General features: G+C 28.6%; 2 protein-coding genes and 1 long non-coding RNA gene across 3 annotated transcripts; 1 reads left to right on the top strand and 2 right to left on the bottom strand.

Moving 5' to 3' along the window:
• Positions 1 to 6062: 6062 nt before the first annotated feature.
• On the bottom strand, positions 6063 to 33910 carry LOC129976175 (eEF1A lysine and N-terminal methyltransferase-like). The gene is made up of 14 exons (XM_056089609.1): positions 33822 to 33910; positions 28690 to 28806; positions 27404 to 27632; positions 25704 to 25912; positions 24829 to 24949; positions 23473 to 23594; positions 22465 to 22599; positions 20440 to 20620; positions 17880 to 18060; positions 14655 to 14777; positions 13160 to 13230; positions 8467 to 8602; positions 7586 to 7714; positions 6063 to 6400 (listed from the first exon to the last, which is right to left on the bottom strand). The coding sequence occupies exons 2-14, from the start codon at positions 28779 to 28781 to the stop codon at positions 6126 to 6128; spliced, it is 2004 nt and encodes a 667-aa protein (XP_055945584.1). The 5' UTR covers positions 28782 to 28806; positions 33822 to 33910; the 3' UTR covers positions 6063 to 6125.
• A 327-nt stretch (positions 33911 to 34237) lies between these two features.
• On the top strand, positions 34238 to 72862 carry LOC129975695 (phosphatidylinositide phosphatase SAC2-like). The gene is made up of 19 exons (XM_056088829.1): positions 34238 to 34399; positions 47077 to 47157; positions 47247 to 47383; positions 50058 to 50189; positions 51526 to 51645; positions 53218 to 53268; positions 53931 to 54119; positions 56525 to 56906; positions 59161 to 59356; positions 59627 to 59704; positions 60009 to 60129; positions 63164 to 63292; positions 65179 to 65249; positions 65629 to 65874; positions 66812 to 66883; positions 67245 to 67318; positions 67689 to 67844; positions 68792 to 69201; positions 71597 to 72862. Exons 1-19 carry the CDS (start codon positions 34303 to 34305, stop codon positions 72515 to 72517), a joined length of 3663 nt encoding a protein of 1220 aa, XP_055944804.1. The 5' UTR covers positions 34238 to 34302; the 3' UTR covers positions 72518 to 72862.
• Positions 72863 to 86119: 13257 nt separating this feature from the next.
• Positions 86120 to 96832, bottom strand: LOC129976385 (uncharacterized). Its single transcript, XR_008785136.1, has 3 exons — positions 96694 to 96832; positions 89952 to 90017; positions 86120 to 88190 (listed from the first exon to the last, which is right to left on the bottom strand). It is a non-coding gene; the product is annotated as an uncharacterized LOC129976385 (long non-coding RNA).
• Between the last annotated feature and the right edge of the window lie 16112 nt (positions 96833 to 112944).

Raw genomic sequence — 112944 nt, forward strand, 5'->3', positions numbered from 1 at the left:
AGAAATGCTCAAGAAAGGGGGCGCTATGGCATATGCCCCCTTCTGAGGCATACAGAGCTGAAAATGGTAAGAAATATAATCAATTACTGTGAATTTGAGCAACTCAAATGTATTGTATAGCCAAATTAAGAAATTTCATCCTCTGTTAGCTTGTCATTTCTGCTTCTACATGCATTTCCAAGCTCATCCAGGTGGCTTTCAATTTACTGTGATTTTGACTTGCACTATCTTACATTTTACTTTCCTTAACAGTTGGTTCAACGAATTTTTAACCACCTTGTTTTATTATACCAATGCATTTTAATAGGAATTTGATATGTTGCAAAAGCATGTGAACCTATTCACAAGCACATAAATGAGGTGATGCTATAGGGATGCGAAGTAAAACCCTCTACCAAAATGTTATTAAATTATTAACATAATCTTCCCTCGAATGGAACTACTATATTAATTTCATTCGAGGGAAATGCTAATGGACCTTCTCGGTTCGAAATGTTCAAGCAAAAAAAATTCTGACAATACAGCGAACTGTATCATTTGCGAGAAATAAAATGAATTTCAAAGTAGAAACGGACTGAACTGAAACTGTCAAGTTTTAAATGCTGATTCTTGCAAAATTTATAGTGGTGGGTTTCCCCCCACCCCTTTTTCTTTGTATTTGCTCGCATACAAAATATACAAAGAAAACCAGGATCCTAAATCTCGCCTTTAAGTGAGAAAGAGACATATAGATAAAGCAAGGACACACTACAGGAAGCAAATAAGGAAGAACTACAGGACGTTGTAATTGTCAAAAAATTCATACTCGAGGCTTTGACAAATGTACATATTTCAGAATTTCCTTAGAAACGATTTTTTTTTTTCTTTTTTGAAATTCTGTTTGTCTGTTTGTGAACACGATAACTCAAAAACGCTTTGAGCTACACGAATGAAATTTGGTATCTGTAAATTCGCAGATTTCTGAAATTTCTGAAGTCCATTCAGAAAAAGTCTGTCTTGTCTGGCTGTCCATATATAAGTCAAAATGACAACTACAAAACGAAGAGAGTTAAGTGGTGAACATTTTGGTATATAAATTTAATTTCCAAAGATATCTATCAAATTTAGAGCCAACTTCGTCAAGAATTTGATCTTCTTTCAGTCTATACTCTCACAAGTATATAAATACGATAACTCAAAAACTCAATGACAAATAATTGAAATGTGATTTGAGATTATATTTATAATTTTGTGTCAAGTTTTGGTTTTAATTGATTGAGAAAAAGGCTTCCAAAATTCACGTTCGATGTTCTGGTACTTACGTATAAACCGCATTCCAGCAATTAATCGCCTCCAAAAATAGCCAGAGATCTCACGGTAATAGATTCTTTCATTACTATTGTTTGCCAAAGGCATACAGTTAATAATACACAAACAAGAGACAATTTCGGGCCACTTCTGTTATTTTATTCTCTTATGATTTCTTTTATGTAAATAAGAACGAAAGTCAAAAACATTTTGTCTAATTTATCCAGCTATCACAAAATATATAAGTAGAAAAGAATAAATCCTTTTATTAAAAAAAAATACACAGGGTGTTTCTGAACTCCGCGTACAAATTTGGAGGAGAGGAAGAGAACATCAACTGGAATCAGAATGACAGGAAACCAGGATCCTAAATGTCGCCCTTAAGTGAGAAAGAGACATAAAGACAAAGAAAGGACACACTACAGGAAGCACTACTGAGCATATACAAAAATGGTACAACAGTTAGACACATCAGAGGTGGTGTTTAAAATTCCGCTCATCGGCATTTATGCAGGATGCGCTTATGCTGCATGGATTGGAGAAAATTTTGAGAATTATCGAATGCTGCACGGATTGTAGGACTATCGATGGTGATTATTATAAAAATGTTCATTTCTGAATCTGCTGCGGTTTTGTAAATAACGACTTTCATCGCACACCACAAATAGAAACCGAGAGGTATTAAATCATGTGATTTGGGGCGCCATGCGATAGGAGCATTAATCCCAATCCATCTATCTCCAGATGCTGGAATTCCATGAAGAAATAGAGCCTCATCGTGTTGAAACCACATTGTGCGTCGCACTTGTGCTAGAACATCGATCATCAACTCCAGAATTTTCTTAATCGATTTTCTCTTTTATGCCACGAAACACAAAAAAAGGTATATTAAGCCAGGGGATTCGAACTTTGAAAAGCACTCCTTTAGACGCTTTTAACAGCTAAATTTTGAAGGTCTTAAGATCAGATGAAAATTGAAATCATGCATTAGTATATTATTAGATTTAGATTTCTTTCACTTATACGAGGAGGTCTGCCTCGAAAAGAGTTTTAATATTTAATTAGAAGAATTAATCTTCTTATTTTTGGGTCTTATTATTGAATCCTTTGTAGAGTATCTTCGAAACCAGCGGGAGTGGTATCTACGAAACTTTCTCGTAGACTCTTCAATCTTGGTTGCAAGTGACTTTTATAGCATTAGCGAAAATTAATTACGAAAACTAGATCTTTGCGTGAGATAGACGGATGAAATTTAGTATACTGCTTTTATTCCAAATGTGAAGATTCGAGTTAATTTATATTAACGTCCCGTTGTAAAGCAACACTAGGGCTATTTTTGGGACGGACCTCGTAATTTTGATCCGCGGTCAGATGGCGAGGACGACACCTGAGCTGGCACCCCCCCCCTCCTCTCCACACCAGGGGGAGGACGTTTGGCATGACGGATTTAACGTGCAACAAACCCCCTTACACGACGGTTCTTCGGTGGAATCGGGTCTCGAACCTGAAACCCTACGGCTCACAAGCCGGAACCTTACCACCACGCCCAATGTGAAGATTCGAAACTAAATGACAATGTGACAAATATGATTAAATTCAGAACGAAATGCAACTGGAAGAAATTGGTATGTCCGAATATTAAGGTAATACGATAACTACAAAACGAAGAAAACTAAAAGGATAAAATTTGTAAACAGATTTAACATCTGAGGCACAGACATGTTTCAGATTTGGAATCAAATACAGTAAGAGATTGACTGTTCACTCTGTCTGTATTTTTAATAATTATATTAATGCGATAACTCAAAAATGCAACGATTTAATTATATGAAATATGGTATGTGATTTTGTACCTGAGTTAGTTTAGTTTAGTTATATTAACGTCCCGTTTTAAAGCAACACTAGGTCTATTTTGGGACGGACTTCGTAATTTTGATCTGCGGTCAGATGACGAGGGCGACACCTGAGCCGGCATCTTCTTTCCACACCATACCACACCACGGGAGGATGATTGGCCCAGACGGTTTTAAAGTGTACCAGACCCGCTTACACGACGTCTCTTCGGTGGAATCGGTTTACGAATTTGAAAGACCTTACCACCAGGCCACCACTGCCCGATTTTGTACCTGAATGAATGAATATAGTATTTTTACAGATTCTGTTGTGTGAATATGCGTTTTGGGTGCCCTTTTTTCCACGAGCGATTGAAACCAAAATTTGACACTGAACTACAATAGTAATCACACGACCACATACTGAATTTTATTGATTTAAGATACTGCATTTACGTACTTACTTGGATACAGATCAGCAGATGGTGAATTCCTTGACAGATTTGGCTCCAAATTTGATAGTTTTCTCTATTTTATACATTAAATCTATGTATTAAATTTTATCCATCCAGTTATTTTTGTTTTGTAGTTAACTTATATTCAAATAGCGGGAAAGATAAATTTCCTCTTAATGAATTTCAATCCAAAAATTTGACAGCTATCAACAAATTTGGTCTAAAAGACATGTACCAATTTTCATTCGTCGAGCTCAAAGTATTTTTGAGTTTTCGAGTTCACAGACAGATATAATACCAAAATTGTGTATTTCGATTGACTTGTGTACTTTCATCCGTTCACTCGTTGGCCTTTGATCTTCAAATACTTACCGACAATTCAAGGGTAGGATTGACTACCCCACGTCTCCAAGAGAAACAACGAACTTTTGCTTTCACATATGGCACATTTATAATTCTGCCTCTCTACAGGCTATGGGGACAAAGCCTTAGTGAGGTAAAGGAGTACTAGGGTGTAGAAAACGGATTTCCCCTTCACAAAATAAAGAATAGTGCAATTCTTTTTTCTGGGCGGGGGTTGTGAGGAATGTTTAAATTTGGATCAATATTTCGTTGCGTCTGAAGTGAGTAGAGGTTTGTGCTTGTGACTAAATATGGTAAATTTGCATGTTCTTATTTTATTTTCTTGGATATGGGATTCTGTAAATTCAGTCCTATGATTTTTTTTTTATGCATGTACACAAGATTAGAAGTGATTTCTGCTGGTAATGAGTTCGTGGAAATGCTCTTATTGTTATTTTATGTATTACTTCATGTATTTTATGACCTTATGTGTTATTACTTAAAAATTTTTTTGATGTAGTTTGTTGGATAAAGAATTCAATATCTTTGAATGAAATGTGGCGAGATGTCCGTTTACAACCAGTGTTTGCATAGATTGTGTACTCTCATTTTCTTTTTTCATTATTGTTGTACAAGATAAAACATTATCTTAATTAGAAAATTCGATGTGAATTTAAAAACAATATGGAAGAATTACATTGTTTAAGCAAACAGATGGCCGCACAGATCCAGGCTATATATATAGTTTAAAATTTATGATGCTTTTAATATTGCACTATCACATATTACTTATTAGCTGCCTTTGGATAACAGCTTATTTGCCAGGAGTGTAGGTGATTCAATTCAACTAAATTTCTTAAGTATATTCATGATCCTTCTAATGAAGTATTAATTCGAAAAGGCATTTAAGTCATGTTGTTTCCATAGCCTTATATCTCTTATGTTCATTGCACAAATAAACTTTTTATGTCCCATAACATCATAGTGTTATTAAAAACATAATTGTCAAGGTAATCCTCCTCCCAACTGTACATTATCTTTGTTAGTACTGTAATTTCACTCTCTTTTCCCATGTAAATTGCACTGATAATAAGCTTAATTTAATTTAGTTATATTAATGTCCCGTTGTAAAGCAATACTAGGGCTATTTTGGGACGGACCTCGTACTTTTGAACCGCAGTCAGATGAGGAGGACGACACCTAAGCTGGCACCTCTCTCTCCATACCATACCACACTAGCGGGAGAATGTTTGGCCTGACAAATTTAACATGCAACAGACCCCTTACACGACGGTTCCTTGGGGGAATCGGGTCTCGAACCTGAAACCCTTTGGTTTCGCAGCCAGGTCCTTACCACCAGGCCACCGCAGCCCCTGATAATAAACAGAATGTTCCTTTGTAAACTTTCAATAATGCATACAAATTCCTTAATAAAATATTTGTTGAAGCAATGAAAACAGTTTGAATTTCATTGTATCAATGGACAATATAGTTAAAAATCGTGAAAAAAATATTTTTAATGGTTAAAAACATTTCAGGAAAAAATTTCACAACAGCTAATTTGATATCATTAAAAAGACAATATAGCTTTGTATTTTAAAATGGTGTAAAACTTAGTTTCAAGCAGCAATATTTTTTGGTGGCTACCAAGGAAAAACATCAAATTTCTTGCTTAATTTTTACTTAAAATATTGCCCCAAGGTGCGTGCTTCTACCCACCAAAATATGTGCGAGCTGAATTTAATATTTTTTTTATATCAACGAGTCCAATCTGTACAGCACCAAGAAACACACATTCACCTTTATTATTAGTAGAAATTGGTGAATAAGGAATTCTAATATTTTAATTTCCATGACTTCGATGAATGTATACAGGAATCCAAAATCACCAGATTTTGATGATTGTGAAAAACTCAGAAAAAGAAAACTCACATTGTTAGATAAAATGAGAGTTTAAAACTCATTATTCTTTTAAAAACGAATAATTGAATATCACCTACATTTCAAGATTTTGTCATCATTAATAAAACTTCTTATTCACAATTATTTCAAAGAATAGAAACTTCCTACAAAATTATATATTATTATTTTTAAAAACACATCCTGATACCTTTAGATTAATTGAGAAGAAACATGTAAAATAAAATTTCTTTAATCTGTTCCTTTTTTTAAAAAACATAAAACAACAAATATTTAATACATATAATTATTATGTTATTTCAGTCAAACATGAATCTAAATCAACAACATCGAAAACATCACTGTATGTGGTTCGTTTTTCAAGAAACGACGTTAGTGTAGAATAATTGTCTTTGGTTAACTCCAATAAATCTTTGGAATCATCAGTCTTGACACAATAAATAACTTCATTCACTTCAGCAGGAATTTTTCGAGAATACATTATTTTAAATACAGATTTTAGCTTTGAATAGGCTTCTTTATACAGTTCCGAATTACGGCATGCAAGATTGATAATGACTAGCCCTGAAAGAAGAAAAAAAGTATTTTAGTATAAACAAAAAAATATCCAAAAACAATTTAATAGAGATCTGAATCTCTAGTATGAAGCATCACTGCATAATGTTTTAGGCTTGATTTGTCCTCTTTATTTTTTAAATTTACATTTAATTATATAGCAATGGTAATGTAAATAAAAAAAAATGTAATATTGTCACAATCAACATGTGTATAAATGCAGCATCTAAAACAACAAAATGCAATTTTGTAAAATATATAAAAAATTTTTTGAAAAAGTTATTAAAATCAGTGAAAAAACTGTACATAAATAAAACTGATATCACTAAAACGTTAATTTTTTTAAATATTGTTTTTATACTTAAATAATTTCTTTGTGGAAAGTTATTGAAGTAAAAAATTAAAACATAAATTTATTTTTAATAAAAAAAAAATCTAATTTAAATTTTGGGAACCCCTTTCTGAATGAGCACCTTCAACCCAAGAAGTTCCTGCCAAATTTTGTAGGTCCAATGTTCTGTCTTAGAGAACATTGAATATGATTTTTAATCAGGTATGTCAGATGACACAATTAACAGAGGAAGGATTCTAAAACATTATCAAGTCAAAAACTATTTTAGCTTAAACAGAAAAAATAAGCAGTGGATATATAAAAACCAAGCATCAATGGACATTTCAGAGAAGGGAATCCAACTTATGACTTACAATAAATACTTTAAAAATTAATTTGAACTTTTTTTTTCCCTTCTTTTTTTGTGGGGGAGACCAGGCAACTTCAGGAAACAAGACATAAGCCTGCACAAACTTTTGGTGCACTCTCACATCTTGTCCCCTGGAGTTTGGCATGTCTTGTCTTTGAAATTTATAAAAAGCATTGGGTGATTCTTCATTTCCTCCAGAGTACTATTGTTTTATTTGTATTAAGCATTTTCACTCAGAGGAAAAATTTTAAGGTTTGTTTTAAGAAAGATTGAATTAATAATTTACTTCTAAATTTGTATGTATACATTAAATAGTCGTTAGTAACAGTGGAAGTCATTAATATAAATTTACATAGAGCAGCATGTAGAAAACTTGTATTGAACAGCATGTAGTTTGCAAGATGGTAACATCTCTTATGATAACAACTGAGTAAATGCTACTTAATGTATGTTACAATTTTTTTGTAAATAAAAACTACTTATATTATGATACCTGAATCATATACAAGTTGCAACATATTTTCAAGCATAGCTGTCTCAAGAAATGCAACAGGTGGACCACTGATTCCCAGTGACAGATCTTTATTATCAACATCCAGTATGACAATATCATATTTCAAACCTGTGTAAGATAAAATAATTAAAAATACATATTAAAATAAAAACATTAATTTACATTTCAGTATATTAAATAGATTCAGTATATTAAAATAAAGAAGTTTATGAGTTTCTGACATTATAATAAGTGTCTAAATTTGATAAGTTATAAATGTTTATCTTAAATGAAGTGTTAATGCTTTAAAATAGAAAGATTAAATTCTAAAAAGATATGCCAGGCTTTTTAAAGCCTTTTCTATCTGCTAATAGATGGATTAGTGCTAATATTTATATATAATTTAATATAACATTGTTTAAAAAGAGTAGTGCAAACACAGCCTTTAGAATTTACAATATGACACTCAAAAAATAAAAAGGTTTTTTTTTTAAATTTTTTATTTAAAATAAGAAATTTATAAACATAAATTTAAACTGAAAAGCCCAAACAGTGTGATCATTCTCATTCTCAAGCCTTTGGAGTAGTCTGATGCAGTAAAAAGCATGGGATGCCAGCAGAACTGGACAGTATATAATATCAAGACTATGCAAAGTATTTTGACAATGCATAGTTCGGTTTTTAAAAATCATTTATTATTAAAATAAAATAATCTATTTAATAAAAATTAAAAAAAAAAAGGAATTTGCAATAAGATAGCACTTTTTACAAATAAAAACCTACTTTGCAACTTAAATAAGAAATTGGCATCCAAAATATCTTCAGATTAAATTCTGTGAATAACAATATAAATAATAAACAGTCTGAAAAATAAAACATACCATTTGTGGCCGCATTTTGAATAAACGTCAGCCCATCAGATATGTGTACCTTCAATCTGTTATCTGTAATTAGATTAAACCACTTTTTGGCTATATCAAGCACAGAAGCGTCTAATTCAACAACTTCCACAGAAGCCTGAAAGAAATGCCAGTTAATAAATTGAATTAAATTTACTTAATATGATTCCCAATACTATTTTGCTGTTTCATATTAGATTTAGATAAAATCCAAAAGTTTTACATTTTAGAAATACTATATGAAAGTGTCATTCAAATCTCCATATTTAACAAGTGTTTCTTAGATTTTAAACATTATTTCTATGATTTATTCTGAATTTTTCCCAAAAATGTTCTTTTTATTAATTTTATAGAGTTGAGCTAATGCTGCACTCAGATGCTTGGCACCATTAGCAACTTTTAGAATCGTCTTGTTGTTCTAGTTGTTTTTAGGGACAAAAAAAAAATTAAATTATAAAATATTTGGCAACCAATGGTTGCACAGTGCAAAACTAAAACTTTTGAGCTAAGTTAACTCTAATACAAACCAGCAATTAAAAAAAAAAAAAAAATAATTGTTGTTCAAATGAATTGCCAAAAATATTCAGAATGAAATTAAAATCAATGTGGACAATTTTTTCAGCATTTAAGCACCACTGATGTATAATATAAAATATGGGTGGGGGGTTAGAACTCTAACTGAAAATATTGTAATGGAATAACATTTAGACAACATTTTTCCTTATTCATTTTTAAAATTTACTCTAAATTACTAACAATGATAACGCATACAAAAAAGGTATTTAATATTATCATAATGACAGTGAACATAAATCTAATATTTAAAAAAATGAAAAGTATTGTTCTAAAATATAACAAAAACTTTTAAAGTTATTAAAGTTAAAGAAAAAAAATTCCACAGAAATAAATTAATATCATTAAAAGATGTTTTGAATTTTAAAATCAAGTAAAAATGATTTTTATACAATAATTAGCCAATTTTGATGACTAGTTGGTTTATCTGGATTTATAGTTTCTAAAATTTTTTATTTAATATTTTGCATAACTATGCATTAATGACTCCTCCAACAAGATATTTTAAAATTTCAAATTCTGAAGTTATATTTTAGGAAAAACCTTATGCTGAAACCCAATCAATATGGACAATTAAGGATGAATCTTCATATCTTGATCATCAAAATTAGGAATTAATAGCAACAATTAAAACATTTCTGTTTTACTTTAAGGGTAAAATTGCATTGTTATGAAATAAGCTTACAATTATTTTAAAATATTAATTAAAAATAAACAAAAATACAGTAATTAAATTGATATCATTAAAAAGATTATTTTTTAAATTTTAAAATGATGTAAAAATAAATTTTGTGTTCTAGTACTTTTAGAAATTATGATGAAAAAACTTCAAAATTTCGTTTAATTCTATGCAAAATTAAAAAAAAAAAAATCCTTCTGAGGTACACATTCCCACCTTCCAAAGTATATATGTGCCAAATTTGATAGTTCTAGGTTAAATGGTCAGGTCTATAGAGTGTCAACACACTCATACACGCACACACATTCTTCTTTATTATTAATAGAGATGTGTTCAAGATTATTGTGGGAATATAAAAATCTGAAATAATTTTTAATTTAAAATCTTAATTTAATTTCGAAAAAGCTACTCTGCACTGTATGACAAATTTAGAAGAAATAATAACTGCATGGCAAACTCAGTACCGTTAAGATGAATGCATTTATCTGCAGAGCATTATGATTGATTTTCTTTTTCATCATGAAGTCACAATTTACATATACTATGCCTGCCTATAAACATTATCATATTAAAAAGACTTATGACAACTTAAATTGTTAAATAATAATTTGAATAGGATCAAAATGAAAGAAATCTTGACTAAATCAAAATTACTTAGAGGGAAAAAAAAAATCAGAATGCTAATATATATATATGTTACAGTGAAAACCCGAAATCAGTCAAAACGCGAATTAACTAGAGAAAACGCATTCTAACTGACATCGCCAGGGAGAACCCGAATTAACTAGGAAAAATGCGTTCTGACTAACAACGCCAGGGAAAACCCGAATTAACAAGGAAAAATGCGTTTTCTCACTAACAATGCTAGGTATAATCATTTTATTCATGTTTTGACTGATTTGTTAGACAAAATTATTATATTAAATTATACTTAGTAAAACAGTATTTGAGGAAAAATCCTATCATTGAAGAAAAAAATACGTTCTTTGGTTACTATTTAAAGCAATGCCGTTATTACAGATTATTTATTTCGACAAGGCAAACTACTGTGACACTTAGAATTGCAAAGAGAATAATTTTTCATACATAAACATCTCTTTGAAGAACAGTGTTTTTTACAAGAGCAGTGGACGAATCCTTTGCCCAGTTACTATAGCTCTTTTTCTTGTTGCTGTTCTCAGAGATATTCCCTGATTCGGTACTTGTTCTTTAATCAAGAAAATTTGTTGCAATACATGGAATTGAGATCTAAAATTCGGGGAATATGTTAAACTTTTGTATCAAACTTGCACCTTTAATAGATATAATCTATTGTATAAATACATATAAAATAATTTAAAGTTGATATAAATTGAATAAATTATATTTATTGAGTAAATACTAAACTAATTAAGTTTATATATCATTTCTTACCTCGAATACAGTTTGTTCAGAACTCAATCTTTCATACCAATTTTGTACAGGTCATGTTTATTTGTTCAAGCACTACATAGATGAAATTTTGAAAATTAGCTTTTGCTCTATCAACATCTGGAATTGGAACAACAACATTACCTCCAATATCAACCTCATAATGAGTTGTATTGGAGATCTTTTTTATTCGTTTGGCTTGATTTATTAAATTTTCTTTGGCTTCCTCACTAATTAGAAAAATATTAGTCGACTTCTTAGCAAGCATGTGCTCTCCTGATTATGCTTGCTCAGTTCCTTGTTCTTCTGCATTCATATCCTCGAAAGTTTTCTGAAGCTCATCCTCATCTTCGATAGCTTTTATAATATCTGATGGCAAAGTTGAGGTTGTCATTCCAACCCTTGGTTCAATCCCAAACATAGCTTTGTATGGTGATTGTTTAATTCTTGAATGTAGAGATCTGTTTTTCATGAATTGTACAAAACAAAGACCATAGGACCACTTTGTAGTTTTATTATCCTTCATCCATGAAGCCAACATATTTTTTATTTCTTGGTTGGCCCTCTTAATCGAACACTGCGACTGGCTGTGACGTGGTTTCCCATAAACAATCTTCAATTCTGGCCAATACATAAATAACTGCTCTATAACTGAATTTACAAACTCTCTTCCATTATCAGATTGCAGTATGCAAGGAGACCCAAATATCAAAAATATATCAAATACTTCACCACAACCTCTTCCACTCTGAAGTGGTCGCAGTAACATAAATTTTATTAAATGGTCCTGGTAAACCATAATAAACTTAAATTCATTATCTGCCTGAGATTGCACGTACATCGAATCCACTTGGCAGCGACTATTCATTTCTGAGTGAATGATAGTTTGGAAACCCAACCTTTCCTTTTCATATTTTTTTCTGTTGAAATGCTTCACACATTGATAAAAAAAATTTGTGTCATCTCATTGGTTATGTTAGCATATTTTCTTGAAGTTTCAATTTTAAGTCTGTCTCTACCACCATGTCCTATGGCCTCATGTGCACTTTCGATGACACCAAAAATTTCTTCAACAGGTAAATAATATTTGATGGGCTCATTTGAAGAAATCAACTTTTTTATTCCACTGATTTCAAGAATGTCAAACCTTTTTAATTTGCAGTATTGAACAGAAGTCTTGCTAACGGCATATTTTGCTTCTTCGACCTCAGGTAAGAGTTTTGTATTCATCACGTGTAATCACATTCAAATTATTCTGTTTTTTCTGTAACAATTGTAATTGTTCAAGAAATCTATTTTTCTACTTTTTAGCGCAAAAAGCATTAACAATTTCTTCACTCATCGTAAATAAATCAACCAGCACAAACACATTCCAGCAAGAATAAAATTGGACAACTTCACTTTGTTTTGAAAATTTAACGAACAAGAAATCTAGATTTGTACGGTTTTAACTCGACAAAATCGTAAATAACTAGAGTAAATCCGTTCTCCTTAGCGCTGTAATTCGGGTTTTCCCTGCCGCTGCCAGTTAGAACGCGTTTTCCCTAGTGAATTCGCGTTCTCCCTAGCGCTGTCAGTTAAAACGCATTCTGATTGATTTCGGGTTTTTACTGTAACATATATATATATAAGAGAATTCTGAGAAGCTATATCAAATTTGATTGGAAAGTCCATGATTTATACTTTCAAGTATGTTTTCTGTTCTATTTTCAAAATTGGGAAGAAGGGCAATGGTAAAAAAAAAGATGGAAGAATTTTTGTGCCAAATATTTATAAGATAGTAATTAAACAAAATTAAAACTGTAATGAAATTAACAACATGATTATACTCCTAAAAATTACATAGCAAAATTATTTTGAATGCAATTTTTATATTTGAATTTTAGTAATTATACCTACAATTTTTTTAACAAATTCGACATTATAAACTTACAAGCAAGATTATAAATTATTTAAAATAAATCTGAATTATCAGTTCATTTTAAATATTAATAATTTTTTTCAATAACTTACATCTGGGAAATGTTTATGAATGTACATAGGTAATGTTCCACCCCCTAAACCAATTAATAATATACTAGGGCCTATAAGGGAAAGAAAAGAAAAACAAAGTATAAATATTTGACAAGTAATATTTTTATCATGAAAACAGAGGTAAACACAAGTATTACATGCAAATTCTCTTAAAATAACAAGGTTATACAAACAAGAATTGCTAGGCAGATACATGGAGTGCATAATAAACATTTTGAGAAATTAAGACTGTAAAGTGATTTCATATTAATAATCATCAGCTATAATTGCAGTAAAAAAATTATTATTTTAAAGAATATAACAGATTTTTTGGAGGGTAGCAGGAAGAGGAGACAATAGTTAAAAATTTAAAGCATATAATACCAGCTGACATGAGAAAAACTTCTATGCTTAGTTTATTTATATTAGCATCCCATATGAAAGCAACACTAGAGATATTTTTGGGATGGATCTTGCAATTCTCGATGATACCTGACCTGGCACCTCTCCCCCAAATTACCAATGGGGAGAGATGGAAACTTTTATAAAAAGGAAACACTAACTATTCTATAAAAAATGCATATTATATTAGCCAAGAAGCACCAAAGATATATCTCCATGTTATTAAAGCAACAGTAAATAAATAATAAAATGATTAAATTGATTAAATATTAATATATTTTCTTAGCTATATGTTGTAGGTTTATCTCCATTATTACAGTAAATATGCATTATATTATTTATATCCTTCAATTAAAATATTTCATAATCAAAACTGTTAGAAATTTTGCAACTTTACTGAAAAATTACACTTTCATAAAAATAGTCAAATTTTAAAAAAATCAATCTCGTCAATTTAATATTATATACTGTCTCATTTTTTTAGACAAAAAATTAATATTGCAGTTGTGGTGTTTGAAAATACTTTATTGAAAGAATCATCATAGATTGAATATTGGGATTTATAAGCACAGGAGTCATATTTTATTGGAAAATCACCATAGGATGATGCAAAAGAGATTTAACTGAAATTTAACATAAAATTCTCATTGAACCAGCACTCACCAAAGGTGAACAGATTATTACAAATTTCAATAAGGATAAAAAAAAATATTAATGAAAAAATTCTTTAAAGTTTATGTGATGAATGAAAATGTGACTACATTTCTAGGAGTTATATTTTGGCTTAAAAAATATAACTACTTTCATGGTAAATACTGCATTTCAATTAACTATAAAATTTCTATACCATTTTAAATTTTATCACAGATTAATAACACTTTTGGACATGTCACAATTCACCAAACACTTTCTTAATTATTGATTGCTTTAGGTTACTGTAAATTATTGAATAATTCCTACAATCATTTTAGATATAAATACATAATTTATTAAAAAAAAGGGGGAGGGACATCTTTCAAACTTAGAATTTAGTGGATTAAACAAAAATTTAATATTTATATAGATAAATACATATAGATATCTTTATACTTACATAACATTTTGTATTTAAGAAATGCAAAACCAGAAATTATGGCAATATGATGATCACAGGCAATATAATCGAAATCAATCTGCAATTTAGATGAGCCCTTTTTCTTCTTCTTTTTTACAGGAACTTTAAAAAAATAAAGTAAGAAATATGGTGACATCTTTCAAAGAAAATATTTTACTAAAAATTTGAATTTTACACAGAAAAAAATAAACAGTAGCATCCAAATTAAAAAAGGTAAAAAATAAATAAAACTAAACTTGATATAATAAAAATAAACTTGAACTAAAACAATCCAAAGCACTGCCATATAACAGTATGAACATAAAAAAAATATTTAATATTGTCCATTGGACATGTATATAAATGCAGTTACTAGAACAATGAAAAATATTGTCACAAAATATACTTTAAAACATTTTGAAAATTTATTAAAATTTTTAAAAAATTAAATAATAAGAACTATATGTTTTTACTGCTTTTGAAAAATATTAGGATCTGAAGCTATTAGAAAAATGCTAAAATTATTATCAAAATTCTTTTGTTATAAAGCATTTACAACTTAAAAAACATAACCACATTAGAAACTTTAACTATTTGTTCAAAGAAGCATTGCGAATGATTTTTAATCACATGCTGCAAATTTTTAACATCAAATTAAATTTATATAACAAATATATTGTCAAAAAATGGATTGTTTTATATAACTGAATCCTTTTCATATATAGATCAAAGGAAATTAAATAAACATTCTCATTTACTAAGTTTTTAAAAAAATGTACAGTCATTATTTTAAAAGTGTGATATTTAGATCAAATATAGTGTCATCCCAATAGTCCCAAACTAATACGAAATAATAGTGTCCCCAAACTAATACAAAATATCATACTAAGATAACATTTTAAATTTAATTTGCCTGTCTTATTTTTTATCTGGCTTGATTTCATTTGCTTTTGTAATTAGTGTCTAAAAAATTTTACATGATGCAGTTTATATAAAAAAAAAAAATGCCAGCCTAAAAATCATTATGTTAATAAAAGTGAAAACTTTAAAATAAAGTTAAAGTCAAAAGAAAGCAATTTTTTAAATCATAACATTAACAGTAAAAACATGTAATAGAAAGATTTGATAAAAGAATAATGTTGGATCTGATTTTGTTACATTGAGCTTAAAAGTTTTTGAAAAAATTTATTAAAACTAAAGAAAAAATTGTAAGGCAATAAAACCGGTATCATTAAAAAAAATTATTTTTTAAAACTGTTGTATAAATATTTTTTATGGAATATTATGCTCAAAATTTATTGATGAAAATATTAAAATATCCATTAACTTAAAATTATTTAAAAGACCATAAGCCCAAAAACATTAACAAAAATTTTGAAAAATTCTTTCTAAATGAGCACTTAATACACAATAAATAAGTAAGTGCTAAATTGAAAATTATATGGTTCAACTGTAGAAGGTTGCCTTCATTTTGAATAACATTTACATTACACAATAACAGAAAAAATCCCAACCTAAACACATTATCCTGTTAACATTTTACAGATTGTTTCATAGTATAAGCTATTCAGTATTAATTTCCTGTTTGGCTATAAAACCATATATCTTCTCAATTACAGACAGCAAAATTACTTCAATATTTCTTAACTTTTGGGGCTTTTTACATTTTAGCTGATAACTGTACTAAAGTTTAGCACTGATTGTTGTTAGGCAGGAATAATTGCTGAGACTAACTGAGTATATTTTGCCTGGGATCCTTTTTAGGGAATCCTTTTATAATTTTCTTAAAATTCTGTCTCTCAGATTACTTGGGTATATCTTGGCAGATACTTTTGTTCTGTTCAGCACAAGCAATATCTCAGAGTACTTGGAAAAATTTTGCTGAGAACACTTCAGAAATTTTTTGAAATAAAAGTAAGCAGAGGCAATTTCCTATATTGATTTTTTTTTTCAGATATTTTGCCTGAGATGCTTTCGTTCAATGCTTCTGCAGCATTACAGTAATATGTAAAAAATTAATAATATATGTCAGATGTATAATTATAAAAATAGCAACAAGTTTAAAAAAATACATATGACAGCTATACCTAATAAGAAAAATATAATAGTCATGCCCAATGAAAAGGTAAATATATTTATTTTTAACTTTAAACTGAAAGACTGATTTTATTAAATTTTTGTTTAGAGTATCTTGGGCTTCATTACTGCTAAGGTATCCTTTATAACCAAGGAATCACAAACCTTAAGTATGATTCATTTTGCCATAAACACAACTGAATTTCCTCACAGTAAAACAATTTATGAAACTATGCTAAACATGAAATAGAAGTCCAAACATTTCAAAGGTATTAAAAATATGTAATATATCAAATTCAGTTAAATAATCTTTAAGGGAATTCAAACTGGAAAATGCATTAAAAACACACACACAATTACTTTAAAACTCAAAAACAAGTTTATTAATGTTTACAATTTTAATGCCACTTAATTTTTTAAAATCTAATTCTAAAATTTTTTTAAAAAATCATTCTTTAAGTATATTTTACATCAGTATTTTTTTTTATGATGTTAGTTACTGGATTTTATTTAAGCACATAACAGTAACATTAAATATATTTTTTGGTGCATGATATTGCTGAGTATAATTAAAAGAAAATTTTAAAAATAAAATAGAAATAGATGAATCAAATTCCAAACATTGTCATGTTACGAGCAGAACTTGGAAGTTATGGAGTAGAAGTTTAAATTTTCTTAAAAATTATTGTAATCAGATAATAGCTTACAAATTTTAAAGAGACCATAGAGTTGTATAAGTAAAAAATTCAACTGCTTTTGGACAAACAAGAGGAAACATTTTCGAAAATAATAATTAACAAAATCATGCAAAAAAATTATCAAGACAGATCAACAAGATCATAAGGAAAGTATAGTATTTTCTTTTCGTGTTTTTAATAGCATGTTTCATTAATTACTTTTTGCCCTAATATAATAACAAACCATATTAAAAGTTCTTTATACTGAAAAGCAACACTTTTAAAATTTATTAGAAACATTAACATTCTTAACACACCAGACAGCACAAAATGATGATTTTGGCTGCCCTCTTGATTTAATATTAATAAGAATCATGTAAACATTTCATTCTTGCATAAAAAATGAAAGCTAAAATTTTGATAAAATCTTTTGTAATGACAAGAAAATGTAGGATTTCATAAAAATATTTACCAGTCATTAATTTTGCTTCTGACTGAATTATGTACGGACTATTGAGAAATATAAGTCTTCTATACAGATCCTCTTTATTAGAAAGAACATCTTCAACAACATATTCCCCACTTAATTCACTTTTATCTCTACATCTAATATCCCGCTGGCCAACATCATCTCCAAGTGATAATATTGGAACCTTAAAAGAAAATGGAACAAAAATTTAAATTTAATTTCATGATTAAAATAAAAGTTTTCAAATATTAATATAGTAAGCTAAAGATTAATGTCCAATTACTTGTGAAACACAGCAAAATTGTGCCAAATTTCTAAATGCTAATCAAAATTCTGCATTTGGAAAGTTGGTATGATCTTAGGCGGTTACAAGGTAACAAACAGTTTTTAAGATAGTAATAAAATATTGTCAGAATTAAAGTAAGAAAAGAAACAGCACTAAAAAAATTCAGAATTGGTGAAAGGACATTCATTTTAAGTCAGGTCATACAGTATTATCCCTCTCTTACTATTTTAAAATGGCTGGGTGAATAGCAGAGCAAAATTTAGGAATATATTGATACTGTCTGGATGGGTTTGTTGATTGAATGGACTTTAATTAAGATGACACAAATAGAAATTGATTTACAGCAGTTATAGACTACAACAGTTCAAACTAGCACACTCGCAAAGTACAGGAAAAATTCAAGACACAAAGCGGCAATTTGGCTAAAACTCTTGGTTAAGTGAAGCTGTTTCAGTGCAGACAAAAATACTGAAGTTCGTGCACTGCAGTTATTCAATAAAAATACCACAGTAACTCTGTACTGGCGATTGCAACAAAGTTTTTATATATTCTCTTCCATATTTTCTAGAAAAGAATAGAAAATTTGAGATGTTATGGGCTATAATTCTTTCATAGATAAAAATGTTCTGACATCCAATAAAAAGTTTTGTGAAAAATATTTAAGATGAGCATAAATAGGAACAATATTGTAGTTTATACAATTAATTGATCATATTTTGTATATATAGTATTTTGCAGAAGGCTAAAACTATATGTGCGTTTAAAAAGTTACATGACAAGATTCAAAATGAGCATTAAAAAAGTAAATAAAGATATGCATTCATTATCAAATAATATTTTCTTGACTGAAATTTAAATTTGAATGTCCAAGGAAAAATTACACCAAGAAAAAATAAAATTTAATTTCCTTTTTCTTAGTTTTCATTAATGGGAAGTACATAGCATAACAGCGATTATGACTAGGCAACATCTTTGGTGGTTTGGAATTAAATTTGGCACCAAATGTTTGCTTCAGAAATGGGTGGTTCTCTAACTTAGTTTTCAAGATATAGGGTATTCTCTAACCATTCTGATCTTTTACTTCACTAAACTATACAAAAGGCTCTGAAGTTCAGCTTCAGAATTGGTCAAGCTATTGAATGCAACTAAGCCTAGGGCAATATTTGCAATTCATGTTATTATTTTGAGTTACAAAAATGTATTTCTATTAATATCTGAATTTCTGTTGTTTTTTTTAACTTTTAATTCAATTATTTTAATTGAAACAAATTGTATCATTTTTGTGTCTTTTTTAGAAATCAAAGATGGTAAAACAGTGAAGCAATATTGTATTTTTTTAAAAAAAATGTAATCATGAAATTTTAAATCATCTTGAAGGTTTCCTTATCCCTTTCCTTCAAGAGCAATAATATAGATGACAATTGATGACAAAACTAGTGCATGAAAGAAATTGATTATTCAATTTAAATAACTAATACAATTACATCTAAAATGAACACTCATGAAGGAATGCAAATAATTTTTACCATTGATATATTTTATAAGTAAAAATGAAATTTTTAATAGCGATACTGCAATGATCATGTACATTGCACATAAATATAATTTGCAACTTCATTTGATTTTTTGGCATAAAAGCTTATTTTGACTAAAGATCATAAAATTCAATATTAGGAATAATAAATAAAAGACTTGCCAGTTAAATAAAAAATATAAGAATAAAATTAAAAAATGTGCATGCTATATGTATTTGAAAATAAAAATAATAATAACAAAATTTTATCAAGGTATTAAAAAATATATATTCATATTTAAATCGTCAAACGCGCAAAATTTATATTTGTTTGTACATCAGAATAAAATTATTTGTATTCAATAAAACAATAATGTACGTAATAAATAAACAAAGACATTGAAAATAATATAAAATAAGATGATGAATTCCTTAATGTTTTTAGGAAACCTTAGCAAACTGCATGAGGAATTTCTGAATGAAAATTACTCAAAGTTATATGGAGGAAAAACTTGACATAGCAAAATAAAGCAAAGCATCGAGATATAAGTTCCTTGAATAACAGATGATAATTTTTAATTTTCAGGAATTTCCAAATACGCAATATAAAATTTAGTCTTCAATTTGAATATTAAATATTGAAAATATCCTGTTGACACAAAGGATGGAAAACATGTAACAATGATTGAATGATTTATTTCATTTGAAATAAAATTATTATCAAATGAAATAATTATAATTTAAATGACAAATTCTTTTTATACCTGGTCTTTACAAGAGCCAGGTGCAAGCTCTAGTACTTTCGCAGAAAGATCACTTTTTACTTCTTCTAAACTGCTGTACACATTATCTCTTAAGAGATGTACAACAATCAGTCTTTCACAACTGATATTTGCTGCCAATTCTTGACGTCCTTGAGGTGTTGAAAACAGCCATTCTGTTTCTCTACAACACAATAGAGCTATTATTTCACAATAGAGTGATTATTTTTTCATTCACAAGGATAAAATGGCAGATATATACCTGACATTTCTATAAAATTTAGGTAATAAACAATAAATGGAACAAATACACTAGCAATAAATATCCAAAAATTAAGTTACAAATCTTTTTTTTGTAATTATTCAAATAGTTATCTATAATATGGTAATAATTAATATACTATATATTTCACAAAATGGTTAATGCAATGCTTTCAATGTTTGCTGCAGCATGTTGCAAGCTTTAAAAAATATAATTTGTTTAAGAAAAAGTGAAAGTGGTAATTTTTTTATTTACAAATTTTTCTGCATGAATGTGGATTTTATTATAAAAATTCTGCCAAATGCCAGGCTACAGCAGAAATGTAGAATTGGAATTAAACCAGTTACACAATGATTTAAGCCATTTTTAGCTTATTGATGGCCAGATTTAAATAGAAGTCAATTGTTAGAATACTTTGAATGGTGGTATTCAAATTATAAAATAAATTTCTGAGAAGATTACTATTACTAAGAAGATAATTCAATTCTATTAAGAGATGTTTGTTGATGATCAATGTACACATCCTCACAATGAATTAATGACTGGAAAATTTTTGGTAATTTGAGGCTGAGACTTGAACAAGAACTTGTAGACAAATATTCTTGAATACAAGACTGAAAATTGTTTATATGATTAGAGATGGTGGTTCTACTAATCTCAAAATCAAATTGAGGAAGAAATAGATTTTTTGTTGATCTGGAAACAGTATTTTTGGATGCAGCATGATTGAAATCATGATCTCTTAACTAATTAATCCAGATTCAGAACACAGATCTGATCACACTCAAAACATCTGATATTGACTGAACATCTGAAACAAAGATATATTCATTCTGCTTTGATTATTTTTTCTTTATAGCTCAAATAATGTATCTCTTAATAAAACTGTAAATGGCAAGAGATATTTACTTTATATTGCATTAAAAATAGAATGAAATGACAAAAAAAATGGATTAATCTAATGATACATGCATATTTGATGGACACTGCAACTAATGAAGTATTAAAAATCAGCCATTCTGGATATCATGCAAAATATTCATAAATGGAAACATTCATCCTCAACGAAGTGCAAGGTCAGCAAAAGCCCATCCCCCTTTTTTGACATTAAAGAAACTAAAAAATTGTATTTATAAATATAATGATTTAGAAAATAAAGGTATCCTAAAAATATTTAAAATTAAAAAAACAATAACAAAATAATAATTCTAACCATTAAAGCTGGATCCTGTATGAAAATATAGTATAGCATGCACTTCTTTCTTCAGTTTAAAACAAAATAAACTATGCAAAGGTGCAAAATGAGATCTTATAAAATAAAAAAAAAATTTTAAAAAAAAATGCTGAGTTTTACAATCATCTCAATCTACCTTAGCTCATTAACTATAGTTATAATAAATGCCCAAGATGTAAAATTTTAATTTCATGTTCATATATTAAGTATAATCATAAGCATAAAACATTTATAGTGATTAAAAATATAATTGATTTTGCTAGAATAGAAACCATTTTAATTTACAATACAGTATTCATATAAAATTGTATTTACAGGCAAGCATTTCCAAGCTAGCAATTGAAATCAAGGGGAAAAAAAAATTGTTACATTATTTTTTTTATATATAAATTATGATCCTAATTATATTAAAAGAAATTTAAGTTGTTTTAACTTTCAAATAAACTAAAACATGTTGGTCGCACAATAAGAAATAATACATAACAAATGACACAAATTCAAAAGAAATAAAATATCTTAAATATATAAATACCTTCCTTGAACAACAACGAAAACTGCAAATTTCATCTTAGATTTTTCTTTTCTGTCTACTACAAACATTCTGTATTTTACCCTGCCAGTGTCAGGAGAGCATAATTCGAGGCAAATATCATCTTCAGCCATTTTCCTGCATTGAAAAAAAGTATTAAAGAAATAGTTTATAGATATTTGCACAGATTTTCTTTAACTAAGTGAATATCATGATCACACAAAAAATTTAAAATGAGAAAACTAGAAGTGTTATAAGTGATTTTTTTTTAAATCTTATATTCCACTGGAAATTATAAGATTATAATCAAACCAGCAATATGAAGAGAATTATTTTAATTTTATTACAAAAAAGAAGTAACATTATATAACAACTTGATGAAATTTATAGAATTAAAATAATCATTCAATAAATTTAAATCAGTTTCATTAAAAAAATTCTATAAAATAATAAAATATGTTTCAATGCTTATAACTTTTTAGACAGATACAGCTATATATTTGATATTTTTATTACAATGAATTTATATTTGTGAAGTTGGAACTTCTTCATTTTGTCGGCAGCATTACATTTTTTTTTTTACTTTTTTATAATATAGTAGCATAGAAATTTTCTGAATCAATGACTATATTTATGCATTTGATTTTTTTTCATATCTTAAAGAAGCTAAATTAATGACAACTGAAATCTAATGAATCTTCATAACTGGTTTCCATGAATAATACCAAAATGTATGCCACAGAATTATAATTAAAATAACCTAAGGTATTTCTACATTGTTAAAATATGCATGAAAGAATTATTCTTTACTTTTAAAATTATTATCTAATTACATTATGTTTAGTTGAATAATAGAAATCATTTGAAAAATAAAATTTTATAAATAATAAAATAAAAATGTCGGAAAAAATTTAACCTATTTTTTCAAATATATATAAAGTTTTTAACATTTATGACAAAAATAATAATTCTCTTTGATTCTCATTCAAAAATAATTATTATAACACATACTTTTTGTTGAGGTAATGCTTTAAAAATGCATAGTGCTGAGCTGATTTCACGTAGTCTATAACATCAGACTTAGATGAACATCGTTGAGGAGTTGAAAGACCAGCATGCACTATCTCCAAAACCTACAAAAAGAAAAAAAGTTTTAGATGAAACTTGTTATAGATGAAATTTTAAAAAATTGCCAGCAAAAAATTTATGGTAAAAAAAATTATCATAATGAGTAAAGTGTACTTTTAATAATAACCCTATTTCACACATATTCATTGTTTCAAGAATTTTCATATGAATTGAAATTTATTAATAAACTATAATATTAGTTAACTCTTAGACTAACACTTTTTATTTCTTCATTTTGGCACTTTTTTTAAATATGAACATTTTTCCAATAAAAATGTGGTAGATAGTGTCTATTGAAGTCAATCATATACTGAAGGGGGATTTAGAGGGATGGGACATATGTGTCTCACTGATACTATCAGCTGGAATCATTAAGTCCCTCTGGTATTCTAGGTAAAAGAAGAGAAAAAAAAATAACTTACAAACATTTATTTAAAAAACTACGAAATATAACTTACAAACATTTATTTATTTCGATTGTTTATAACAGAATGCTTATAAATTCATATTGTGCATGGTTGGACAAAGTATAGTTTACAAAGTAGAATTTAGGACATGGTAAATATAGTACTTTCTTCTATTCACCTTTAAACCAGTAAGAAATATTCAATGAATTCTAAAATCGATGAAATCCTGTTGGAGTTTATATTTTATTCATGTATGTATCCCATTTGATAGCTTGAGTTAAAAATGAAAGCAGGAGACATGCATTTACATCTGAGTAAATAAATAAATATACACACCTATGGATTATTTAATAATAAAATTGTTCCAGTGCTTTACATGTTTTACTAAATGACTGATTTGTTGAAAATGCTAATAAATCATTTTTAGAAACATTTCATTTGAGTAACAGAACACATTGTAAAATAATAATAAAAATTATTCTCTCTTATCAATTAAAAGTTAATACAAAATGAAAGTAAAAGATACCAAATGCCAATTGTTCACAAATTTAATATGCATATATATCGCTATATAATGCTGAAGCAAGGATGAATGCCAAAAGGGAATAGAATATTTTATAATCACTTCAACACATTTTAAAAGGTCAAATTAATGCTGAAATTATCTTATCTTTGTAATGCATTTTAAGACCCAGGATACCTATTTTTTAGCTAGTATGCCATTATATATGAACATGCATTAAGTTATTCTATTTTTATAATTAAGTGTAATAAGATAAGGATATTTTGTTTTCATCAATAATACAAGTTTAAAACAAAAACCTTTAATTACCATTTGAGCACCTGGAATTTTCTTAAGCTTTGTCATAACAACAGCATATACTGGAAAAGCTAGAGCATCTTCATGTTTTGCTTCAGCTTTTGTACAACGATGCAACCTAATAAGCCAACCCCTAAAAACACATAAAAGCAAAGATTAATCTAATTTAAAATAGAAACAAAATCATTTTTTATATTTCAATAATTATTTTGGTATTTAATAAAGAACTTTATTTGGCAGAGATCACATCTGAGCTTTGATAATGGTATTTGTTTCACATATAAGTTGTTCTTCTTCATCTAAAAGATGTCCTGTTTGGCTTATTGCAAACATCCATTTGTTTAGAAGTAAATAAATCACTAAAATCTGTTTATTTTCAATAACTTCATTTTCACCCAAAGCAAGATGTCATCAGATGTCAAGATGGAGGATTTTCAATAGATACTAAATCTGCAGTTGGAGGATTCTGAAACTCCTGAATCTCAACAAATATAAAAAGCTGTTACAAACAAAATCAACTGTAGCCCTATTTTAAAAATCTAGAAAATTGTCAAGTAACCATGTTCTAACCAAATTAGGCCACAAGTCGTAAAAATCACCTGTGACAAAATCAAAACATTTCAGTTTCATTGCGATTTGCTGTGCCATCATAAAAGACATTATGTTATGCAAAATTAATCAAAATCTGCAAGTAGAATAATGATTAATACCAGCGGATTGTTTTCAGATACAATCTAAACATTTCTCTCTGACAACTCGAAGCACATTTTTCACATGCAATCACCATTACCTATCATTTTTTTTTTTTCAGTTTTCCCATCTGCCTTTGCATTTTTACTACATATTTTACAGATACCCGATATAACATATAATAAAAAATAACTTACTTATCTATAAACCAGTCTAAAAGTTTGTTTAAAACATGTTCTTGTAGCAACGAGAAACATAAATAACGTCCTCCATTTCGTAAAACTCGTTCTATTTGTGAAAACATGGTATTTATTCTTTCATCTACTTCTTCAGATTTGTCAACAAGAAGAGCATCTAGAGTACCTTTATCAACAACTACAGAAAATATTCCATCATCAAAGGTTAACTGTAAGGTAAAAGAACAGTATATATATATATATAACTATCTGTTTGCTATCATTTCTTAATTATACTTGCATTATTAATAAAAATTATCAATTAAATAAATTTAAATAATAACTTCATAAATCAATAAGGCACTTTGCCATTAGATTCATGGCATTATTACTGGTTAGAAATTGAAACTTTCTAATATTTAATTTTGCTAAAAAACACAATTTTCTATAATAAAATAAGGAACACTTTACTTTGTCAAAGCATTGGACTCTTTTAAAAACTAAAGACTATCAGATTTCAATCATTCATTTTAAGCCTACTTTTTTATACTTAGAACAGTATAATTATGTAATTTTTGAAAGATTTAAACCTATTTTGAAAAAAATAGTTAATAGCCTTGGTATCCCAAACCCATCGCTGCTTCAAGTTTCACCTTTTATGCTAATATTTTATTCATTTCTAAATTATATGCATTTATAATTTGCAGTTTACATGATTTTATGTTTCTTACAATCAAGTGAGATGTGAAAAATTACAATATTTTTATTCTTGGGGCTCCTTTTTTTCTTGAAATTTTTTTTAAGAATACAGAACATAACATACATTAGAAATTATCTTAGACTAGGAGAATAAAGAATATGAATAAAAGCATCATTTGATGATTGCCCTGCTACTAAAATTGACCAGATTGTTATGAATCTATCAGATTTGAAAACTGTCAAAGATATTTAAATACAATAAGTACAGTAAGTTAACACTGGAGTTTTTGTGGGGTTCTTCTCCCTTTTTACAACATTAATAAATATATCAGATGTATTTGAACAGATTTTATCAAGTTAAAGACAGAATATGATAATTTAATAATAAATAGAAATTGATTAAATTTTGATTAGTAACAAAAATATGAAGTAGTAAAACTAATAAGAAAAAATTAGTTAAAAAAAAGTCTTTCATTTTGAAATAGTCTATTTCACCTATCAGCTGATTATAAAAAAAAAAATAATAACAATACAATACAAAACCTTCTCCACAAATTGTTACATTATGAATATATATATATATACATACATACAATTCTATAATAGTGTACAGAAAAATACAGGGTCATCCAGAAAATATAAAAATACAATCTGCATTATGAAGCTTTGAGCAGTGATAAGGTCTAAGGACACGAAACTTGCTACACAGAATGCTTGATCTATCTGTTGGATATACGTATATCGGCAAACTACATAAAAACAAGAAATTGTTTAACAAGGGGAAAGAGAATTTGAAACTCAACATGATTTTCCCTTTGTAATAGTGAATCTTATTCCTGAAGTTTATTTGAAAATATGCAAATCATAAAAAAATCTCTAAGAAATAAAAAAAATGAGTAAATAAAAAAAACTGTTCTATCACTAAATAAAGTATTAATGAATATAACTATTAAAAAATAAAAATAAACTATTTATTGAAAATCAAATAATAAATAGTTTATTAACTTGAAATCTGAACTTACTTTAAATATATCCATAACTTCAAATTGCATTTTTGGACGATCTTTTCCATATCTTTCTTTCATTTGGTTGATAACAGGAGAACTTATATCAATACTTATTGAATCACAAATGCCTACATCATACAAATCTGCAGAGAGTTTTGAATTTCCACATCCAACAATCAACACTTTATCTCTTGGATGAATATATTTGTCAAGTATTTCACTTAAGCTTTCATATTCTCCATACCTAATTAGGAGAAAATATAAAAATATATAAAAAAAAAAACTACATTGCATTATAACTACAAATGATTATTTTTTTAGGTAATAGAATAAATAATTATAAAGTAAAGTAAAAGTTCCATAAGAAAAGACATTACACAAAAGAAAAAAAAAAGAATTCAAGCACTCTTTTCACCACCACCCCATCACAAAGGCAGTAACATAAGGAACAGTAATTAGAATATCAATTAAATTATTCAATTTTCATTAAATTAATAAAAAAAATTCAATAATATATGAAATGTTCATGTTAAATTATCAAATGAATATTCTTTGGAACCACAATTTTATTTCTTTTCTTCATAGTCCGATAAAAGTTTAACTTTTTTAGACAATTTTAACAATGCTTTGTTAAATCATGATCAAGGATTTGATTAATGTGTTATCACAATCAATTTTCATGCTATCCCATAGTAAAAATCATAAGCTATAAGAAATATATAATCAATGATTCATTATTACAAACTGTATATACTTCCCAAATCCATTCGAAAGGAAAAAAATGCTAATGTGCAAAAAAAAAAAAAAAAAAAAAAAAAAAAAAACTATGTACTGCAATTAAAAGCACAAAATTATGTTCAGCTAATCAGTTAATTTCCTTAAAAAGCAAAAACTAGTGTTCATGTATGGATAAACTAATAAAACTTATAATTCCATTTTAACAGAGTGAAAAAATGCACAAGATTTTAGAGATACTTGAAAAGATAATTTAACATAATTCATCCGCATTATTTAAATTCCAAGGTAAATGACATAAAAACTACAAATTCAGATTAAGCAAAGCTGTTGCCAAACACAAATAAAAACAAATAAACTATTATTTTCTTTTAACATAATTATTTTCTGAGTGAAATTTTAACAAATCATCTTATTATTGAAATATAAATGAAAAAGTTCTTTAAAAAATATTAAAAAGTCTGAGACTAAGCATGAGAGTAACGTGAAATTTGATAATGGGCATTTGGCAAGAATGTGGAATAATTTATCACATGTGTTTTTAAATTAAAATACATTCAACTTACCATTCAAAGGGCTGTGACTTTTGTTTAGAGAAGAATTCATTCCAGTAATCTTTGGATCCAAAATCTTTGTGATCTTTTGGTAGTAAATCCATTTTTTAAGTATTTTAGGAAATAGAACTATAAATGAAAACATCATATTTAATAAATATATTGCCACACTGAGAGAGAATAAAATTAATACGAAAATAAAATATTAATTAAAGAACAACAAAAAGAAATAGAAAATAAAATAACTTTTATGCACACATCCATAAATAATAAATTTGTCTCTTTAAATTATTATTACTGAAGTGATTTCTTTTTCATATATTATAATTTATGTTTTTCCTTGATATACGCATAAGATTTTAATGTTTGCTTTGAAAATTGCAACATATGCATTTTGCATCATATGTTAATTATTTTTATTACTGGGATACTGTACAGAGATTGTTACTCAAGATAAGATTTTGTCAATACAAAGACTTTTGTGTAAAAGCTAGTTAAATTCACTTTCTAGAATAGAATATTGCCTTTTCATATGGAGTTTAAATTAACATAGAAAATTGATCTAGTAAAAAAATATTTTATAACTCATTCTTTTTACCAATAATTTAACATCTTTCACATTACAATTAATGCTACATCTGATATCTTTTATTAAGAAAATATTTTCAATTAGTTTAATAGTTTAAAAAAATTATTTTGAAATATCTAGAGAATATCATTATATATCATATGAGATAATACAATTAAATGAAGTTACATCAGATGATAGTATATAATTTAATGATACTGAAAATGTGTAATTTTATCATAATACAATAGGTAACAGAAAAATACAATTTTAATGCTATTCTGGAGGAAAGTGTAATATGAAAGAATCAAAGCTTCAATTAGGTATACATACTCATAGTTGCATCATAACATGATAAACAACCATCAGAAATTATATTTACTGGGGGAACATATTTAAAATTGTGTATGGAACATTATCAAGCTATTTTGCAATGTCAGCAGCCCATTTAATATCATAAAAATATCTTTCATTAATTTCTCAACTCAACAGTAAAAAAAAAAAAAAGAAAAAAAGAAAAAGAGCAATATTTTTTGCTGAAAATGTGAATAGGATAACATGAATCACCATCACAAGACAAATAAAAAGTCTTGTCTTTGAATTCTGAATTTCAGCTCCATTCTTTATTTTTATATGGCAAAATATTGTTTCTATTCCTCTTTTATCATGCTACATAAAGCCATTCAAAAGGTACACAACATCTTCCCACTGACATTAAATTTTTCATTACTTCCGCCAGTAGATACAGCAGTTCCTCCTAGCCCTAAATGTTAATTTAATTTTTTTTCTAGCCACACCAGGATCTTTTTTTCTTTTTCATCACTGCCCCACAATTTTGACTAGCAGAAACAATATTTGCCATCTTGATGATAAATAAATGTAAATGAACAAAAGTGAAGTAACAATTTTAAAAAAAATGATAAAAAAAATTGCAAAAATAAAATAGCTTTCAGAGAAAATTAATGATATCTTTCTTTTATATTCATTGTGGCAAGCGGTAGAACACAGACATTTCTTAACTGGATGAAATGAAAGACAAAAAAGAAAAGAATACAATCATAATTTCTCTTTAAGCTGATTTTTGACCTAAAAATACAGCCAAATCCTATTCTTTTCTCCATGCATTGCTAGGATTCTGAAATTCATTCAACAGGATTATGAAATAGTCTACGAATTATTTCCCTTTCGTATAATATCTAAAGTCTGCTCATAAAGCATAGTTTTTGTGTTTGCACTTCTCCTTCACGTTAATACAGATTTTAATGCAGATTTGTATCAAACCCAAGAATGATATAATTTGATTCTACATACTAAAAGTTGCAGAAATATGTCATGTCTGAAAATCTCATATCTAACTTTTCACAAAAGGTTATACATATATATGTAATTATATCTCTTAATCTAATTTAAATTCAAATTAATTTCCTAATTTTTATCTTAATTTAATCCATATCAATTCTAAAATTTTCTCTAATTTCATGATCCAATTCCACCTTTTTCATCTAATTAATACTGCACGAGCTCCATAAAACTACATTAATCAGCACGTTTATATGCGAATTCTTTTAAAAGATACCTATATTTCCTTTTCATGTGTTAAAAAAAATCCCTATCAGAATCTTATAGTATAAAATCACTGGGGAAAAATATTTGTCTCTTTTGTTCTTATGCTGTGCCGTAGATTGACGTATCTCATTGCTTCTTGCTTATACATAAACTAAGCCTCCTGGGATGGAATAAAAGTGCAGTTTTAAAATTACAATAGTGTCTTCTCTCTTCGACCACAAAACTGCAAAAAAATATGTGTCTACATTATATATATATATATATATATAAATAATTTTTAAAGCAGAGATCGAAGATAGAAAAGGTATTGATGAATTTTAAAACTTCACTTTATTCCATCCTGGGAGGCATAATTTCTACACAAGCAGAAGTGACAAACATATCAATACAGAATAACACAAGAATGAAAAGAGGAAAAGCTAATGAAATATTTATCCTCATGATTATATACCGTGATTTTGATAGGGATTTCTTTACATGTGCCGATTTAGGTAAGGGAATTATAGGGATCTTTTAAAAGAATATGTTAGATAGACAAATTTTTATCCCTTCACTCAAAGATTGAGAACTGCGGATTAAAGCATTTTTAGAGCTTCTGTTGCATTAATTAAATAAAAAAAGGTGGAAATGGATCAGGAAATAAGAAAATATTTTAGAATGAAGTTATATGGACTGAATTAAGATAAAATTTCGGAAATTAATTAGGGTTAAAGTAAATTTTAAATTATCAATATATATAAGCAATTGCTAATGTTTGATGACTTTTAACAATCTATCACATAACATTATTCATAACACTAAAATCAAAGCAAGCATTGCTATATTAAAAATTATTTATTAAGTCATTAATGATATAAATTAAACTTAAAGAAATATTCATAAATTTTGCACATAAATAATGGAAAAATGGTATTAATCCAATTCAAATATTGAAAATGATTAAAGATTTTATGCAAGATACATAAATATATTAGCACATATTGACGCATTTGAAAATTCATTCTTAAAAAAAAAAACAATTATACCGATGGAAATTAAATTTTAGCAATAATAATGTATTGCCCCAAGCTTTCTAATTGATACAACTTGTATACCTAGTGTGGTGGTAACTTCATAAATCAGATAACAACTTCGGACATGAGTGTATACTTTTGTCTAGTGGCTATGTTTCTTGACTATGAACCCTAACGTTGCGAGTTCGAACCTCAAACTTGCACATTGTTGACCCTGGTTCTGAACAACCGCATCCTTCGTTCAGCTGTCATGGCTCCATCTCCCTTCAGCAACCACTCACACACGCTCGCCGTCGCCCGCCATAACGCTTGGTGCGATAACAACGTTCGTCGCGTGCCATACTGGCGTGTCAAACTCCACCGACTCACTGGTGAGGGAGTATTGTGGTGGTAACTTCATAAGTCAGATAACAACTTCCGGACATAAGTGTACACTTTTGTCTAGTGGCTATGTTACTCGACTATGAACCCTAACGTTGCGAGTTCGAACCTCAAACTTGCACACTAGCTTACTTGAAGCACTGATTAAGATTTTAGAATCACAATTATATGTCTGTATAAATTGTGTTAAAGTGAATGTGCAATAGATTGTGCATACCATATCTATAATTGGCAATTAAAAGTATGAACAAAATAGAATTGTAGAGATACAATAGCGAGGATTTTCCTTACAAAGAAAGTAAAGAATAAAGGTGTAGCAATGACTTAACAAAAGGAATAATACAACGTCCAGTAATCTCAGGCAAATTGGGGAAAAGAAATAGAAATGAATTCAATGGATAGCAGAATAAATCTGAGCAATTATAATTTTTTGAGTTAGATCTTGAACATTTAGTACTTATACCTTGAAATATAAGCTTAGTTGCATTATTTATTTCTAGATACCATGAAAGCCAACTTCAATAATAACAATGCAGTAGAGTGGTGCTTTATTATCATTGATGGCCTTGAAAAATCATAGTGTTAACTCATTTTTTGATAGATTTAAATATTATGAGCAAATCTACTAGTGCTAATATAATGGCACCAATTTCAACCTGGCGATTAGTGAACTCACACTAATGGGAAAATGCTGGAAGAACTGATCGGAGAATAGAAACAGAATGAAATTATATTCAAAGATAAGAGTCATTTCTATCTCATTGATAATAACTGTTAGATACTCATAAGAAAAGATTCAATGTAAAACTAGCAGTTCTTTTAGACAAGAATATAGCAAGCCTGTCCAGTCATTCAGTTCACAAAGATGAAATATCAGAGAATGAAATAAACAACAAAACATCAGAATGCAGATTCAACTAATTGTAATGCAGAATAAGAGTAAGATTGTCATAGGATTGTTTTAGAATAGTTAAACTGAAATTCATATTGTGAAAACAGTAAAATATTGATATGCAGATACCAATACTCTGTTGTAATTATCATACTGACTTCATTCTATGATTCATACAGATGAAATAAGTAAACTGAATTACAAGTACAAGGTCATAAAATGGGTTTATACCCCTTAGAACAATACATGAATGAATTCAAGATTGCATATAACAATTTGGTGTCTACTGGAGTTACTGAGAAATTCAATATATTGTTCCTTCCTATTTTATAAGGAATACTGCTATATTTTTCAGCAATTCTCTTGAAAATGCAGTTAGCGTCTCATTCTTCATTGAAACAAATAAATTATGTTACTTTTATCGATGATTCTTGAAGTTGGGATTATATTTTCCCAGATGAATATATTTGATCAAGTAAAGTTCTCTTTTGTAAATAAATAGAATAAATGCTTAACAAAGTTTTGTCAACTTTCAATTCATAATTACTCATTATAAACCTTCATCAATTTGGTTTACTGCACACACACCGGTTATTAGAAAATATAACACAGAGTAAATAAGCACATGAAGAAAAATATTCTTTTTCTATTTAAAAAATTGATTTTATACCAATATTTAACAACTTTAACAAAAAAAGCAACTGAAAAATAAGAAATCATTTACTTAATTATCCATGGAATCACTTATATTTACAAACAAATTGCATGTGGTTTTTACACGAAATGAAGACAATATACTTTTATAGATTTATAACTGGCGGTTATGATATCTAGAATAGTTTTGGTTCTTACCTGTAGGAAAGAATGGCTAGAAAGTAATTGATCACAGCATAATAATATATTTTTACATAAGACAGCAGTAAAATTTTCAAGAAGCCATAAAGAAGTATTATTAAATATTATTTGTGGTTTTTTTAATATAAAATGTGTTATTAGTAGATTATTTTTAATCAACTGCACAAAGCTTTTCTCATCACAGAAAACGAAACCGTTTAATTCCATAACTGTAACCGTCTCTTTTAGCGTTGCATTTAGTTTTTTTTTATTCAACACGGAGTACGGGTGTTTATGTACTGAGTGTTTAAATGTGAAATTTGTTGTAATATTTATGTGTATGTTCTTGTAAATAGAAATATTTATTTAAAATGGAACTTTTAATGAATAGTGATTATTATGTTATTTTAAATAATGACTATAGTTTGTGGTGTAGCAGAAATGATGGATCTATAACACCAAAATGCTGTAAGTTAACATAGAAAATTTGTATTTCCTTAAAAATTGACAAATGACTTTACGCTCTATTTGCATAGCATTTAACAGTAAATATTTATTTTTCAAGGAAGTAATTAATTCACCGTATGATTTTTGTAATGGAATTTAGGTCTTTCCTAAGACATTTTTCACCCTTCCTCTGAATTTTTGAAAAGAGCAAAAATGACTTATGTTTTATCTTAGAATTTATTGTTAAATTATCTTTTCTCTGCATTGATTATTTTATGACAAGGAGATAAAATTATTTACTCGTCATATAAGCTGAAGAACTATATAAAATTAGATTCATAAGGATTTTTTTTAAATAATATATTATTGCTTATGTCGTCATATATCGAAATTGTTTTCTTGACATGAAAAATAAGATTTATTTTACTTAAAAAATTTTTTGTATAAAAATTATTCAATTTTCACCGACATTTTTAAATTTTAGAAGAGAATTTTAGCCATTAGGACTTTATTTATTAACTACTTTAAAAATTAAAGTTCAAAATTATTTTCGTTTTAAAAATTATTTTTTATTATTTTAGTATGATTAAATATAAAATCTATGGTAATATATTGCTTTTTTTATTTAAAAATATTTCATTTAGAATTTAATTTTTTCCCCCAATAAATAACAGTTTTATATGAAAAACTTCAAGTTACTTTTACATTAAATTACTTCTTTTATACAAAGTTATAATTTTGATTAAAAATTAAAACAATGAGATTTATATCTTTGCTAAAGGCATCTTTAATGTATTAATAATTATATTAAATTATTTATACATTTCTCTAATTATTGAATTTTCTATAGTTTGTTTTTTAACAGCTTATATATGCTTAATTCATTGAGGTGATATAGTTTAATTTATAAAGTGCTTAAATTTATTTTCCATCCATTGATTTTTCTTGAATCTTCCTCCAGAGGAAGATTGAATGAAATCTCCCTCTTTCATTTCATGTTTTATAGAATATGTATTTCTAAGTTTTTAATATTTAAAATCTGAGGGATTAGTTACAGAATTCTTGAATTTGAAGTTCTTAATCTTCTGACAAAATAAATGATATGGCACTGAGATTACTTAGCAGGTGGTTTTGTGTAATTAAAGTGATTATCTGTTACATTGAGCAGTAATATGATTATTAATAATATTTTAAGAGAGACAGAATTTTACATAATGTGCTTTTCAACAAAATCAGTGTCCAGAATCATGTCAGAATGGTAAAGTAAAAATTAGACATGTATGAGGTGACAAGGTCTCTCCATGTTCTTCGGAAGCAAAAGATCATATGGTTCAGTTTCTTTAATAGCAAAGTTGTTGCTTCTGTCCAATTTATCGAAGAATCTTGCTGATAATTTTTTATGAACGTCTTTTAATGTAGTAATGCTGAAGTCTTTGTGGCTGTCTTTACTTCTGAAAAACCACGACATGCTACTAATTTGCCAAACTGGTGCATTTCGCAATCATTCTAGTATTGTAATTTGGGTATTTTAAATCATCAACAAATTAATTTCCAAATAAGTATGAACTAATAGGTTATATTTTATTAATTCAGTTACTTTTTAAAGCTATATAAATTTAATTTGGTTTTGAAAAATATTTAAATTTTTTAATGTATATAAAATTATATAATTATTTCTTGTATAATATGTCACATAAATATAAGCATTTATAGGCCTTTTATAGATTTCATAAAAATTATATATTAAATATTTAAAGTATTGAAGATGTGTTGATTTCAAGTATTTTTGTATTTGATAGTCTGGCACATTAATATAAGTTTGAAAACAAACGTACTTTTGTAGTTTTAAGGTAAAAAGTAATGAAAGAATTTTTTTAATATTCTTTAAACTTTGTGAATTGGGGAAAAAAAAAAAAAAAAAAGCTTTATGAACTACTAGCAAATAATTACTGTGTTATTAGATTTTGCTTTTCACCCCTCATAGGTTATGGCTTGTCATGTTCTAGGTTTGTTGTCTAAATATTTCTTATTTTTTTTCTGTATATTTTGTTTTCATTTAAAAATAAATAGGGCTGTAATTATATTACCTTTGACTTCCAAATTACAATCAAATAAGTTGTTTTTAAAGTTAAATTAAAATTGCAAAATTTGAGGAGTGCTTATAAATGCACTTTGACTGGATCAGCATATTTGAATGCCTTTTTGCCAAGACTGGATTGAAAATGATGACTAAGTATATTTATTTAAGGAAATTAATTTGAAATTATTTTAGAATAAAAACCTCAAAGTCCCCCAAATTTTTGCTGTTTTTGTACATTTAATATTTTTTCAAACAATAACTATAAAAGATGATTGAACTATTTTTTAATTATATCTAGTTTAATCAAATCTTATTTTTATATTAAGCTTATTACAATCAAATGTAAATTTATTCTAATTCAACTTCAATGATCAGTTGTATGCAAAAATCTGAAGGCTCATAATTTTTTTAAACGCAAGGCAATTTTGAAAGCATTTCATATTTATTCTCCTGCATTTTTTAAATTTATTCCAGCTTATAATTTATTTTTTGTGAGGGAGGGGGGGGGATTTTTCTTGTATGCTTTTAGCTGAAATTTTGCGACATTTTCTGCATACACTAAAAAAAAATCGGTAAAAGTGAAGTTTAGTGTGCTCCTTGCTGCGCCAAGTCGCCAATAACGATGGCGGACAAAGTAAACAAACACTTCTGAGGAATATTTACAGTTACCAATTTACGCAATAGAATTATGATTTTTTTTCTTATAAATATTGTTTTTTTTTTCAGACCGGCTGCACCGGTCTGTTGGGTGCAGAGCAAAAGTTACAGCATGCGATGCCTTCGGCATCTGTAAAAGGCACCGGGCAGAATTTTTTAACTTAAAAAACATCCTACGGCTTCGTAAACAGCGGGAGCGGGAACCTAGTAGTTTCGCTAACACATTAAGCACAAGGGTTGTGTGGATAACAGGAACAGCACTTAATAGAAAAGAAAGAATGAAGGACTTTATAGGAACGGATTTCAGAAGGAATTTTAAAGAATTAAGGCACTTACTGGATTTATTTAATCAGTTGTTTTGGCAGGGTACGTTCAGGATATTTCTGAAGAATCAGCGTACTTTTTCTGTTATCGCGACGTTGTTTTGTCTATGCCATATGTACTCTGCCATGTAGCCGTCGAATTCTCCGGCTACAGAGATTGTCCCTTGTAAAGATCTTTTAATGGCACACCAAGTTCCCTCGATAGAATTTGTGTGGGCTCCGGTTTCCGGGTCTTTAAACATCAAACTGTGGTTCACCGTTAAATGCTGATAACCTTCATTATCGAGACAATTATACGATGCCAACAGTCTGAAATGATGGTGCTAGCCGGCAGACGTCTTTTTATAACTTCAAGTAAAACATCTGCACTTCTTTCAGGCACTACTTCAAAAAAAAAAAAAAAAAAAAAACAGTCATTCGTATATCTGATTTATCCTCCAAACATTCATTGCCCTCCCACTCGCTTTCCTCTATTGTATTTTCTCTTTCCAAACTTAATTTCATCAATTTCAACAATCTTTCCAATTCCACCAATTTTCCCATCTAAGGCTAAACAAGCATTCTTACACACTCCTGTACAAAAATTCATCTCACAGTCATTGTTCTTGCTGCAACATTCAAATCATTCACAATACTTTCACGCCTCATTCAGTTTAACCACATCTACGTCATGCATAAAATTATTCCTAAATCCAAATGACGAACCAGGGACCTTTTCGTACAAACCTTTTAATATGGTGTGGATTCAAACCTTTCTTTTTACAACACCATATCTTTCCATCGATTCTCTCATCCAAATCAATCAATTTGATATTCTCACTACACACCGGACATACACATTTAGAAGCAATCAAACCATTCTCCATACAAAATTTCAAACAAGCATCCTTTCCTAACTTCATCAACTAGTAATATATATATATTCCACTCACCCTTCATTCATTCATTATGCTGTCCAACCATCCCATTTACCCGACATCCATTCTTGCACAATTGCCGACATAAATTATCTAGGGAGCCAACCGTTAGAGTACCAGCTGACTTTTAAAGTAAGAATGCAGACGATTTCGTAAAGTAAGAATTCAGACGATTTTTTAAAGAGCATACTGACAGTTAAAAATTGCAAAAGAATAAATATTTTCTGTTCGTATTCACATTAAAAATAAAATTGCAGTGTCTTATTAGTTTTTAAAAACTTTTAATTATAATAAAAAACAAAATTAAAATCTTTAATCGATATTTTTTTATTATTTTTAAATTAACATTTTTTATAAAATAGTTGTAGTTTATGTACAACTAGGGCCGGCCATCTGGGGGGCTGCGGCGGGTGCTATGCACCGGGGCCCCACCGTGATTAAGAATTAAAATAGTGTTCTGAACAATAATAGCGTTTACACGTACTGAAAGTTTACACGTTTATTCTACACGTTATACAAGTTTATTTCCACATGACTGGCTGAGCGTCGACTGGCGCTATTATTAGGCAATGATCGCAGTGATACTTATAAAAAAATGGGGGGGGGGGATTTATTTATGAATAAAGGATTCCCCTTCAGACATGTTTAGACAGAGCGGCGCGACTTCTGGGCGCAAGCGACGGCCAGAAGTCGAGGCTGAGTTCAAATGGACTTGTAAATCATCAGCTATTTACTTTTTTCTATATCTATTGTAATATTTTTTTTTGCGCGAGCATCTATGTATGTTTGTTTATATTAGGTTGCTCAAACGAAAAGTAAACGAAGATAAATGATCAACTCCTAGCAAGGCACGTCGTATTACTTCTTCACCGGCTATGACCGGAATGAAAAGAATTAAGGAAGAATTTTAAATGGAGCTGCCGACGGATTTGGAAATATACGAAGTTCATAGTATATATTATAGTCTTGTGCAAGTGTTCAAAATATTGTTAATATAAGATAAATAGATGTACAATCGCTTACCTCCCCTACTAGGTAATAGCTTATAGTATAACATATAATAATTTGATAATTCATTCTATAAACTGCTTAATACTGTTAGATATAATCATGTCCACGCCAGGGAAATATCCATCAGGGTGTCTAAAAATAAAATTATCAGAAAAGAAAAACCAAACTTCAAAAAGTCACAAGTAGGTCTGTTTTCTTGGTTACGAAGTGATTCTGATAAAGAAATTGCTTCGACTTCAGAAGTTACAATTCAAACTTCAACTCGGGAAGAAAGTTCCACGCAAAATACAATGTCTAGCAATAAAAATGTTGAAACGGTGAAATTTGTACAAATAAATATGACCGAATCAGAAAATAATGAAGAAAATGACAATAACAAGTATGATGAAAAAAGTATAAATGATCCTGATTTATGGCCAAATATTATAACTGATAAATTTAGAATGTTTTGTGTTAAAATCGGACCTGTACAATACAAAGGAGTTTTTGCTAAAAATGCTAAAGATAGATAGATCTTTTTCCACTACATACTACTTCAAAAAAAAATACCAAATGGTGAAATTCAACTTCGCAACTGGTTATTTATTCAAAGACGCAAGACTCCGTATTTTGTTTTTTGTTGTATATTGTTTTCAAAAAGACGAGGAAATGACCAAACTACACTATTTATAGGTGGCTATAATAACTGGAGAAAGCAGTCAACTGTAATTCAAGATCATGAGCGTTCTAGTTGTCATTTGTTGCTTGGAAAGAATTACTAAAATGATTAAATTTATGTTCGACTATTTATAAAACAAATCAAGTTAATATAAGTAAGGAAGCGGCAAGACTCAAATTACTATTTCAAACATTGTAGGTGTAGATACAATTCTATCATGTAATAATCTTCCACTTCGAGGAACCCACTAAATAATAGGTACGCCTAATAATGAAAATTCTTTAAGTTTAATCGAATTATTAAGTAAATACGTGTGCTAATGGATCATATACACAAAATAATAAATTCTAAAAATAGAATTGTGCATCATTTAGCACATAGGTCATAAGAACAAATTATTTCTGCCCTAGGAAATGAAGTTCTTAACAAAATTAAACGATATAAAAGCAGCCATGTACTACAGTATCCAAATGGATCGTACTCCTGATATTTTCCATAAGGAACAGACTTCAATCATTATTAGGTATGTAAATTTTGAAGAGAAAAGGTTAATTATAAATGAGTCATTTATATGGTTTATTGAAGTAACTGATCTGACTGGTGAAGGATTAACAAAAACTCTATAAGAAAGACTAAGCGAGCTTGATTTAGATATTATGAATTGTAGAGGGCAAGCATACTACAACGGTAGCAAACATGTAAGGGAAATTTAAAGATGTGCAGTCTAGAATACTTTCTTTAAACCCGCATGCAATTTATGTGCCTTGTCTATCACACTCCTTCAACTTATTAATTTGTGATGCCGCTTCCAGCAGTATATATTGTAAAAAAAATTTGAGGATATTGCAACGCTTATATTGCTTATTTTCTGCATCTACAAAAAGATGAGAAATTCTACAAAAGCATTTAAACATTACTCTTAAACCATTATGTGACATTCGTTGGGAAACCAAAATAGATTCGCTTAAAGCAGTGTATACACAGTTTGAACAAACTTGTAATGCCCTAGAAGAATTTATTGATGTAAGTAACGATAATACAGCGGTATCCGAAGCCAAAAGTTATTAGATGCAATACAAGAAATGCCATTTATTTTTTATTTAATAGTGTGGTTTACAATATTGTCCAAAATTAACACTATCAATAAACTATTTCAAGCAAAAACAATTGTTCTTTACTCGGATTTCAGTTTAGTCAATAAAATTAAAACTAAAATCCAAAATTTAAGAACAAAATTTATTACATTTTTAGACGAAGCAAAAATGCTAGCACGTAATTTGAACATATCAGAACATTTTCCTGTAAAACGAATTCGAAAAAGGAAAAGATTATATTCCGAATTAGCAGAAGACGAAGCTATAAAAAACCCAGTAGAGGAATTTAGGTGTTATTTTTTTAACACTGTAATTGATACTGTTATTATACAAATAGAAGATAGTTTGAAGGTATTTTAAATTAATCACTGATATAAAAACTTTACAAAAACATAAATTACAGAAATGTTCCAAAAACTTTGTTAAGTTTTTTAACAAAGAAGTAGATGAAAACCTGAGTCAGGAAATTTGTTTGCTACGGGATTTTATTTTGAACGAAAGAGATGTAAATAACGCACAAGTCATATTGCAATACATACTAAATAATAATTATAATGAGTTATTTCTAAATGTATTAACTGTGTTAAAATGTTTCTTTTTGCTGCCAGTTACTACAGCAACTGCTGAGCGCTCTTTCAGTAAATTAAAATTAATAAAGAATTATCTTCAGTCAAGCATGTGTTCAGAACGCTTAAATGCAATTGATATATTAAGCATCGAAAAAGAAATTGCAATAAATCTTAATCTGTTCTGAAGTAATTGATGTATTATCAAAAACAAAATCACGCATTAAATTAACATGCATTAAAATGTGTTCGTGTTTTTTTGTTTTTTTTACTTCACAAAAAAATTAGGGCTCCAAATGGCTTCTTGCACCCGGGCTCCTTCATAGAGAAGTCCAGCTCTGTGTGCAACTCAATCATTGTAAATAGTAATAAACAAAGCAGAAACAGCATTAGGGTTGCTAGAAGAGCGTTCCGTTGGGTTGCCATATTGACGACAAACTCGGGGGGCACATAAATCTTCACCTCAACCAAAAATTAATTTAATGTAAATAAATTTAATATAATACCAATGCTAGGTTAATGTCAAGATTAAGGATTATTTTTATTCAAATTTTTGATTATGACTGAATTGTTCATTTATCATCATCATATGCAATTTTGAAATTATCTTTCATGATTCTGTTTGCAGTTCTAACCAATTGTTTGACACTAAATATGTCATCAGTTCATTTTACTTTAGTATTAATGATTGTATTAAAACAGCCATTGGAAAATTATCATATAACCATTTTGGTAAGTTTAATGTTAAAAAACCCTGCATTGTACTCTCTGTTAATTTTGGTGTGTATGTCTTGATTCTTTATCTGGATTTTCTTTGGTGGTTTTAGTATTAAATTAAGATTTTAAAATTTTCCGTATTCTCAAATTATTATTGTGCTTGATTGCAGTATTTTATCAATATGATTATTGTTATGTTAACAATAATTTGATTTGAGAAAATGTTTTATTTTCGTATTAATTCTTTTAGAAAACTATTAAATATTTTTTTTTTTTTTTTTTTTTTTAACATTTGCATCCCATTCAATACTGACAAGTATGTCAGTACTTTCTTTTTATAATTAGAAATTGAAGAAATACAATAACTTTGTTTTACAAAGTTACTATATTACTTACAATAATAAATTATTTATTTATGTAAGAATAATTCAATTTTACTGTTAAAAAGTTTAAAATACTAAAAAAAGGTTTTAATTTTTAAAAAAGTCGAGTGCTTTCATCTAAACCTGCGTTGTTGCATAATGAAATTGTAAGAAAAATTATGTTTTTGTTCTAAGCTTTTAAGCTAAGCTAACTATTCTTAAGATATTTTATAATTTGCTGTTTTGAAATTTCGTTACTTGTAAAATTAGCATCAAACTTTTATTAAACATCAGATAAAATTAACCAATTTAAAACTAATGCAGTGTCTTACTAACTCTTATATTCCCGTCTCTAACATTTTCTGCTCCTTTACAAGTCTTTTTGTTGTTCCCTTAAGATTTCTTATATTCACTGTATATTAAAATATGTATATAAAATTTTGTATTTCCCATTGTTTGCATCAATCTAGGTAATTTAAACAAAGGATAAAAACATAAAATCCATAATGCTAGTAGTAATCAGAGCTGCTTTGAGTAATTGTGGCCTATGGCAGCGAATACGATTTCAGTAGTCATTATGGGCATGAAATGTTCATAATTTAAAAACGTAATGAAGAATAGAAGTTAATAGATATCTATTTTAAATTACATTTTAGATTTTAGCAACAATTATGTTTTTTTTTTTTTTTTCTGAATTAAATGTGTGTTTTTTTTTTAATATTGTGAATATAATACTACTTATTAAAAGTTTAGAGAATTACTGTGTAATTTCATTAATTTCCATTGGATATTTATCTAAGGTAAATACCAGGAATAAGCACGAAATACTATAATAATGAAATGTGCATTTTTATCTATGAAATGCTTCATGTTGTTTATACTTCCCACCATTTATGTCATTATTCATCCAGTTCCTTGAAAATTGTAAATGCAATGTATTACTGTATATTTTGCTTAATTTTATTTGTTAAAATCATTCCATTATTTTGATTTTTTTTTTTTTTTTTGCATGAAAGGTAACAAATTATTTAATTTTTCAGATTCTCATCTATTATTTCATAGTACTTCAGTTATTTTTATGCTAATAATATGTATAAGTTTAAATGTTTTTAATAATATGTATTAAATTTGAATGTTTTTAATAATATGTATTAATATTTTAATTAGTTTGTTTTTATTAGTTGTTATTAATTAGAATGTTTTTAATATTATGTTTTTAATTAGATTATTTTAATTCATTAAAATTCTTTGAAATAAACTATTCATCAAGAAAATGGGCTTGATTTTTTTTAAAATGCTCCAACTCATTCTATGGTAAAAATGTATATTTCAATTACTTGTATGCCTTGTCAGTAATATATTGGGTTATAGCAACTAAGTGATAGTGGATTTTCTCAATAGAAGGTCTTAGAACATTCTTTTATTTTATCAGCGTGTTCGAAGCTCCTAACGGCCGCGGTGGCCTGGTGGTAAGGTCTCGGCTTCGAAACTGAAGGGTTTCAGGTTTTAGACCCGAATCTATCGAAGAACCGACTTAGTCACATTAAATCCGTCGGGGCCAAACGTCCTCCCGATGATGTGGTGTGAAAGTTTGGAGAGGGGGAGTGCCAGCTCAAGTGTCGTCCTTTTCATCTGACCGCGGTTCAAAATTGCGAGGTCCGTCCCAAAATAGCCCTAATCTTGCTTTAAAATGGGACGTTAATACAACGAAATTAAATTCAACTCAAAGCACCTAGCCTACATTGTTTTCTAATTGTTTAGACTTCCACTTTTAATTTAATAAAAAAAAAAAAAACTGCGTCGATTAGTTACATACTTTCGTTTTTATTCCAATTTAAAAATGGAAAAGCAAGACTCGTATTTCAGATATATTATATTGAATTATTTCGAAAAAGGCAAAATTGCTTCGCAAGCACGCAAAAAGTTATGTGCCGTTTAATAAAGCTTTGAAAGAAAAGCCATGTCAAAATTGGTTTTCCAAATTTCGTTCTGGTGATTTTTCACTGAAAAATGCGCAATGATCTGGCCATCCAATTAAAGTTGATGAGACCCATATCAAGGCCATTTCGATTCAGATCGTCATAGCACAACACGTGAAATTGAAGAGAAGCTGAAAGTGTCGCATACATGCTTTCATAAAACAGATGTAGCTTGGCTATGTAAAGAAACTCGTTGTTGAACGCTGGGATGACAGCCTTTCTAGCTAGAAGTCCCTTAATCCCCCTCATTAAAAAAAAAAAAAAAAAAACAAAAAAAAAAAAAAACGTATTTATGGATCCCTTATCAGCTTAAGGAAATTCATTTGACGCAATACATTGGCATCTGCGGTTCCTGTCTGAAATGCAGCCAAATTGATCCCTTTCTGAAATTACTAATTACTGGTGTCGAAAAGTGGATAATTTATAACAACGGTAACCGGAAAAGATCGTGGAGGATGCAAGATGAATTAGCCCTAACGACACCAAGAGCTGAAATTCACCAGAAAAAGATTATGCTGTCAATTTGGGATTATAAAGGAATTCTGCACTTTGAACTTTTAGCAAGAAACCAAACGATTAACTCAAACATGCACATTCAAGAACTCGCCAAAAACTGAGCGATGCAGCTGAAGAAAAGCGGCCAGAATCAGCAAATCGTAATGGTGTTGTTTTCCAACTTGATAATGCAAAGCTCTTTGGTCACTCACCAAAAAGTTATTGGAACTAGGTTGAGATGAGTTGTTACATCTACTCTATAACCCTGACCTGACGCGTTTACATTACCATTTATTTTGTTTCTTAAATGGTAAAATTTTTAACGATGCTGATGATGTAAAATCACATTTAACCCTTTAAAGGGCCATTTTTTTCTAGTCATATTATGTTAAAATATTTTTAGGCTTGAAATTAGAATAAGAAAAGGGATTCATTTAGCTTATTAGATAAATTTAATTTGATTAATTAATTTGGTTAATTAATAATTAAGTATCAAATCAAGGCACATCATTTTGTGTAAAATAAAGAACTAAAGCATCCAAGTTTCTGTCTTTCTAAAAAAAATTGTCAGAACTTATACCAACCTACATAAATTCATACAAAGATTGATAAATTTGGTGGGAAGCATACTTCCCAAGGCCCTAGAAAGGGTTAAATCAGTTTTTTGCTGGTAAAAATCAGAAGTTTTATGAACTTGGAATTATGACATTGCCTGAAAGATAGCAAAAGGTCTTCGATAAAAACAGACAATACCCAATTGAATAAATTTACATTTTTAAACAAAAATTTTGATTATCCCTTAGAGTAAATAAGTTTAAGTATAAATAAGTTTGTTATAAAGGGAAGCATTTGTCATGGGTTATTTACACAAATATTTGGAACTTCATTTACAAAGTAAAGACTTCAAAATTACAACTTAATCATTGATTAAGGTTTCCAAAAATAGAGAATTTTAGTAACTACTTGAGTTGAAATCTAATGAAAAAAATAGGTATATAACTGGTCGGTGTTCCTGTTTTGATATAATAAAGTTATACCGCCCCCCCCCACCTTCTGCACAATTATTTTAAGAATATTCTTTTTATGTTCCATTCTATGAATTTGAATATTTGATATAAATTCCCATCTTCAATAGGGGGCCTGGTGGTAAGGTCACGGCTTGTGAGCCGTAGGGTTTCAGGTTCGAGACCCCATTCCACCGAAGAACCGCCGTGTAAGGGAGTCTGTTGCACGATAAATCCGTAAGGGCCAAACGTCCTCCCGCTGGTGTGGTGTGGTGTGGGGAGGGGGTGCCAGCTCAGGTGTCGTCCTCGTCATATGACCGCGGTTCAAAATTACGAAATCCGTCCTAAAATAGCCTTAGTGCTACTTTAAAACGGGACGTTAATATAACTAAACCCATCTTCAATATTTTCCTAAACCCTATAAAACCTTTTGTTAATTATTATTGAAACCTTAATCTTAGTATGAAATTAAAAAAAAAAAAATGCTAGCAAATCAATGTAAGGATAAAGGGAAATAATTATTCATTTGAGCTTTAATATACAATAAATAGGGTTTAAAAAATTAATATGCTGAATAATTTTTTACTCTGATTAATATACTTTTTCATTGTATGTTATAAAATGTCTAGTTTTATGGTTTATTTTTAATGTAAAAGTCTGGTTTTAAACATGCTTCTAAAAATTTATAAATTTGTATAAGCTGCAAAAGGAAGTTTTCCCTTTTCCTGATGTTACTGGCAAAGCACTCAAATTTACTCATACATTGGCACTCAACCAATAATTATCTTTATTTTATTTCACTTGGGTAATTTACTAATTTTCTTTTTTATTGCAGCCAAAGAAGTAGAAAAATTGACTGATTTTGTATGTATAGGAATTGTATTTGGTGTTATAGGAAAATTTACTATTCAACAAGGTAAGAAATTGCTCCCTAAATTATAACATTTTCTTTTTTTAAGATAAAATTTTGCAGAATTGGTTGTAACTGAAAGTATTATCCTGCAGATATTGACAAACGTCTGGTTGTGGTTAAAGATCGTGCTGTTGTTGGAGTTTTACCAGGTGGTCATGATGTTTACAAGATACAAAAAATTGCTTTGTTGCCCTTAAATCAACAACATCTACCTGATGTTGAATTTGAGGTACGTATTTAGAAAAATAAAGGAAAGAATGATTCCAAGAAAGAGCATTTATTCCATGTATGAAATAAATAATATATCTTTGTTTCTCATTATTTTATTGCAGCGATAGAAAAAAAGTCAGGACACATGAGTTTGTGTAATGAAATAATTCAACACAAAAGATAAGGCTTTTAATTTCAAATGTTAGAAAAATTGATTAAAAATCATTATTTATGATATTTAATCACATTTTACTTTATTTAAATTGAAATTAAAATATTAATATTGATATTTATTTTAAATATATAAAATAAAATGAATTCATTTAAATTGACGTTCATTTTAGGTGTTCCTGTGAAATTTTGCATGCCACTAAAATTTTAAATAGCTTGCTTTTCATACACTGGAGTTTGTCCCTTTTTTTTTTTTTTTTTTGGTATATTATATGTATATGTGTTCTTTGAGAAAAAGATGTGTTGCTAAAATCATATTTAAATATTAAGCTGTCATACCACTGAATTCTAAAACTGTAGAAATACAAAAATATATATTATTACGGAACTTCCAGGGTTTTTTTTCTATTTGTTGGTCGATGAAAGAAACAGTCCTTTAGTAACGGACGACAACTTTTATTGAAGATTTATTGAAGAATACGCAGACAACAAATATACAGCCGAGCCGAACACAGGCAAACAGTAGCTACAACAAACAGTAGCCCACAAGTAGTAATAACAACCACAGCAAACAAAGCGGCCAAGCAAAATTCAGCAGGAGGAGGGAATCTTCGTAGCCTCACCCTACGGTCTCCTGCAATTACGGTAGACCTGCAATTCTCCACTGTCTCCTCGCTTTAATTGCATCCAACTGCCGACTCACTACTACACGATTGGCTGCTTCCTCACACGGCTCGATGCTGCTTCTACAATAAACATCAGGACTCGGCACACAGCTCAATTCAGCAATCACTTGAGCTCCACACAACGCTTGCGCTTTGCTGGACTGATCCAACTATTCCGTCGTTGCCTCGCTATCCCCTTGAAGCGGTATGGGAATGCACGAGGATAGAACCTGGGACCTTGTGATTAGCAATCCAGTAACTAAACCATTATACCAAAACGATCGTTCGGGTAGAAGAGCTGTTAACTGGCTTATATGCTATTCACCACACCGTCGACGATTCTATACACAACTGCCTTCGGCTTGAGACTTTCGGCCTTTTATAGTTCCTGGAGGCGAGCAGAGAAGGTTCTGGAACATATCTCGGTTCCTATTGGTTCAATCGCTAAGTTTTCAGTATTATCTATTTTGTCGCCAAGCTCTGTAATCATTGACTCGCATCCAACAGAGCTGATCGTAAAACGGTCTTTAAAGTGATTGAACTAACTATTCGGGGAATCAACATTACAGATTTGTAACAATATTATAATTATTGATTTTGACTTAGAAAATATTATGTTCTTAGAATCTAGTATTATAACTCTATATGAAATTCCCTTATACGAAAGGTATTATTTTCCTATTCAGCTTTGTTTCCAGTAGAATGTTATGGTACCAAGTATTGGCTGTTATTCGTGAATACAAGAAATGGGGTATAAAGAAGAACCAACCGATGCAATATTTCTGATTAAATATTATAAAAATTTAACCCTTATTTGAAGTAATTTTCATTTTATATATCAACATATTGGATATTCATACAAAATTTTAAACTTCAACAGTTGGTAGTGAATGATTTTTAGGTAATTCTGTTCCTCAAACAGTCACAGAAAACAGTTCCAGAAACAGTAACAGAAAGGTTTGATAATGGCATTATATTGACATTTGCTATAGTTTGTTGAATTTGTAAATGCATTAATTGTATTTATTTTCGAAATAAGACTATTTAAATGATACATTTGCTTATAAATTATATCTTCCTATATTTTGAAGAATTTTAAAATAAAATCTGTAATTTTAAATTTGCAATCTCAAACTTCTGAAGAGTTTTTTCCCCCTTGCCAATAAATATAATATGATTTTATAAATTATGTTTAACTAATTTATTCCCTAAAATTAAGGCATACTTTTGGGACTATGATGATCTGATGGCAAAGTTTTGACTTTGTCATTAAATGTTAGTAAATTTGAGACCTACTTAGAACAAAGATTTGCCTGATGCAAGTTAAACCAGTTAGTGGCTGATTCTTTTTTGCTTCTATGATTTAGATACTTAGGATCACTATCTCAGATGTTATCTTTATAAACTGAATCTTTAAGAGTATAGTCTTCATTTTATAATAACCCTTGTATAGTTAAATATGAGACTTTATTCTAAAGGACAGGAAATTAAAGGGAAAATGTGGCCATTCTCATGCTAACAAATTTTTATTTTTTTGGAACATATTAAATAGATGTTAAAAATATTTTAAGATGTATTATAGGTAGTATTTAAAATGACAGTGATAAATAGTGGTATTTTTATTGACTTGCATCTTCTTTAAGGATGCAATGTCACAAATCGATTGAAAGTTCTTTTTCCTGAAGAAAAATGGGCAGTATATTAATTTTTTATTTTTACTATATGTAATTGGATTCTCATTTTAAATTTATACTTGCATTTCTTTTTTAATTGCTTTTTTAATTTTAAAGCAGTTATTTTATTTTATTATTACTTTGTATTCGTCTAATATGTAATTTTTACCAAATTACTTCTTAGGTTTGCAAGAAACACCGTTTCAATCCCAAGAAAGCTGATAAACCCTCCAATAACCCAGATGTTCAACAGAAAGCTTTTCAGAAAACTTGGAATACTTTAAAAGCAGCAACTTCCCAAGTTAAATCTAGGAAGGTATGAAGCATTTTTTAAATTCCTAAAGAAATCGCATTTCCTAGGTTTCTTTTTATATTTATGCAGATAATGTTCTTTTACTAATGTTGTTAGCTGCCAGTGCACCAAAAAATTACTTCATGTCAACTAATTCTTAAAAAATATTTTTGTTTGATTGCATAGTGTTCTAAACAGGGATTTATAAAAAATTTTGTATAGTAAAGCAAAATGAGTGACTTCTAATATTCATTTTTTATTTAATATCAAAATGCTGATTTCAAATGATGTTTTAGGGATCCTTACCCACTTTTAGTTTTAAGACCAAATATCATTTTTAAAGGTATTTTGAATGTAACGGTTGTTACATCACAAAATATTATCATCTTCTGTTTAGAAAATAACCTTAAGAAAAGCATTTTCCTTTTTAAACATTATTATTCTAAAAACACTTTTCTTCATTAGTATTCTAAGAACTTTTTTATTCCCACAATGTTATTTTTTATATATGTCGCATATAGTCTACATGCAGTTGTCAGAACAAAGATTGTATGATTGTAGAGACTGCAATTTATTTAAGATAAAAATTACACTTAAATAAACAATACAGTGAAATTTATTAAAATTAAGATTATAAAATTGAATTGATCTCATATAAATTATTTTTTGATTATTCTACTTACCACTTTTGAAACTTTATAAATGATTATTTTAGTTATCACTCAATCAGTTATTATAAATGTTTTGCATCATAAAATTAAAATAGTAAAAATTATCTGTTATAATAAATCAAAATTATTATTATTTTTTTTAATTTTTAAAAACTTTCAGCCATTAAGAAGTTTTTAATATTTTTAAATATTACTTACAGTTTGTTTGATAGGATTTAGGATCTCACATAATAATGTTACATATTAAATGATGCCATAATTTCCTTTTTAATTTTTCTATGTAAAATGTATTTTTATATTTTTGTAGATCGTTTTTCTGATTCCCCTTCCCCCCCCCTTATTCTAGATGATTTTAGATTATTAATGTACTTCAGTTCTTTTCTAGGTTCCCGGAAGTTTTTATAGTCCACATTGAAAACAACCATTTATTAAATTTATTATTATTTTTTTAAGTTTTCAATTCCATTTCTTTTATGTAAGAGGCAGTATTTCTTTCATTTCCCGATCTGGTTTGTTTTGAATTGTTCTATATTCTGGCTACTTTCAGTAATTATTATAAGAAACCTTTGGAACTTCGACTTCTGTTCTTCTACAAGGATTTCTGAAAGATTTATGGGTTAGGCAGTGTTAATGTATATTTCAGTGATTTTAAAATGATTCATTTTCCATAAAAAGAATTCTTCATACAGGTATACAGCTCATTGATTTCAGCTGCCTCGCTCCTGGCAAGTAGAATACTTATTCCGGCCATTTTAGATCAAGTGGAATTGGGGCCATGGAGTCAATTTTCACAAATACTGGCTATAAAGGTATGCTTTTTGCTGGGGACTGGACTCTGTGGTATCTGTTGCATGATTTTCATACTACTGGCAGCTAACAAATGGTGTTATTGTTTGTTTGTTTTTTTAATTTCAAGTCAAGTAACACTCCTTTTTTTTTAGTGGAATAACTTTGTTTATCAATTTGAATCATATTGGAAATTCATCTGTTTCTTGTTGTATTTTTTCATTCATATGAAAAGCAATGTTTTCAGTTTTGCTTTTGAAATTGTTATGTATAGTATTGTTTTATTACTTAAATTGGGGACGCCCTTACTGATGTATTATAGTGCATTGTTGGACTTTAAATGTATTTTTTCTGCTTTTGAAGCTTATATTTTATATATATTATTGTTTTCAAATAAAATTTTCTTTATCCTTTTACCATTCCCTTTTTTCCTCATTAAAGATAACGAATTAATTTTAGAATTCTTTAAAGTTTAATGCAATTTATTTTTTCACTGCTTATTTAAATAAATTGTAATATTTTCAAATTTTGGACAAATGTTTTAATATCATTCATATTATTTCAAATTAAATGTTAAAAAGTTTTTGCATGTATTGATTTTAGTCATATTTGTAGAAATAGTAATTAGCATGGAAGATATTTTTTTTTTTCTATTGTGCTTAGGACTGTAGATTTTTAGATTTCTTCTTATAATCCTTTGCACTTCTAATCACCATTATGAAAGATGCATTGTTTTCATTTTTTTTGCTAGATAATAATTATTTTAAATGTTTAATAAAAAAAATTTTAATAGAATTTTTTGGAATCCTTACATGCACAGATGTATAGCTTTTTGGAATGCAAAGGGTTAATCTTTTGATTAGAAAATGACCATTAAAGTGCATGTTAAGTAACCAGGAATGTATACAATACTCCAATTTAGGAGTTAAACATGAATCCTTTATTTTTTTTACCCTAAGATTTCCACATTTAGTATATTCATTTTGGATTGAAATTTAGGGATCATATTCTTTTCTAAGTAACATGCACCAGTTTTGGATAACATTTTACAATAATATGTTATTTTTTCCGAAATATGGGAAATTTCTGCAGTTTATTTCTTTTTTTTCTTTTTTGAATAACATTTTGCAGTTGTATAATCATTCTACACTCTTTCATTTTATTTATATCTTTTTTTTAAAAATTTTCCTTTATGAAAATAAGTGATCTTTGTTCTTTTATTTTTAATACATTTTTTTAAGGAGTTGAGGCACTTTTTCACCCAAAGAATAATCTCAACTATGTTTCATGAATTGAGAATTAATTATCTTATTTAAATTGTGCTTCAAAATTGTCCTGATTTTAAAAAATGAATTCTAGTGTGCCTTTTATGTGTATGATTCTTTAATAAAAATACATGATTTGTATACTATCTTATTTAAATGCAAAATTTACCTTGTAAAACCTTGTTTAATGTAGGTTAATTCCTCTGTTTATTATATTTTTCTGTGTGTGAAAATTATATAATTTTGAATTACATGTATGAGGGAAAAAAAACTTTGTATAAATATTTTTGAAAATTTTCTTCCTGGTTTTTGATTTTAAATTCTTTGTAGCAACCCAAAGAGCAAAGAGACCGAGATAAACTAGAAAAGAGAGTTATTGAGGTATGTAATCATTAAGTGATTAGACATTTTTCAAAATATTATTTATTATCTTTAAATTAAAATGAAACCCAAGTTCTTTCTGCATGAACTTTTTGTTATAATACTAAATTTTAAGTTTGATTTAAATTATTTTATTTTCATTTTATTTGTTAGCAGATGTATATTTTTTGCTTTCTTTGTTTGGGATTTTGAAGCAAAAACTAAAGGTTTGGAAGAAGGGGAAAAAAAATAATAATAATAATAATAACCATTTAATTTTTTTAGCTTTGAGATTCCAGTTAAAAGTTTTAGTCCATTATGAATGACAATCTAATTTATTTTTAAAAAATTGTTTTAAAATTAAACATCTTAAACATTAGAAATTGTATGAAATAAAAAATACCTTGTATAATACTTTTTTAAAATAATGTAATGAATATTACAGAATTCCAAATTTTTTAGATTCTGTTTGAACAATTTAAAATTAAAAATCCAAAACAATAAATTAATGAAACACTTAAAAAGTTTTTATGACTCTCCTTCCAAATCATTAAATTTTTATAACTGCATTTTTATCATAATGCAATTGGATCTGGTAATTTGAATTAATTAGAGTGTTGTTATTTTCAAGTTCAATTTTGTTTATAAAAGACTAATTTTTTCCTTCTTTAAATTTTTTTCAGGAGTTTACAAAAATGTTCACTGATACAGATTCATTCTATTATTCATTTACTGGAGATCTGACCAATTCCATCCAAAGGATGTATTATCAATCAAAAGATCCAGAATATAAAGGATTACCACTTTGGAAAAGAATTGACGATCGCTTCTTTTGGAACAAATATATGTTATCTGAATTAATAAACCTTCAGGTATGTAAAAAAATTTTGCCAAATTACTTTTGTATTGTCATTTGCTAATGTGTAGTTTCCATTTTTTTATCTGTCTAAAAATGATAATTTGATTGAAAAGAAATCTTTTTTTTTCTATTTGTTATTTATTTTGTGTATAGTTAGACTTTGATTGCCCCAAAATATTTACAATTACATTCCCAAAAATTGCTTTTAATAATTGTTAAAAAAAATCTTTAAGATTCTGAATGCAGAAGTGTGCATGCTTGATTAAATGTTAGGTTATGTACTTACTAGCTTATGTGGATTGTTATTTGGTTGTACCATCTGATACTATAATATGCCATTAGCATAAAAAAATATGAAGAAAACTTATAGCATTAATTTAAAAGAAAAATCATAGATTGTATTTTTATATTTAAAAATATCTAGTTTGTATTAGAAATCATTTATTTTAATTTATTGGCAATAGAAATATCAGTTATTTTCTTCTTTTTAATTTATGTAAAATATATTTATTTTTTCTGTATTATTGATAAATCTGTATTCTGTGTCATTTTGATTAAGACGTGTAAATTGTTTTGCATTCATAATTTAGCATGACATTACAAATATAGAGTTTAATTTTCTTTGGTCTTAGATTTATCTGTTATTTTATTTTAGCAAAACACTAAATATTGCTTATTAAAGCTTGTATTTAACCTTGGACTTAGTAATTGCCTAGAAATTGTATAGATTTATATTTTGATTGTATGCATTCCATTTTCTGCATTCTTATTTGATTATGTTTATAATTAATATATTTTAAAATACTTTAAATACCATTTTCTTTCATTTCACGAAGGACATTGTATTTACACTGTTATTTTCAGAAAATATCATTGTAATTATGTAAGGTAAAATGCATATTTCAATATAACAAGGCCTTTCCTAATGCCTGAATAGCCTAAGTTTATTTCTTACCTTTCATGGTAATCTTTTATAACAAATTTTAATAAGCAGAATCATGGCTTGATGGCTAAGTCTTAGCTCAGTTCAATTGTTCTGGGTTCAAAACCTAAGTAGATTGATGCACATTAAATCCATTGAGGCCAAATCTGTTCTTTAAGATTAAGTATTGACGTTTTTAGACATATTTTTATTGAGGTTTTATCATGGTTCTATGTTTCGAAGTTGATCTCAAAAAAGCACTTGTGTTGCATTAAAATGGAACGCAAATATAGTTAAATTAAACTAAGCAAAATCATTGAACTATTTAACAATAAAATATATGAAGAATGTGATTGATTTAGAGATAATTGCTTTTTGGGGTGGTAAAGAGATTTATCTAATATTGCTTCATACCAAATAAATATGAAAATTTACTAAAATCCTTATTCTGCTTCTGAAATTTGAAGTATACTAAAGAAAGCATTATTATCATCAAAAAAGCTTGACTTCAAACTTTTAACGAATATCCTTATTTTAAATTCTGAAGTATTATAAAAGTATTTTTAATCTATAGAATATGGCTCTGTACATGTAAGATGCTAACTCAAAAACTGGATTCAACTAATGGATAAAATTTGATATATGGTTTTGTATCAAAATTGTAGTTATGAATAAATTTTGGATCAACATTGGTCAATGGAAAGAAGTACTGTTCCAAAACGCATACTTGATTCTCTTCATTTTGTAGTAAAGTTGAATTGTAGAATTGTACTAGAAAATCTTAGAATATTTCTCTCTTTCTCTCTTGCAATGGGAGTGAGGAATGGAAATAGATGACATTTTGCATTATTTATGTGTCAAATAGTTTAATTTCAGCTAATCTTTATGTAACATTTATAGAATCTAAATATTTCTCATGATAAATCAGTGCCGAAGGTGAAGACAAATTTCAATATTTTATAACCCCTGGCTGCACACATTATAAGGACTCTCTTAAAAATAAATCAGTTTAGTTTATTTAACACTGTTTTTGAAATAAAATACATCATAATCAATTAAATGAATAATTAATATTCCAGTGTACTATAAATATACAATTAATTATACTTCTGTTTATTAAATGATAATTTTAATAATTCATTGTGAACTCGCATTCTAATATTTTATAATTCATGTATATTTAACAAATTTGTTTATTTGCTAACCAGGCTAATAGCAATTTTTTATCAACTTGCCTACAGTTTTCCCTTAACCTAATGACCCTAGACATGTGTTTCATTTGAAATCTGTGCTTGTTTCAAGAGACAAGGATGTGATTAAATTAAATTATAGATAATTATAAGGATAAAGATAATTATAAGAAAAATCACTGAAGTTGAATTTATAAATTAGCTTAGAATTAAAAAATTTCCAAAAGTCAGTTTCTTCTGACATTTTTGTAAACAAATTATTAACTGCTATCTGAAAATGTTTTTTTATTTTCTTTTTTTAACTAGGACCCACTATGTGACCCTTGGATAATACCTGTCATTCAAGGCTTTGTGCAGATTGAACAATGTTGGATTGACATCATTGATGATGCTGAATCTCTCTCAGCAGAAGGGGCGAGGTTTTTCCCTCCTCCTGTACTTTTACCAGACTCAACTGGTAAAAATTACTCCATGACTTTAATATCAAGACGAAGTCGGCATCGTGCTGGCACACGCTATAAAAGAAGGGGAGTAGATGAATCAGGCAAATGCGCAAATTATGTTGAAACTGAACAGATATTTGAATTTGCCTCCCATACAGTCTCGTTTGTTCAGACTCGAGGTTCAGTTCCTATATTTTGGAGTCAGCCTGGCTATAAATATAGGCCACCACCTCAACTTGATAAAGGTTTGTCAATTTTTGTAACTTCATTTGTTTCGTGGATTTTTTTTTTTTTTTAATTTTTTTTCAAGTAGTTATTTCCATCAATATGTATTTTCAAAAGGTTTTTTAATTCCTATTTTCCTTTTGAATAAAGAGTATATAATACCTTTTATATAGAATAGGCAATTGTTTTTGTAGAAGCAAACAGAAAAAAAAATCCGGTTAATACAATTTATTATAAGCTCAAAGAAATATTATTTAAAAAATTTCTTTGAAACTGATGCAATGAATAAAGTTAAGATTTCATTTATAAAAGCTACATTTTGTTGTAAATTTAATATTTCTAATAATTATGAAACTTTGATACAACTATTAAAAAATCTCTGATAGTATCTCAAAGTGGGTCTAGCTCATCCATTATTGTATAATATAAAGAAGGATTTTAAAGCTTTTGTTTTTGTTGAAACATTTATAGAATCTGTTTCTCTTTGCATTACTTAGGATGATTATGAATGAATTTTTCAACTTTGAAAAGATTCATGTGAAAAATGAATATTTCATGTGTGAAATGAATATTCCAAATTAAACAATTCTATGTGAGGAGAATGTTCTAAAGGTTCATTTGTTAGGAACTTCAAAAGATATTTTTGAATGTACAATAGAATGTATTGTATATTAATGAATTTGCTACAAATGAGACAGTTAAAATGGTTCAAAGATCAGGAAGTAGAATACCAAATATCATTTTAGTTACAGCAATTTAAAAGAAAAGATGTCTTTGTAAAAAATAAATGGTGGCTGAGTTTGTTTTAAAAGAATGTGTAATAAATTTATCAAAATTTCTTTCTCAGATTGAGAAAATTAAATCAGTAAGCCAGCTCGGAACTAAAATTATTTGTGTGAAAAAAAAATTTCCAAATTTTATAAGTTACAGCTGAAGAAAGCTTCCGAGTGTAATACCAGGTATCCTGACAGAATATGAGATCAATTCTAAAATCTTGATATTGTTCTTTTTCTTATGACAATCATCTTTAAAATTTTTGATATAAATATATAACTGTATTGGGCTCCTATTAAAATGAGTGGTCATCTAAGTAATTATTTTCATTTGCTAATTATAACCTCTCAAAGCAAGAATATTCTTTTATAAGCACTCTGTTTTATTCAAAAATTCTTTTATCCTCCTTCTTTTGCGGTTTCTATGTCAAGTGTTTTAATTATAATTATCTATTATTCTCTAGAAGATTTACAATGAAAGTATTTCCAGGAAAAATTTACAGTCATGTCTCCTTTTTTTCATATATTTACCAAGTGCATTTTCATTTACTGCAATGCAAAATATGATTATGTTTGCTGGTAAGCAGCTGATATATTTTTTTCTCTGAAAATTATAATATGAATGTAATTAAATGTTCTGAAAGTTTTTCATTACTGTGTGAAGATTTTTTTTAATTTAGCAATTATTTATTTTTATGTAAATCCCATTTTGTTTTTTATCTCCTGCACATTTTAGCTGATTAAAAGAAAAATAAAATTGGTATGCTGTTCTCATTATTTCAACTATGAAGCAAAATGTCAGATTCTTTTAATCTAAAGTTTGACAGTTGCTTTATTTTCATCATAATTCTCATAACATTCAGGTGTATTACAGTAGAATTTGTTTTATGTTAACCTTTGAATAAATGGCATAAAATTTTTGGCATTGTTATGCATAACTTTTTAATATTGTTTAATCACGCAGCTGAAATTTCAACAATAATTACAATTTCCTAAAACAGATGAATTAAATTTTTAAAGAATAATATATTTTGGGAAAATCGTAATTAGAGCAATTATGAAATTTAAAAAAAAATTCTAATTTAATTAAACCTTATTTTTTTGTGAAAAATTATAATCTATGTTGTACTGTACGAGAAATATTATATATATAATTTTTTTGTTTGTTGGATGTTATATAAATATATTTTGTTTGATTGCTGCCGTAAAAATATTCAGTAACTTTAAAACAAAATCAATTATATTTAATGTTTCCTTTTAATGTAACATAAAATAATTGTATATTCAAGATTTATTTGCATTTACATTATTAAAATTTTTATTAATTACATTAATGAACTCATAAAAATGTTATTATGCTTCTGTTATAAAGACATATTCTTTATATTTTTAAGTATATTGCTAATAATAATGTATATTGCTAATAATAATGTTAAGTATAATGCTTTGTTTTTTGCCTATGATTAATGTTGGAATATTAATCATCATTTATTTATTAAAGGTGAGGAAGAAACTCAGACAGCATTTGAAAAACATTTTGCTGAAGAGCTTAGTATATATAATAAGCATGTAGTAATCATTAATTTAATGGAACAAACTGGAAAAGAAAAAATTATTAATGATGCTTATCTGAAACATATTTTGGAGTTCAGCTGTCCTGATTTGACTTACGTGAGTTTTGATTTTCATGAATACTGGTGAGTATAGCTTTTTTTTTTACCTTTATTAATAACTTTAATATTTTAAATTTAGTACTGATAAATAGAAAATATTACTTTGAATGCCTTTAACTAATAGTTGATAATAAGAGATATCTGCAATGTTTTATCCTGTAATTTGTAAATATATCTTTATGTGAATTATTATTGAAAGCCATATATAAAGTTTGCAAACTATTTGTAAAATGAAATAATTATTGACTTTACTAACATTTATTTCTAATTACTTCACTCTTTGTTTCCATCTAGCCGGGGTATGAAATTCGAAAATGTATCTGTTCTTATTGAAAGTATCCAAGATATCATTCGAGACATGAGATACTGCTGGTAATGCTTTTTAGTTAGTTTTTTTTCCCCCTACTTTTAAAAGAAAATATTTGTAAGTCATTTTAGATTTAATTTTTCTAATTTAATAATATTATTTGTGCACGATAAAAATCTATTAAGCAAAATCTATTTATTTGAATAATAAAAGCATTGGTTTAAATCTTCATTTAAAATATTGTTTTTAATATTAAACTCTTTTTTTTTTCATTTTGAATAATTTTGTAGAATTTTGAAGTAGTAATATTATTTCTCTTTTATTTTGGTTTTAAATTATGATATTCAATGTTCTATCGGTTTTTATCAGGACTGACAGTGAAGGACTAATTTGTGAACAACGTGGTGTTTTCCGAGTGAATTGCGTGGATTGTCTTGATCGGACTAATATTGTCCAAACTGCACTTGCCAAAACTGTTATGGATATCCAGGTAATTTTATAAAAGTGAACGTTGTGTGTATGTGTGTGCATGCGTGCATACAGCCTCTACAAGCCAAACTCGGACACTATAGGGTAAAAAACTTGTTCTACCAACATATTTTAACTGAAATGAATTAGAAAAACACAGAGCTTTTTTTAAGTGAATTAATTGTACAGCTAAAAGCAAAACCAAATAGTGCTAATTCATAAAATATAATTAACAATTTAGACTTAAAAATAAAATTTGTGAAAGAGAACCCATAAACCAAACTTGGATAACTCGCAATTAAGTATCAAATAATAGTAACCCTGTGTTTAAAGTTACTGCAAATTTTATGATTAACGTTGCTGTTGTTCAGAGGAATTTCGTAATTATGTTGTCTTCATTTGTTGTGAAATTAAATATTATTTTAATTAAAATGTCAAGACCAAATGGCCAATGAGTTAAGAAAATTGGTTATTAATCATGCTGAAGACGGAAAGTCTGTGCAAGAAATATCAGATATTGACAACAGAACTCATTCAACAGCTCATAACATCTTCAAATGCTTTAAATTCAGCAATCAGGTGGGAGAAAAAAAGCATAAGACAGGCCAAAAAAAAGATTTTCATTGAAGCATATGAGTGATATTTAATAAGAAAAGTGTTCTAAGCAAATCCATTCCTTAGTACACCAAAGCTAGCTATTATTGTTGAAAAGGAATTAAAAAGAAAGTCAGCCCATCAACAATGAGAAATGTGCTTCATAAAGCAGATCTCAGTGGAAGAAAAGCCAGGTAAAAACCTTTTATAAGTAAGCAAAATCAGATTGTAAGACTTAAATTCGCAAGGAACGTGAAAACAAGGATTTTTCTAATTGGAAAAAATATTTTATTTACTGATGAGGACAAATTTGATATTTTTGGATCCGATGGCAAGTTTTACATCTGGAGAAAATCAAACAAGGAATAAAAACAGCCTTGAAGCATAACAGCATATCAGTAATGGTCTGGGGCTCCATTTCAGCTGCTGGCCCATTTAATGAGAACCTTGCATTTATTGAGAATGGGTACAAGTGTATACCTCGACATCTTAAAGAAAAACTTTCACTTGGCAACAGGCAATTTTATCAGGATAATAATCTGAGAACATAAAACTTATTGATTGCATTGCTGGCTCTTATATAATTGTCCTCATGTTATGGACATTCCACCTTAAAGTCCCGATATAAATCTCATTGAAAATTCATAGGAATACCTTAAGAAAAAAGTTTGTAAATGTGGCATTTCCAATAAAAATGTAATGAAAAAGGTATTGTTGCAGAAATGGGAAAATATTAAAGGTAATATTGGGGGGAAATTGGTGTAATATATGCCTAAACGTCTTAAAATTACTATGATAAACATAGGCTTGCATACAAAATACTCATTTGAACTATTAACTAGTTTTTAAAATCTTCTTATCTATCCAAGTTTGGATTGAGCATTTTTTTTTTTTTTTTGCTATAATTTCTGGTTAAAATGAATTAATTTATAATATTTGTTTTTATGATAGCAATAAATACACTATTGAAAATTTATTTAACTATGTTTCTTATCATTTTTAGTTAAAAAATTTGGACTGTCTTAGTATCTTTTCTTTGATATCTGAGTTTGGCTTGGAGCTACTGTTTATTTAATCATCGTTCTTACTACTGTATTGTAATTGAATCTATTATATTATAAGGAATCAATTTTAACATAGACAACTTATGATACAGCTGCTTTTGCAAAACATTATGGGGGAAAACATTTAATTAATTCAAAGTAATCTGTTGTACAGAAAATACGAGTTGGTTCAATTTTGGTAAACAAATTTTATGAACTTGGGGACAGTTGATGTTAATGAAAGTTAATCCACAGAATGGTGAACTATTTCCAATTACCTCCCTGCATTCATTTGCACCTAATCTGTATAGATTTTTGTAAAAATATCAACTCAAAATTTTTTAATTGAAACAAACTTAAATTATAGTGATTAAATTTGTAAAATATTAAACTTTTAAATGTCTCCAATTATATTATGAGCATCTGAACAACTTTAACATGCTAATGTTTATAGGCTAGCAAATTATTTGCAAATTAGTATCAGCATGATGAAAAAAATCATTCAATATATTTTGTAGGGCAGACTGTTGAAACTAAAGCTGCCAAATTTGTAATTTACTTCTTTGGTTATAGATGAACATTAAGAAAAGGCTTTTCAACATTTTAGTTAGATTTTTAATTGGAAATTTAATATGTAATTGAAATCAAATCCAAAATTTATTAATTAAAATTATTTATAATTTTCCTCTATTACTTCCTAACATATTATGAAAAAAGAAAAATTTTTACTCTACTTTAAAATACAAAAAATAAATTCTTCATTGATAGCAGGTTTTCATACAAATTGTTCCCTAATTTTAATTCTTTTTTCATTTATTTTATTTTCAAAGTGTTTTGAAGTATATTATATGAAAATACTTTTGATTGTTTAAGTAACTGCATTTTTGTTCTCAAATGTTACGGCAATAGTAATTACATTTGTTGTGTGCATTTTATTTATATAATTAAAAGTAAATTTTATGAATAAAATAAAAGTAAATATATCACACTTCATTAACATAGTAACAATATATTTGCCTAGAGGTTGGAGACTCTTTAAATTTTTTCTCTAGTGCTTTGGAAAAGCTGTTTGCAATTTTAAAGAATATATGTAATTATATAAATAATCTAAAATTTATATGAAAAATTTTGAAACAAATTCAAATGAGTATAATATTCAAGCAAATATAAGTATAATAAAATGTAACTTTCATGATTATTATTTTTAATCAGAAAATATAAATCAAAAGTTATGAATGTCAGAAATTCATAATTTTTTATTTGATTATTACTTACCCTTCTTAAAAGATTATTACTGAGAACTATGAACTAATGAAACCAATGCAATGAGAGAGGTGATCAATATCAAAGTTTGAATTTATATTTTATTTCAATTACTACCGTCATGTAAATTTCAATAAATCATTTTATGTTTTCTAGTTCAATAAACTAGGCTTACTGCCACCTGAAGGAGTTCTGCCTGCTGGTTGCCGTCGAATCTTTCAAATGCTTTGGGCAAATAATGGGGACATTATCAGTCGTCAATATGCTGGTACAGTGGCATTAAAAGTAAGTTTTAGCTATGAAGGAAATGTGGGCCATTAGATGTCCAGTCACTTATTTAATTATCCTTTCATTAATTTTTGCTTCTATTTTTATCTGACAATATGTTTTAACCCTCTGAGCAGCAGAACTAAATTTTCCCATTTTTCAAGTTTATTGAAAACCAAATAACTTGTATTAATATGTTTATTTTCTTAAATACCCATTAATAAAATATTCTTAAGGTATCCGCTTTATGATTGAATACAAGAAAGTTTAGTTCATGCACTTTGAATTTCAACCTGAAAGTTATAATATCAAAATGATTGGGCAGTTAAAAAGTTAAAGTTCTGTCAAATGTTACTAAATACTCATTTAAAAAAAAAAAATGTTGTATTTTTTCCATGCATGTGGTTAAATATGTGCATATTACATGCAGATTTATTTCGCTTTGGACTCGCATATGTAGTATTCTCTTTAGTACAAATCTAAATATGTAATTCTATATGACCCACGCTTTAGTGGTGGACAGCAAAAAACATAGAAGTGTATTTCCCACATGTATTGTGCTAATTAGAAATGAATTTTTGCAAATTTTTATTGAATATAGTCATATGATGCTTCTTATTTGTTATATTACCTTTTATTTAATATGCAGAACTCTTTTAATATTACATAACAAGTTCTGTAAAAGTTGTGCAGATGATGAAATTTATTTTTTTACTTACTTTCAGTCAAACTATTTAAAGAAATTGAATATATTTTTGAATAAAATGTATTGTAGTTGATAGGAGTTATCTGCCATATATTTTGCCTTTTGCTATCAAGGAAAAAAGCTTTTATTTGCATTTGCTGATTTTGCATAATGTTGGTCAAAAAGACTGTCTGGGAGGTAATCTGTTCCATTGCCATGTGAAATTATCTCTGTGCATTCCATTGTTGCAAACAAAGGAGATGTTAAGATTCTTTTATTAAGTTCAAAAAGATAGGAGAAATTATTTTCATCCCCCTGCTCAGATACCACTTTATAGCTACTTGAAGTGTTGTTGGCTTTTTCAATACCATTCTTTTTCAATTTTTCCTTCTCTTATTATATAGCGTTGTGTAAATGTTAAAACACATAAAATTTCTTTAACATAAACTTGAGAATTTTAATGCTATATATATGTCAAACGTGCTTTGAAGAAAACAGTAATGGAATTCTTTAACACTTTTTATTCTTCATAATTTTAAGGAAATCATCAAATTTTTATATATTATCAAAATTCTTCATTCAAGCCATGAGCAGCATATTTAATAAAAAGCAAGGAAGTGACCAACCATGAGAAAGTACTTTGAACTTGCATCATTTTTAGGAAAACATTTGCTGTCTCTGTAATTTTGAATTCGAGGTAAAAATAATAGCCTATGCAATTTAGAAGATAAAGTTACAGTGAATACAGAGTTCAAGCAATCAGAAATTATTTTTAGAGCATAGATTAATTTGAAATTATCACATGAAAACATAAGAAGACAAACAAAGAACATTACTTGGGATATATAAAAATAGGCAAATATTGCATTTCAAAATCCACAATTTTTCTTGCATATTTTGTTCTGTTCTTTTTTAGATAGTTCCAGAATCTGAAAAGTTTTTTTTAATTATCAAAATAATGTATTTTTTTTCCATAAATTTTTATTGCAAATTGAAACATAATTGTTATCAATTTTTATTGAAAATTTTTTGCATCTTTCAGCTTTTTATTTCTTATTATCTTGGAAGGCCCAGAATTAATATCAATAGCATCAGGCGAAGAAAGTTTCTTTAATTTCTTTGAAAAAATTTTAAACTTTGAATTTATTGATTTATAAGTGCAAAAGTCATGCTGCATGTTAACATGCTATACTCAGACATTTTTGCTTTTTTCGCACAGGGTGATTATACTAGAACAGGAGAGCGCCGAATTGCTGGAATGATGAAAGATGGTTACCATTCAGCAAACAGGTAGAGTGTTTTAAAGGATTTTTTTTTAATGGACATTGCAGAATGTTCAGCAACTGTACAGAAAATTTTCCTTCTTGAAAAAAGGAACACATAACTGGCAGAAAAATTAAAGCCAATCAGAATCGTATGCTACCATAGATAATATATATATATATATATATATTTGTTACTAATGTTTGGACAATCACTATTGAGATTAGATTTTCTTCCTACAATCATTATGGATTTGTAGGATTTAAATTTATTATTGGTTGTGTAATAGCTTAAATTATTGATATGTGCAATTAATCTGATATTTCATACTAAGTTTTTAAAATATAAATTGCAATGCTGTCATAATTGTATATATATATGAAAAAATACTATCTATATTTTTCAGATACTATATGAATAGATTTAAAGATGCATTTCGTCAAGCCACAATTGACTTGATGATGGGAAATCCTGTTACTGAAGACATTCATGCTGTTACACCTGAACGAGAAGAGGTAGATCCTGAAAATGAAATAAATGAGCAAGAACACCATGAAAGAGTGAAACAGCTGATAGAAGATTGCAAGAAAATATTGATTCCAGACACTGAGGTGGTTTTAGGTGGATGGGCATTGATTGATGCAGATCCTGTGTATGTATAAAAAATTTACTTAGTCATTTGAATGCTCTTGATTTTTGAACTGTGATAATTCTTACATTTTTGTCTCATTGAATATGAATGAAAAAGAATTTCAATTATTAACTTAATAAACAAGAACAGTGGTAGATGTGTACTGATAAAATAGTAACATATTAATGTGGTGTTTATTTGACTCTTCTATTTCTTTTAAGTATTAAGTAGGAAGACTGTAATTAGGACATGACTTTTGAATGTTTAAAATTTTTTATTTTAAAAAATGTTCATATAATATACTGTTATTTCAAGTAAAGTGGAGTTGTTGGAGATTCCCCTTTGTTCTGTTTATTGATCAAGACTAGAAGAGGGAGAGTGTATTTCTTCTTATACTGTATATACATAAAGAAATCCCCCCTCCCCCAGATTTGAGTGGAAAACATGATATCTAAATATATTTTATTAAATAATTCAATGTAAATAATTGTTGTTGTCATGATATTTTATAATTCATAAAATTTGTATTTTTAAAAAATTTATTTATGTGGTAACAAAATGAAAACATTTTTTAAAATTATTTTTTATTATTATTATTGACTTTACTACAGCAACTCTTTAATCTAGCTTACCTAGTCAGATATCTGTCACTGATTGTGACTTTACATCTCACTTACCAATTGAAAAATAAACTACTAAATGTTTTGGCCCTTGAAAATTTTTACTGGTAAAAAAGTTAATATAAAACTCATTTGTATGCTACGAATGCTTCTACATATTTTAAATTGTAATTTTTATTTGTGGTAATTTTGGATATTAAAACAATATAATAATTTTAATTCACATGTTTTAATTAATTATTTCTAAGAATTTTAACATTATGTACTTCCAAGCATTTAAGATTTGTTTTAAAAATGATGAAAATATCTATCATTGCAATAAGCTTTCTTTGTTTCAGAACTGGTGATCCTGATAAACAGGACATGGATGCCATTCTGATCCTGACAAAAGATTCTTATTTTGTTGCTGAGTAAGAATACTTTTTGAATTCATATTAGTTCTGTTAATCCAATCAAAGCACATTAATTTAATAATATCATTCATCTCAGCTCTTTTTTTTTAAATTTATTTTCTATGATTTGCATATTTAACTTTTTAAAAATTAAGTTTAAAATTAATTTTTCCAGTTATTGAAACTAGAATTCCCTGCAACAGATTCTTAAATGCCTTCTCTCACTAACATTATATAAAGATATGAATTTTTTTGAAATTGAAATATTTCAATTTTTATTTATTTTTTACCTCTTTCAATGAAAAAATTCCGGTTAGTCATGTTTTCAAATTTAGTAAAATTTAGACTGTTCTTTCTATTTTTTATTTTTTTTATTTAGATACGATGATCAAACTGACAGAATTATTAAATACCAACATGTATTACTAGAAGATTTAGAAAGAATTGAATTGGGTAATTTTTTTTAATCTTCCTAATTCTATATTTTTGAATTTATAGATAATTAGTTTCATTTTCTTGCTTGAATCTTACTTTTTACTTTTTTTACTAAGTTTTCTTTTTTGCATTTTTCGCAATATATAATAGAATTTAATGACATTTTAATAAAACGTACTAAATGTAGATATTATTAAATGTAATATATAAATAATTGGATTCAAAATGTTATTATTGTTAAATACATTTTTAGCTAATATAACAAATATTTAAAGGAAACATTTCTCTTTGTCACATATAATTAACATCCAGATGTTTTATATTTTGATTCTCTATTCTCTGATGAATGATTTGTATATAATAATGTGTATATATATTTCTCTCTTAGGTCCAGAACCAGGTGTATTTAAATCAAAACATTATTGTTTACGCTTACATTATTCAGTTTATGGACAGTCTGGATATTTTCATATGTTCCGCTCTACCAATACACGTTTTTTCAACAACATGGCTGTTCCAATTAAAAGTGAGGAAGAAGCAGCAGGTAATTTATTAAATTATAAATTTTTTTTTACACTGGAATCAGTAAGGTTGGACATAAATATCTTGAATCATATTTAGTGTATAATTCCTTCTAAATTCATAAGTGACTCCAGGTGGGCTGTCCTTTAAGAATAAGAGCTGCAGTATTATCTCTCTCTCTCTTTCTTTTTACTATTTATTTAAGTATTTAATACAATTAAGTATTTAATTAATTAATAATTTAATGAAGTATTTAGTACAGTATTTAATATTTTTATTTTAATGTTTTTATATAATTCAAGATAAAAAAAATCTGTATCAATAAAATTATATAACTGTTGTTAGTTATGAAAAATCGAACATTTAGTAAAAACTTAACTAAACAAATGAGCTGTTGCATTTTGCAACTTCTGAAGATTTGAAGATGTAATCAAAGTAAAAAACTTAAGAACTAAGTATCTTAGGTCTGAATGCAACTGGACAAAAAAAAAAGTTAAAACTGTACTTTTGAAATTTTTATCATTTTTATTTTTTTAAAATTTGTAAAATATTTTTAATCTTGAAAATGAAATGGAAATTACTTCTTACATGCCTTTTTCCTTTTTCTTTCTTTCATTGTTTTCTTTGGCTTTGTTTTTTAATCATTTCAGTGTATTATTTGATCATCAAAAACACTTTCTGCTTGGTTTGCATTACTTGTTTTATTTAACAACATTTTTAGGAAGCCTTCTTGCATTATTGAGGACAAAAAATATTAAGTAAGCAAGGAAATCGTACTCTTCTAATATAACTTTATTATGACATGTTTTACATAATTTTTTTAAAGATTTGTTTAGGACGAGGCCTCAGGTTCTAATATCTTCTTAAGAAGCAAACCCATATGAATCATACTCAATTTTTGATCACAAAATTTTTTATCCATTTTATGTTACGATATCTCTATGGTGTTTTTTCTTTTTCTCTCCTCAGAATCACTGAAAGCTATTTGTGAAACATTCAAAGTTGCTCTATCTGTAAAAGAAATAAATGTCCCTATTTTTGAGGGTAAACTTGAGCGCAGGAAAAGCAAGATGCCTTTATCCCAGGTTGGCGTAAGAGCAGGTGTTTTTCGGAGCAATAGGAGTCATCATGGACATAGTCCTAACCATGGTTTCCATCTCGAATTGCCATCATTTTCATCAATGCCCCGCAATATATCAGAAGGTCAGCTGAATTCTTTGAAGACAGTTGGTTCAAGAGCATTGAGCAATGTAACTTCACATTTTGCAAAATTGAATCCTATAAAAAGTGTCAAAGCTCTTGGCAAGAAAACAGGAAATGGTATTACATCTCATGTTCCAACTAATTTAGCATCAGTGGATGAAACAAGCGTGTCAATGGTATGTCCAACTTTAAAAAAATTATTATATATATATATATATATATATATATATATATATATATATATATTTAATATTTTAAGCTAAATGTAAGATTCTGTGTGAGTTTTTAAAGAAATATTAAATATATAGTTAATATGATTTCTTTGAAGACAGTTGGTTCAAGAGCAAGTTTGAATTGTGTCTTAACACTGCATTTTGTTCTGATTGTATTGCATTGTCCTTTAAAGCATTTTGTGAGATTCATTTAAATTTTCTCTGATTGTTTATTATTTATTGAAATTTACATACTACCAAAAAACAAAGAAAGAAGAAACTTCAACATTTTAAAAATGTACTTTCATGGCATATGGTTGGTTACCTTAAATGATAATTGAGTTGCGATATGAAAAAAATATTTCAAAAAATATGATTTACTTGCAAATATAATCACTAAGCTTTATAAGATTCTAATTTGTTAAGTAATTCTAATAACCATTATGACTTGTGACTGATTTTTTAAATATAGTACTCGTCAGTATGTCATTCAATCTTTAAGCAAAAACATTATTTCACTTTTAACTTTAAAAATTCTTATCATTTTTTAAGGTAGTAAGATAAAAATAACATCTGCAGTAATAAATGTTTTATTTTATCAGATTTGTCCAAATATCAATTATTTTTCTGTGAATCTCTAAATGAAGAAATATATTTTGATTTTATGCTTATTTCATTTTTATTTATGAACTTCTAACTAAATGTTGCATGATTCCTAGTACTTCATTGTTGCCTATATAGTTGCATTGCTTTCCTCAAATTTGAGGAATCAGATATCCTAAGTGAACTCTTGTTTGAGATAATTTTATTGTATTCTAAAGCTATACAATAGATTACAGAGGAAGATAATTTGTAAAATATTCCAAGAACATATGTATATATTTTCTTGACTACTAAAGTACAGATTCTGGAGAGCTTACTTGTTCTCATGACTGTTAAAGGGTTAAAAGATTAATTTCTAATTGCTTTTGATTATGTTTTGATATTTTATGCTAAGCAGATATATAGTCAATTATATGTACAAAAAGTATGTAGATTACACATAAAAAAATATATCTTCATACTAATAGTATATTAAAATGACTTTGAAGTGCATGTTTAAGAGAATTCCAATTCGAGTCATCATTAATTTAATTTTGCACTTTAGTACATATTATGAAAGAGGGCCAATAGTATGAGTATGTAGAAAATAATATGTCTATGAATGCAATATGAAAATTGTTGCATTTAGTAGTCTGCTTTAATGAAATGTGTTCATATGTATTCATAAATATATTTCTCAAATAGGAAATAGGGAGTTGTTAAAAGAAAGATTTTTCTTGGTTATTTTTTATTCTGGTTGACAGGTGTTAAATTGTAATAAATATCTTTCAGTTTGCTATCTCTATTCATTTATATAATGCATGTTAGGGAAGGTATGTAACATCCTGATTAATTTTGCTCCCAAATGAATTCTCCGGCAAAATTCATATTGATACATAACAATTTGGGCAACAACAGTTGACATTCTTTTATTTGAAAATAACTTCTCTTACAAATTCTCTTTTCAATAATGTTTGTAAATTTAAATAATACATAAAGATACCTTGTCATTCTGTTAATTAAATGGGAAATAATTTTCAAGTTGTCTCCCCTCGTCATATCCTAATAGTTATTTTCCAAACTGTTGTATATGCATATACTTTCAGTTGATAAAATGCTCTAAATCCCATAAAGAATTATATTTCATTCTATCAGTAAATGAAAAATAAACTCAGTGAATGGAATTCTAAAAATTAACAAGTCTAATTTTTTAAACAATCCCCTGGTCCTATTAGTTAATTTAATAAAATTTCCTTGACACATTAATATTTTGAGCAAAAATATTCTACATTTTTGTGATTAAAGTTGAAGCAAGTTTTGAAACTTTGAATATTACTATTTAAGATAATTTCAATTATCATCTCAAGCTAAATTTGTTAATTATCAATTCACAGTGTTTCTTCTTGGTGCCTGATGATTGATCTTAAATAATGGGCTTTAATGTTTCATAACTTGTTCAGTTTTCATTGTAAAATAAAAAAGTTTTTTTTAAAATTTAAAATGCTAATGTAACAACAATATTTTACTTAATATTACTAATAGGACTGGGGAATCATATAAAATTTTGACATAGTAATTGTTTGGAGATTCATTTATTTATTTGAATGACAAAGTTATTCTTGTATGTTATTTAGAGCATTTTTCAAACTGGAATCTGTTTCTAATAGTTTAGAAATTAGCTAATGGGTCAGAAAAACATGTATTTGTTGGTCCAAATTAATTCTATTCAAAAGAAAATCCCAAATAAGTCATAATTTTTTTTAATGCTTCTTTTCAGAGTCCAAGATTTAGTATGGATAGCTCTTCAGAGTCGGAAGAAGATTCAGTTCTACATCACAAAACTTACACTACTCCTGGATTTCATGGTCACATAAGTGACCGTACACTGAGCTCCGACTACTCAGAATTCAGCGATGTAGATGAGCAGGAGCTGATGCTGTCCACAGAATGCTTAAACAATGGTGCTAATGACAATAAACATGATGATGTTCTTGAAAGTTGCGGAATTTTAGCTACATATAATTTTAAATCCAATCAGCCCACTAACAATAATTTCGTATTCCTTGATGACCCCAGTCATTTTAACCAAAGGCGCTATAACACAGAAGTGGATGATTTCGTCTTAGATGCAATGAAGAAAGCTTCTATACGACATATGAATAGAAAGGCATCGCTGAATGAGGAATCAAAGTGCAAAAAGCAGTTGCCATTGACATCAATGCCTCAGATTCACATAAGTACTGAAAGTAACTTAGCTGCATATACAAAACCAGATGAGGCAGGAGGCAGCTCTGGCAAAGCAGCTGTATGTCGCAAATTATCCAAATCCTCAGAAGATCTGGAGTATCGGCCTTGTACTGTAGCTACATCTAATGAAGTATCACATTTATTGGTCCAAGAAGAAGTCATGCTCGATACGGATGGTTTGAATGCTAAGATGAAGACCTCCCATAGTGAAAGTGCAATCCAAGATTTCTCACTATCCTCCCTCAACTTATCCAATACCCTCTCCCCTATTGCAATAAAAAAAGATTTAGTCCTTTCACCTTTGTCTAGGATAGCCAAAGGAGTACAGAGCTTTGGTATGAATTTACGGCCAGGCCACCATCGAGCCAGTCCGATCTCGCCCGACAATGAAGATTATGAGAAGGTAAAGCTAAAAAGAAAAAAATGTGCTACACGTATCATCGAATTGTGATGATTATTGTAGTTATTAAAGCATTAGTTCTGTGTTCTTGAAATATATTTGTATAGAAGTATATATAAAAAAAGAAACTGTTTAAAATTATATGAACAGTAGGAGCGTCTTTCTCAGCGCTGTTCATTTGTTTAATTGTAAAGAACTTATGCTTGTGCAGTATTGAAAAACTTAGAATTTTCGAGGGGGAAAAGGATAAAAGTGTTTTTATTTGAATAAATACATAAAACAAATTGAAATGATATTTTGCATTATTCAATCTATCTACTTCTAATTAATGTAAAGTATTTCCTGCCTTTTTGTATTAAAAAATACCATTCTATATAATATGTAGAATGCTTAATCACTTGCTTTTATAAAAAATGAACTGCACAAAGGCATAAAATATTGTAAAGGTTTTGTTTGTTTTTTTAAAATTTAGAATAATCCAATATTCTATGTTTTAAAATTCTTCAAAATCGTTGTCTTTGAACACAATTTACTAAAAGTTTACATTCATTTTTTAAGTTGTGAACTATCTTAACTGTTATAAGATCTTTAGAAATATTTAGTTAATAAGTATTTACTTATCTTTTAAATAATGAATTTTAAATGCTACTATCAGAAACTTATTTTATAAATTATGGCTTTCATTTTTCCATATATTTTATTCATTTATATGCTTTATGGACTAAGTACCTTAAATAAAGTGCATCAATGTTTTAATATCTTTTACTTATTTATCAATATACCTGAGCATTAAGAGAAATGGTTTGTTTGGTTAATTCTGAATGAAATTGAATTTGTAATGTGATTATGTTTAACCAGCTATAGTATTAATGGAAAATTTTTATTTCAGCTAGACATTTTTCACTTTTGATTAAAAATTCACAAGGTGATTTTTTTCCCTTTCATTTTATTGATACTGTGCTTTTTATGCAATAATGATATTAATTTTATATCTGATGTGATAAGTTTTCTTTCATTTTTAAAAATAGATATTAGTTTTACATATTAATTTGCTGTGTAGTATATTTTGCTAAACATTATTTTTATTACCTGTAATGTAAGCATTGTTTGTCAATAATATTCATATATGCAATTTTATATTCTTATGATTGTAAAGGTTGAAGAGTTTTATACAAATAAAAATTATATTTGTAAAATTAAGAAAGAGCATTAGTTACACAAGTAACAATAGAATGCAGGTGTTGCATAAATGTTAGTTAGGTTTGTTACAAAAAAAAATAATAGTTCTTCCTCTAGAATATATTAAATTCTTCTCTAGGAGAATAGTGTGGGCACATTGTGACTATAAGTAGAATTTTGCACTTGAATCATTTACATAGTCTTTAAAAGTTTACTTTAAAAACTCTAGTCTCCTCAACATTAAACTCCAAACTGATTTTTTTTTTTTCCATCTGTTCCACTTCCATATTATTTTAACTAGTCAAAGTACAATTCCACTCTAATTGTGGGGCAATAGCTAATTCCTGAAGATTTAAGTATTAATTGTTCCATTTTTATAAAAGTATTATTTTTATCTAAATTTTATAAAAAAAAATATTTTATTTCACTTAGAAGAATACTTTAAATTACATTTCTTTTAAAAAACTATAATTTTGTGATAGTAGAAAAACTGCTGAAATAAATAACGAAATCAAAAAATTTATGCAGCCATTTAGTTCTGTTTGTCATATTTAGTAAATTATTCTTATCACACTTGCATTTTAAGCAAAGTGTCATTCTTTTTCAACCAAAATTGATCAAGTTATGAATTTTATTGTTTCAGACCAATCAATGACCATCTTGAAGAGGAAGCATTATATATTGATTTTTAGATCTTCCTCCTGGTGTGCATTGAAATAATTGAAAATAATAATATTCAAATCTTCATAATTCAGTTTCTTTTAGGTGTAAATATAATTTTTTTATTTAAAAATTTATTGTGTCTAGAATATTTTGTTAAATATATTAATATGATATCAAGGCTGCATAAAAATTTAGACATAGTAATTTTTCAAAGGTACATTTGTTGAATTAAACACCATAAAATGTAATTTTTCACATCATTTGAAGCATTTTTTCAACAGAAAATATATGCTTATCTCTAATGGCTTAGAAATTCAATTAGATTGCATTTAGAATGCACAACTTGTATAATGCTTATGAATATTCCTGAATTCCAAACAATCCTTCATAAATAATTGATAATTATTATGATTAAATATTATAGTTGACACTTAAATGCTGTTGTAGTATAGGATCTATGTTTAGAAATAAAATAATTTTTAAAATGCAATTAATTCATTTAAAGAAGGTGAGCATATCCCAAAATTATATCAGTTTGCTAAAATATCTATTATCCTGCTTAAAATAAAAAGGTGTTGCATGATTAATTCTGTGCACTTTTATAAATATTCTTGTATTTAAATTATCAACCAATATATTAATGCCCCTGCCCTTTTTATGATTATGTTATGCTGCTAATATACTAATTGCTATTAATTTTTTTTATTTTAAAAACTTACATTATTTATTCTTAGAGAAGGATTTAATAAATAAAAGTTTAATCTAATGACTGTATAGATAAGATGTTTATTCAAATGTTGTTAAAATTATTTATTTTAATAAATGAAATAGATTTGGTAATTAATAAACATGTTGATGTTAGTAGATAAGCATGAATCCAAAGGCATTAAGGAATACAGATGTTGCACTTTTTATGTACAGAATGAAATTTTTTAAAATCAAGTTTCATTTTAATATTGAATGTCAATACTTTTTCTTAACTTACTAAGCTGTCCCTGTTTTTACTTCATCTAAAAATATTTTAACTATATTAAAGCACTTTCAACTATTTATCAAATCTATTGTTACACACCCTATTTCCTCTTCTTTAAAAAACTTTTTAAAATATGTTTAAATTCTCTTAAAGTGTCTTTAAATTCACATAAAGTTTTATCATTAAGGCTTTTTTTTTTTTTGTATTTTTAAGTTACTGAACTAGTTTATAATCATCTGATTATATCAATATTTAATACTTTTTTTTATTTTTGTGGAACATTTGTTACCAATTAATTTTAAAAAATAACAAATAATATCTCATTGCAGCCTAATTTTAATTCTTATGCTTTTTAAAGAATTGATAAAAATAAGGAATGTATCCAAATAATCCATAAGTTGTTGTTTTTTTTTTTTTCAGTTTTATATGTATATTTTTGTTCTTATGAAGTCTTAAATATTATATAAAAACTTTTTTTTTTGTCCTAAACTTTTTTTCTTCTTTGTCCTAGAATAAACTGAATATTCATATTTATTTTTTTTTTAAATTATCATAGTACAAAAGGAATTTTTATTGCTAATTGCTCAGTTTGTGGATGTTTTCAAATCATTATTAGAAGAATTATTTTTATTTTTTATTGTTATTAATATTCATTGGTTTAGAAAACTATAATGGCATTAAAACCAATATGGTTTCTACTCAAATACCAAAACATTACTACCTTTTAAAACGTTTAAAACATAAGTCACAGAGTGCTTCTAAAAAAATCATGTCAGAAGCAAAATATTTATAAATTAAACACATGTTTTATGTCATAGAAAATAAAGCTGATAAATTTCTTGTTTAAGAAATCAAACTTTGAATTTATGAGATGAGAGAAATTCTGTTTAAGTAACATACATATGATTAGTTTGAGGGTAAATCTCTTTCTTTTGTTTTATGGTTATCTCAAAAACTGATGTGTAATTAATTAGTGCTGGTTTTGTGATATGATATGCTATATATTTGTAAAAGAAATCCTTATTAATGAAAAAATGTGCAATAAGCAAAAGATGCCACTTTCCCCATACACACAAAGAGAGAGAGAGAGATGGTTGATGTATTTTACAATATACAAATTTTAGATTGCCAATATTTTTAGAGGTGATAAGATTAAATACAGATATTGAAAAAGGATATAAATTCGATTAAAAGTTGAGAAAAATATAAACAAGATAATTAAAGAATTTTAGACTTCACTGTGATATAGTTTTGTTCTTATTTAATTTTATCCAAGATCTGCTTGGATTTTTGCAAATCATGTTATTTATTTCTTTTATGAATATTTATTATTTATTTCTAATTGCCAAATGCTATTTTGGTGTATAAAACTTTGATTCTATATTCTCTCATGTAGGATAGTTATTTTCTTATATTTATGATATATGTTGTAGTGCAATACCATATAGTATGTTTTCACTGTAAAAAACAATTCACTTTTGGATTAATTTTGTCTAGATGTTTATCTTATGCATTCCATTTTCCTTGTACTCTTTTATATATTATGTAGATTTGTTAATATGTACATATTTAGAGTTTTTGAAATTTTTATGTATATTTTTATTTAAAGCAAATGTGGCACAAACATGAAAATGTTTGAAATCTGAATTATGCGCACTTCTATGGTGTTTTTTTTTTTTTTTTTTTTTTTGTTCTGTTTGAATGCTGGTGTATTAATGCCAACCTCTAAACCAAAGTATTATTTATTTGTTTTTGTAGAATTTTGAATATGAATCGATTATTTTAGTTGAAAGTAATACTCAAAATTAAATTTAATGCTCTGTATTTATAAAGTATTTTGTATTTCTAAATACGCACTTAGGATTTTTAATTGCACAATTCCATAAGAAGAGCTTTTTAGCAAAATAAGGTTCATAGAATTTGTTCTTAATAATTGGAATAAAATACTGTTGAATTATGGATTTCTAAATTTGCATGTCTACGTGACTATTTAACCACTGTCGAAAAAAATTAATTTAATTTTTTAATGAGAAACTGTTATTTTTCATCAATTAAAACAAGACACCATCTTTCATATTATTACATATGATAATTGACTCATATTTAAAGAATCTACTTTAGATCTGAAGCATCTCACCTATATAAGAAAAAACTAGCCAAAAAAGGCAATTTAAGAATTTTAAAATGTAAAAATCCCAGTTCAATATTTATAAAACTTAATAATGCTGTGATCTCTTGTTTGTATAAAGCAGAATCAGTTTCAGTATAAATTATTTTGAGATTTTTGCTGGTAACTTTTTTTTTCTGACCTTTTATATTATCAGAAAAGTATCTTTTTGCAGCTGTTTAATTTTTGTCTATTTTAATTTTTGTATATATATATATACCCTGAGCTATTTACATAATTTGTTTTATTTTTCATTTCATAGAAATTTCTGAATTATAGTGTTTGGTTTGTTCCATCTTAGATTCTTTTGATGATTTATTTAAAATAATAAATGTAATAGTCGATATATTTTTTTTTCAGTATGTTTGTATTTAAAGGAAATTTGATCATTTCATTGTTTCTAAAAAGCTTTGTATATAAATTTTTGAATATTCATTTTTATACTACTGTAAACCAAAGTTTTTTTTTCTGTGCAAGTTTCATTGAGAAGTAGCTTTCTCTAAAAAATAATTATTTTGCTGTATATAGTGATATATTTTGTGATGTGCTTTATATTATACTTAAGAAATTCTTATATTTTTAATTTCTTTTTCTCAAAATAGTACAGCTTTTTTTCTTCCCCTTTACATCTCTAGTCTTATTTTACTTTATTTATTCTTTTTTTTTTATTTGAGAGAACTTACCATTTAAATAGAAGTTTTTAAAAAGTATATGCCTTTCAAGTTTTGTGTTTGTTATTTAATACATTTGTGACATTATGACTCATCTTTGAGTCGTAATATTACTGTATCATTATTACATTTCATGTTCATAACATCTTCAAGTTTTGTTCCGCTGTATGCGAGTATTTTCATTTTTATAGTATTTTAAAAAGAATGTTATATGAAACATAACTAATAATTTCTTTTATGAAAATATTTTTTTGAATTTGGAGGTCTTGTTTCGAATTAACATAAGGGAACAATTTTTTTCTCTCAGCGTCACCCTTTTAATTTATTTTAAAGGTTATTAAACAAGATACTTGAACGTTATGATGTAATTTTTTCGTATCTTAAATGTTTTATACAAATATTTTTTCTATTTTAGAGCTTAAACATATTTTAAATTTTTGTTACTTGTGAATTATCTAATTTTTCTTTTGTTAATTCAATATCATTTTTCTAATTCAGAATAATAAATCCTTTCTGAAATGAAATTGCATGTAAAAAATTGTGCAAGATTTACAGATTCAGCATTGCTAATAGTAAAGAATATTTTAACTTTTTGTATAATAATTAAATGTAGCATACTTCTATGTGAATCAAATTTCTTTGTATATGCAAGTCGCTGCAATTTTCATACTAATTGACTTGTATATTTTAACATATTTTCTACAATTAATTCACTAGGGCATATGTGATGTGATGAGCTCAAAAATACAAAATGATTACTGATTAATTATTGCAAATTTATGTGCCATACATGCTTTTAAAAGTAGGCTTAGCAAGTGAGACTATTCTAAAATTATTCCACCAGTAAATATTTTTTAAATAATTAAATTTTGTACTAATTATATTAATTACTCAAGATTGCATTTGCTATTTAAGTAGTGAAATCAATGCAATATTTTAGAATTTGATATTGTCATGAATAATTATTAAAAATCAATCAATAACCAATAGTTTAATTTCCTTATGTAACTAACAGATCCAACAGCCCATTATAACAGATAATTTTAGAATTTACTCACTTATATTTCAGCTTAAATACAATTACTTTGACCTCTCAATTTTATTTTCCTAATTTTCTCATAATTAAGTACCAAAAATGATCGTATTTAATTCGTCAGTTTATAATGGTGCAAAATTTTGAGAACTCAAAGAACTGTAAAATAGTGTATCTTTATATCTATTAAGAAAAGAATTCATTATTACATGGTAATAATTTTAACTTTATTAATTTTTGAATTTTTTTGTTTGAAATTTGGCCTAAATTATTTGGTTAATCAGTGTTTTATTAGAATTAAACCTTTGAATCTGTAAATCTTGCTTTAAAAGTTTATGGAATATCCAGAATTTAAAAAAAAAAAAATTAAGTAAATATATGATGTTATGTGCTTAATTTGAAATTGAATTTTGAAATTTATTCCACAGTTCCTATGAAATAAATTCAGTGTGTAGCATGGCATGATGCATGAAAATAATCAAATGCATTTTCTTGTAATTATACCTTTTCTAATTCTCTACAACTGTTTTCATCAATATCCTTTTTACAAATAAGCTTTTTCAAATCTGCAGGAATTTACGTCCATAAACCAACCGTATCATACAACTGATGCATCTGTACATAGTGCATTTGACTCCCAATTTCTGGAGGCAATTTTTCTCCCATTCTTTAAATTTTTCCCACCTTTTTTATTCAGGTATTTTGTAAGATTGCATAAAAATTATCTTTATATTGTAAAAGGAAACAAACAAACTGAAATAAATGTTCACATTAGTTTGTCCAATATCTTAGAAAGTTGATACTAATGTAATTTTTTTTTCTTTTGGAGTATTTTACAAAATGTATACTCTCTATATCAAAGATATTATCATTTATTTGAAATGTATTGTTGTGAGCCTCCTGTCTTGGAACTACTATTCTATATCCTATTTTCTCTTATGGATGACTTTTAACCTCAGACATTCAGCTTTCTTTAACATATTTATTTTTATAGTATTGCATAATGTAGAATGCAGTCGAACCGTCTAGTATTCCTATGCATTCAGTGATTCACATTCCCTGTGATAATGCCTTAGCTTCACAATCTGCTAACGAAATTGTTATTAGTAGATGAAAGTTATTAGTGATATTACTGAAAATGTAAATAAAAGTCAAGCGGCATTCTTGGTGTTATTTCTTTCAAATCCGGACTTGCCTTAAGAACAAGGTGCGGTCGACCAAAATTGACTTTTTTTCCCGCCAAATGTGATAATTTTGGTAATTATTATTACGTAGTTTTTCGACTGTTGGCTGGATTTTTTTCTTGTTAAACGAGAAACCGCACTTTGTAATTAAGTCTATCCTAAAACAGAATCATTTTCAGACACAAAATGTAGATTAATTAATGAAATCCAAATCCTGAGTATACTAATAATTGATGTATCTTACATTGTTTAGGACTAATCGCTTCAGAAGACCAGCTGGTTTGAGAGGCATATTGGTTATATTTGTTTCCAGATAACTCATTTAGATATAAATTCGTTTCCATGATTGCGTTAAATTATTTGACATTGAAGCCGCGTCATTCTAATTATCTTACTTTGATTATTATGTAACCATAAACCTTTCTAAATGGAGACATTTCTATAGCATTATCATGCTTTTAAAAGAATGAATATTCGATTCATTTTTTAATTATAAATTTTACAGTGTTATAACTTTACTTTTTTTTTCGTCTTATAAATTATATAGATATTAAACAGAAACCTTCTTTAATTTTCAACAATGAAATAAAAACTCGATCAAATATTTTATGAAATAATAAAAACGGTTTGAATTTCACAGCAACAAGGTTTTAAAATTAAGCAAAAAAAAAAAAAAAAAAAAGAACAAATTTATACTGAATTTTGGCAGACTTTTAAATTAGAATAATAAAAACATTTTTTTTTAAATTTTCAAGTAGTGTAAAACTCATTTTTGTGCAATGATATTTTCTTACTTTATCGCGGGTAAACGCCAAAATTCATCTTAATTTTTAATTAAATTTTCAAAAAAATCGAGCAGAGGTACTTATTTTTACTCTTCAAAGTATATGTGTACTAAACTTGGCTGTTGTAGATCAAATGAGCAGGTGTGTAAAGCGCCGTGATGAAAAGTAGAAAAGATGAAATTATTTCTTTATTATTATTAACAAAACGAAAAGATAAAATTATTTTATTTTTTATAATAAAAATAATTAATTAATTGCTATAAAACCTTTCTTAAACTTCAGAACGTGTGCTCAAAATTTTAAGTATTTACAGAGAATAGAATTACCACAAATCAAATCCAAAGCTACGATGATGTAAAACATTATGAAAGTAAAATTATTAACACTCAACAGAATTAACATGTTCTCGTAAATAAACTCATTTTAAATTATATATTTTTACAATATAAAATATTCTTTTTTATAAAACATTTTCGATGACTTGGTGAGCATTTACTACTTTATGAAGATGAGGAGTGGGGTGGATATAAAAATGCTGACTGTAGTGAAGAGCGGTTATGAGATCTATTGATGACAAATAAGGAAAAAAATCCATTGATGCACAAAAAGTAATATCGAAATATAACTTACTTTTGTAAAACGAGATCCGATTTCGTTTTCCTTTAAGACGCATTTTGATCTAAACTTTATTTTACGGAATTTATCTGAGGTCATTTGTTTCAACATCACGAATGTCAATGATTATCTATATTCTTTAGAGAAATTAGCAACATTATTCAATTTAAATGCTTAAAATTTATATTAATTTGAATATGGTTGAAGTAAATTAATTTGCTCAAGATTCTGAAGATTAGGATGATAAAAAATAGTTTGAAAGTGAAGTATTTTGTATTTAAATGTTATTTTCAAAAATCTACAGAATTTAAGTAGAAGAGAAGCGTGTATGATTCAATTATATTCTTCAAATATTCTTATTCTTCCGAAGGGAAAAAAAATCCTAAATGAGATACAATTATTGTTTTTGCTGTATATGACGAAAAAAATTGAAATGGTTCAAGCATTAAGGTCTACAATAAATTTAAAAGAGTCATCAAAAGTTATCTAATTATTCTATCACTTTGTTGATAATGCATTTATTTTTGCTTTTTATCTCAATCCATTCAGAATACAAAGGTTAAATTTTTACAAAAGGATCTTTATGCATAATATTTTCATAGAACATGGGAAAATTTTACAACCTTTTAATGCCACATAGTGAAAATTTTGTTTAATATACAGCTTTGCGCAATATTAAAATGGATCTAAGCTATTGAGATAGATGTGGACGAATTTGTAATATTTCTTTCCTGCTGAGTCACTTTCATGATAACAAAGAGTTTTACAGATAACTCCAACTGTACTTGGCAACAAAACCGAAGTTTCCCGAGACAGAAAGAATCTCGGCGATGGCACCATTCAGATACGAGTTATTCTAATCTGTCTAGAACATTTTTTGTGCTATTATCAGAAAATAGAAAGAGCCAGGAAAAAAAGCTCAAGTCAGTCCTTTTCAAAGCACTTTCGTTTTTTACGGTTATAATATTTCTGATTTGCTGCTGTTTATTGCAAATGCTCTTCATGAGAGCACTTGCATGTTCGGCCTTGAGTTTTATCGCCTGCAAGTTCGTGCTTTCATCTATGCTTGTGTGTCGGCACTGAGGAACAGTAGTACTCCTCCACCCCCAACCCCTCCAAAAAATCCATATCTTCATACTTATAATAAAGCTCAATATGTATGTGTGTGTTGGCGCTCTACAAGCCGTTTACAGACCTTTGATCTATAGCTACCAAATTTGGCACATGTATACCTTGGAAGTCAGGAATGTGTACTTCGGAACGATTTACAAGCCGCTCTACAAGCCGTTTACAGACCTTTGATCTATAGCTACCAAATTTGGCACATATATACCTTGGAAGTCAGGAATGTGTACTTCGGAACGATTTACAAGCCGCTCTACAAGCCGTTTACAGACCTTTGATCTATAGCTACCAAATTTGGCACATGTATACCTTGGAAGTCAGGAATGTGTACTTCGGAACGATTTACAAGCCGCTCTACAAGCCGTTTACAGACCTTTGATCTATAGCTACCAAATTTGGCACATGTATACCTTGGAAGTCAGGAATGTGTACTTCGGAACGATTTACAAGCCGCTCTACAAGCCGTTTACAGACCTTTGATCTATAGCTACCAAATTTGGCACATGTATACCTTGGAAGTCAGGAATGTGTACTTCGGAACGATTTACAAGCCGCTCTACAAGCCGTTTACAGACCTTTGATCTATAGCTACCAAATTTGGCACATGTATACCTTGGAAGTCAGGAATGTGTACTTCGGAACGATTTACAAGCCGCTCTACAAGCCGTTTACAGACCTTTGATCTATAGCTACCAAATTTGGCACATGTATACCTTGGAAGTCAGGAATGTGTACTTCGGAACGATTTTTTTAAATTTTTAATTAATTAAAAATTAAGCGAAAATTCAACATTTTTCTCGATAACTTCCGGAAATATTACTGCATTAAAATTATTTTTCCATCATGTTTAAGTTCTATAAAATCAAAAAAATATATATCTTTTTAACGATACCAGCGTTTTAGCCTATAAATTAAATTTCTAGTTTTAGTGATTTTTTAAAAATATTTAACCATATTTTTGAACAATTTATTTCTCACAAAATAAAAGTAAAATTAACTTTACGCGTGCATGTGGGGAAATCAGCTTTTATCAACGTGTTGCCATCACACTGACAAAAGCACAAATTTAAAAAATAAGTTGACTATTCCAAATCAAACACATAAAAGTGTAATATTCAGCACGTGCCTGTATGAAATGAAATAAATGTGAAATATATTTTCTAAAAAGTAAAAGCAAGAAAAAGTTTTCGATGATCTTTTACAATATCTATACAATTAATTCAATAAATCAGTTTTATTTAAAAAACATGGTTTAATAAATACAGAATATCCTTTCTAATCAGGGCCTAACAGCTAATTTGTAAACCATTAGTAATAGACATATTTGCTAACAAAACTGCCTAAATGAATTAAATAACTATATTTAACTTGTGTCAATAAATGCTGTGATGAACTAAGAATTTTAAACTCTTACATAGTTTTTTACATGTCCTATGAATCACATTTAGCAAAATATTTTTGAGATATTAATATTTTAAATAAAAAGATTTCATTCAACTAAATGAATCACTAAAACTGTCTGATTTACGAAATCTGAATATCACTATTCTATAAAAATGGGCGATTTTCGACTATTTTATCGACTGTCTCAAAGATGATTAGTCAATCTCAAAATTTGATTGGTGAACCAGAGTTTCTCAAGATTGATTAGGCTAAGATAATAAAAATTTTGGTGGTTCAAAAATTGTAATATTCAAAACTTAAATCGGTCAAATTCGATCATAGGAGACAGAAAGGTTTATTTATTTATTCAAAAGTTGGAGTGTCAAGAATATTTCGCAGAATATGATTCCTTAGGATCAGAGGAATATATAAATGTAATGTAGACTTCATAATTTTTTGAAGTATATTTATAGATCGAAACAAAATATATTACTATTAAAATCATTTAAATTCTTTTGAAAACAAAACTAAAAACTGAATGTAATGAGGAGTAAGAGAAATTTTTATTGAATAATTCCTTAAGATAATGAATAAATTATGAAAATTATTCTGTTATGCACATATTGTTTCAATGCCGAAAGACTCTTATTTTCAATACTCATAGTTTAAAACATGCTTGGTTTCAGCAAAAAAAATATTTTTTAATTATTAATTGCTATTTAATCATTTCCACTTTAATTTAAAGTTGAAATTTTAAGGGATCAGACAGAAAATTAGACAGATACATGTTACAACGAACAAAACGGTTTATGGCTTCCATAATATATGAATGAATTATATGACTACCAAATTTGAAGCTTAAAAATATTTGGCTGAAGAAGCTATTAAGAAATCACGTTATATAATTTTTTTTCATTAAAAATTTTAGCGAACATTAATACTGGCAAATCGGCTAGTCGCCAAATCCGGCTAGTGTAAAATAAAGCGCCGTTATTAGTTACTGAGCCTTGTCTCTTAGATCTTCTAACCTTAGATCCACTGCACTGTAATGAAAACATTTCCGTAACAATTACATAACAATATAATAATTAAATTTTATATTTTCAAGTAACAACTTTTTTTTGTAATGTTCTGTGATTTCAAAATTAATTACCATATTATGAAAAATCTTCTCGGAATTTTAAATGGTACTGTAACTGCCCTGTCAAATATTGTGAAGTTCCTGTTACTCAATTCTTTTGTGTTTCCAATATAAAAATATGCTTCAGTACAAATAAACGTATTTGGTTGAAGCTTCCGGAAAAAAGCAAGACTTCACTCAACCAGCCTCCAGTATAGAAATAACATGGCTGGGGTTAATAGTGAGAGGGTTAATATTATTATTACGGAAATCGTTCGATACGTGTACGCTGAAAGAAGTTTTTTAATGGAAAAAGACGCTTTATTCCAAAAAAACACGAAGTGCCGGGAATAAAAACACAACCAAAATGTATAAAAAGAACAACACTTACAGACACTATCATCAATTACTTAAACAAGTAAGTGGTGACATCAATTCCAAAAAGAGACAGAAAACATCGACTTAGTTTCTCACGTTAATACAGACTTTCCAAAAGACGTGACTTCATATGGGATTTTCCAAATGAATTTTCAGTTTTCGGTTCTTAATAGAGCTAGAGCGAAAATTTTCGTATTTTCAAAACCTTAGTTTTATTCGATAAAGCTGAGAAGTCATTCTGCCTTTCATTAAATCTAAATCAATGCGATTTTAATTCCATTACAGCATTTTTTTTAAATTTAATATGCTACATTTAACTATAGATTAAAATGAAAATGAATTGGTTTCAATGTAATTGCTTTCAAACAAAACAACAATTTGAAAGAAAAATTTATTAAAATGCAAGAATGTTTACAAAAAAGTTGCCATAGCATCACATAAAGGAAGAACATTTTTACATACCATTTTCATAAGAGCATTTTCAGTATTAAAGGTAATAATAACACTTTAGAGGAATACAAGAATCACAGGATTTCGTGGATAAGACAATATCATTTCAATACAAAAAATAAAAATGAAAGAACATTTATTACTATACCACAAACTAAAAATTTTCAATATTAAAAAATAAGATAACACTCTCAAAGAATGCATGCATCACAGCAATTAAAGGACGAAAGAATATCATTGGGGGGGGGGATTGGATGGTATTTTACAGTCTCTACCCCTTCAATCGATAAGACTAAGATAGAGTTTTCTAATTTAGGTATGGAGGATGTATTTTACCAGTAAACAAAAAAAGAATATGTCCACATTAAATAGGACTTTTTAACGTTTTAATGCATGGCATTTGAATCTATTTCGGTTCATAGCTGCCAATGTATCAAAAAACTCGTCGAGTTTATAATCAAAATACCATCCGAGACATATAAAATTCTTGAATTTATCAAGAAAAACGCTGCTTGCCATTGCTAAATACAGGATCTCAAGCTGTTTGTATACGAATTCTTCAGTCTTTCTATGCAAAATTTCGAATCCAAAATGCAGCATGCCCAATTCTAATTAATAATCATATGCTCTTCTCCATACAGAACATTTTTCTTCTTAACAGAAAAAGAGAGAAATTCTAATTCATTGATATTAATTCTACGATTGATTAACTGACAAAATCGCATTTATAAAATAGTGCATTAAAAATTTAATGACACAGATTGGTGAATATTATTTAGCTCTTTGCGCTCGGTAAAGTAATTCGATGCATAGTTATTCTCCCTAATACTTAACTTGTTTAGTACTCCAAAATATAAAAATATATATTTGTTTTAAGTTGTATTTCCCCGATAAAGTAATCTACATCTTTTTACAACATTGTAAGCAATTTTAAGAATAAAAATTTTTTAAAAAAATTATTAATTAAACGTTAAAATGATGCACCGTCTTGAATGATGACTCTCACTCACCATCAGAGTGCAAAGTGTTAATAAGTTTTTCTGTTTAGGCAGTAGCAGATTTTTAAATTCAAATGGGTTTTTTTTCCAGCATATCATTCTTAATCTTCTCCATAAAAAAGCAGTCTCGCTAAAAAAAAAAAAAAAAAAAAAAAAAAAAATCGTGATTTTCGAAATTTTCTTGACTACTGCGTTCATGCAATCTGATATTCAATAAAACAGAATATTTTGGAAAATTATTAAATCATCTTTAGTCCTGGCATCGTTTGATGGCAAGAAGAACGTGTTTTTTTTTTAAATTCATATAATATTAAATAAAATACTTTTTAAATTCAAAAATTTTAAATGAATAAAATTTATTATATATTACAATATATGGCCAAATGTCTGCCTAAGAAAACACAGATTTTTTTTTTTAATTTTTAATGTTTTTTTTCAACATTTTTCGAATGTGTATTAAAATCTAAAGCACCAATTATCAGGAAAAAATGAAATAAATGGTTCAAAATAGACTGACGAAGCATATAATAAATGGTATAAATAATATATTAAAAATACATAATAATTTGTAGATATGACAAATAATAAATAATGTGTGGAACATTCTACAAAATTTTTAATATGTTTATATAAGGCCATTTGCTTTTCATAAATGTGGTTAATTTATTCACATTCAATTCCGAAATTTTTATCGAATGTGATACACCAAAAAATTTTTTTAAATATCTGCCATCAAAAGTTCAAATTTTCACAGATTAGAAAATTTTCTTAGCAGCAATGGCTCCAATACATCCGAGACCGACTTTCGTTCCTGCTGCCAATCCGGCAGCACCCATGCTCTGACAGGCTGCAAAAGCACTTCCAGCCGTCACCAGTCCGATCTTACTCTGCACCACGGCCGCGACCGAACCTGCTGCCACGCCAGCGGAAGTGAAACCCAGAAAGTACAGTGCAGTAGGAGGCGCTGCGACAGCCACAGTAGCACCAAGACCCAGTTTCACTGAAAGTATAGTAAACAATACTTTAAAATAGGGCTAAATGTATTGTATGCCAACGGATTCTAAGACACTCCGAGCTTTTGCGCATGCATTAGAATGGGTTTAATTCGTCAAAATAGGGTTGGGAGGAAAGATGAAAGGAGGGGATATTTACATTTAACAATGAAGTAAATTTGGGTTACTCGTAGACTAAATTAAAATAAAATAATAAAATCAGAAAAGAACGATACTCACGTACACGTAAAAAAAATGAACGACAAAATATCTAATAGGGTGGGAATCAAGATCAAAGAATGATTAATTCCGGTAATGCGCCCATTCTTCCGCGTCTCACCCTTTTGTGAGATAGAATCGTCGAAAAGTGGTCGTTTAGCGTTTTGGTATGAGCGAGGATAGAACCTGAGACCTTGTGGTTCGCAGTCCAGTAATATGCCCATGATACCAAAACAATTGCTCGGGTAGCGTAGCTGTTAACTGGCTTATATGCTATTCACCACAGACTCTCCCTCCAGTGAGTCGGAGGTGAGACGAACGATATGGCTGTGGAGTGATGATGTATTGAGCTGTTGATTCTAATGCGCCTGTACCCATTTTGAGTAGCGCCAAGCATTATGGCGAGCGTGTGTGTGGGTGAGTGGTTGCTGATGCTGCGTCACGTGAGTGTGGCGACTTTGGGTTGCTGCGTCAAGTGAGTGTTGCGGGTAGATGGCGCCACAACAGCTGTTACGAAGGTTGAAGGTTCATCGCTCGAGGTCACCAATTTAGCGAAATGTGATGCGCGAGGATAGAACCTGGAACCTTATAGTTCGCAGTCCAGTAACATGACCATGATACCAAAACAATTGGTCGTGTAGCGTAGTTGTTAACTGGCTTATATGCTATTCACCACAGTCGTCTCAAGATACTGAAACGAACAGTAAGGCCAATGATTCACGACTACTCGATGCCAAATATTACGAAGTTGTGAATCGGTCCGGAATATTTGGCAAGACGCAGAGTAACTAATTGGATATTCCTTGCCAATCATTCATGTTTCTCAATGCGATGGAAACGATATGGTACACTTCAATCCCCCTTCTCCGCCCACCTTTAATGGTATAAGAATTTTTGTTTAAAATGTTAAATGTGTGAAGAGTATTAAACATGATTAATAGGACGAGAATATATATAAAAATATAGATTTTGAAATTTTTAGAGTAAATTTATAGGTATATTTTGTATATTGGTAGGGTATATTGGTTCGAACTACATAAAAATATAATTATTTTCGTCACTAAAAGCATTTTTACTTTCGCTTATGCGAAGTATATATGGAGAAAGTATTATATTCGTCAAAGGATTCGACTTCCGCGTAACCTCCGCGTTTTCAGACCTTCCCCGAGTCGGAGTAATATACTTTTTAAAATTACATCTACCTGTCTTTGAACATGATGATTCTAAATGCTTTGAGCTAGTTAAATGAAATTTGGATATTTTTACAGAATACCAAATTTGGAGATTTCTATAAAATTTTGAACGAAATTCATGCAGAAATCTGTCTATGCAAACACAAATTTTGGAAGCTAATCTTGCAAAGGGTTGATCGTCTGTGGGTCTGAACTTTCACAAGATGTAAACGCGATAATTCAAAAACACAATGATTTAATATATAGGGTGATAATAATTAAAGTTCCACTTTGAAATGGTCATATCTAAATGTAGATGAGTTAATTATATAATTTATAAGCGCATTTGCATGATACAATAAAAAAATATACACTTACACAAAGTTGACTTGTCCATAACTGCAGACCTTTGAAAAAATTTGGTTCTTGTGATCAATTAGGTATCTACAAAGAATAAAGATGCATTTTTAAATATAACAAAAAAAAAATTTATTACAGAATATTTTTATTTCAATCAACAGAGTTCGGGATAGAAATAAAGACAAATCTCGCATAACGATCAAAACAAAATGCAATGAGCAATGTTTCGCTGAACGAGTAGCGAGGAGACACCGTGAAGTCACATGTTGGATTGGCTTATATCAGTCTGTGTTGAAAACTTGCTTGAAGAAAATTCTTATATCAGTATGGGAGAAATTTTGGCTGGATAGCATTGTCGAACGCGACTGCCAGGAATTTGACAAATGAGACTTTTTTACGGACCAAGATTATACGGCTGGATGGATTTAGTAACATCAATGAGCTGATGAAAGAATACAGAATTTATGGAGCTGCATTCTGTGCCGCAATAAAAATTTCCGGAAGAGATTTGTTCAAAAAGGAAGAAATAATAGACGCAACAACATTCCATTGAAATAAGGGAGATTTTGAAAGCATAGGAAATTATTGCATAGTATGTTGAAAGTTTATTAGCACAATTTATTGTATGATATCACCAAGATGTTGTTTGATATTCTAAATATCAACCAATATCGTGAAGTCATTGTAACAATGTTGTAGGGCATTTTGCTCTATTAGGGGAACATCATCCTGATAGGGCAGTAGCCGTGCGCGCTACATTCATTTGTCTATAACGCTGTGTTTCATTTCCAACAATTTTAGAAGCGTAGCCAATGTCTTTAGATAGTTTTCGTGTAAAAAAAACATGCATTATAAATAATAAATTACATAATTATAAATTTGTGAATTTTTTCGAAATGGAATTCGTTGTCTTATTTTACATGGATTCCTTTGGGAAAAGAAATTGTTTTAATTGGTAAAATTCGAGAATGAATTACGTTCATTAAGCAAGGTTCCACTGTACAGTACAATCAACACACCGTTTAAAGATGTGGCGACCATCTCAATTAATTTCTCCGATTTAAAAAAAATCAACTGCCTAATTTAAAATCATGTTCACTCAGTGAGTCATAATATCATTTTCTATTTCGTTCAGATTTAATTGAAAACAGAAAGATTATATAGAGTATTAAGTCTACTGTTACTTCATCTATGATCAAAGAGCCTGGAAAATAATGAGAGAGCATGGTATGGAAAGCTTGAACAGTATTCAAAAAAAAAAAATTCACGTATGATAGAAAATACTAAAAATTCAAACAAGATATGAGTTATCTTTGCGAATAATAATGATATACATTCTAGAGTTTTTATTCAAAACAAATTTTTGTTAGGAATACAATTTTTCATCTGAAAGAACTTAAATTGAGTACATAGGGATTTTTTTTAAAACATCGCAAATGCCATGTCTATCACTGTTTTTTAAAGAAAAGAGCAATTGATTTATACGTTTATCACTCACATTCGCTTGAATATGGTTTTAAAAAAATCAATTTCAGTTAACTAAATTCTTTTGCTGCACAAGATTCTGATGTTAGAATGATACAAACAATTCTGAGTGCTAAAGGTGAAGCATTTTGTAATTTAATGCTACTTTTGAAATATCCAAGCAATATACATATTTTTTTTACTGAATTAAACCTTTTAAAATGCCATTTTTTTCCCTAGTCATAGTATATAAAAATAGTTTTAGGACTGACTTTGGCTTAAGAAAAGTGATTCATTTTAATTTATTAGATGAATTTAATTTTTTTAATTAATTCAGTTAATTAATAATTCAGAAATAAATCACGTCGAACCATTTTGTGTGAGATAAGGAAATGAAGTATTTAAGTTTCTGTCTTATCGAAAAATTTATCAGAACTTATGCAAACCTATATAACTTCATACGAAGACTGATGAATTTGGTGGGATGCATACCTCCCATGACTCTAGAACGGGTTAAAAGCACTTTTAATTCCACATGTAAACATTCTTATTCTGATAAAAATTTCTAAATGAAATTCTACATCGATTTTACTGATTCAGTTGAGAGATTATTTTGCTTCACTGGAAATGGAAAAAAGTTTTTGAAAGAGTTCAAGTACTGAAGATCTAAAATAAATCTGATAGAATCAAGGCAGTTTTCTAATTATTCTATCACAATTTTTATGATACATTTAAATCAACATTCATTCGATGTGCAACAGTAATCAAGTTTTTACGAGAATACCATTACGCATGTTCCCACTAAAATAAGACAAATTCTGTAAAAAATTTTGTTACAGTATAGTTAAAAACAAGTTTCATGGATAGGAAAATTTAATTAGAAGAAGAAAAAAAATGAAATTTGAAATTTGATAAAAATTAAACTTCAAAATACTTACATTTTGCTGATTGCTTATAAAACTCCCTGAGATTTTATGAGTAAGTTAACGAGCTCAAAAATTATTCTCTTATGACCACTTAATAATCTATGGATATATTGTTATAATAATAAAATATATTCAGAGATGAGTTTTTTAAATTTCATCTCCGATTTAAAATATTTTTAAAATAAACACATATATTCAATCATAAACAATATTTTAACACTATTTCAAAGGGAAATTCAAATGACCAGTAGGGAAGGGGGAAAAAATGAATGAACAGTTATTAATTCGCTTTTTTTCCTGCTACACAATTCATTAACGAATTTGATTTAAAAAAATTTCCAATTACCGAAGTGTCACTGTAAACAGAATCCTTACAATAATCAACAGGAACTAAAAAAAATTTGGGCAATTTTCAGAAATTTAAAGAAAATAATGTCGTTGGTATTTTTTTTTTCGCACATTAAAAATATTAAATAACTATTTCCTTTTCCAATAATAGTACCCATCTCTAACAATATGCACTACTTTCTTATGTTAATTCCAGTTTGAGATCATCAATGTGTCCGTAAATTGCACTGAATCTGAATGTGTAACCTGGTTTCTGTTATTTTCAAACCAAAGTTTAACATTAGAGTAAACGTCCGTTGTTTGTATTGCATTACATTATATTATAGATAAATTGGTGCTACGTTTAAAATCCTAAGGAAAACCACTAGTAGCCCAACCCAACTACAGGATTCGATTTCAAAAATTTTACTCTCTTTTGGAAGCTTGTGACTCCTAGATATGTCATCAAGGGTTTGTGTTTACGGCATCATCATGGCATTTACGTCAACGGATTAATGACTAAAATGCGCCAACCTACGAAAAAAAGAGAGGAAGAGCTATGATTGACTTTTCTCCTCTTTCGACATGTTCCTGCGTACAGTTACAGAAATACGTTTTCTGAGATATCTAAAAACCAACAAGCTCGGTAACGGTTAACAACGCTTTATACCCATAAAACAAAGCACAAGTTGTAAAAACATTGTCGATATGTACACAAAGACAGTACTTACAGATGCTAACAATACAATAGACAGTTAATCCCTAAACAGTTAGAGAACTTGCTCCGAAACATTCCGAAAATAGAATTGGCATCTTGAGTGACCACTTCGCATTTTATAGTTTTCCAACATGGTACAGAATTCAGCAGTAGGATATATAGAACTAAGTTCCTAATAAAGATGTTATTATTCTAGCATTTTCTAGAATCTTAATTTTTGGATAGGCTTGTATTTCAAGGAAATAATGTAATCTATTATTATGTTAGGAAAAAAAAAAAAAACTTTTTAAAAAGTCGCCAAAATTTATGAAAAATTTGCACACTTTAATTGACATCTTTAGAAAGACAATGTTTAAAATTTTAAAATGGTATTACAAGTAAATACTGCACACGCTATTGTCCACTCTTTCAGCGTATGTGCTATCTTCATTTATATATGAGTGAATTTAATGGAATCTTATAAGATTCCATTAAATCTTGCCATAATTAAGTGGGTTTATATTCAGCCAATTATAATTGGCTGAATATAAACCCACTTTTATTATGGCAAGATGTAGTTCATTAATGTTGGTTGAGATGATTAAATTAATATTAGTGAAATAAAGAGCCAGCAGCTAATCACCGAAGGTGGCAAGGTAAGATATTTTTATTAATACTTTATATTTTCTTGCCTTTAACTAACCACTTTTGAAAAACAACTGGTTCATTAGGTTTAATGATTGCAAAAAAGACAAATAAGTTAAGTAACTTGCTCTCAATGGCTTATCTGTCATCTCTGTCATGTTCTGTTATCTCACTTAAATAAAAAAAAATTAAAAAGTTTTAGTTTGAAAACCGAAAGTGTTTAAATTTCAACTACTACAAAGACTTTCTTAATAAAATTAAGCATTCTTATTTAAAATATTTTAAAAAAACAGATAAAAAAAGAAAAAACAAAATCGATCAACATTGAAGTTTTATATGTATTACAAAATATTTTTCATTTGTGCAATAACTCAGAGGATTATTTGACTTATTAAAATTGATTCAATAAAAAAATCCGTGCGAGAAGTATTTAAACAATTTTTAAGAGATAAAATCGTATTATATTTTATGCGTTTAATTATATTACATTAAGAAATAAAAAGTGTTTTAAGAAATGCACGCACTTCAAAACAAAATTATCAACGCTTACTATAAATAAATTTAACCTTAAATGCTGATAGCACGAATTTCCTGAAGTATAGTAAAAACAGGCTTTAAATAGAAATCTACTAACTATCGGAAAATAACTCGTACCTTTCATTGTCAGTTATGGAAAAAAAATACAAGATGACATATTAATATCAGCAATAAAATATATAGTAAAATACGTTTTTAAATTTCATTAAAAATACGAAAATAATTATATTTCAAAAATTTTACCAAACTTATAGCAGTGGAAAAACAATTTCTTTGAGTTTTATGATAATGTAAAATTATTTTTAGGCTGCAATATTTTCGTAAATTATCGCAAAAAAACGTGAAAATTTCGCTTTATTTTTTATTAATTAAAATGTTTCTCGTTTTTTCGTTTACAATTACTTTTACATTTCAGTTATGCATTTTATTATACACAATATATTGAAACGAATTTTTCGGAAGAAGGTATAAAATTAAATATTTTGTTATTTCAATCTGCTAAAATTTTCGACTTAAAACTACTAACATGAAGATCAAATTAAAAATTGATTCAAAAGATATTTGTTTTTAAAAGCTAGGTTGGGAGAGGGGCGGAATTTGCATGGCTTTAAGACCTATAGAAGCCTTTATTCGATCTAGAATAAGAAACATTCAAAGAAAATTAGCTGTAGAAAAAATTAAAAAATTAACTACACAATATGTAAAAACGTTTTCCATATTTTCGCATCGATTCTCAGATGAAATATTTTTTCTTAACGTTTGAATATTTGAATCTCTCTAATCTCGAGAATGAAAGTATAAGAAAAATTTCACTAGTACTTCATACAAATACTTCTAATAGAAACATTTTTAATTCTATAGAGCGTTGAGATATATCATTATATTCGGGCTATACGCAATTTTAAATATATACTTTTGAATTTTGCATAAAATAAATTCAAAAAAAAAATCTTATGACACAAAAGTATTTATTAGAATTTCCTTAATAATTATATATTTGCTATAAAGAGATTAAAAGTAAAAAATCTTCTGGTTTAATAGTTAATCAGAAGATATGATAAAATCTGGCAGATTACCTTAAAAGTATATTATATACCTGAGTTAAGAAATAAGTCACATTTCTATCAAATCTGTAATTACTGAGTGTTAATTGAAAAATAACATGAAAATTTCCTTTTGTATATAATAAAGCGCTGAAACAACTGTAAAAATATTTTAAAAAGAAATTACTGTGCAGTTCACATTTTGAGATATTATTAACTGAATTTGAGAAAAAATACACATTAGATTTCATGTCTTTAAATGGCACGGTTTCACAGAAGTAAAATTCGTTTTCTTTGATTATTATGAAAGATCTTCATCTCCAGATACTTAGCAGAATATTTTAAGTATGTCTTCGCACACAGATTTCTGAATAATTATGATGATAAATTAATCTCACTAAATTTATAAGAATGAATGAAACTTAATTAAATCTAAGGGCATATATATATATATATATATATATATATAGTATTTACCTCATAAGATATCTTATTTACTTAACAAGTATAATCATAAAAAAATTTACAACTTTTCACCATTTTCCAATAAAAGGATTAAGTTATGAAGTTTTTCATATTTTACTAAAATTTAGAAAGAATTTAAATAAGTTATTCAAATATAAAAATCAATGTAATTTCCCAAAGAATGATCATAGAAATAAAATATCAACAGTTTCATAAAGATATCGAATAAAAAAATATTCGGTAAATTGGTCAAAAATCGACTTTTCAACATAGATTATCGTAAGATTTATCCTTTGATCTATGCATTTAAGCATCTAATCAGACGACATATTCAAAATGACCAAGGAATTCAACTATATATTAATAAATATATCGATATATATAAAAATCTAGACGACGTCATTGATACTTAAGCGTGTTCAGATGATTTTTGACTTTTAATTCATCAGTAATTTTCAGTAGTATCAGTAATTCTATCACTGATTGGATGCACGAGACTGGAGACATGTTTGTTTACGGAAATGTTTATTACTTGAATCATGCAAAATACACGCGTCATATTTTGTTATCATGCAGAAATAAAATCTCACAGTCAGCAAATAAACACATCAAATTCCCGAAATTGGAACAAGAGAAAATAATTAATTGTAACTTACCTTAGAAATATTTGAATTAATATATTTGATTAAAAACCCAAATCTGAACGACGACACAGAACACCAACTTACGCCAACACGTTTGACGTAATGAGAGACAAGGGAGAACGAGACTTCCCCGTTTTGATAACTTTGACGTAATGAAAGAGACAAGGGGAAACGGGAGTTCCCCGTTTTCATTCCCTGTCGCTACGCATGCTCACGAGCAGGTTTGAGAGTTGCGAAAGAGTTGCAGGTTTTAGTTTACAGAGTAAAAGGCCTCAAAAAATTTTTAACAGATTTTCTTTTAATAATTTACTATTTTATTTCAGGGCATAGATATACTTTGCTCGCTTATTTTATTTATGTATAATAAATTTTAAACTAACAGTATTTTTTTTGTTTATTTATTTTGATGTTTTATAAAAATGGTTCGAATTTTCTCTAAACGATTATTCATGCTGCATTCAATACTAACTGCTTAAATTAGTTAATTGCTTATAAAGTGCTAGCTTGTAAGGAGCGAATTGCCGGAAATAATGATTATATTTTATTTCAGTTAAATCTTTTGTACATAGTTTAATATACATGATTCCTTAAAAAAAATTCTTTAATTTCCAATTGAGACTGAAATTTAAATAAAATTATTTTAATTGCCACATACTTGTTCTGCTCTTTGTGTGCATGAATTTCCTAATGGGGTAGCAAGTAAAAATCACATGAAAACCGTAACCGTGTGCATTATCAGAAATCTAAACTGAACCTTCCCTTATTATATTTTGTAAAAAAAAAAAATCCTTATTGCTATAGTTACTCATGAAAGACCACATATTAGTGATATAGATATATGCATTTTTATTTATTTATTTGCAAAGGAGAGAAAATTACGTCATCCGTAAATTTGAAGTATTAATAATTAATACTGATGGTGATTATATTGAAATTATAAACTGGAAATATTTGAAATAGCATATTCAGTTGACACAACAACTATATAAAGTAGATTTTAGAAATTACATGAAACCAGCGTGAGTAGTCTCCCCAAAACTTTCTCGCATACTCTATAATAAATTTGCCATGCCAGAGGACGTGTACAATTAACTTCTGGCGTGAATTTAGCATTTTTACTGAATCTATTGTGTCCTCCTTGGCGAGTTTTTTGGCAATTAATCTCTAGATGTCATCAATAGTATCCGAAAATCGAATTTGTGTTTTAGACGCGTTTTTCCAAAACGCCTTAAACAAAAATTTGGCATAAAACTACATGTGAAGTCACAAAATCACATACCATGTTCCATATATTTAAGTCATTAGGTTTCTCAGTTATCTTGCTTGCTTGTTTATGGAAGTACAACCCGGCAGATAATCAACCCGTTGTTGTATTTGGCTCAAAATATGACAGTATAGAAGATTTATCCTATAGATGTTAAATCTGTGTACCGAATCTTATCTCTCACTCCGTTTTGTAGTTATCGAACAGCCGGACAGACGAACTTCCTTCTAACAGATTTTAATCAAACTTTGATAGAAATCTACAAATTTAATGTAAAGACCGTATACCAAATTTCATCCGTCTAATTCCAAGCATTTTTTCAGCTACCTCTGTCACAGACAGACAGACAGACGGATATTTTCCAAAAAATTGTATTTTTATCATTCAGGGAGGTCTAAAACTTAGTAATTCGTCAAATCTCGAGTTCGAATATTTTGACGATTGCTATACTTTCTTTAGATTACGCTGTGGCGTATTGTTATGAGTGGGAATAGAACCTGCGACCTTGCGTTTCGCAGCCGAGTAACATGACCACAATACAAAATCAATTGCCTGTGTAGCGTAGCTGTTAATTGGCTTATAAGCTTTCACCACAACGTATACGAAAAAGGAAAATTGTCCGTTCCCTCTTCGACTAATTTGTGTCTCTCTCTATCACACTTAGAGGATGGGAAAATATGCGAAAGGGAAGATAATTGGGGTTCATCTCAATTGGGATGATCTCAAAAAATATATGTAAGTTCTGTCCTTCTGTCCTGATTGCTTCATCAAGGCAAGCATTATCTACAACGGATTCATGCCGACTTCCAAGGCTAAAGATTATAAGCATGTTAGAAGTAATTAAATGCAATTAGTGCTCCGAGGTGGGAAAGGGTGAACCGAGGTGATGAAACATGCTATGCAACTATAAATAAAATTTTGAGTAAACGAAGACAAAGTGTGAAAAGTTCTGAAAAAATTCAGCTATAATACACTAGTCAATAAATGATATTTTCCTTTTAGTGCTATGGAGGGAACGACTTTAAAAAATATATCGATATTTTTTTTTTATCCAGAAGAGAATTGACAAAACCCGATTTTTTTTTAATCCGATATTCCTCCTTATTTCCTGAAAAGAATCTAGTTCCCGCATGATGATGTTATTCCCTACCTGCACTGAAGCTAATATGATATATGAAATCCTCGACACTTTATTCAGACTAGAAAATTGACAAGTGGAGATGACCTTATACACATTGAATAAAATACTATGGTCATGAATTCAGAGGTATACCAACATAGAATGGCGCCTGGAGCAAATGCTAAAACACCGCCTCCACTCACTTTTTTTAATGCAAACTTCCCATTTCATAGGCCACGGAACTTTATGCGGAGGAGTGGAATAAAATTATATAATAATAATATAAAAAATTGCTTAAATAAATAAGTATAAAATATTTTTTTAAATAATAATGTATAAAATACTTTGAACTTATATGATTTAGCTGCTGATCAATGTATTTTACTTACTCTATTAAGTCAATTAAACTGAGTGTAAAAATAAACACAGCAATTATAAAAATTACTATTAATGAATGTATGATTAAAATGTGTAGCACCTCTTTTTCCCCTTGAGCAGAGAGTGCCCCCTTGTGGTGTTTTACAGAAGACAAGCAGGTGAACGGCAGACCTGCATCCTAAGAAGGGCCACGGTGGCCTGGTGGTAAGGTCTCGGCTTCGTAACCGGACGGTTTCAGGTTCGAGACCCGATTCCACCGAAGAACCGTCGTGTAAGGGGGTCAGTTGCACGTTAAATCCGTCATGACCAAACGTCCTTCAACTGGTGTGGTGTGGAGAGGGGGGTGTCAGCTCAGGTGTCGTCCTCGTCATCTGACCGCGGTTCAAAATTACGAGGTCCGTTCCAAAATAGCCCTAGTGTTGCTTCAAACGGGACGTTAATATAACTAAAACTAAACTGCATCCTGAGGCCGACTTTTTCCCTGTGCGCAACCCTTGCGCTAACGGCGAATGCTTTCGGCAGGAAACGGTGAAATCCCTCCACCATACTGTTTTCTTTAACCTAATTTTCTATGTGTGTCTGTAATAATAAGTGTTTGTAAATTTTGTAGTGTAGCTGTGTTTGTGGAAATTAAAAATAGTGTATTTAAAACCGGGCAGTTCCTTAGAAAATCACAACACACCCACTATAAATGTCAGCACTTAAAATTATATTTTAAAACGTAGTGACTAAGAAATCGAAATGTAATTTATATGTGATTATCTATATATTTTACATCTTTTTAATATATTAAAATTTTTACAAATAACTGTTCAAAATTGGGGTTTGAACAGTTATTGAATGGGTTAAAGTATTAATATATCAAAAACTTGTTGAGTAAATTCCATAAAATTCCTTAAAAATTTTTATAAAAATTGTTGCAGTGCGTCCTCATGAAACTTTTCAGACGGGGAAAAAAAAACAAAAAAAAAACGCCCATATTTAATGTCCATAATTCAATTATCTTTTTTTAATATCAAAAGTAGAAATGCACGTGTCTGTCCATTTGTGCATCACAGGCCAAACCATTTGACGTAATGCTACTAAACTTGGCACAAATATACTTTGATGGATAAGAATGTGAATCTCAAAACGATTTATTCGAAGCATCAAATAGATATTTTATTAATAAGAAAAAGACACGAGATTTCGGTGATTAGAGTGAGTATTTTTGCAAATTTTTTCCACAAAAGCCATTTCTAAACCATCTAAAAATTTTAAAAAATAAAAACTTGTTTTTTCAATGATATATTAAGAAATTTTTAATAGATTTAAATATTTTTTTGTGTAGTTCATCTGACCCCCACCGATTTTAACAATTTCTAAATATTATCTGCAACATAGTTTTCATGGCTAAAATTTTAGTGAATTGTATTTCAATGTTTACTTAATTTCTTACTCGATTTCCATTTCTTGAAAGTATAATTTTATCTCACATAACTTTTAACTTTCTCATATACTTAATATTAAGTATAATAATCGTCGAAAAATTCGAACTCGAGATTTTGACGAATCTCCATGTTTTATATCTTCCCGAGTTCGAAAAACACATTTTTGGAAAACGTCCGTAGATAGATAAAATAAAACAGATTTAACAGACACATATCAAATTTTGAGCGAAATTCAACTACGGGTTAACTATCTATTGGTTTGTATTTTCAGAAACATGTAAATTCCATAGTCTAAGAACGCAAGGACTTAAATATATGAAACTTGGTATATTTACGTCATTGCTACTTAAATATGCCAAACTTTATGACTACAAGTGCAGTTTTGCGTCAAATTTTTGTTTCAATCGTTTGAGAAAAACCGTCTAAAACAAAATGCGATATTTGGATACTATTCACGCATGTTAGAGACTAATCGTCAAATTTACTCGCCAATGATGACGAGATAGATTCAGTAAAAATGCTAAATTCACACCAAAAGTAACTATTGTACGCCAGTACCATGTAAGGCATTCTCTAACTCGACAGACATATTAAAGAGTATACGAGTCAGTTTTAGGGAGACGGATCCTACCTTTTTAATCAAGAAATCTACTTGGCACGTAAACAGTTAAAATGCATTAACGATTTTATAGTTTGAAAATATAAAATTTCCTTTTCTCTTTCTATTCGATCTTAAGCATAAGATAATTTTATTTCAGGATAATATCTGTTATCTCTTATTGAATCTCTTATTTGTTATCTCTTGAGAATACATGAGTTATTTTGCATATTTTCATAAAATCTAATGATATAGATATTTTTAACAGTGAATTTCAAAAAAAAAAATGGCATTTATCCTTATTTTACGAATTAAGGAATTGATACTGTTGCAAGCCTGTAAAGTTGCTTAACAGCACGGTTAGCTGAATCACCGAAAAGACCGATTTACAATCATTTGTAACTGGATGTTGCTCGGATTCCAAGCCAGTGATCTCAGCTTGTCAACAAACTTGGCGACGAATTTTGCGACAAAATAGATATTGCTGGAAACTTCAAGAGTTTTGATGATTCATCCAATAGGAACCAAAATACGCCAGATTGGTCCCGAATCTTCTAGGCCCACCTCGCGGGAACTATAAAATGACGGTAATCTCAAGCTGCATGGAATGGGATTTGGAAATAGAGTCGTGAAACGAGTCGTCGAGAGGATAACGAAGCCACGGCAGAATAGACCAGCGTTGTGTGGAGCTCAAGTGAGTGCTAAACTGCTGTGTGCCGAGTCCTGTTGTCTATTGTAGAAGCAGCGTCATGTCGTGTGTGGAGTAGCCATTCGTGTAGAAACGAATCGGCAGTTGGATACAGCTAAAGCGAGGAGACAGTGGAGAATTTCAGCCCTTTGGAGAGACGGTAGAATGAAGCTTCGAGGAACCCCTCTCCTGCTGAATTCTGTTTGGCCGCTTTGTGTGCTGTGGTCGATTTCTACTTGTGGGCTACTGTTGTTGTAGTGTGCTGTTGTGTGTTCATCTCGGCTGTACATATTTGTCATCTTTGTATTAGTGTCTTCGTGTTTGTCATCTTTGTATTAGTGTCTTCGTATTTGTCATCTTTGTATTAGTGTCTTCTTGTTGTTTTCTACTGAGGCCTGCTGATTGTTTTCAAACCATACACCCACTGAATTTACGGACTTAGTAGTAGTTGTGGAATCCATAAAAATACATACATAATAAATATTGAAATCACGGTTAGAAATATATATTCTAATTGCTAAAAAATACTGTTACATATATCAAATTTATTTACCAGCCAAGAGCAATTTTTTTATCTGTACGTGTTATTATAAAGACACGCATATGATAATTTATATTTCAGAATTGTTTTTGGTATTTATTGTAATTTTTCATGTAAAAGAATGATTTAAATGATTACTATGAATATATATTTTTTAATTTTATATATATTTAAGTGTGCATTTCATATGATTGTAATCTTGCTTAGTTTCAAGGTCCGTAGTAACTAACATTGCAGCAGTTGCATTACTCTATCTTCTGTTTTGGACAATAATTCTCTTTTGGATGGAGATGCCTAATTAGGTACGCATCCCATAGTGCTTTGCGATTGTTATTATAATAAAATCAGCTACTGTTATGTTGAGGGGTGTGTGCTTTAATATCTTGTCTTGTCTTCTTGTTTGTTTACGGGAACATTTTTTTAATGATCACATTTCACACAAACAAACACAAACACGAAAGGCAAGACAAGACATTAACGCGCGCACCTTCCCGGAGCAGCATCTCATGTCCTTATCTTAACAATCGCAATGCACCATGGGACGCGTACCTAATCAGGCATCGCTATCTCTTATTCAAAAGAGAAAATAGAGTAATGCAATTGCTACAACATGCCTTTTGAGTTTCTGTGATAATTAGTAAAAATATCTATAAGTATTCCATTAATTTATTAATTATTTTATTCTCTAGTACAATCATTGCTCATTTTTTACTGAAAACTTATCAACATAATTTTTTTTAAATAAATAAAATAAAATAATGATAATAATAATAATAATTCAACTCCAGTCAATTATTTTATATTCATTAGAATTTAAATTAAATTAATATTTCGCCATAATCATTCGTAATTTTAATTAAATATGTTTTTAGAAAGCCATACTGCCAAGCATCTTTTCAACTATTAAATATAAGAGTCTAAATCGTTAGCTGCAAAATATTCAGTACTTCATTTTATTTATGCATTAAACTTAGTTTAAATACTAATGCATTTCAATGGAATGTTGGTTTTATGTTTATGTTTGTTGGTTTGTTATGTTTATGTTTGTTGGTTTGTTATGTTATGTTATGTTATGTTGGTTTGTTTGTTTATTTTCTAATTTACTTATTGTCTCAATTATTGTTTCCAGAATAATAAAATTAAGTTCAACAAATTAAAATTAGTTGACATTATATTATTAAATCGAAGTCACTTATTAGGTTAACCTACAGCAATTTTTAATTTTTACATACATTCCGCGCTTATAACTATTTACTTTAGTATTATAACTTACAAATATTTGTCTACTTTAACAACGTTATATTATCTATATCTATATCTATACTTATAATAAAGCTCAATGTGTGTGTGTGTGTGTGTGTTGGCGCTCTACAGGCAAGGTCATTTGACATACAGCTATCAAATTTGGTACATGTATACCTTAGAGGTCGGGAATGTGCACCTGGGGTCCCTTTTTTGAAATTTTAATTATTAATTAAAAACTAACTTTCCCGCCAAAAAAATCTTCCATTTTCCCCACCGCCAACTTTTCCGCCAAAAAAATCTTCCATTTTCCCCACCGCCAAAAGAGTAAGGCTTCAGTTTTTTTTTCTCACAACAGAAATGAGGCTAGGGTTAACGTTTTTCGGCGGATTATTTCAAACGATTCTGTTTATTTTCTTAATGTTTCATGCATTTAAAATTAAACATTGTTAATTAATCCATGTTTCAGATTCATTCTGAAGTACTTTTGAATTAAAATAACACAGAATAAAGGAAATTAAAAATGTATAATCTGCATAGCGTTACCCCAACTGGCGTAGAAAAATTCACGCATTTGTGTTACCGTAATTGGCGAAGAAAATTCACGCATGCGCATTCTGTTCCGATTGTTGCCATGACAACCATTATCAACGGACGATTTAAATTATTTTTAGATTAGTTGCATGCTTTTGTAAGTAAATTGTATTTATGTTAGTTATATATTTTTTGTATATGCTTATAGTTTTTACATCGTTTTTTAAGTAGTTTTTTTTAACCTGTTTTCAATGATTTAAATTATTTTTAGGTTAGTTGCATGCTTTTGTAATTAAATTGTATTTATGTTAGTTATATATATTTTTTGTATATGCTTATAGTTTTAAGTACATCGTTTTTTAAGTAGTTTTTTTAAACCTGTTTTCGACCGATTATTTTAAACGATTCATTTTATTTTCTTAGTGTTTGATGCATTTAAAATTAAACATTGTTAATGAATCGATCTGTTCATGATGAATCTGAGAAACTTTTGTTGACAAATTCTTGAGATAATACATAAATTAAGAAAGATATTCTTTAATGCCCATAAAGTTTAAACGCTCAGTGACTCTATTATCAGTAATCATATTATTAAATAAAATGCTTTGTTTCAGTAAAAAATATTATTATATTAATTACAGACTAATCATTTACACTTTAATTTAATGTAAAGCATAAATTCTACGGGAGCTAACAGAAAATTAGAGAGATACAGATTACGTTATGACTGAAGGTCTTTATAATATTATGAGTGAATTGAAATTTAAAATTTTGAAATATTTTAATGAAGAAGCTATTAAAGTAGGAATTACATAAAATATTTAACTATTAAAATTTTAACGAGCATTAAGATTGGCGAACCGGCTGGTCGCCAAAGGCGGCTAGTATTTATAATAAAAGCATAAGTTTATGTTTTGTTATCTGATTTACAGAGATTCTGATTTACTTTTTAATTATTTGTATTAAATATTGGCAATGATAATTACAAAACAATACTTCATATATGATTTACAAATGAAAATTCGTACAGACAAAAAATTTTTTTTAAAAAATCGAATGCAATGAAGTAATTAATAAATTTTATGAAAAGAAAGGCATCAACTTAAAGTCAGAAAATGAAATTCAAATAAAGGGATATTTATCATGAACCAATATTTAGGAAATATTTCTAATAAAATATAAAATAATTTATTTTAATTTCAAAAAATGGAAATATACGAAATTAAATGATGTAGAATTTCAGTTCAAGAACATAATTTTATAAGTATGTTTTTTTTTTTTTATCAAATTAGAAGTAGCAGTTGAAAATATAAAATGTAAACTGATTATTGATATTAAATTTCTTTTATTTTAACACTGAGTTGAACATTTAAATGAGATTACACTTCACAAAAACCTTCGACATGGCGTTATTATAAAAGAAATATATTTATAGAATTCGGATTCTTCCTTTCATTGTATTGAATTTATGAAAATAATGCAGTAATCGATGTTATTATCATTGAAAATATTTAAAAATAAAACAGGATATTGATTAAAATTGTTTGCTGAATATTAAAGAAAGTTATTCAAAAATAGTATTTCGAAATCAAATGAAGACAACAAAATGAAATGCTTTATTTTGTAAGAATAAAAGTAAGAATTCGGTATTCAGTTTAGGTACAGAAAAATATTTCGAATTTTAATGAATTTTATTTTATTTATTTGTGTGATTCAATGGTCTTATTTAACCGTATAGAAGTAGCTCGATTAATTATTCATAACCAAATACCGTGCAGTAATTAAACGATACAGTAAATAAATCATAATTTCTTGGCTATAAAAAAAATCACATTCTAAACCAATTTATATGACAGCTGAATTCCTGGTAAAAACTTCTTTTTCAAGCACAGCTGTAAACTTTTTTTTTTAATGGAAGGCGACTAAAATCTGCCAACGTTTCTGTTTTTATTCTGCGAATCAAACAAATGCAAATTTAATTCAATCCAGTCTCAAGAAGAAGTAAATATATCTCATTAATAGTTAGTTATTCTATCCGTACCACCTTTCATCATAGCAAATCTGTTATTACTTATGATTTCCCGAGCTTAGCAGATTTATTTTGGTTATTACCTGAAATTTATTTTCGGTTCTTCTGATGCAGTTTAATTTGTAGAATTAAACATAATTTCGGGCGGACATTTCCAATAATTTGTTTTTCTAATCCAAGGAGGTCTAAAATGTGAAGATTCGTCAAAATCTCGAGTTCCAATTTTTCTTTTTTGATGATTGCTATATTTACTTTATACTTCGCATACGAGAAAGTAAATAATGCATTTAGTAGAATATGTATGAAGTAAATTAAAAGTCTTTTAATATAATAAATGAATAGTTTTTAAATTTTTAAAAAAAGTGTACAATAAAAGAGAATACTATAATTGCTGAATATTCGAATTCGAAATTTTAATGAATCTCTACATTTCAGATCTCCTTGAATCTGAAAAATATATTTTTCGAATTATATTTTTTGTCTGTTGCTCTGTCTGCAATAAAATTTAGTACAAGATTTAGTATCTAAAATGTAGATACGTATCAAATTTTGAATCAAATTAGTGACTTGACCATCTGTTGGCCTACACTTTCACAGGCATTTTAAACGCGATAGCTCAAAAATGCAACGATTTTGATAAATGAAGTTGGCACATACATAGTTTTACCATTTATAGTGCAGGTACTTCAAATTTTGAATCAAATTTGACGAAAGGTTGACTGCATGCCGGTCTGTATTTTCGTATGATGCATGCACTATAATTCAAAAACACAACGATTTGGAAAATTGAAATTTAGTACATTTTTAATATTGAAACAAATTTTGAATGAAATCCTGTTGCATTTCATGTCAAATATTTATTGTTGACCGTCAGAGCATTGATCTTCAGGGGGGTATGCATTGTCACGTACATGAAAATGCTGTTACGGATTACTCCACTTCAATTCAACTAAGAAAGTAAATTCACCGGGTTCGCTTGTAGTGGGTGCATGGTGTGAAAACAATCAAAAGGCCTCAAAAACGAACGACGACTTTTATTAAACACAAAAACACAGACGACGAATATGCAGCCGAGACGAACACATAGCAGCACACTAGAAGAACAATAGCCAACAAGTAGAAATCGACCACAGAACACAAAGAGGCCAAACAAAATTCAGCAGAAGAGGGGAGTTCGGAGCTTAACTCTATGGTCTCTCCAAACGGCTGAAATTCTCCACTGTCTCCTCGCTTTAGCTGTAACCAACTGCTACACGACTTTCTACTCCACACACGATATGACGCTGCTTCTACAATAGACAACCGGACTCGGCACACAGCAGTTCAGCACTCTCTTGAGCTCTACAGAACGCTGGATTATTCCGCCGTTGCTTCGTTATCCTCTCGATGACTGGTTCCACGACTCCAATTGCAATTCATTGCAGCTTATAGTTTCCGGGAGACGGGCCTAGAAGGTTCGGGACCAATCAGGCGTATCTTGGTTCCTATTGGATGAATCGTCAAAATTCTCGAAGTTTTCAGCAATATCTATTTTATTGCCAAAGTCGCCAAATTCGTCTCCAAGCTCTGAGATCACTGACGTGGCACCCGATCAGCACCCACAAGGCTGATCGTAAAACGGTCTTTCCAATGATTCATCTAACCGTGCTGGAAAGCAACATTACAGGCTTATAACAATGCGATAACACAGAAGCATAACGACTTAAATAAATGGTTTTGTGATTCAAATTGTAGTTCTGTGTGAAATTTTGATTTTAATCATACGTGCAAAATGCATATCTGGTTTTCTTTATTATATTACAAAGCACAAAAGAATCATGTGAGAATTCTAAAAATAAAACTCTACGAGTTCAATGCAATGCACATGTTGTTGAACAAGTAAACAGTAAGTCTAATTTGTATGTATTAAATTAGATTGAAAGGTATCAACCGACATCTTTTTATTTTTCTAAAAAACTAATTTTAAACAGGTGCTGTCAACTGGGCAACTAAAATATTAGATGTAGTCCCCTTCCCAACAATATTAAAGATATTTCTGAAAATGGGATTATTTCTACGACTTCTTAAAATCTAACTTTTTATAACGACTCAGTGATTTCCCTCTCCTGATGTAAATTTTTTTATAAGAACTCTAATATGCTTTATTATTCCTTACTTTGCAGCTAAGAGCTAAGATATTGTTAAAAATCTGTAATATTGTTATCCAATGTAATCATGTCTCATTGTACCAAAAAAAAAAAAGATTACAGATATTTTCAATGGAGTCTGGGTAATGACCTCCGTTCTTGGCATCAAAAAAGAATGTATTGGAAAATGCAAGAATTATGGCGATATCTTCTATTAAGAGCTCAGATCCTTCGAAATAATTCAATACTCTGTCATAGAGACTAAATAAGTGGAGACGCTAACATAATTCTCTTTTTAGAGTACTGATCGTGGACCAATTGCCAACTTGTTTGCCCTGAGACGTTTTCCATGAGCGATTTGCTAGTCTGTTTGAGCGATTAGTGTTCACTAGTTCTGTTCTTTGTATTCTATTTCCATAACACTACAGAGCTTTAATCTTGTAGCTGGATTATGTTCCTTACTAGTCTACTACTTTCGAAGTTTTTAACTCTTATTTCCATTTTCCTTCAATCAGTCAGGCCTATAATTGCCATTTATTTTCAGATGGATCTCAGATGTCGGTTTCTATAAGCTCATGGACAGTCGACCTATTCCCTAACAACTCATTCAAGAACATTCTAATTTTTATGATCAACTTCCAAATACAATGTCGACAACTTCCTCTACTGCATGAGCTACTTGATCAATTTCTGGCAATTACTCCAGGCTCAAGTTCAAAAATAATGTTTGTTTTTGTTATTTATTCTTATTTCAAAATATTACATTGCTATCATATTTTTAAAATGGGAAATATTGGATTAAAGGGGGGAAAAACATAAATAAAGATATCAGGAACCATGAAACTTCCATGAAGCAAACCATTCAATATCCTTCCAAGTTCATTGCAGTCTCTTTGATTGATATCAAACTAAATATAAACACCCGTTGAGTAAGCTAGATCAATGTGAGGAAATGAAAACCTAGAATACATAGCAAGATCTCTTCCCCATCTGTATTCAACCCAAATAATGACACAAACCCAAGTAGTAAAAGATCGCTGGCAAACACCGTCCTACATAGCTCGATGTCGGACGACTTCGCGTGCGACGGCGTCCCGACTTTGAATATGTCCTCCAGCAGACCGCCGCGACTTGTTTCCGGTCCTTTTCCAACATGTTTTGGCGGCAATGGGCGATGCAATACCAACCATTTCTCCATGCATTTTATCAATGCGCGACCCAATACCAATAATTTCTCCATGTATTTTATCAATGGGCGACCAAATAAAAAATTAAGCGATTTATTACTGAAAACTTGCCGGCCTCCTACTCAAATATTGGTTATTCAGCTTCCTTAAATTCCATAAACTAGCGTCAGAATATTTCAAATTATTGTAATTTCAAAACTTTACAAAACGATTAAAAATATGAAAAATTTGGCGTATTTTATTTTTTATATATAAATATTTTTGTTTATTACTTGTTTTGATAAATTTGTTGTTGTTGTTTCTAATGGCACTTGTCATAGACAAGCCCATGATTTTAGAAATCAGTGATTTTAAGCCAAGGGTGCGTCTCTTGTTTTTTCAGTAGTGCCATCTAGGGCCAAGAGTACGACTTAACTACACACACGTCACAACCCTCTTTACGAGACAGACTTCATTCATGCCTTTCATTCACTCATCCACAGATCGTAATTAAAACCTGAATCAGAGAACGATCACCCCTGATCCAGTACCCTCAATGGTATTACTCTCGACATGGAGGACTTTGTGACGACGACAGATTTATACGTGCTCCAGCCACCACACACACAGAGTCTTCGGCCGGCGGGGTTCGAACGCGCAACCTAAAAGACGCGAATCCAACGCCCTACCAACCTGGCTAATTGATAAACTTAAAACGACGTAAAACCACTTACCTGCTTTTGATAGAATGGCGTTTTCCAAGATTTTCATTTTAACTTTTCTTGGTTTTTTTTGTGTTTCTCCAACTTTTAATGATTATTATAGAATATATTTTATCATATTTTTAACCTAAACAGTTATTAAATGCCAAAATGGATCTTTTTTACTGCTCTTTAAGAACAATAAACAAATATTAAAATAATCTTGCAATAATTTTAAATTCGATCATCTGTACACCTATCTATATAAGATTTATTACTTTCATTCCTTTTTTCATATTTATTTTATTTCATTATTTAATGCATAGGAACAAAAAAAAAAAAAAAAAAAAAAAAATCGGAACACATTTACAAAGTTAATTTTGTAATTAATCAGTATAATTTTATTAACATATATATAATAAATCTGATCTTAAATTTCTAATATTGCCTACATCATCTGCTAATTTTAAATCAACATAAGAAGGATCGATAAAATTAGATTTCGATTTCCAATCTTTCAGTTCACACCACGCCATTTCTGACCAGTTTCTCGCACTGACGATAAAGTTTGGAGAATCATCAACACAATGGCGTAACGTAGAGTGATCTCATGAACGTCAGGATTAATCACCGCACTATTGCATTATTGTTTGAGTTAACACAATTGTAATATTTCTATTTATGATGTCATCATAAATTAATCTGATAGGATTAAGAATGCTATCTTTCGGCAATAGATTTCCAAACTCTGATCCAGTTATCATTAAGATACCAATATTTTTTATTAAATGAAAATTCGATTAATTCTCAGAATAAGTGAGTAAATGATATTTTTTTCCAACAGTAGTTTTATTTCCATTTCATTTATCTATTACAAATGGCCAGAAAATCGGCTATGACGCCATTAGATCTATAGCCTTCCAATATTTCTGAACTTTACAATTTAAAAACACAAGTGCAGAGCACGAGTCAAGATGAGTAGTATCAAAAATTTGATGTTGTCCTCACATAGGACACAAGGGAGAGTCATAAAGCCCATGCCAGTACAAATATGCCGGCAAACAGTCATGGCCTGTAGTAAGGCGGAAAAGTGTCACAACTGCACTTCTAGGAAAATCTGGTATCAACTGTGTATCCTCAATCAGTGACGCCCATGGCTTACCGGCAGTGTCACACGGTGCTCTCTGCTTTACCCTGGAGGCATATCTTCTTTTTATCAGGAGTTTGACTGAATGAAATGAGAGGTTTTTCAAAGGTCTCTGGAGGACTCTTGCACCCCTTATGGCCGAAAAGTCGGTAGCCTAATTCCCAGCAATCCTGTAGTGAGCCGAGATCCACTAGAAAGAAACTGAGATTGATGTTGAGAGTTCTCTGCACTCCAGTATACGGATAAAATAACAGCTCTGCAGAATGACGAGAGGCGGAAAGCCAGTTGCTTTAATGTCATATAAACAGCCTCGATTTCGCCATCGCAACGGGTGGAATGAGCACCTATTGGTGCATAGCATGGAAAAAGATCACAACTCACACCAGCTTCCGCTCCGTCTTCACCGTTAAACAATGATCCATCAATATAGGCATGTAACCATGTGTCTCTAGGATATTTATTTTCAATGGTAAATAGAGCAATGGCATGAACCTGTTGTTAGCTCATACAATTCTTATTAATCTTATCCAGCTTCAGACACACCGAGATCTCTCCATACTCCAAAGGACAAACAAGCCTACAGAGAAGTTGAGGATTGAGGTGTACATTCATATCTGTGACTGCAGAATAAGCATATTGTATAATCCCTGTTTGAGTTTTAAGATTTCTGTCTGCATCAGTGTCGTAATCCCTCCCAAAAAGTATCGTTGGTCAGGCAAATCAGCTTTTCATAAAGAAGGACTGCATCTCTTTTAATTATGTTTCTTATTGGTGGGTTTTGAGTTAGACACTGCAATCTTAGGATAGGAGGGGTTTTTACAGCGCCTGTAATAACACAGAGAGCTTGGTTTTGAACAGTTTCAAGTTTTTGAATAGTACTAGTAGCAGCAGATACCAGAACTTGGTTACAATAACTGAAGGTGGTATTTAAAGTGTCTTGGCTGCAAGCAGCCAACCGTTTCAGAACAGGAAGTCTTATAACAATTTTTCCACATAGGTAATCAACATGCCTGTTCCACTTCAACTTAGAATGAAGAATGCATCCTAATTACTTTGTGCTTGTTGCTCTTTGAATTGTTGTGCCTTAGAATTTATGGTTAGGTACAAAAGGATGCCTATTTAGGGAGAAAAATTGGTAGGTAGTTTTTGATTTGTTAACAGACATGGCATTGCCAAAACACTAAACCATTTATCCAGTTCACTAGATCAATTTTTAAAAAAAATACCTCTGACATTTTTAGAATTATAAAGTGGTCCCATCTGTATTCTGGATGTGAGTTGATGATACTTTGTAGGGTG

The sequence above is a fragment of the Argiope bruennichi genome, chromosome 7 (genome assembly GCF_947563725.1).
Source record: "Argiope bruennichi chromosome 7, qqArgBrue1.1, whole genome shotgun sequence".
Taxonomy (NCBI): domain Eukaryota; kingdom Metazoa; phylum Arthropoda; class Arachnida; order Araneae; family Araneidae; genus Argiope; species Argiope bruennichi.

Bases quoted from the DNA above. Each gene is read 5' to 3' on its own strand.
- LOC129976175 (XM_056089609.1), bottom strand. From the start codon at position 28,781: ATGGATTTACTACCAAAAGATCACAAAGATTTTGGATCCAAAGATTAC. The intron at 22,600-23,472 runs GTATGTGTTATA...TTTTCAATGCAG, and splicing joins AAGCATTACCTCAACAAAAA to GAAAATGGCTGAAGATGATA. The intron at 18,061-20,439 runs GTATAAAAAGAA...TTTTCTTTTAAG, and splicing joins CTGGCTCTTGTAAAGACCAG to GTTCCAATATTATCACTTGG.
- LOC129975695 (XM_056088829.1), top strand. From the start codon at position 34,303: ATGGAACTTTTAATGAATAGTGATTATTATGTTATTTTAAATAATGAC. The intron at 66,884-67,244 runs GTAAGAATACTT...TTTTTTATTTAG, and splicing joins GATTCTTATTTTGTTGCTGA to ATACGATGATCAAACTGACA. The intron at 69,202-71,596 runs GTATGTCCAACT...GCTTCTTTTCAG, and splicing joins ATGAAACAAGCGTGTCAATG to AGTCCAAGATTTAGTATGGA.